General features: G+C 39.0%; 7 protein-coding genes and 1 long non-coding RNA gene across 11 annotated transcripts in view; 4 read left to right on the top strand and 4 right to left on the bottom strand.

Annotated features, from left to right (window-relative positions):
* Nucleotides 1-51,346: 51,346 nt before the first annotated feature.
* Nucleotides 51,347-54,382, bottom strand: LOC122025335 (syntaxin-132-like). Its single transcript, XM_042584131.1, has 13 exons — nucleotides 54,365-54,382; nucleotides 53,754-53,855; nucleotides 52,897-52,953; nucleotides 52,746-52,794; nucleotides 52,578-52,666; nucleotides 52,426-52,499; nucleotides 52,293-52,335; nucleotides 52,147-52,207; nucleotides 52,040-52,065; nucleotides 51,889-51,966; nucleotides 51,742-51,822; nucleotides 51,580-51,645; nucleotides 51,347-51,514 (listed from the first exon to the last, which is right to left on the bottom strand). Exons 1-13 carry the CDS (start codon nucleotides 54,380-54,382, stop codon nucleotides 51,347-51,349), a joined length of 912 nt encoding a protein of 303 aa, XP_042440065.1.
* A 1,337-nt stretch (nucleotides 54,383-55,719) lies between these two features.
* On the bottom strand, nucleotides 55,720-60,201 carry LOC122022730 (ankyrin repeat domain-containing protein 13C-like). 3 transcript variants are annotated; one of them, XM_042580812.1, is made up of 3 exons: nucleotides 59,814-60,201; nucleotides 58,058-59,637; nucleotides 55,720-56,324 (listed from the first exon to the last, which is right to left on the bottom strand). In XM_042580812.1, exons 2-3 carry the CDS (start codon nucleotides 59,597-59,599, stop codon nucleotides 55,932-55,934), a joined length of 1,935 nt encoding a protein of 644 aa, XP_042436746.1. In that variant the 5' UTR covers nucleotides 59,600-59,637; nucleotides 59,814-60,201; the 3' UTR covers nucleotides 55,720-55,931. The 3 variants fall into 3 exon arrangements, with proteins under 3 accessions (XP_042436746.1, XP_042436745.1, XP_042436744.1); XM_042580811.1 differs by having other exon boundaries at nucleotides 58,058-59,686; nucleotides 59,814-60,200; XM_042580810.1 differs by having other exon boundaries at nucleotides 58,058-60,200.
* Nucleotides 60,202-60,790: 589 nt separating this feature from the next.
* On the bottom strand, nucleotides 60,791-65,950 carry LOC122023987 (peptidyl-tRNA hydrolase ICT1, mitochondrial-like). The gene is made up of 8 exons (XM_042582459.1): nucleotides 65,637-65,950; nucleotides 62,813-62,872; nucleotides 62,137-62,219; nucleotides 61,912-61,976; nucleotides 61,799-61,832; nucleotides 61,597-61,667; nucleotides 61,206-61,335; nucleotides 60,791-61,024 (listed from the first exon to the last, which is right to left on the bottom strand). The coding sequence occupies exons 1-7, from the start codon at nucleotides 65,902-65,904 to the stop codon at nucleotides 61,245-61,247; spliced, it is 672 nt and encodes a 223-aa protein (XP_042438393.1). The 5' UTR covers nucleotides 65,905-65,950; the 3' UTR covers nucleotides 60,791-61,024; nucleotides 61,206-61,244.
* Nucleotides 65,951-68,715: 2,765 nt separating this feature from the next.
* Nucleotides 68,716-78,307, bottom strand: LOC122024002 (protein prenyltransferase alpha subunit repeat-containing protein 1-B-like). Of its 2 annotated transcripts, XM_042582484.1 has the most exons (12): nucleotides 77,902-78,307; nucleotides 77,106-77,200; nucleotides 76,177-76,413; nucleotides 76,006-76,113; nucleotides 74,980-75,090; nucleotides 73,399-73,489; nucleotides 72,152-72,220; nucleotides 71,704-71,781; nucleotides 70,984-71,061; nucleotides 69,382-69,432; nucleotides 69,012-69,242; nucleotides 68,716-68,902 (listed from the first exon to the last, which is right to left on the bottom strand). In XM_042582484.1, the coding sequence occupies exons 2-12, from the start codon at nucleotides 77,189-77,191 to the stop codon at nucleotides 68,786-68,788; spliced, it is 1,257 nt and encodes a 418-aa protein (XP_042438418.1). In that variant the 5' UTR covers nucleotides 77,192-77,200; nucleotides 77,902-78,307; the 3' UTR covers nucleotides 68,716-68,785. The 2 variants fall into 2 exon arrangements, with proteins under 2 accessions (XP_042438418.1, XP_042438417.1); XM_042582483.1 differs by having other exon boundaries at nucleotides 76,006-76,413.
* A 1,926-nt stretch (nucleotides 78,308-80,233) lies between these two features.
* LOC122025014 lies at nucleotides 80,234-84,920 on the top strand. Its single transcript, XR_006123578.1, has 2 exons — nucleotides 80,234-80,372; nucleotides 84,608-84,920. It is a non-coding gene; the product is annotated as an uncharacterized LOC122025014 (long non-coding RNA).
* Nucleotides 84,921-87,294: 2,374 nt separating this feature from the next.
* Nucleotides 87,295-88,095, top strand: LOC122024990 (FCS-Like Zinc finger 2-like). Its single transcript, XM_042583744.1, has 2 exons — nucleotides 87,295-87,523; nucleotides 87,616-88,095. Exons 1-2 carry the CDS (start codon nucleotides 87,405-87,407, stop codon nucleotides 87,818-87,820), a joined length of 324 nt encoding a protein of 107 aa, XP_042439678.1. The 5' UTR covers nucleotides 87,295-87,404; the 3' UTR covers nucleotides 87,821-88,095.
* A 44,974-nt stretch (nucleotides 88,096-133,069) lies between these two features.
* LOC122024498 (FCS-Like Zinc finger 2-like) lies at nucleotides 133,070-133,960 on the top strand. Its single transcript, XM_042583139.1, has 2 exons — nucleotides 133,070-133,298; nucleotides 133,403-133,960. The coding sequence occupies exons 1-2, from the start codon at nucleotides 133,180-133,182 to the stop codon at nucleotides 133,605-133,607; spliced, it is 324 nt and encodes a 107-aa protein (XP_042439073.1). The 5' UTR covers nucleotides 133,070-133,179; the 3' UTR covers nucleotides 133,608-133,960.
* A 1,785-nt stretch (nucleotides 133,961-135,745) lies between these two features.
* LOC122024258 (translocon-associated protein subunit alpha-like) overlaps nucleotides 135,746-139,232 on the top strand; it is a 7,751-nt gene continuing 4,264 nt past the window's right edge. Inside the window, exons 1-4 of the mRNA XM_042582836.1 lie at nucleotides 135,746-135,904; nucleotides 136,994-137,146; nucleotides 137,248-137,298; nucleotides 137,874-137,962. Of these exons, the coding sequence (XP_042438770.1) occupies nucleotides 135,841-135,904; nucleotides 136,994-137,146; nucleotides 137,248-137,298; nucleotides 137,874-137,962 (357 nt within the window). The 5' untranslated portion in view covers nucleotides 135,746-135,840. The remainder of the gene's footprint in view (nucleotides 135,905-136,993; nucleotides 137,147-137,247; nucleotides 137,299-137,873; nucleotides 137,963-139,232) is intronic.

The raw sequence follows: 139,232 nt of genomic DNA, 5'->3' as shown, positions 1-139,232 counted from the left end.
ATTTAGTATTAGTGATACTTATGTTCAGCAAATATATTATTTATATAAATATTTTTTATATACTTATTATAATTGTTCATTTAAATTTGATTAATTAAAATAAGATTATTTAAATTAATCATTAATAAATTATTCTTAAAAAATTGAGTTACTTAGGTTGTAAGTTTGAATAAGTTATAATTTTAGCAAGATTTAACGATAGGTTAGATTAAGATACATATTTTAATTCATTAAATTAAGATTAAGTTAAGTTTTAGTTAAATTTTGAAGTAGGGTTAAGTTAAATTAATTTTTTGAGTTTAATTCAATTAAGTTTTTATTGTTTACTTATTAATTGTTTAATTAAGTTTTAAATTTAAATTTTAATTGATTTAAATATTTGTTTAATTAGTATTTAAGTTTTAAGTTAATTAATTTAAATAAACTTTAAGTTTAATTTTATTAAATGTAAGTTTATTTAGTGTTTTATTTTATTTTAAGTTAGATTTAATTTAGTATAAGTTTTAATAAACTTTTTAAAGTTTTAGTTTATTCTAAAAGATTGTTAAACTAATTTTATAAATTTTAAAATATTTAAAAGATTTTTTAAATAATTAAAAAGATTTTTAAAATATTTTTTAAAGAATTTTTAAAAATATTAAAATAATTTTTAGAAGATTTTTAAAATAAATTTTAAGAGATTTTTAAAAATAAATTTTAAAAGATTAAAATAATTTTTTAAGGGTTTTTTTAATAATTTTTAAAAGATTTAAAATAATTTTTTAAAAGGATTTTTTAAATAATTATTGATGCAGTGGTAAGGAGGGGTCCTACCCCGCAGAGGGTAGTTGCCACGGTGAAGGTCAAAGTCAAAAGGAAGTCAACACTCAATTAACATCGGCCAATCGGGCGGAGATGCCCCGACCGAGAGGAAAGGATGCCCGATCCAACCGCACCTCTGACTCAGACGTGTGCCGAACACCCGACGCATAATGAAGTAAGGGACACCGGACGGAGGAGATGATGTGAGGAAGCCGGTCCGAACGGTTACCCCGCTCAGCCAGGCAACAAGACTTAACATTGACAGAACATAACTTCAGCGGGGCGGATGTGACACAAGCATAGTGGAATTCCGACCGAGCAGACGAGGCACAGGAACGGCGGGATTACTACCGAGCTAACTAAACATAGTGGAGCCCCACCGAGTGGACAGGACACAGGAACAACGAAGCTCCGGTCGAGCGGTTAACCCGCTCGGCCTAGCAGCATACTCTCTCTCTGGTATCCATCGACATCTTTTTGGGAGTTAGTGTCGCCGACACCGGGCATGGACAACCAGAAGATCGTATGGTGGAAGCTTCCACTGTCACTTCAGAAATATGCTCGGCTCATTACGATACTGTGTCAGGGATACTTTACTAACAAGTATTTTCAAGGAAAACTTTGGGAAACGTGCTCGCCTTGGGGAGTGTGTACACATGCTATAGGAGCTCTATATAAAGGGTGTTTCACCAATTTTGAGGAAAAAATGTTATGACAAATTTTGTCAAATGGGATATTTCACCAATTCTGACTAATGGTGAAAAAATTTTAAAATTGATACATATTTTTCAAAAAAAAGTAACCCCTTGCTCAATTAGTGATTTCACAAATTCAAAGCAGCCTTGCTCTAATACCACTTATTGGATCATTAAGACACTAAAACAAGTAGTTTTTTATTTGGTTCGGAGCGTTCGACGACTCCTACTCTAAGACTTGCACTCATTGAATACTTTCGTTGGAAAATCCATTAATAGTTTGAAATGTTACGGAAAAGAAGTACAAGAACTATAAAGAAATGTTATCGACAGCAGAGGAAATAAGTAGAGCTTGATTGCTAGTTGTCAGAGGAGCGTTATAGCGTTGTAGGAGCTTTTTTGGAGCATAACGCAGGAATAAAAGTCATAGTAGATATTATTTTTGACCTGCTGGTCAAAGCCTCCTTTTATAGCCCTGTCCGGACTCCTGGATCCCCTCCTGGACGCTTAGATTGTGTTGATATGGTGAACTCTCGTCGAAACTTCATCCTCGAAGTTTTTCCACCTCCAGGCATCCTTAAAGTGAGTTCCGCCAGTCGTCACACTCCAACTCAGCTTCTAGATGATTTTGCAAGTCTGGGCACCTGGAATATCTCCGGGCACCCAAGCAGCCCGGATGCTAGGCTAGGCACCTGTCCGGGCGAAACTGATCTGGGTGCCCGGATCAACTCCGGGCGCCTAGACAACTCTTTTTCACCTCTGTCTTTCCTACAAAAAAAGAGTTAGTCCAGACAACCATAATATGTTTATCCTATAAAACAAACTTAGCACAATGAAATATTAATATTAATTAGATCATATCTGCCCGAGACCAGGATCTAGTCACGGTCTCAGCTTAGGTTTCCTAAATGAACCTAAGTTGAACCGACGCCTACTGTTCCCTCAATCGGGAATGCGTTCTCACTGGATCTCTTCTTCAGTTGCTTACCTCCACTAACTAATTACAGACTTCCTTGATGTCAAGTCCCTTGACCCACTAGGACTTCTTGCTAGATTTCAACCAATCTGGACTTCCTCCTACTAGATCTCAACCGATCTGGACTTCGTGCCAGCTATCAACCTAGCTAGACTTCCTTCTGCCAGATCTCAATCAATCTGGATTTCATGTCAGCTATCAACATAGCTAGACTTCAGCCTGGTATTTCGGTCCTCTAGACCCATCAAGTCCTACATATTTGGTAAAAAGGTTAGACAAATAACACATCTAACTTTAACCTATTTATCATACATCAAAACCTGATTATCAGTTCAACCTGCACCAACAATGCAGACGGTGGACGCATGACATCTTTGGCGTAATTGTAACGACCCAACTCCTGGGTACTAATCTGTGAGCCGGATCGCTACATTAACTACTGAAGCTACTGTGCGGAAAACTGGGTAAAATAAAATTTCACTAACTGACTCGGTTAATCTGACAACTGATACACCCATGCTGTTATAAGGAAGGATTCAAGACCCTTTCCGGTTGGTGTACATGTGCTAAGGAGGATACTTGACCTCCCATCTGAGCTAGGAACTCAGAACTAACTTGCTGATCGATCCACGGATCGATCAACTTGCTACGATTCTATGCCTGCCGATCGGTGCGGACCGATCCGGTCTGGATCGGTCGGCATCGATCCAGTGTCTGGATCGATGCGACCGATCCAGCACCGAAACGCCGGATGCTCTGTTCGGTCTTTGGATCGGTGGACGATCGATCGATAGCTGATAGCATCTTGTATGCCTCGGATCGGTCGGTGGCCGATCCGGATCTGATATCAGCGGATCGGTCGGCGATCCAACTCGATCTGAAATCGCGTTTCGATTTCGAACTTTCGAAGCGTACCACAACTCACATAGGTTCTAGATACATGAAAACAATCTAACATTAACCTACATGCGTCCTAAATCGAACAAACTGAATAGTGCATAGTTTTACTGGATTAAAACATTTAACCAGCTAAGGATTAAACCATAAACAAACTAACAACGTAAATACTGGAATTAAGTTGTTTCGACCCCTAGGATATTTATTCCAAACCCCTTGCACACACACACCTCCATAGCATTGTCCTCCAGCCTCCGTTAGTCCACTTTTCTTTTACCTGTATCTGCAGTATAAGAAAAGTAGTACTATAAGCTAAAGAGCTTAGTAAGAAACCATCTACCTTACAAAACATGCAACGATGCAGTATGGTTTCAAAACATGCTATTGAACTGAGCATGACAACATGGCATGGCATACAAACATGTACTGAATCGATCATGGCATACAAACAAGCTGAGCATAACATACTGTATCTGAAACTAAGCATGAATACTGAACTGGTCATGCATATACATCTAACTAGTCATGAACTCAAATCATGAAACTTAACTGAGGTAATTAACTGTAACTGAAACTAAGTTAGTGTTTCCATCACTGATTACATGTTTGGAAAACTATATATAATAATAAATGAAAATACTAAACATCCTGGGCAACTGTATTTACTGTGCGCGATCCCTACGAGACCCGGGATTGCAAGTTCAATCGAGGTTACTAGGTTATCTGAACCTAGGGACGACTGTGGGAGTCCAGCCCATGGATATCTGATCCAAGTACAGTGCCAACTGAATAAAAGTAAAATACTGAATACTGTTTTATTTTACTTTGCTGTTCTAGGTTATCTGAACCTAGAGCTAGGTTATCTGAACCTAGAGCTAGGTTATCTGAACCTAGAGGCTACTGTGGGAGTCTACCCAATGGATATCTGATCCATATAGCTGTAATAACTGATAAATAACTGAATAAAATATTTCTAATATATTTACATGCTGTTAGGACGCCTACTAGTGCATCCTTCTGAACTGGGCATTCTACCGAATGCTTGGTGTGCACTAAAAGCACACCCTAAAACTGAAAACTGTAAAATTACTGAACTAACGCCAAAACTAACAAGCGAGAGCAATTATACTGCAGGTGAGGGGTTTCTTACCTCAATCGCAAGGTTTTCTTACGATTCTAACCGCTAGGTTTTCCGGAAAACTGCTCCGTTCGACGAACCGCTTATGTCCTCGCGTTCCTCTTGCGGAGAAGAACCTTTTTCGTGTTGGAGTCGTCGCCGGAAGATGTTCCCTTGACCCTTAGTTTGGTGTGTGCCGTGCGTGAGGAAGAGGGGAAGAGGAGAGGTGCGGCGGTGGTGTTAGGTCTCGGTGGAAAAGATGTTGCCGAACCAAGTTCCCGAAATAAACCAATTCCAACTTAAGTTTATTATTCATATCAAGTGGTTTAATGAACCCAACTCTAATATAAATATATTTGGTTCTCCTTTCTTTCAGCACGACCTTGCTGGGTTCACCGGTTACTAGCATTATTCCTTACACCATAGGTCTCGGGTTCGATTCCCGCCTAAGCTATTTTGGGGTTCTAATTATTTTTGCTACTTCCGCTACTCAGAAAATTCCGGAAAAATATTTAAAAATTCCAGAAAAATCATAGAATAATTCTAAAATAAATTCGGGAATTTTTCGGGCTTTACAGTAATGGCCAGAGGTCAATTCTCAAGGACTGATGACCTGGGGTTTACCCTACCATGCACCTAACGCCTGTGTACCTACATTTATCTCTCTCCTTATCCGTGAGGCTGACACTAGGGGGCTATTAATGTAGTGGATCTACATTTTTTTATGAAACAAGAAAGACAAAAGAGAAAAATAAAAAAGAGAGCTGGGCAAAATGGTGACATACGGTATAACGAGGCTGCAACGTGCGTAGGAAGAAAAGGGAGAGAAAAAATAAAATAGAAGATTTCTCAAAAATAAAAAATAGAATATTTCTCAAAAATCTCCTAATTCATTTTAAATTGATCAAACTCGTTTAAATCTTAAACTTAGTTTGGTCATAACTTTTCAAATCAATTCCAAATTAATCCCAATTTGAACCAATGTAATCCTTATCTCTACACTTACCCATTGGATTTACTTTGAGTTCGATTCAATTTTAATTTAGCTTCCTTACTTTGTGTCCTACAATTTAATTTATCCTTTTATTATTATTATATATTTTATTTTTAAAATTCAATACTTAATATTTCAAGTCGTAATATTTCCTCATAAAAATAGTACCAATAGATATCTTAGATTGTGGGTTTTCCAAATATGTGATTAATTTCAATTTTTGGCACAAAATCATGATTACTATCAATCAATCAAAATGACAGTGAGAACTTTTAAATATATAGCACCGCTCTTCTCCCTTAAATCTAAACTTTAAACTATAAATCTTAAATCCTAAATCCTAAACCCAACTCTTTACGTCGATCCCTCAACTATTCTTATAGTTGGCCCTCAGATTATCAGTCGAGCCTATCAACCTGGTTATATTCTTGACTTAATTGATGCTATAATTTTTCTTTAAAAAAATACTTTGCCTTATTAAAAAAAAAATCAAAATTATTAGTTTTAAAATACTGGTTACAGCTACCATTTGAGGAATATTAAGGGCAATCTTATAAGATACTGGAGTAAACTATATAATTGAAATAAAAAATTGATGATTTTGCAATATTATTAATTTTTAAAAAATCTACAATTTCCCAAACCACGTAGGTAATTTTGGGTATTACCCAAAATGCATAGCCACTTTTGAATTGACCAAATCACACATCACTTCCCATTCTCTTTCCCATAATACCTTTCATTTTCATTGTTCATCCAAAAAAAACTCTGAAACGCTTTATTTTTTCTGCTAAAAAAAATCTAATCTCTTCGTCCTCCAACTCCATCTCTGTCTCGACGAATTTCCTCCATAGTACCTTTCGCCTCAAGTCAATGACAGTTTAAGATCAAGACTAGAGCTTTACATCGATTCATAGTGGGCTTTAGGAATCTGTGGCATTCTTGATCAAGATTTAGAAGAAAGCGAATAACATGAAAGTCGTGGCGAGTTACGCCAAGGACATCGATCTACAGCTTGGTCTGTCGGGCTCTGATGCATTGGAGAAGCCGGTTACGAGGGGTGGAAAATGAACACTTCCAGAGGATGAGACTAACTTTGTCGATTCTTCGTGAGAGGGCAACTCTGGTCGTAGTAGTGTTGGTGTGTCCATGGCGGCGAAATAAGTTTTTGATTTTCGGATCAAAGATATGAACTTTGTGTGTTCTAGGATAGTTTTGGTTTTTTTATCGGTAGTTGTTTGATGAAATATCAAGGCACAGCTGAAGGCAAAGATATAGGTGCACACCTCCTGATTGTTTGTGAAGGTTAGCATGGGTGGGCTTCCTTACTTGAGGAAGACTGATCTCAAGGTTTACAAGGGGTACAAAGAGCTTATGGAGGCTTTGGATAGCATGTTCAAATGATTTTTCCTTAGATAAGTAAGCATGAATTAATTGGTGCTACCATCACAAATTGATATGTGTTTGTACTTCTCAATAATTATTATTGTAAATTATTCATTTTCACATCTCTGGTACGAGAAGTATCAAGAAAAAGAAGGTTGCAGTGAATGTGAATATGACATCACTCTTGAGCATTTACTTCATGAAACTAGTTGTTTTGTCCAAGTTTATATATGCTAAACAGATAAAGGAAAGATTATAAGTGGATTTAGATCACCTTATCATGTCTAGTTAGGCAAGAAGCTAAAAATATGAAAAATAAAATTACAAGACAAGATACTAAACGTTGTTCAGGCATTCATTTAATCAAAAATATCATGCATGTTGTATATAAGATGTGCTAACCTTTTATGATATAATAAAACTATGTTATATGTTCTTTTGCAACTTGTCAAATTTGAAATGCAACATTGAAGATTTTACTTCTTCCAACTGTTATGTGAATGAAAAGAAAACTATCAATTTGAGATTTATTATAGTTTGTCTATCATAAATTGATATTTGGTATGTTATAAATGATCTTGTTCTTTTTTTATAGAAATATTTAATCTTAATCTATGTTTGTTGTTTGAAGCATAGTTTGCAAAATCGCGATCCGGATCGTAGGATCGTACGATCCTACGATCCGGAAACCCAAAATCGATCCAGGATCGTGCAGAATCGTTTTTGCAGTAGGATCGCAGCAGGATCGGTAGGATCGGAGCAGAATCGGTAGAATCGGAGCAGGATCGGAGCAGAATCGGAGCAGGATCGGTGGAAGCTTTGAGAGGTCATAACTTTTGACTCGGATTGAACCACGGGGCCTATAATATATCAAATTAAAGCTCGTTCAGAGATCTTTAATAAATTTCAAAGTTTATCCTTAACCATTATCTTTTTTTTTCATCTTATTAGAGTTTTAAATTATTTAAATATATGTTTAATTATTTTTGAGTTGGTTTTTTATCAATAATATTCTGTCATTTATTTTTCTCAAAATAATAAGTTTTTGGATGCCTATTGTCTAGTATTGTGTGGCATCAACCAGTCTTTAGAAGATTATTTCCGGCATTCATATTTGAATCAAAGGATTCAACAGCTTTTGTTATATACGTTAGATGTTTTGTTGACATTTAAATTGAATTATCTTATAAATCAAGGAAATATTTTTGACATTATATGTGTTATTATTATTGTGTTAATAGATATTTTATATTCTTTCATTTTATGATATGAAAATATAAATATTATTACTATACGAGAATGATAGTTGAATTACAAGTTAATTTAAATTTGTACATGTAGTAATGTAATTTGATGTGTTGAGTGTAAATAATTGTATATATATATATACAAAATTAATTATTTATTTATATGTAAATGAGTTTTTTAGGTATTTTTTTCAATTATTAATCATGTATAATAAAATTTTAATGGTTTTTGGTAGGATCGTACGATTCTACGATCCGATCCTGGCCGATCCGATCCTGACCCTAAATCGATCCTGCGTAGGATCGCGATTCTACAAACTATGGTTTGAAGTTATTTTGAGATATCTAGTATATTAGCTACTTTTAGATGAAATTGGCTGATGGACCTTTGTCATTCAAAAAAAAATAAAAAATTTGATATCTTAAAAAAAATGAAAGTTCAAAGAATTCATTTGTGGTGTATGATTATTGCAACCCTTAACTTTTAATATCATTCATCATGCTTGGATCGAGTTAAAAAAATTACTACTCTTAATATAGTGTATTGCATTGATGTTTGAGTCTCAAAAAGATTTAAACGATATTTTTTGAGTCTAAGACCTTATCGTTATGGGTTCCACCCCATAATAAGTTGTAGATATCTGAATGAGTTTCGATTATATTGTTTGTCTCGTGGTTTAACTCAAGTTAAAAGTTATGACCTTTCAAAATTTAAGATTTACATTCACATTGTAACAATTATGACTTTGTAGCTGCTACAACTAAGATGTGTAGTAGTCTTTAGAAGATCAACAATAAAGACTAACAACAGTGTGTTGCTGCTTTTCAGAAGATCAGCAACACATTATTGTCAGTCTTATGAAAACTAGCAACATAGTCTTAAGCAAATCATGGGCATCTCAGTTGTAGTAGCTGCGAAACCGTAGCTGCTACAATGTAAATGTTATACTCTAAATTTTGAGAAATTATAACTTTTGACTCAGGTTGAACTATAAGACGCACAATATATTAAATCAAAACTCATTAAGAGATCTTCAATTTGACATGTTGTTTCTCTCGTGGTTCAACCCAGATTAAAATTTATGGCCTCTCAAAGTTGGAATATTTAGTTGTAGCAACTACGAAATCATTATTGCTATAATGTATACATATTATAATTTTGAATAGTCATAACTTTTGATTCGAGTTGAAACATGAAATGCACAAATATGTCAAATTGAATATCTCTGAATGAGCATTGATTTGTTATATTGTACGTCCTGTGATTCAACTCAAAAGTTATGAATACTTCTCAAAGTTTAAATTTTAACATCCACTTCATAGCTGCTATAACTGAGATGTCCATGGTTTGCAGAAGATTATGTTGTCAGTTTTCAGAAGATCATCAACACATTTGATCCAACACCGAGATAGTCGAGGTTGACTTGCCGCTGTGCTGGCAGGAAAGTTGACCTTCACCAGCAGAATAGTAGTGAACTTTCGATCCCCTTTTCTTTCCCCTCACAATCCTTTGTAGGTGCAGCGGAGGCCGGCAAGAGGGGGGTGAATTGCTGAAAACAAAAATAAAACTACCCTACTCGGATTTCAACTCAGAAAGAAAATCAGCAATAAAATAACAACTAAATTAAGGAGACAGAAAAAGAAACAGAAACAGAATTTAACCTGGTTACAACCAAGGAGGTTGTTAATCCAGGGCGATGAAAAGCTCCACTAGCAGAATCTCCTTTACTGTAGGCGGAGAAGCCTTTTTACATTTAGAACGCTCACTTAGTTGCTAGGAATTGATTACAAGTTGGATGCTTGAGTTGTTGTTAAATTCCTAGCTCTAGGGGCCTTTTTATAGCTCCTGGAAATTCTATCCCGAGGGTCCAAGGCGCCTCCAGCTCGGTGAGTGGATATAATCCTATCCGGTGCTCGAACGGTCATTCTGACCTGGCTCAAGGCGCCTTCAACAAGCAATGAAGGTGCCTTCGATGTTCAAGGCGCCTTCAATGCTTGTTTAAGGCGCCTTCAAGCTACAGTAACTTCTGCTACAGTAACTTCCTGCTACAGTAATTTCCAGCCTCTTTTGACTCCTTTTCTTCTTCGCTTTGGCTTCCGAAGCTCTGTTCTTTTGGGTGATTGCGGCCAACCGGAATAGGACTCACCCGAACCCAATTCCCGGCCTTCTCCTCGAGCAGCCTTCCGTCCCGGCTTAACGTCCCTTGAACGCCGCGCACGCTCTTCACATCCACCGAAGTACTCTTCCGCAGCTCTCTCGTCCTTCGGACGCACCGAGCCCGTCGGCTCCCTTCCCGTGCCGTCCTTCACGCTAGCTGCGTCTTCCGCTCGACTTCCTGTGCTCCTAAGCTCCTGCACACTCAGACACAGGGATCAAACACAGCAGGACCTAACCAACTTGGTTGATCACATCAAAACTACCACGGGATCCAACATCCTTTTATACCCTATGAACCTTTCTCCTACTCTTCTTTAATTTAATGACATTAATGAGTGCTTTATTTTGTCTTCCTTCTTAAGGAGGTTATATTAATTACATAATGAATGAAATAACATTAAATGAGGAAGAATGTTCCTTTACTTCCTTTGACTATTCCTCTTTTCCATGCACTCATGGACCAATGATGGGCATTAATGTAAACAGTGTTATATCACCAAAACATAAATTAATAATACCAGAAAGCACTATTCTTTCGAGCCAAAGAGAGCCTAAGCTCTCGATCAGTTGTTACACAGTCCCGACCCCTGTATCCAAAAGATACAATCGAAGTGACTCAGCCGCTTGAGTGGTTAAAGAAGAGTGGTAGACCAGCAACACCCAAGATATATCTTACATTCACCCTATCATATTTAGAGCCTAATCAGTAATGAAATCACCAAGCGGCCTACAAACAAGCCTATCAGGAGAACATATAACCATTTGGTCAGTCAGAAGCTAAGCCATATTTATCCATATAGTGACTTTAACTGCCACATCAATCATCCTTTTAATTGACTTATTGCTGCCATGTGGCACCCTCTTCAAACCGTCACATCACAAGCCTCTTCCTCTAGTCTAGACGAAGGAGGTGTGAATCTGACTGACTAGAGAAATATACTTAGTCAACAACCATAAATCTTTGCCACATGGAGAGAGAGAAGGAGAGAAAATTTTCTGTATTTATTGAAGCATATATCTAGGGATTGTGCCTTTATGAGGTGTGGTGTACACTAAAGAAAACGTGCCACACTCCTAAACTATTGGTGACATTAAAACCTTGTTGGACCAATAGCTCTTCAAGCCATATGTACTTGATTGCGGTCATATAAGGTGATATGATAGACTGGGCTTTGATTTACGAATGAGACTAATGATATGGGAAGGTACCTCGATATTTGTGCCTGATCAGATGGACCTATATTAATCCGACCCATTTTGGACTCTCAGTTTGATGGCTACTGTCAAATGACCAAAGGTATAATAGGTTTTTAGGGCATTCGCTATCTCCTCCCCTATTGTATCCCTACACTAGTCATTTGCTGTTTCTCCAACAATTCTTTCCTTACCATTCTCCTTATTTCTGTGCTCAGTCCACTGTGCAAGTCCTCACTTTCCTTTCTTGATGTTCTAGCTTCCGTTGCTTAGACTTTGTTTAGTGCTTATGACTTTCCAAATTCCTAATGTCCTTCGCCCCGTGGTATGAATCCATCAATTCATCCATGATTGGGGAGCTTAGAGGGGAACTCAGGCTAGATTACGACATTCCCACTAATTATATAATCTGAATACCTTGAGGGTATCAGGTACGCTCCATGCCTCCTCCTAGATTTACCATCTTCTTCCATGGGCAAATTGAAAGTGGACTCTAATTTCCAGTTCCTGAATTATTCAAGGATGTTTCTGTACATTTTGGCATCTCCCAACACCAGTTGACACGAAATGCCATAAATTAGGATTTTGTGCAGCTTTGACGTGATTTTCCGACTGTATGACATTCCTTTAACCCCTATTTTTTTATTACTTTTTCCATTCAAAAGAGGTAGAATTAACAGTCTTCCAATTTATGTCCTGAGTGGGGTGTAAGTTCCTAGATGGAAACCCGTCATTATATAAAGGTTGGAAAATAAAATTCTTTTATCTAAAACCGCTAACCCCCTTCACTTTCATGATCGCCTGGTGAGGAGAGTTTCCTGATCACTGTCACTCGGGAAATATAAAAAAACCCAGGATATTTATAGGCTTTGAAGACACTGATTAGCCTATGCTTCAATTGCACAACCATCATCTAGAATGAAGATCTGCTTTATCGGGCTTGCTTAAGCCCAATGCGGCCGACCTAGAGAAGTCACTTGGTAAGTCTTCTATCCCACTCATTTTCTGTGAGAACTAACTCAAGTTTCTTGTTTGCTTGTAGAAGAGACCATGTTGAATGCCTCAATGAGCAAACTATTGAAGACAGATGAGCATCATTTTGGACACTAACGACACCAGAGGTTTCATCATATGTCGTTGATAGAGAATTCACTAAAGTTGATCTGCCTTCTCCTCAAGAGCCCATGAGCATTGGTGTTGAGATGGGATCCTCTAGCCTAGCAGGAGCATCTACCGAAGGAAGCTCCCAAGCGATGTCTCTTTCCACCGAGCTAGTCGAGGAAGCCGCACAATTTATCTCTTGACCGGATGAGAGCTCTCCTCTTATCCAGATCGAAGAGGTAGCAGAAGAGCCAATCGAGGGAGATACCGAGGCGTCAACTCCTCTACCGCTAATAAGGAAACGTAAACGCTTCGCATTATCCAACCGAGCAGTGGCCCCCTCATCAAGGAACCATCTCATCGACCAAGCGTAGACATTATGATAGGAGAACCTTTGGCAAGTTCTCCACTCACAGGTCCTCTGCAATAAACATCCGAGACACTGATCGACATACCCACGAGCTTTCCACCTGAGGGGAGTCTATTCCTGAGATGAAGGTATCCATAGGATCAACCTTTCCTCGAATTCCCCCAGTCTAAGTAGATATGAAGAATTGTCACACCACGTCGGTCTGCAAAAGCTGTTTAAGACCGGTGACTATGCTAAGTCCTTGTACAATTTGGATGTAATTGAGGTCAATCGTCGCTATAATGCATCTATGCTTAAGGTATATGCTTGAAATTTGACACCGCTAATTTGTTATGCATTGATTAGCTAACACATCCTATGTAGTTATGGGCAGAACACTTACACGTCCATAACTGTATCCCAGACTTGGTGAAGTAGATCGAATAATTGTTGCAACAAGTTGCTGATCTAGAAGCACGTTTAACAGAATCATCTAGCTTATTGGCGGAATCTGCTCAGGCAAGGGAAGAATGTCAGCTACAAGCAAATTTAACAGTCAGTCTCCATGAGAAACTAGAACTATCTAGATCACAAGTGCTCTCTATATAGGATGAGTTAGACGAAGCTAAGCAGAGAGGAAAAAAACCTCTCAATTACAAGCAAGCTCGCTAACAATAGTCCGAGATGAACTCACTGTCAGGGTTACAGCTTAGGAGACTCAACTTGCCAACTTGGGTAAATAAATTTCCAACCTACAAAGCCAAGTAACTCATGCGAAAGAAGAGGTTGTCACCTCTCGACAATAAGTAGTAGAAGTTATTTAGAGCCAGCTAATGACACTAACGCAGCTAGAGGAAGTGCGACTCAAACTGACCTCCTACAAGGCTTAGGAGGAAGAACGGCGAGTGAACTTCAAAGCAAAGTTCTTGAAATCTGAAGAATACTTTGATTTGCTATCCTCTTAGATCTTGAAAAGAGTGAAACAAGGCTTTGAAGGAGCTGCTCGTCAATTCGTCCAAGCCAGGCTGGTATCCCAAGGCAATGAACTAGAGTTTCTGAATATAGGTGAAGTATAGGAAGAACTGCTTGAGTCAGAAAAGAATTTCTAAATTATTGATGACTCCCATGAGCTTAACAAGCCATAAAGCTTTTTGAACATTCAAAAATGCAATTCCCTATTTATGTATTGAGTTATTTTACTTAGATTTCTCTTTTGAATATGTAGATAGGTTGTTATTTTATACGTCTAAATGTCTGATCAAGGAATAATACTATATTCTCGATCAGTAATCAGATTGCAACCACCATCTCGAGAGCAGAACACTTAGGCAAATTTACGCCTTATATAAACTACCAACTAACAAATCAAAAAGCTCTTTCCAATTTCGATAGAGTTTAACCCTCGTATAGAAGGATAACTCTTTCCATTCAAGAAGGGTGAGTTCTAGCATAAGAGGATTGTTAGGATCTTCGGATGGCTAGAGAGGGGGGGGTGTGAATAGCCTCCTCTAAAAGCTTAAGGAATTTCTTCCTACAAATCGTTAGCGCAGCGGAAATATGTAAACGAAAATATAATACAAGAAAAAGAAAGACAAGCACCACTAACACCAGTATGTACGAGGTTCGGGGATAACTTGCCCCTACTCCTCGGCGTGTCTGTAAGGTGGACGATTCCTTGATCTTTCGGTAGATCACACCTCGGATAGATTCCGGCTAAAGATTTCCTCCTTCTCAGTGGAGTAACCTCTCCACAAAGTCTCCAGAGATATGTAAATGAAGCACAAGACTTACAATGATCAGTGGCTAGAAAGAATGAAGAATATGCTCACAGCCACACGAAGACGACAGTAAAAGCAGAGCACAAGAAGGAAAACAGCTTCTCAGCCAAGAGCTCAAAAAACATTAGCACTTGCTTGATCGACCGACCGTTTTATCTCTTCATCCTTCTTCTTATGCCTCTGCTTTTCCACTGTGTTCAGCCTGCACCGAATCGCTGTCAACCTGCACCGAATCGCTGCTGCAAGCTAAGGCGTCGCCAATCACTCTTCCTTCTCATCTGGTTCTCTGAACTCACACCAATAGAACCCATGTTCTTCGCAGGTGTCTCTAAGCTCGAACCAATAAGCAGGAGTCAAGCGGACTGCCAACTGATCGCAGCCAGTAAACGTTGATGCTCCAATTGCACCATTTGCAACGAAACACAGTAGAAAGAACACTTTGTCTTATTCTCCTGATGGAGTTTAATTTGAATTTAAGCATTGGCATGATACCTGCAACCTGCAAATTAAAAAGCTCATAGCAGATGGTTAAATCAGACGAATCAGAAGTTGCAGAGAAATAGCAAAAACTATAGACATTATCGTGGATCGGTTCACAGACCGATCCACATCCTTTTTGACCGATCATGCCATAGCCTGATCGGTCCAGGAAGGCTCTGATCGGTTTGTGGACCGATCAGGCTATAGGTGGATCGGTCCACAGACCGATCCCCCTATCCTTTCTCCCGAACTCCGTTGCCTCCTGATCGGTCTACAGACTGATCAGTAATTCTCGGTGAGTTCACAGAGAGTTACTGATCGGTCTGGTGACCGATCAGATAATCATAGTATCACTGGATCGGTCAACAGACCGATCCAATGCCTATGTAGGTTTAGAGCTTCCCAGCCCTAAACCCTAAAGCCTTCCTAGTCTAGAGAACGAGCTACCGAGCCCTCTCTGACCTAGTCCGGAGAACGAGCTACCGCTCCGACTTCGCCCAGTCCAGAGAACGAGCTACCGAGCCCTCTCTGACCTAGACCTGAGAACGAGCTACCGACTGACCTAGTCCGGAGAACGAGCTTTCGAGCCCTCTCCAACTTCGTGTGCCAAGTTTCCATACTTGGACTTTTCCCTTCCACCTGATCAACCTTGATCAGTAATCAATCTGAGTTTAATTAATATCTGATACAAACTTAAATCAGTGTCAACATCAAAACAACAGCCAGGTCAGACTGTATCAACAATCTCCCCTTTTTTGTTGTTTGACAACACGATTTAAGTTTAGATCAGAAATGCTCATATTTCCATAATTTTAGGAGAATCAAGATCCTCCCCCTAAGACGGATACAACACTATGTAAGGAAGTCAATAATCCTCAAGGTTATCCTCTCCCCTACAATCAAAACTTCATTCATCTCTAAACTTAGTCATCTTCTCCCCCTTTGTCAAACACCGAAAAGGTGCGAATTAGGTAATAAGACTTAAAGGACTCCCCCTTAACCCATACTGTCTCTTTCTTAATCCACGTAGAATTCCCTCTAAGTGTATTATCGGACAGTAAATAAGAGACAATCAAGATATGACATATGAAAAGCATATAAATAGTCAATAAGAACTGAAACATAAAGAGAAGCAAGTAATAGAAAAACGAGTAGCATAAATATATGAAAACAGCTAATATCCAGGTCAGACACATGTATCTATCAAACAGTATCCGAAACATAGGCAATCAAAATGACCAACATAAAACAAGGTGTATCAATCAATATCCTCAATATGAGGAGCATCATCATCATCAGCTGGAGGAATGAGTCCCTGAGGCGGCATGCTGCTGCTCGAAGGTGGATAGCACGAGTAATACTGCGGAGGTGGGTAGCTAGTCATCCATCCTAGAAGCACCTGCTGCGTCGCCAAATGCTGACTGCGTAGATCATCGTAACGCTGGTCAATCCGAACGCGCAGCTCATGGAGCTCAGCAGCCAGCAGCTCATCGTGCTGATCGATGCGGCTCTCCAGCTCAACGATCTGCCAGCGCAGATCAGGATCTGCCTCTCCATACTCATCAGCAACAGCAGGAGGAGCAGCATCAACCTATCGTGGAGGTGCCCGTGGTAACTCACCAGTGCTCTCCCGTCCTTCCAACGAACCGCCCCATACTCTCCTATGATGCCAGACTTGGAAAATGCACGTTTTCCAAGTCTGCAGTCCTGCCTCACCATCTTGACCATCCTTCCCTTGGAGACATCAATCCGTAGGGTCTCGAGCCAATCCGTAATTATATGCCCATAAGGCATATAAACGATGAAACTGTTAGGCTCACTATAGGAGATGATAGACGAATAAATGCTCGACACGATGTCAAAATCAAGACGCCGACGCAATCCATAAAGCATCAGGCAGTGATATGGTCGGATCTCTGACAAGGGTTTAGATGTGATTGGCAGAAGACAATTTGTGACAATCTTAAAGAGAATGTAATCTGGGGCAGATAGTCTCAGAGCTGCAAAGGTAGGAAAATCAACATCTAACTCATCTTGTCCACCTGGTCTAGGATGTCCGAAGAAATACTCATAAATAGAGTCAGATGAGACATCAAAGGGAGAAGGTAAGGGGTCTGGTAAATCAGGATATATGAAAAAGACATTTCCTGAACACCTCCGGCAAGCTAGATAATTAAAGAAGGTCGAGAAAGAGAAATCAATAGTTTGCTTAGCAACTCTAGTTCTATAATTAACATCATTAGTTTGATGAAGATTATTATAAAACTCAGATACTAAGTCATAATTGATGTCCCGTTCTAAATAGACTAGAGAATCAAGTTTGTAATACGCAAGTATTTCCGACACAGATGGACAAAATTCATCCATGAATTTTTGATCCACGGACCTACAAGGAAGCAATTTGAATGTTCTTTGTTGAAAGGCTTGTTCAAAGTGATGGTTTGGAAATCTTCCAGAAACGGATGGTTGAGGTCGGGAGGGAGCCTTAGATTTAGATTTCTCAGTTGACAACTTAGAAGTTCCCTCACAAACTTGTTTCTTCCTAAAGGTTAAAAATGTGATACGGACGGGGCAAACAGGTGAGCACGGAAGCCATCAACAACCGAGAACCAAGTCAAATTACAAAGATACGGTGAGAAATGAAAATGAAGTGCCAAAATGAGTAGAGCTCGGGGAGAATGGAGTTACCTTGGTGCCATTTATGTATCTTTCAGAGAATGGAGAGAAGAGTTGAGGCGTAGGGGAGGTGTCGGCTAGGGCTTCAGCGTGCAATGGGAAGGGAAGGGATCAGGGAACCTCCTGATCGGTCAGGGAATACCCTGATCGGTCGGTGGATCGATCAGGGAACCTCCTGATCGGTCCCTGAACCGATCAGGAAGCCTCCTTGCATACCAGAATGACATGATCGGTCCCTGGACCGATCAGTAAACAAATAGAGAGTTCTGGATCGGTCGACAGACCGATCCAGACTCTCCTGATCGGGCTGTAGATCGATCAGTGTTTGACAAATTGAAAATTCTCCAAGAATTTCAGTAACTGAAATTCGTAGAAATTTTCTATCGAAAAATTCTGAAGATTCAGAACTCAAGAAGTTCAGAAACTTTCAAATTCAGAACCTAGAACCTGAAGAATCTACAAACATAAATATTTCTGAAAGATGAGCTCTTACGGTCTGAAATTGTTCAGAACTGGAAAGTTCCAAACATTTAAAAACTCAGACCAACTCCAAACGCATAGAGTTCAGACGTTTTGAACCTTAAGGTTTCAAAACCAGAAAAACTTCTGAAACTATGATCTATAGTGAACCAAGGTTTCATGCTACCTAGTTCAAAACACATCCTTGCTATGATCAGTTTCGAGTTTGTCATATCCAAATTGCTATCATTACCTCAACAACTTGTCCTATTTTCAATTAAAATCATGAAAGGTATCGATCAAAAATATCAATCAACACATCAACCAAAGTTAGATAATTTCTAGGTAAAGGTCTAACCAAGTTTCCTTGGTTGGAATATATGAGTAAGATCTAGGAACCAAATACACATGAATTATGTAATGATCTTCCCCATACTCGATTTATGTCTCTTCAACCTAATTATTCAAGAGATGCATGATACATTTTGAATAATTTGGTTGATCCTAGCATCTCACCCCATTTCTAGCAAATAAAAATAATTTGTTAAACCTTATAGTTTGTGTGAGATGTCCCCAAGTTGTCCAAATTAATTTCCCAATTTCTCTTGTCGCTTTAATTGTCCTTATTGATCATGATGAAGTCCTAATGGCCTATTGAGCCAAACACATTCCCAATTCTCTCCTTAAATGACTAAATTCATTTTCCGGAAGGGGTTTGGTGAAAATATCGGCTAGGTTTGATTTTGACTCAACATATGTGAGCGCAATGTCTCCCCTAGCTACGTGGTCTCTAATGAAGTGATGACGCACTTCAATGTGTTTGGTCCTTGAATGATGGACTTGATTTTTCGTTAGGTTTATTGTGCTAATGTTGTCACACAACACTTGCACTCCCTTATACGAAAGCCCATAATCTTCTAGGGTGTGGATCATCCACAACAATTGTGATACACTCTCTCCCATGGCAATGTATTCAGCCTCGGTCGTGGAGAGAGCAACGCAATGTTGCTTCCGACTTGACCAACTAACCAATGATGAACCTAAAAATTGGCAACCTCCACTAGTGCTTTTCCGATCCAATTTGCACCAAGCATAATCGGAGTCGGTATAACCTATCAAATCAAAAGACTCAGTACGAGGGTACTAGAGACCTACTCTAATTGTGCCCTTAAGGTATCTCAGGATTCTCTTAACTGCAATTAAATGAGATTCCTTGGCACAGATTTGATATCTAGCGCACATGCCCACAGCAAAAAGTATGTTCGGTCGACTAGCTGTGAGATATAGAAGACTACCGATCATGCTTCTATATTGTGTTAGATCAACTGGTTTTCCATTCTCATCATTGTCAAGGCGAGTGTTTGTCACCATTGGAGTGGATACTTCCTTAGAGTCACTCATTTTGAATTTCTTGAGCATCTCTTGAGTGTATTTTGTCTGATGGACATAAATGTCATCTCGAGTTTGTTTGATTTCAAGTCCAAGGAAGAATGTCAATTCTCCCACCAGACTCATCTCAAACTCACTTTCCATGTGAGTGATAAATTCATTCAAATAGCCCTTGTTATTTGAGCAACAAATTATGTCATCGACATACACCTGGGCTACAAATATGTTTTCACCATCTCTACGCAGAAATAGTGTTGGATCTATTTGACCTCTTACAAAACCCTTTTCTAGTAAGTAAGTTGACAACTTTTCGTACCAAGCTCGAGGTGCTTGTTTAAGCCCATAAAGGGCTTTCTTGAGCTTGTACACGTGGTTTGGAGCTTTGGTATTCACAAACCCCGGTGGTTGTTCAACAAAGACCTCTTCTTTAATGAAACCGTTTAAGAAGGCCGATTTAACGTCCATTTGATAGAGCTTGAAGCCTCTATGTGCAGCAAAAGCTAGCATTAAACGAATGGACTCTAATCGGGCCACGGGAGCATAAGTCTCATCATAATCGAGGCCTTCGACTTGACTATAGCCCTTGGCTACAAGTCATGCCTTGTTTCTTACGACTTCTCTCTTTTGGTTTAACTTATTTTTGAAGACCCATTTGGTTCCAATAATGGTGGTCTTCTTAGGTCTAGGAACTAAGTCCCACACTTGACTCCTTTCAAATTGACCTAACTCATCTTGCATAGCTATGATCCAGTCAGGATCGTGCAATGCCTCACCAACTAATTTTGGTTCGATTTCTGAGATCAAGGCGACCTCATTAGACTCATTTTTAAAGAATGATCTAGTCCTAACCCCTTGTTGGATGTCTCCAACAATCTGGTCTTGGGGATGACTAGACGCTATGTTGGATCGAGACGTGCTAGAGGGGGGGTGAATAGCGCTCATGGCTATTTTGTACGTATCGGAATCGAAAACAGCGTTAGAGTAATTAAAGCAGCGGAATTAAAAACAAACAAACACAAACAGAAGGACACAGAGATTTACTTCGTTCGGAGCCTGTGACGACTCCTACTCGAAGGCCCGCGATCCTTGATCGCTTCCGGTGGGCAACAACTATAAGCTCGTTAAAAGATTACAATTATGAGTACAATTAAAAGCTATAAGTATTATACCGACAACAAGAAATGCTAAATCTGAAGCTTCGGGTCGTCGGGCACTTGTAGCAGCACTTCGGAGTGTCTTTTGGAGCAGCACGTTGATGAGAGATCACTTAATATTCGTTGTATAGAAGTGCTGGTCGAAACCCCCTTATAAAGGGTGTTCAAGGCGCCTTGAAGGCTGTTCAAGGCGCCTCCATGCTGCCTGGTCTTCCGCGTGGATCAAATCTGACCTGGTCGAATTTCATCCATTCAAGGCGCCTTAAACCTCACTCAAGGCGCCTTCCAAGGCGCCTTCTGCCTTCTTCAAGGGTCAGCTCAGCTTTTGCACTCGAGGCGCCTCCAAGCTCCATGGAGGCGCCTCGGACACTGTTCATCCGAGGGAAAACTACCTTATTTTGTACCTGCAAGACTTGTTAGTCCCAAACAATATCCTGCAACACAAAATTAGCACAAAATAACAGTATGAATAATAAAAGAATGTTTATGACAGTCTCCGGACTGTCCGGGTCTGACTTCGGATTTCCAACCGGAAACCCTAGGTCGACCCGACGCCTACTGTTCCCTCTACGGGGAACGCGTCCTCACCTACTCCACTAAGGAGATTTACCTGTTGCCAGTCCGGTCCTCCAGACCGACTAGACTTTCCGCCTAGGGTTACCACCCCCTAGGACCTAGGGTTACCGCCCCCTAGGGTTTTTCTCCACCTAGGGTTACCACCCCCTAGGACCTAAGGTTGCCGCCCCTTAGGGTTTTCCTCCACCTAAGGTTACCGCCCCCTAGGACCTAAGGTTGCCCCCCCTTAGGATTTTCCTTCACCTAGGGTTACCGCCCCCTAGGACCTAAGGTTACCCCCCCCTTAGGATTTTCCTTCACCTAGGGTTACCGCCCCCTAGGACCTAAGGTTACCCCCCCTTAGGATTTTCCTTCACCTAGGGTTACCGCCCCCTAGGACCTAAGGTTACCCCCCCTTAGGATTTTCCCTTGCCTAACCGCAGTTAGGACTTTCCTGAAACCTTATTTAACCACGTTAGATAACAAGGAATCTTAACTTTGAATCCCTTTGGCATTATCAAAACTGACGTTCGATCGTCGGATGCTTACTGCACCAACAATCTCCCCCTTTTTGATTATGGCAACCGAAATTCAAAGTTAAGTAAAAATGAAATAAAGATACGCATAAATAAGCACAGGCATAAATAAAGCATAGGCACATTCACAACAAAATTTTCGTTTTAATTTTAATTTATAATATTCTTTGAATTTCTTTCTACTCTCCCCCTTTGTCATATATCAAAATACCCAAGATAATTTTCAATCTTATCTTCCAATATTTTAATTTACTTTTGATAAACACTTAGTTTTTCTTGTAAGACTTTTAGATAGGTGAAATCATAATTTTGAAAGCAAAATTCTTCCTTTAGTTTGAGAGATACTTTTAGCTGAGATAAAATTATTTTGTCTTTAAACAGTAACTTAGCAAATTTTTGTGATTTCAAAAAGATTTAGTTTTTTTTTTAAAAAAATTATTTTGATGAAATTTTGAGAATGCTTTGGAAAATACTTAGCATTTTCAGCAGAACTTAGCATTTGAAAACAATTGCTTTGAGAGAGACTTAGCTAAATTTCTATTTTTTTTTTTATTTTAAACACTTTAAAAAGTGCTTAGCTAAATGTTTTTGAAAAAAAAATATTTAGCTCTATTTGAAAATACTTAGCTATGTTTTCAGCGTAAAAATGATTGCGTTGAGAAAATATCTTGCTAAGTAGCTAAGTTTAGAAAATAATTTAACTAAGTTTAGTTAGAGAAAACTTAATTAAGTACTCAGCTTTGAAAACATTTAGCTTATAGAGGAGTTATAATTTAAAAGTCAGGTCATAAATAATTTTAATTTTAAAGCTAAGTTAAAAATAGCTTGAATTTTCGAAGATATGCCAAAAATAGTTTTAAATTTTAAGGTCAAGTTAAAAATTTAAAAAAAAAACTAATTTTAAAACCGACTCAAAATCACTCCCCCTTAATTAATGCCTTAATAAATTTTTGAGTTCAGGAGTTCAAGCATGAGAGGTTAAAAATTATTTTCCTAATTTTCCATCTCAGTCATTCTAGATTAACAAGCATGTTTAGCATATGAGTGAGTGCGAGATGGAGTTTACTTTAATTTACAACATTGAAAATATCAATTAGAATTCCAAATAAGTGACCATTATTTTGAAGATTTAAAAATTAATTGAGTTTAGAATTTCAAAGAATTTAATAACTTCTGAAAAGGGTTTTGAAATTAATTTTTCAGAGGATATTACAAATGATTTTTCAAATAATTTTTTAAGTAGTTTTGAAATAATTTTGAAATTAATTTTTCAAGGGAATTTTCAAATGATTTTGAAATGATCATTTTTCTGATGATTTTACAAATAACTTTTAAGTTTTAAAAGATTTTTACAAGATTCTTCAAATAATTATGTTTTAAAAGATTTTTTAAACTGATTTTGAAAGATTTTTCAAATAATTTTGAAATTAAGTTTGAAAAGATTTTTAAACTGATTTTGAAAGATTTTTCAAATAATTTTGAAATAAAGTTTAAAAAGATTTTTAAAATGATTTTGAAAGTTTTTTCAAATAATTTTGAAATTAAGTTTAAAAAGTTTTTTAAACTGATTTTGAAAGATTTTTCAAATAATTTTGAAATGAAGTTTAAAAAGATTTTTAAAATGATTTTGAAAGTTTTTTTTCAAATAAATTTTAAAATAATTTTGAAATTAAGTTTAAAAAGATTTTTAAACTGATTTTGAAAAGATTTTTCAAATAAATTTTAAAATAATTTTGAAATTAAGGTTTGAAATGATTTTGAAAATATTTTTCAAAAAAATTTTAAAAGAATTTTGAAATTAAGTTTTGAAAGATTTTGAAAAGATTTTTCAAATAAATTTTAAAAGAATTTTGAAATTAAGTTTTGAAAGATTTTGAAAATATTTTTCAAATAATTTTGAAATTAAGTTTAAAAAGATTTTTAAACTGATTTTGAAAGATTTTTCAAAGAATTTTGAAATTAAGTTTTAAAGATTTTGAAATGATTTTGAAAAGTTTTTTCAAAGAATTTTGAAATTAAGTTTTAAAGATTTTGAAATGATTTTGAAAAGTTTTTTCAAATAAATTTTAAAATAATTTTGAAATTAAGTTTTGAAATGATTTTGAAAATATTTTTCAAATAAATTTTAAAAGAATTTTGAAATTAAGTTTTAAATATTTTGAAAAGATTTTTCAAATAATTTTAAAAGAATTTTGAAATTAAGTTTTGAAAGATTTTGAAAAGATTTTTCAAATAATTTTGAAATTAAGTTCAAAAAGATTTTTAAACTGATTTTGAAAGATTTTTCAAATAATTTTGAAATTAAGTTTAAAAAGATTTTTAAACTGATTTTGAAAGATATTTCAAATAATTTTGAAATGAAGTTTAAAAAGATTTTTAAAATGATTTTGAAAGTTTTTTTTTCAAATAAATTTTAAAATAATTTTGAAATTAAGTTTAAAAAGATTTTTAAACTGATTTTGAAAAGATTTTTCAGAAAAATTTTAAAAGAATTTTGAAATTAAGTTTTAAAGATTTTAAAAAGATTTTGAAAAGATTTTTCAAATAAATTTTAAAAGAATTTTGAAATTAAGTTTTAAAGATTTTAAAATGATTTTTCAAATAAATTTTAGAAGAATTTTGAAATTCAGTTTTAGAGATTTTGAAATTAAGTTTTAGATTTTTTTTTTTTGAAGAACTATCAGTTTGAATTTTTTTTTTTTTTTTTTTTTTAAATTTCCTTAGTCATCTCACCCATCTAAATTTTCAATCAGGAAATCCTATAATTTTTGTGAGATGAATTGAGGTTCAATTTAAGAGTTTGGTTTAACTTTATGTTAGATTCAGGTTTAGCTTTGGGTTCAACAAGTAAGCATTTTTTGGATAAACTTCTGGGCTATGGTGAGTCACAAGGAACTCATTAAAGTAACCATGCCTTCGAGGTTTCCCAAATTGTCCTACCCATTGAACTTAATACTAAAATTTGGTCTAACTAGTTAGGATCCATTTAAGGGTAGCTTCGGTCAGTTTCACTTGGCCAAATGCACCAGGTCGAAGCCATATCTTCCTAGACATGTGATGCCCAAGCTTCCCTAACGTACTATCATCAAAAAACTTCACCAGTACCGTTGGTTAAGTTAAACCTAATCCATTTTAATCTAACCTTAATTACCCTGCCGGGTAATCTACTCTTGTTTACCCTTATCGGATGGATTAATTTCGGAGGTGCCAGCTATTCTGGAGCCTCCTCCTATGTTATTGATTTATGTTTTATTAAGTTAAGTAAATAAAAGGTACTTGATTATAACTTGGTTTGTACTGTTTAAGTTTTACTTTAGATTTATAACCCAAGTCTAGATTTCGTGATTTGACTAAATTATTAACAATCTTATCTAATTTATCAATTTTATCTTTTAAAATATTATTTTGTATTTCTACTTTTCTAAGAGTTAATTTCTTTTTTTTATTTGAATTAATTTTGTTCATTACATTATTAGCATGCATATCTAATTTTGAAGAGAAATTTATACTAGAGCAAGCAGGATTAGTTAAGCTAGTGCGATCATGTGTTGCAAAAACTGGATTTTCATATAATGTAAATGTACTAACCTTGATTTCTCTCTCTGGAATCTTGGGTCTTCTTTCTGGGCATTGTCTTTTGCAGTGACCCATTAGTTTGCATTTGGAGCATTTGATGTATTTCTTCCCTCTCCTGATCATTTTCTCCTTCTCCTCCGATTGTGTCGGTCGAGTCTTACGAGTGGGGCAGTCGTTTCTATAGTGCCCTCTCTCCCTACACTTAAAACAGATTATGAGAGATTTACAATTTGAATTTACAATTTTACCTTTTAGATCCGTGATAGGATCCTCCCCCTTGATTGTTGCCATTTCAAATTCTGACTCAGATTCAGATATCTCGTCTTTGGCCATCAGTGCTATGATATCGGTTTGCTCTGATTTTTCTGAGTCTGGTTCGGAGGTTGACTTTGAGGATTCAATTTCAAATTCGGACTCAGGTTCTATTCGATCTTCTAACTCTGAAGGGATCTCATAAAGCTTGAGCACTTTCTTCCAAACTCCTTAGCATTGTTGAACTTTCCAACTCGATCAAGATCTGAATTTGTTAGTCCGCATAGGAGAATGTAAGTTGCTTTTGCATTTGCCTCGAATGTCCTTATTGTTTGTGCATCCCACTTGTCACAGGTGATGGGTACACCTTCTTTAGTGGGAAGAGTGAATCCAATATGGACTATGGTCCATATTTCTGCTTCGGTCTTTAATTGATGCTCCACCTGGTCTTTCCAGTATCTGAGGTTCTCGTCAGACAGCAGTGGTAGGCATGTGGAGTTGTAGCCATCTTCGTAGGCCATTAGAAGGAATCTCGCAAAATAAACACAATAAAACTTGTTCCAAGACTTGGTCTTGGATTAGTAGTGCGGGAGAGAAATAAAAATAGTAATTCAGGAATTTCGAGAGAAAATAATAAAATATTATTAAAATATTATAAAAAATATTACTACAAATTTTTGAAAACACGATATTTCACTAATTCCAATCAATGGTGAAAAGATGAAAATGGATTTTTTGAAAACAGTTTTGGAGGGAAAAAAAATGAAAGGCGTAATGCTTGAATGGTTGAAGCCACGAAAAATGCCACGAACGGTGGTTGCACCAGTTCAAAGCGACCCCGCTCTGATACCAATTGTTGGATAGAGACGCGCTAGAGGGGGGGTGAATAGCGCTCGTGGCTATTTTGTACGTATCGGAATCGAAAACAGCGTTAGAGTAATTAAAGCAGCGGAATTAAAAACAAACAAACACAAACAGAAGGACACAGAGATTTACTTCGTTCGGAGCCTGTGACGACTCCTACTCGAAGGCCCGCGATCCTTGATCGCTTCCGGTGGGCAACAACTATAAGCTCGTTAAAAGATTACAATTATGAGTACAATTAAAAGCTATAAGTATTATACCGACAACAAGAAATGCTAAATCTGAAGCTTCGGGTCGTCGGACACTTGTAGCAGCACTTCGGAGTGTCTTTTGGAGCAGCACGTTGATGATAGATCACTTGATATTCGTTGTCTAGAAGTGCTGGTCGAAACCCCCTTATAAATGGTGTTCAAGGCGCCTTGAAGGTTGTTCAAGGCGCCTCCATGCTGCCTGGTCTTCCGCGTGGATCAAATCTGACCTGGTCGAATTTCATCCATTCAAGGCGCCTTAAACCTCACTCAAGGCGCCTTCCAAGGCGCCTTCTGCCTTCTTTAAGGCGCCTCCAATGGCCCGAGGCGCCTCCAAGCTCCATGGAGGCGCCTCGGACACTGTTCATCCGAGGGAAAACTACCTTATTTTGTACCTGTAAGACTTGTTAGTCCCAAACAATATCCTGCAACACAAAATTAGCACAAAATAACAGTATGAATAATAAAAGAATGTTTATGACAGTCTCCGGACTGTCCGGGTCTGACTTCGGATTTCCAACCGGAAACCCTAGGTCGACCCGACGCCTACTGTTCCCTCTACGGGGAACGCGTCCTCACCTACTCCACTCAGGAGATTTACCTGTTGTCAGTCCGGTCCTCCAGACCGACTGGACTTTCCGCCTATGGTTACCACCCCCTAGGACCTAGGGTTACCGCCCCCTAGGGTTTTTCTCCACCTAGGGTTACCACCCCCTAGGACCTAAGGTTGCCGCCCCTTAGGGTTTTCCTCCACCTAAGGTTACCGCCCCCTAGGACCTAAGATTGCCCCCCCTTAGGATTTTCCTTCACCTAGGGTTACCGCCCCCTAGGACCTAAGGTTACCCCCCCTTAGGATTTTCCTTCACCTAGGGTTACCACCCCCTAGGACCTAAGGTTACCCCCCCCTTAGGATTTTCCCTTGCCTAACCGCAGTTAGGACTTTCCTGAAACCTTATTTAACCACGTTAGATAACAAGGAATCTTAACTTTGAATCCCTTTTCCATTATCAAAACTGACGTTCGATCGTCGGATGCTTACTGCACCAACACGCTATCCTAGATTGCCTTGGTGTTGGCGGTGTCTCATGAGTGGTCTCACTAGACACAGGCAAGGACTCAGTATCAGACAAGAGATCAACCTGAGCCCTTTGTTGCCTTTGCTCATCATCATCGGAGTCAACTTCGACTCTTTCTATGTTTTGATCATTCAAACTTAGACTTCTAAGTTTAAATTGAATTTCTCCTACATCCCTCGATTGATCATTTGATTTAGGGATTTCTTCAAATGCTACATTCGAGGACTCTTCAATCAATTTAGTCTTATTGTTGTAGACTCGGTAGGCTTTGCTGATGAGGGAGTACCTGACAAGTATCCCTTTATCAGCCTTAGCCGTGAACTTTCCAAGATGATCCTTGGTGTTCAAGATAAACACCTTACAACCAAACACCCTAAGATGTTTAATTGTAGGGGGTTTCCCAAACCAAAGTTCATGGGGAGTCTTTCCTAAAAACCTATGTATCAAGACTCGGTTTTGCATATAGCAAACTGTATTTACATCTTCAGCCCATAAGTAGCTTGGTAGTGAGTACTCATTGAGCATGCTTCGTGCAGCCTCTTGCAAGACTCGGTTCTTTCTCTCCACAACCCCATTTTACTGTGGGGGTCCTTGGAGTAGAGAACTCATGCCTATATCCTTTTTCTTGACAAAATTCTAAAAATCTATGGTTTTGAAATTCTCCACCATGATCACTTCTAATTGTTTTAATTGTTGTTGATTTTTCATTTTCAGTTCTTCTACAAAAAGAAACAAAAATATCTATGGTTTGATCCTTATTTTTCAAAAAAAAAGTCCATGTATATCTAGTAAAATCATCAATGATCACTAAGCAGTATCTACTTCCATTCAATGAAATGACATTACTGCAATCAAATAAATCCATATGCAATAAATCTAAAGCAGTAAATGTACTTACAACGCTTTTACCTTTATGAGACGCTTTTGTTTGCTTACCCTTTTGACATGCATCACATAATTTTGTCTTTTGGTACTTGATGCTTGGTAGGCCTTGCACTAATCCTTTGTTGGCTAGCTTTCGAATATTCTTCATGTTCACATGGGCCAACCTCCTATGCCAAAGCCATGATTCTTCTTCTTTTGACATGAAACACTTAGCAGAGGCATTAGTAGCACTTTTAAAAGATACTTGATAAATGTTATCTACCCTTGTGCCTACTAGTACCGTGTCAAGTGTGTCAATGTGTTTGACCAGACATTGACTTGAATGAAACTCAATTGTGTAACCCGTATCACACAATTGGCTGACACTTAGGAGATTAAAGGTCATCCCCTTGACTAGAAGGGCATTCTTGATTTGGAGACATTCGGATATATGAATGTCTCCAACTCCTATAACCTTAAGACTACCATTATTACCAAACGACACATTACCTCTATTTTTGTTTTGAAGGGTAGTAAAGAGTGACTTGTCCCCGGTCATGTGCTTGGAGCATCCGCTATCAACAAACCAAGTTGATAGATGCTCCCCCTTGACCAAAGCCTACAAGACACGAAAGATAGACGTTTTAGGTACCCAAATCTTGGGACCTAATGCATCTACAATGAAAGACCTAGGAACCCATGCCTTGGTCACAACCTTCCTAGTCTCATGAACCCTAGAAGTATGTGATCTATGAAATTGGGTTCTAGACACTAGCGAAATGAAACTAGACTCCTTAGATTGATATCCTAACCCAGCCTTGTTGTAGACCGCCCTTTGGGCATTTAGAATCATATCTAAGGTCTTAGAGCTAGTTGAGAATTTTTCAAGCATTTTCTTGAGTTTCTCAACTTCACCCTTTAAGGCTTTGTTTTCATCCTCAAGGGCCTCTTGATATAAGTCATCAACCTCATCTTCCCTAAGAGCCCTCAAGTGCTCTACTTCATCTTTTAATGATTTAATTTGAGTTTTTGATTTCTTAAGCAAAGTAGATAAATGTGCAATGGTTTTATAACATTTTTCTAAATGAGGAGAAGTTACCTCTTCATCATCCGAAGATGATGAACCCGCAGCTGAGGTATCACTCGTGTCACCATCACTCCCGGAATCCGGTTCCTCCCTTGCCATGAACGCTAATTGACGTGTGCTTTTCTCCTTCTTCTCTTCCTCCGATGAGCTTGAGGAGGATTCATCCCAAGTAGCTTTGAGAGCTTTCTTCTTCTTGGCCCTTTCCTCCTTCTTCTTGAGTTTTGGACACTCGCTCCGATAGTGTCCTTTCTTGCTACACTCGAAACAAGTGACATTAGTTTTATCAACATTTTGATCGATAGATTTACCTTTCCCTTTGTATCTCCGGCTCCTTCTCATGATTCTCCTTACAAAGTTGGCCATCTCGCTTGATGATGATCCACCTTCATCATCGGACTCGGAGGAGGATGAGGATGAAGGAATCTCTTTTTCCTTCTTCTTTTCTTTCTTCCTTCTTCCATCTTTGCTCTTTTCTCCTGCAACTAAGGCAATACCTTTCTCTTTTTGACCCTTGTTAGCAAATTCATGGAGTTCCATTTCACAAAAAAAAATCATCTAATTTAACAATTGAAAGGTCCTTGGAGACCTTGTAGGCATCTACCATAGATGACCACAAGGCATTCCTCGGAAAGGCTTTAAGAACATACCTTATAAGATCGCGATTCTCTACGCGTTCATCTACGGAATGAAGACCATTGAGAATTTCTTTGAACCTTCCGTGTAGTTCACTTACCGTCTCGTTCTCCTTCATGGTGAGGTTTTGTAATTGATTTAAGAATAAATCTCTCTTGGCAATCCGAGAGTCTCGAGTTCCTTCTTGGAGCTCGATGAGCTTGTTCCACAAGTCTTTTACGCTCATGAATGGACCTACCTTGATGAGTTGGTCCTTGGCTATCCCACATTGTAGAGTGACCACTGCCTTGGCATCGGCTTGTCCTTTATGAGTTTGCTCGGCGAACCACCTTGATGAGTCTAGTTCCTTACCTTCTTCGTCCTTCGGAGGTGTAAACCCTTCTTTGACGGAGAACCACATTGAGATGTCGGTCTTGAGATAATATTCCATGCAGCTCTTCCAATATTGAAAGTCCACTCCGTCGAAGTAGGGTGGACGATTGGTGCTAAACCCTTCCTTCATAGCCATCTTCTTGCTCTTTAGGATGTTAATCCGGATGAAGAGAACCTCACTCTGATACCACTTGTTAGGATCTTCGGATGGCTAGAGAGGGGGGGTGTGAATAGCCTCCTCTAAAAGCGTAAGGAATTTCTTCCTACAAATCGTTAGCGCAGCGAAAATATGCAAACGAAAATATAATACAAGAAAAAGAAAGACAAGCACCACTAACACCAGTATGTACGAGGTTCGGGGATAACTTGCCCCTACTCCTCGGCGTGTCCGTAAGGTGGACGATTCCTTGATCTTTCGGTAGATCACACCCCGGATAGATTCCGGATAAAGATTTCCTCCTTCTCGGTGGAGTAACCTCTCCACCAAGTCTCCGGAGATATGTAAATGAAGCACAAGACTTACAGTGATCAGTGGCTAGAAAGAATGAAGAATATGCTCACAGCCACACGAAGACGACAGTAAAAGCAGAGCGCAAGAAGGAAAACAGCTTCTCAGCCAAGAGCTCAAAAAACATTAGCACTTGCTTGATCGACCGACCGTTTTATCTCTTCATCCTTCTTCTTATGCCTCTGCTTTTCCACTGTGTTCAGCCTGCACCGAATCGCTGTCAACCTGCACCGAATCGCTGCTGCAAGCTAAGGCGTCGCCAATCACTCTTCCTTCTCATCTGGTTCTCTAAACTCACACCAATAGAACCCATGTTCTTCGCAGGTGTCTCTGAGCTCGAACCAATAAGAAGGAGTCAAGATGACTGCCAACTGATCGCAGCCAGTAAACGTTGATGCTCCAATTGTACCATTTGCAATGAAACACAGTAGAAAGAACACTTTGTCTTATTCTCCTGATGGAGTTTAATTTGAATTTAAGCATTGGCATGATACCTGCAACCTGCAAATTAAAAAGCTCACAGCAGATGGTTAAATCAGACGAGTCAGAAGTTGCAGAGAAATATTATTGTGGATCGGTCAGCAGACCGATCCACAACCTTTTTGGACCGATCAGGCCATAGCCTGATCGGTCCAGGAGAGCCCTGATCGGTCTGTGGACCGATCAGGCTATAGGTGGATCGGTCCACGGACCGATCCCCCTATCCTTTCTCCCGAACTCCGTTGCCTCCTGATCGGTCTACAGACCGATCAGTAATTCTCACAGAGAGTTACTGATCGGTTACTGATCGGTCTGGTGACCGATCAGATAATCATAGTATCACTGGATCGGTCAACAGACCGATCCAATGCCTATGTAGGTTTAGAGCTTCCCAGCCCTAAACCCTAAAGCCTTCCTGGTCTAGAGAACGAGCTACCGAGCCCTCTTTGACCTAGTCCGGAGAACGAGCTACCGAGCCCTCTCCGACTTCCACGTCCGGTCCAGAGAACGAGCTACCGAGCCCTCTCTGACCTAGTCCGGAGAACGAGCTACCGCTCTGACTTCGTCCGGTCCAGAGAACGAGCTACCGAGCCCTCTCTGACCTAGTCCTGAGAACGAGCTACCGAGCCCTCTCCGACTTCGTGTGGTCCAGAGAACGAGCTATAGAGCCCTCTCTGACCTAATCCGGAGAACGAGCTACCGAGCCCTCTCCGACTTCGTGTGGTCCAGAGAACGAGCTACCGAGCCCTCTCTGACCTAGTCCGGAGAACTAGCTTCCGAGCCCTCTCCGACTTCGTGTGCCAAGTTTCCATACTTGGACTTTTCCCTTCCACCTGATCAACCTTGATCAGTAATCAATCTGAGTTTAATTAATATCTGATACAAACTTAAATCAGTGTCAACATCAAAACAATAGCCAGGTCAGACTGTATCAACAAGGATCACGTTAGTAGATCCCAAACAAGAAGGTTGAACCCTCGCATAGGAGGATAACTATATTAGCTTCTGCTCGGGAAGGTTGAACTCTTGCTTAGGAGGATAACTTTATTAATTTTCACTCTGGAAAGTTGAACTCTCTCCTAGGAGGGTAGCTTTATTTGCTTCTGCTCGGGGATATTGAACTATCGAATAGGAGGATTACTTTATTAGCTTCCGCTTGAGAAGATTAAACCCTCATATAGGATGATAACTTTATTAGCTTCCACTCGGGAAGGTTGAACTCTCGCCTAGGGGGATAGCTAGGAGGATAGCATCATTCACTTTCGCTCAGGAAGGTTGAACCCTCGCATAGGAGGATAACTTTAGTAGCTTTCGCTCGGGAAAGTTGAACCTTCACCTAGGAGAATAGTTTTATTAGCTTCCATTCGGGAAGGTTGAACTATTGCATAGGAGGATAACTTTATTAGCTTCCATTCGAGAAGGTTGAATCCTCACCAAGGAGGATAACTTTATTAGCTTCTGCTCGGGAAGGTTGAGCCCTCGCCTAGGTAGATAAATTAATTAGCTTTTGCTTGGAAAGGTTGAACCATTGCATAGGAGGATAACTTTAGTAGATCCCGATCAAGAAGGTTGAACCCTCGAGTAAAATAGTTGCAACCCATATGTTGATCAACTAAAGTAGAAACTTTTATTTCTACAAGATTAAACATACTAAAACACTAGATAATATATAAAGGATATTAAGTCTTATGGACTTTTGTAAGGCTGCAAATGATTGACACTCTAGGGTTGGGATATCTTTCCTCCATTAAGCTCTTCCATATAATAACTCCTCGTACTCAGCTTAGTGATAATCTGGTATGGACCTCCCCATGGTGGCTCTAACTTATTAACATCAACAACCAGCTTAATCCTTCGTCACAATAGGTCTTCGACTTGAAATGATCGTAGAATCACTCTTTTGCTATATGTCTACCTCATCCTTTGTCTATAGGTGGTAAGCTGAGCAGTAGCTTTGTCTCTGACTTCAGTTACCAAGTCAAGGACAATGAGATATTGTTCGGTATTATTTACTTCCTCATAATTTTGTTGCCAAACGGATTCTTCTCTAACTTCCACTAGTGCAACAACCTCTCTTCCATATATTAAGTGGAAAGGAGTTTCATCAGTGCTTTTTCTTGAACTCATACGATATGCCCAAATAATCCTTGGGAATTCCTCAACCCAACTACCCTTAATCTGATCCAATTTGATCCTAAGACCCCTAATAATTTTTTGATTCACAACTTCAACCTGCCCATTGTTTTGTAGGTAAGCTATAGATGTGAAAGCTTGTTGAATACTAGACAATGGTTGATGCCTCTAGCAATGCTCACAAGTAGCAACAAATTTAGCTGTATTTGCCTGTAGTGTTGGGCAAAAGTAACCGGGCAATAGAACCTTCCGAGCCATAGCTCTCCATCCTATATAACTGTCACAGATGCCTGCATGAATCTCCCTCATGGCATAATCAGTGTCATTGAGCCCAAGGCATCTGAGTAGAGGATGAGCAAAAACTCGATGCTATAAATGTTCCCCTATTAATGTATACTAAGGGGCTCTCCTCTTTAATAAACGAGCTTCAGATGAATTAGCTGGTAATGTGTTGTACTGGAGAAAAGAAATTATATACGTTCTCCAGTCTTTTTCTCTCCTGGCAACTTAGTCTATGTGCACAACATATAAAGTGTGAGCGATTGAATCTTTTAAAGTCCAAGTGGCCAATGCGCTTGCAATCTTTGCCAATTCATCTACCTTGAGGTTGTCCGACCAGGGTATCTTCTTAAGGCTTACCTACTGGAAGCCAATCTTTAACTGTTCATAAATCTCTGCATATCGTCTCAGTCGGTCATTTCTGATGGTCCCTTGTGACCGGCAAGAGAGGAGTAAATTACCCTGCATAATAAAAATAAACAAAACACCTGTTGGTGCAGCGGGCTAGCAAGAGGGGAGGGGTGATATGCCTGAAACAGAAAAAGATACCCTCCTCGATCTTTCAACTCTTAAAGTGCAATAGAAATAAATAAAAGAAAACAATAGAACTTAAGAAGACTCAGATTTTGACTTGGTTACAACCTAGGTGGTTGTTATTCCAAGGCAGTTGCAAGATCTCAGTAAGAATATCTTTCTCTGAAGGCAGACAAGGCTTTTACACACTATGAAAGCTTAATCGTTGCTAGGAATTGAGTACAAGAGTTGAATGATTATTTCTTAGCTCCCGGGGCCATTATATAGCTCCTGAAAATTCTATCTTGAGTGTTGAGGGCGCCTCCAAAGGGGTTAAGGGCGCCTCCAAGGGGATAAGCGGATAAAATTTTATCCGCTTGCCAATGACCAATTTGACCAGGTCGAGGGTGCCCTCAAGGGCATTGAGGGCGCCTTCAATGTTGTTGAGGGTGCCCTCAATGTTGTTGAGGCCGCCCTCAATCTGATGAGGGCGGATGCGCCTCCTACGGTTGTTAAGGGTGCCTCCAGCTACTTTTTCAACATTTCTTCATCTTCACTTTAGCATCCGAAGTCCCGATTGCTTGGGTGATTGCGGCCAACCGAAATAGGTTTCACCCGAACCTAATTTCCGACTTTATCCTTAAGTAGGCTTCCGTCCCGACTTCTCGGCCCTTGAACGTCGTGCACGTTCTTTTCATCCACCAGTGTACTCTTCCATAGCTCTTTCGTCCTTCAGATAGATCGAGCCTGTCGGCTCCCTTCCCGTGCCGTCTTTCTCACTAACTACGTCTTCCGCTTGACTTCCTGTTCTCCTAAACTCCTGCATACTTAGACACAAGGATCAATAACAAACATGACCTAACATAACTTGGTTGATCACATCAAAATAACCACGGGATACAACAATCTCTCCCTTTTTGATGTGCATTAACCCAAGTTCAAGTTAGGGTAAAAACAGACAAATAGTAATTTAAAAAATTACTAAACTAACATTTTAAGTATAAAGATTGCAATAGTAGAATTTACAACACTAAGTAAAATTATTTTTTTAAAAAAAAATATTAACTCCCCCTAAACTTATATCTATCTCTCCCCCTTTGATCACAGCAAAAAAAAGGGTAAAAATTATAGTTGATAAAATATTTTCAAAATAAATTCTAAGTTAACAAGGAAAGTTTCAAATGATAGCTTTCAATTTCTATGTTTAAAAAAAACATTTATAGCATCAAATTTTCAAATGATTGACAAAAGTTTAATAGTATTTTCTTAATTATATGCTTATCAGTTTGTCAATTAAATATTCAATTCGATAATCGGCTTCCAGGCTGTAGCGAAACACTAGGTCTTCTTGGTTATTGGATTATCAACCACTTTTAGACAAAAAAGCTTTTTAAGGAATTTAACATTTAACTTTTCCTGAAAGCCTTAAAAAAACATTTAGTCTAAATAAGATTTTGGAATCCAATATAGGTTCTTTCCTACTGAGTTAATCAAAAATTTAGGAGGAATATATCCTTGGAAATTTTTCTAAGTTTCCCTGATGTTTTCTTATGTACCATTTTAATTTTCCATAAATCTTAAGTTTTGACTTTTGAAAGTTTGGTTTTAAACATGCATTTATTTTCAAACTTTCAATTTGTAATTTTAAATTATCATTTTCTGTTTGTAAATTATCTAACAGTATTTTTAAATCAACAATTTATTTTTCTGATTTTACTAAGTCTTTTGTAAGAACTTTGATAAAATGAAAAGACTATTTCTGGTTTAGAGTACGTACCTCACTTACCTCTATTTCTGATGTTCCCCCTTCATCATAACTTTCTTCTTCTGATCCTCCCCCTTCATCTATGTTCATCTCTGAGCTGGTCTCAACTTCTTCTCGATGGTTGTCCATTAGTGCTAGTTCAAAGAAGACTGCTACCTCGAAATCAGAGGATGAAGAATCATCCCATGTGGCCTTCATGGTCTTGTATTTGGAGGAAGTTGGTTTTTTGTGCTTGTCCTTTTCCTTCAATTTTGGGCAGTCATCTTTGATGTGCCCTTCTTCGTTGTAGTTGTAGCATCGAACAGTTCTTTTGTTTTGATGATGCCTTTTTGACTGCGATTTAAACCTATTAGACTTAAGAAATTTATTGAACTTCCTTACCAATAGTGCTGCTTCAGTTTCATCGATCGACGCTTCGGAGTCGGGATCGTCCATCTCGGCTTGTAGGGCAACATTGAGATTTGACTTCTCTATTTGTTTAGGTTTTGTAATTCGAGACTCATGAAGTTCAAAAGTAGAAAATAAGTTTTCTAGCGTACTTACCTCAAAGTCCTTAGAAATGTAGTATGCATCTACTAAGGATGCTCATTCTGACGTTCTTGGGAAGGCGTTGAGCGCATACCTAATCGAATCTCAGTTTGTTACCGATTCTCCGAGGTTGTTCAATTGAGTTATTAGTTCTTTGATTCTCGCTTGGAGTTGCGCTACCTTCTCTCTATTGTTCATACGGAGATTTGTAAGCTGAGTCCGGAGGATGTCCCGCCTTGCTAACTTTGCTTCTGAGGTGCCTTCGTGGAGCTCTAAGAATTTTTCCTAGAGGTCTTTGGTGGAGTCATAGCTTCCGATCCGACTTACCTCCTTGGGCGGCAGAATGCAAAGCAGATGGAACTCTGCCTTTCCGTTGGCCACGAAATCGGCTTGCTCCTTCTTAGTCCAGTGGTATTCTTCCTTATCTTTTGGGGTTGCAAAACCGTATTTCATTTGTTAATAAAATATCGAAATTCATTTAAAAAAATACATCCATTCGGTGTTTCCATGTAGCGAAGTCTCCGTCGAATTTTAGGGGGTGAATACTTGCACCGGCCATCGTCTTGATCTTTGCTACTTCAGATGACGGTTAGTCCTTCTGAGGTTGTTGGGCTCTGATACCACTTGTTGGTGCAGCGGACCAGCAAGAGGGGAGGGGTGAATTACTTGAAACAGAAAAAGATACCCTACTCGATCTTTCAACTCTTAAAGTGCAACAGAAATAAATAAAAGAAAACAATAGAACTTAAGAAGACTCAGAGTTTGACTTGGTTACAACCTAGGTAGTTGTTAATCCAAGGTGGTTGCAAGAGCTCAGTAAGAATCTCCTTCTCTGAAGGCGAAGAAGGCTTTTACAAACTATGAAAGCTTAATCGTTGCTAGGAATTGAGTACAAGAGTTGATTGATTATTTCCTAGCTCCAGGGGCCATTATATAGCTCCTGAAAATTCAATCTTGAGTGTTGAGGGCGCCTCTAAGGGGATAAGCGGATAAAGTTTTATCTGTTTACCAACGACCAATCTGACCAGGTCGAGGGCGCCCTCAAGGGCATTGAGGGTGCCCTCAATACTGTTGAGGGCGCCCTCAATCTGATGAGCGCGGAGGCGCCTCCTACGACTGTTGAGGGCGCCTCCAACTATTTTTCCAACATTTCTTCATCTTCACTTTAGCTTCCGAAGTCCCGATTGCTTGGGTGATTGCGACCAACCAAAATAGGGTTCACCCGAACTCAATTTCCGGCCTTCTCCTCGAGCAGGCTTTCACCCGGGCTTCTCGTCCCTCAAACGTCACACACGTTCTTCTCGTCCACCGGTGTACTCTTCCGCAGCTCTTTCATCCTTCGGACGCACCGAGCCTGTAGGCTTCCTTCCCGTGCTGTCCTTCTCGCTAGCTGCGTCTTCCGCTCAACTTCCTGCACTCCTAAGCTCCTGCACACTTAGACACAGGGATCAATAACAAACATGACCTAACTTAACTTGGTTGAGCACATCAAAATAATCACGGGGTACAACAATACCTTCCTCAATACTTATAGCTTTATTGAAACAAACACTTGTAAGAAAAAGAAATAACAAGTAAATTAACTAAAGACAGAGGTACAAAAGGAATTACTTAATTTGCAATCAGAGGATTACTAATCCAAGGCAATTATAGCTCACTATCAAGATCTCTTTTAGGCGGAGAAACCTCTTACAACATTGACAGCTCACACAGTAGTAGAACAGACAAAGAAATTATTTACATGTATTGTTGTTCAACTATTGAAATCACTGTATTTATAGCGCTGATCTGAGCACCTGAAAGGGTTCCGGGTGCCTGGGGTGGATAAAATTTTATCCACGACACAACAGATCGTGACAGCTCGGCAAAATATAAGTTTTCTGGTCAGCACCTAAACCAGATCCAGGTGCCTAGACTGGGCTGAACCAGCCTTCGACCAAGGCGCACACCTGGGGCACCCTGGCTGCCCAGGTGATCCGGGCACTCGGACCAAGTCCAGGTGTCCGAAGTCCGGGCGCTCGGAATAGCTCCGGGCGCTTGGAGTAGAGTCAACTTCTAGTTGACTTTCTGTCCAGGTCTTCCACTCCGATTTCGCTATCTTGGATGATTTCAGCCATCCAGATTAGGGCTCACTCGAACCCATTTTTCGGCCTTCTCGAGCAACCTTCCGCTCCGGCTTCTTATCCCTAAAAAATGTTGCACGTCTGCTTTTCGTCCGCCAATGTACTATTCAGCAACACCTCATCCCTCGGAAGCACCGAGCCCATTGACTCTCTCTCGTGCCATCCTTCTTTTTAGCTGCGTCTTTTGCTTGACTTCTTGTGCTCCTAAATTCCTGCACACTTAGACGCAAGACATTAAAAGACGATATAACCTAACTTAACTTGGTTGATCACATCAAAACTACAATAGGGTACTTACAATCTTTTCCTTTTTGATGTGAGCAATCCAAGTTAAGTTAGGGTAAATCAAAATCAAATAATAGAGAACTTGCAAGTACACATTTTGTATTTAAGAAAAAATATACAAAATCAACCTCCTCCCCTTAGAATTAATCTCTAATTCTCTCCCTTTGATTATATTAAAAATAGGGGTAAGTGTAAAATGACTTGGAAATAAATTTAAAACAAAGTCAAAGGGATAAAGATATAGTGACTATCATTTAGAAAAATCATCAAGTTTAAATTATTTCATATAAGCAGTAAAAAAAGTTATTTTCTAAAAAAGTTTAATTTTTGGAAAAAAAATTGTTTAAACATACTTTCCATATTAAACATCATAATAATTTTTTTAAAAAATATAATAGAGCATGCATTTTCACAAAAAAAAAAAAAATTTTCAAGAATTGAATTTTTAAAAAATTTAATATTAAAAAATTATATTTAGATAAATAATTTAAAGAAAATTCACTAATGGTCAAAAAAAAAAAATTCAGAAAAATTTTCTTAGATAGGGAAAGTGATATAGTTTCACAGAAAAATAAAGTTAGCAAAGATAACCTGCAAAATAATTTTAAATTAAAAAATATGAATTTTTTAAAAAATTCATAGAAAAATAATACAACTGTAAAAAAATTAAAAAAAATTCTATAGATGAGTATTGAATTCCTCTTTATTAGAAAAAGTAGGATCAAATTTATTTTAAATAGAAATTATATGAAAAAAATTAATTTATCAATTCTAAGCAAGAAAAAATATTAAATCAATTTAAATGTAAGACATGCATAAAAATTCAATCGAAGCATGATTTTGGAACTCAAAATAGGTTCTTTGATTAATAAAAAATTTTCTAAGGATATATTTTCATGAAAACTTTCTAACTTGGTCCTTATGATATCTAAAATACCAATTAAGTCATAAATTATTTCTATAATTTGAAGGAATAAACGTTGAACATGCAGAATTTTTCAACTTTTGTATTTTTTTTAAAAATTTTTATTTTCTATTTTTAATTTGTCGAAATCTTCCAATCGATAAGATGTTGTTAGGGTTCCTATTTCTTTTAATAATTTCTTATTCTCAATTTCTAATTTACAGGAAATTTTATATAGAATTTTTATAAACATGTACAACTTATCAGGAGACAGAGACCGCACCTGACTTACCTCATCAATTCCTTGATTTGAAGCTCCTCCTATAGTGCTACTTTCTTCTGACGTTGCTCCCCCTTCATCAATGCTCTTGATGCTCATTGTGGAAGAGCTTGCTTCATCTTCTTGTTGGTGACTTGCCATTAGCACAAGCCCGGTGTAGGCTTCGATTTCTGATTCTGATGAAGTTTCATCCCATGTCGCCTTTAGGTACTTGTGCCTTTTCTGGATTGGTCTTTTGTCCTTGCTCTTGTCTTTGTCTTTGTCCTTGTCATTCTTCAATTTTGGACAGTTGTCTTTCACGTACTCTTCTTCATTGCAATGGTATCATCTTACTTTTCTTTTCCTCATTTTACCCTACACTTGATTAAATTTATTAGCTTTAAATAACTTTTTAAATTTTCTTACTATAAACATCGTTTCATCATCGTCAAGGGATGTCTCAGAATCTGGTTCGTCCATTTTTATCTTTAAGGTAATGTTGTGCTTTAATTCTTTCTTTAGATTTGCATTTCTAGATTCATGAATTTCAAAAGTCGAAAAAAGTTATTCTAAATTACTTACTTCTAAGTTCCTAGAGATGAAATAAGCATCTACTAGGGTTGACCATTCAGGAGTCCTAGGAAATGCGTTAAGTACGTATCTTAGCGAATCTCGGTTGGTTACCTTTTCTCTGAGATTCTTGAGTCTGGTGATGAGTTCCTTGATTCTTGAGTGGAGGTGTGCGACGATTTCTCCTTCTTCTAACTGAAGGTTGTAGAACTTGTTGGACCCCGTGGTAGTTTTGATGTGATCAACCAAGTTGGTTAGGTCCTGCGTTGTATTTGATCCCTGTGTCTAAGTGTGCAGGAGCTTAGGAGCGCAGGAAGTTGAGCGGAAGACGCAGCTAGCGAGAAGGACGGCACGGGAAGGGAGCTGACGGGCTCGATGCGTCCGAAGGACGAGAGAGCTGCGGAAGAGTACTCTGGTGGGCGTGAAGAGCGTGCGCGGCATTCGAGGGACGTTAAGTCGGGATGGAAGGCTACTCGAGGAGAAGGCCGGGAATTGAGTTCGGGTGAGCCCTATTCCGGTTGGCCGCAATCACCCAAAAGAACGGAGCGTCGGAAGCTGAAGAAACCAGGCTGAAAAGTAGGCTGCCAGCTTGGAGGCGCCTCCATCATGAAGGCGCCTTCAACCCTGTTGAAGGCGCCTTCAACAGGTCAAAGTGACCATTCTGCGCGCGGATAAAGTTTTATCCGCTGACTCCCATGGAGGCGCCTTGGACCCTCATTGGAGGCGCCTTGGAGCCTCGGGATAGGATTTCCAGGACCTATATAAAGGCCCCTGGAGCTAGGAATTGAAGAACAACTCAAGCATTCAATCTGTAGTGTTTCCTAGCAATAGTTTTGAGCTTTTGAAAGTGTAAAAGGCTTCTCCGCCTTCAGCAAAGGAGAGTTTCTTTGAGTGCGCTTCTATTGCCCTGGATTAACAACCTTCTTGGTTGTAACCAGGTTAATTTTTCTGTGTCTTTCTTTTACTGTTTTATTATTTTGTTAACTATTGCACTAACTGAGTTGAAAGTACGAGGAGGGTATAGTTACTTTTTGTTTTCAGCAATTCAACCCCCTCTTGCCGGCCTCCGCTGCACCAACAGAACTGGTTCTAAAGCAGGTCCCATCTCACGAGTTTGGATTTGAACGTACCTTCATATAGCTCCAGGAAATTCTCTCAAAGTTCCTTTGTTGATTCGTAGGCGCCGATTCTGTTAACTTCTTGCAGAGGTAGCATGCTTAGTAGATAAAATTTGGCTCATCCATTTGCTACGAAGTTTGATTACTCCTTCATGGTCCATTGATGTTCTTCTTTGTCCTTCGGTGCTACAAAATCATATTTCAAAATTAGTAATAAATCAAAGTTCATTTTGAAGAATACCTCCATCTTTCTTTTCCAAATCATGAATTCTCTCTGAAACTAAGGTGGGTAGATGCTCGATTCGGCCGTCTCTTGTGCTTTGGTTGGCGGTTAGTCCTTTTAAAGTGACCTCAATTTTATACCAATTGATAGTCCCTTACGGTCGACAAGAGGGGTGAATTGCCCTGCATAATAAAAATAAACAAAACACCTTCCTTGAAACTTATAGCTTTATTAAAACAAACACTTGTAAGAAAAATAAATAAGAAGTAAATTAACTAAAGACTGAGTCACAAAAGTAATTGTCAGAGCAATCTAGGTGCCCTAGGTTTTGATGTTTGGACAAAGGTTTAAGTTAGGTTTATTATTGTATTTGATATGCATTGTGAGTATGTAGGATACAGGTATAATAAGGAAAGTCCAAATGTGATATTGGCAAAGGAGGAAAGTCCAAGGATGAGTCTTGGCAGTGTGAGCCCAAGCATGTAGTCTTGGCAACGTAAGTCCAAGTGTGACTTGACAATGGATGAAGTTCCAGAGGCGCAACCTCTTGGCAAAGGAAGGCACAACAACAATGAAAAGACCAATGAAAGCTTCAGAAGATAAAACGTGAAGGATGGGGAGGCATCCAAGGAACGCAAGGCTGATGGAGGAGGCTAGAAGGCTAGGTCTAGGTTGGTCGGGCGAGGACGAGTGCTGAATGAATGTACTGGGGGGTTAAATCCTAAGATTAGGGTTTCACTGTAGCATTACTGTAGTAGTACTGTACCAGTCGACTGGTATTTTCATCAGTCGACTAGTAGCCGACCGTTGGCTTGTAACGGTCGAATTTCACTTAGGACCAGTTGACTGGTGGTTGTACTAGTCGACTGGTGGCGAGGAAAATAGTAGATTTTTTCCTCCCGAGCTCTATGGCGAGGAAAATAGTAGGTTTTTTCCTCCCGAGCTCTATTTAATAGAGCTCGGGGTGCTTGGCCAAGGTTAACGAAATTATTGGTCGTTAACCCTAATTAGAGTCTCCAAGTGCCCAAGTGATCTAGCGTGCTTATACGAGGTTGTAGCGAGGTTTCTCCACCCACAAGGAGCTACGCGATCTTGCCTGAAGTTCTTCAGAGAATCTTCCACTGACGGATCGGGATCGTCCACCTTACGGACAATCGTGGAGTAGGAACTTTATCTCAGAACCACGTTAAATCAACGTGTTAGGTTTGCTTTCTATTGTTAGTATTTATTTTTATATTTCGTTGTGCGTACTAACCATTGTAGGAAGCGACGATTTGGGTGAGACACTATTCTCTCCCTTCTAGCGGGCGTCAAGGTCCCAACAAGTGGTATCAGAGTAGGTCGCTTTTCTACGGACTAATCGCCGAGGGAGCAAAGTGCTAGAGGAAGATGGAGTCCGAAGGACCTCTCGGATGGGACATCCGAATCCCACCTCCATACGAGCGTGAGGACTTCGACTATTGGAGGAAGCACATGGAGATGTGGTTCCAAATGAATTGGAACCAATGGATTACGTTAGAGGAAATGTTTAAAGCTCCAACGGATAAGAAGGGAAAGTGTCTCCAACCTCGATATTGGACTGAGGAGCAAAGGGAGCAATCTGAGACGGACAAGGAGGTAACTAGAATTTTAATTAATTTATTACCTCCTCATATGGTATTGAATGTAGGTGAATATGAAAATATAAGCGACCTTTGAAAAAAGGTAATTGTGCTTCATGAAAGTCCTACACAAATTCAAGAAAAGGAGGAGCCCAAGGAGGGCTCATTGGTCCAAGAAGAGAAGGACCAATTGAATGTTGACACGGGTTCAACATCCAAGGAGGAGAAGGAAGATGTGGAGATATCATCCACATCTTCAAGAGAGGATGAAGTGGAACCATCAACATCTTCAAGTGAATAATAAGAAGAACAATCCAAGGATGAGGAGGTCTTAGAAGCTCAACCCTCAACCTCAACTACCAAGAAGAGCAAGAAGAGCTACATTAAATGCTTTGAGTGTGGTAAGATGGGACACTACAAGAGTAGGTGTCCTTCGCTCAAGAAGGTAAACTTTAAACTCACTAAAGTTAATTTAGAAACTAATGTGAGTTGTAGGAAGAAGAAGTAGAAGAAGCATATTAGATGCTTCACGTGTGGTGAGTATGGTCATTACCACACAAAGTGCCCAAGGAAAGAAGAGCTCATGAAATTAGCGTACTTGAAGAAGTGGGAGAAGAAGAGAGCTTCAAGGGTAAGGGAGGTAAACCCTAACTTGAATTCAAGTTCAAATTTAAATTCTTCCATGCATTTTAGAAATAATTTTCATTATTTATCCAAGCATAATTATGGATTTAAATATAATGATAGGAATAGAGTTAATATAGGAGATAACCCTAGGAGACCTATTCATGCTAAATCTAGTAAGAATAGACCTAATAAGACCCAAACCACTTTACCAAAGGAAAGGAAAGTAGGTGAAAATTAAGCATTAATCCCAAGAAAGGGAGACATATGCCTAGGAAGGTGGGTAGGTCTAGGGATGTCCAAGGTGGACATGTTAACTCTAGGGTTAGAACCCTAGAGTTGGAAAATCAAGCCTTGAAGGCAAAGCTTGAAGAATGAAGAAAGTCCTAGAGAGGTTCATTATTGGACCTAAAGGACTTGACATGTATTTGGATGGTCAAAGACCCAAAAATGCCAAATTAGGTCTCTCCAAGACCAAAAGGAGGTCAAGTGCTAAGGTAGCACATGATATTGGTAAGGGAGGTGTAACCAAGGATAAAGGAGAGTCATCTAAAGTCAATAAGAAGGAATATGTTAGGGTGACATATAATTATGGCAAGGATGAGGTGTCCAAGGTTAAGGAAAAGAAGAAACTAACCAAAGACAAGGTGTCTAAGGTTAAGAGGGTGAGTTTTGTAGGCCAAGTGTCACCCGAGGTGCACCGAAGTGATTTAGCCATAGTAAATGAGTCACCTAGGGAGGTGGATAAGATTAAGAGTTCAAGGGGGAGCTCAAAGAGTCTTTGGGACATATGATAAATGATCTCAAGTGAACTAATATATGCCAAAGGGATTAGAGATGGATTTGAGTCTCTATTGTAGTTGGTTGACACAATTGGGTTAAGTTTCATGCATGAAAATATGAATGTGTTCATATTACATGAAAATTGGTTTTTGATGTATAGATGTCATATAAACTAATGCAAGAGATGCATTATGATTTAGTATAGGCAGATACATCAAGAGGAAGTCAAAACTAGGACTTTAGGTCAAGGTTCAATTGAATTATTTAGATAGTCTTTGATTTTATGTCAATCTTAGAATTCATGATAAATATTTTTTTGTATATATTTTTCCTAAGTAGACATTGGTAAAACAGACCTCTCCTTAAAATTTGAGAATTTTTGGAGATCCTTAGAATTTCTGGTGCATTTTTTAAGTTGGGTCCAAAGGCTGATTTTTGCTGAAATAGTGTACCAGTTGACTGGTATAGTATTTTTGAGCACAAAAGGTTTTTGTGAGCTCATTTTGACGAGGACAGTCGACTGGGGCTTATACCAATCGATTGGTAATACTGTTTATAAGCACAGAATGTTGTAAGCTTGTTTTGATGATACCAGTCGACTGGGACTGATACAATCTGAAAATATTTTTCAACATTAGAAAATGACCAAAAGAGTAGTGAACATGTATATAATCTTATGGTAGATTAATACATGATGTTTATAGTCATTAGAAGTCAAAAAGTCCAATAATTGGGATATTGTTGGAGCTGCTTTTGATGTATGGAAAAGGGGGAGAAATTTATATGTAAGTGGGAAACCTACACACCTTTGCAAGAAATCTTAGCTCAAGGGGGAGCTTAGGTGAAGGAGGAACGATTTCTCATTTATTGGCAGAGGAGGAGAAGTATACCCTTGCAGGAAATCCTAGCTCAAGGGGAGCTTAGATGAAAGGGGAGCCTTGGGTTAGGTTCCATAACTTATGCATGTGTAGATTGTATATTTATTTATATATGTATTGCTATATTATTTCCCTAACTTAAACAGGTTGCCAAACATCAAAAAGAGAGAGATTGTTGGAGTAATTTAAGTGCCCTAGGTTTTGATGTTTCGGCAAAGGTTTAAGTTAGGTTTATTATTGTATTTGATATGCATTGTGAGTGTGCAGGATACAGGTACAATAAGAAAAGTCCAAGTGTGATCTTAGCAAAGGAGGAAAGTCCAAGGATGAGTCTTGGCGGTGTAAATCTAAGCATGTAGTCTTGGCAACGTAAATCTAAGTGTGACTTGATAATGAATGAAATCCCGGAGGCGCAACCTCTTGGTAAAAGAAGACCCGACAATAATGAAAAAGCCAATGGAAGCTCCAGAAGGCAAGATATGAAGGATGGGGAGACATCCGAGGGATGTAAGGCTGATGGAGGAGGCTAGAAGGCTAGGTCTAAGTTGGTCGGGCGAGGACGAGTGCTGAGTGAATGTACTCGGGGGGTTAAATCCTAGGATTAGGGTTTTACTGTAGCGTTATTGTAGTAGTACTATAGCGTTATTGTAGTAGTACTGTAGCATAAATGTAGTAGTACTGTAGTGTTACTGTAGTAGTACTGTACCAGTCGACTAGTGTTTTCATCAGTCGATTGGTAGTCGACCGTTAGCTTGTAACGGTCGAATTTCACTTAGGATCAGCCGACTGGTAGTTATGCTAGTCGATTGGTGGTGGGGAAAATAGTAGGTGTTTTCCTCCCGAGCTCTATTTAATAGAGCTCGAGGTGCTTGTCCAAGGTTGACGAAATTATTGGTCGTTAACTGTAATTAGAGTCTCCAAGTGCCCAAGTGATCTAGCGTGCTTGTACGAGGTTGTGGCGAGGTTTCTCCACCTACAAGGAGCTACGCGATCTAGTCGAAAGTTCTCCGGGGAATCATCCACCGACGGATCAGGACCGTCCACCTTATAGACAGTCGTGGAGTAGGAGCTTTATCTCCGAACCACGTTAAATCAACGTGTTAGGTTTGCTTTCTGTTGTTAGTATTTATTTTTGTATTCCGCTGTGTGTACTAACCATTGTAAGAAGTGGTGTTTTGAGTGAGACACTATTCTCCACCTTTAATGGGTGTTAAGGTCCCAATAGGAATTACTTAGTTTGTAATCAGATGATTGCTAATCCAAAGTAATTAAAGCTCTCTATCAAAATCTCTTTTAGGCGGAGAAACCTCTTACAACATTGACAGCTTACACAGTAGTAGAACAGACAAAGAAATCATTTACACGTGTTGTTGTTCAACTGCTGAAATCATGGCTATATTTATAGTGCTGATCTAGGCACTTGGAAGGGTTCTGGGTACCTAGGGGTGGATAAAATTTTATCCACGACACAATGGATAGCGATAGCTCGACAAAAGATAAGTTTTCTGGTCTGGGTGCCCAAACTGGGCTGAACCAGCCCTCGACCAGGGCACACACCCGGGTCGCTCTGGTTGCCCCGAGTGATTCGGGCTCCCGGACCAGGTTCGAGTGCCTGAAGCAGAGTCAACTTCCAGTTGACTTTCTGTTTGGGTCTTCCACTCTGATTTTGTTCTTTTGGGTGATTTCGGCTATTCGGAATAGGGCTCACCCGAACTCATTTTTCAGCATTCTCGAGCAATATTCTGCTCTAGCTTCTCATCCCTCGAAAATACCACACGCCTCCTTCTCGTCAGCCAACGGACTCTTACACAGCACCTCATCCCTCAGACACACTCAGCCCATCGACTCTCTCCTGTGCCGTCCTTCTAGCTAGCTGCGTCTTTTGCTTGACTTCTTGTGCTCTTAAGTTCCTGCACACTTAGACACAAGACATCAAAAGATAACAGGACCTAACTTGACTTGGTTAATCACATCAAAACTATCACGGGGTACTTACAGTTTCAGATCTCGAACATACCCTCCAATTGCTAGGCTATCAGTTGCGAATCAGAGTGTATAATTACTCGAGTGACTCCCAATCTTTTTGCTGCTTGAAGACTAACTAATAGAGCCTCAAATTTGGCTTCATTATTGACGCTTGAAAGTTAAGCCGAACGGCTAACTGCAGAATATCCTGTTGAGGAGAAATTAACAATACTTCCACTCCACTAGCCAACCGATTGGAAGAGTCATCCACATATACTTTTTAGATTTCTTCTACGTCGATATCAGATGCTTCCTCCATGAAATCAGTTAGAACATGTGCTTTGATTGTCATGCGGGATTGATATTGAATATCATATTCTCTGAACTCAGTTATTCATTTAACAAGCCGCCCAAAAACTTCATGGTTTATTAGGACCCGACCAAGCTGGCTATTCGTAAGGATAATGATAGGATGAGACAGAAAATATGACATCAACCGCCGAGTAATTAAGACTAGTCCAAACACTAACTTCTCCAACATGAGATATCTACTTTCTATATTTTTTAATAAATGACTATGAAAATAAATTGGATATTGAACAATACCTTCTTCTCTCAATATGATCGAGCCGATAGTCTACTTAGTCACCGACAAATATAAGAATAATGTTTCTCCAGCTATAGGTTTGGATAGTACGGGTATACCAGCTAAATATTCTTTGAGCTCGCTGAAGGTTTGATCACATTTGGTACCTCATTCAAATTTGGAAGCTTTGCGAAGGACTATGAAGAATGATAGACTTCAATCGTCCATTCGGGAAATAAATCTAGACAGAGCTTGTATTCAACCCAATAATTTTTGAACTTCTTGAAGGTTCCACAGAGGAGTCATTCATTGCAGGGCTTCTACCTTCTCAGGGTTAGCCTTGATGCCCCGTTCAGTCACCATATTCCCAAAAAATGCCCACTCTTCACCCCAAAGTCACACTCCATTGGATTTAATTTGAGTCTATACCTCCACAAAATATTACCAGCCTCTTAAATGTCTGTAATTAAATTTTTGCCTTGGAATGTCTTTATGATTATGTCATCCACATAGACCTCCAAATTTTGCCCGATCTGGTGCTTAAACACCCGCCTATCATTCTTTGATATGTGACCCTTGCGTTTTTAAGACCGAATGACATAATAGTATAATAAAATGCCCCATTTACAGTGACGAAACTTGCTTTCTCTTGATCACTAGGTGCTAACAGGACTTGATGATAATCCTGATAAGTATCCAACATATAAAAGTATTTGCACCCAGAGGTTGAATTTACCATCTGGTCTATATGGGGCAGGGGATAACAATCTTTTGGGTACTCTCGATTAAGGTCCTGAAAATTAATATAAACACACCATTTATTGCCAAGCTTTGGTACTAAAACAACATTTGCAAGCCAAAATTGGAATTATACGTCTTTTATGTGTCCTGCTTCAAGGAGTTTGTCGACCTCTGCTCGGATAATTTTATTTTATTCAGCACTAAAATGTCTCCTCCTTTGCTTGATCAGCCGAGAATCAGGCAATACATTTTGCTTATGCTCCATTCGCTCGGGAGAAACACCTTTGACTTCATTTGTCGACCCGACAAAGATATCATAGTTTTCCATAAGACAATCCTTCAGTTTTTGCTTTAAGCAGATATTCATGTGACCCTATCTTTTTTCTTGGGATGAATGCAAATCTCTTCTTGCTTATCTTCCTCTAGTCGACAAGACTTCTCATCTTTAGCCGGCCGGGGTAAGAGAATCTCCTGGGTAATTTGTAAAGTCTCTTGAATCTTTTGAGCGTTTCATGATTCCACCCGAACAACATCTACATAACACTTTCAAGTGGCTAGCTGGTCACCCCTCACTTCTCCCACTTGATTGCCCATTGAAAATTTGATCTTCTGGTGATAAGTGGGAACGACCGTTTGAAAGGCATTTAGCATAGATCTTCCCAAAATCACATTGTTTGAAGAAGTGGTGTCCACCACAATAAAAGGGATCCTTTGTGTTCTCTCTAAAGTAGAGTCTCCGAGCGAGATTGCAAGAAAAATTGATCGGAGCGGCTGCACCTGATGCCCAGTAAATTTGATCAGTGGTGTGGCCAAGGGATGCAATTCTTCATCGTCAATTTACATTTGGTCCATTACCTTTTTAAAGATAATATTTATGAAATTTCTGTATCCACAAAATTTCTTTAACTGTATAATTTGCAATTATTGCTTTGATTACCAGGACATCCTCATGCGGCGCATCAATCACCTAAAGGTCTTCCGGCCCAAAGCTGATAGAAGGGCCGACTCTTCTATTCCGACTAGTTCCCACCTCATGAATTTTCAATCAACGGGTATGACTTTTCCTTGCTCGATTGAAGTCACCATCAGTTGGCCCTCCCGAGATTATCCCGATTAGGCCTTTTGCTGGGCCCTGAGCGACAACTTTTCTTGTTTCCTCTCATCCTCTTTCTCGGATGACTATGAACCTTCTCTCTATCGTTTCAAGGAGCCTTGTTCTTGCTTTGCCGATTGACTATCTTCGCGGCTCGGTTGAGTCAACCAAGAAGATAGGAAAATTAAGAAATTTATTCTTTTTCTTCAATAATTCTCACTTATTATTTACCTTAAGCATATACTTCATCAATTATAATCCAAACTCAAATTAATAATCAAATTAATACATCACCAATCAAAGACAACACCAAATGCTAAACCCCACCATTTTTATAAGCTGTAAAACAAGCTCTTGAATCAATGCACATGAAACACACCCAACCAGAAGATCCAAACCAGTTACATTATCTGTTCATTTCAGAAACAATCAATAATTAACTTGTTCTTTTTGTTTTTCTCTTTTTCTATCTTTTAAGCAGATTTACTTGCTCCCGTCATTACTCCCCCAATTGCAATTAGAATAACAATAATCAGGATGATGATGGCAATGCACATGTACTTCCTTGTGTTCTTCTGTAGCTTCTTGGCTTCTTGTAGAGTTTCCCTCGCCTTCTCCACATGAGACACTGATTTGGTGACCTGATACCCAAAAAACTTCATCATAAACAACATGAACTCGAAGAACAAATAATTTCGATTTAGACCTGTGTCTCAATGTTATCGAGTAGATCTCCCTGGGCATCTACCAACACTGCCATGTCCAAGAACATCTGTGTTTGTAAACAAGCAATGAAATGTTTAGAACTGTCAGAAATGAATCCTTTTTCGGTATAAAGCGAATTAAGTCTTCGAAACAAAGTGCATACTTGTTGTAGATTGATAAGCTTTTGCTCTAACTCGAGCATGGTGTCGCGCCTCTCTTGTATCTCTGCCAGTGTATCCACTACCTGCAAACTCTTGGAAGGTTTATAAGTGACTCAATGGTGATTCAGATTGATACTCAAATTGCTCACTTGTCCGCGGCCGCAATTGTGGATTGCCTTCTCGAATATCTGTTCACTTCTTCCGGTTTCGATCAATTGTTCGACCGTCTGCACGCGGAATTATACTCGGAAAGGCTGAAGATAAAAAGTACTAAAGAGAAGCTAGAAATGCAAAACTTACTTCCTCATCAGGCCTTTCCCCTGTCACTGCAAAATGCATGTTATGAATGAGATTCTGAAGGGCATAGAGTGACTGTTAATTTTAGCATCTTATCGACAGAATAGTACCTGTGAATACTCTTCTTTCGACTACCTCCCGGTGCTCATCTTGGATGGTTTGTCTCAAAGTCTACAAATTTGGGAGCAATTAAAAATTGTCTATAAGATTGGCATGTTTCAAACTGTTCTAGTTGATTGAGAGAGTTGCCAAGCACCTGAAACTGTGTCATTCTCTCTTTCAGCTTCTTTTTAAGAGCCCTGAAATTCGACAACACAAAGTCTGCAAATATAGTCGAAGATTCCATACCGACAACCAAATATCTACTGAAGTAAAAGTAACTTACGTACACAGTCATTCCTATCCTAGACCGATCGATAGCGGTCCCTTTTTCGCACCCCGGTTTCTGCCTATTGCTTAAGTTCTACAACCAAACAAAGTGTGAGGATGAAAGTGAAATTAAACTTATTTAACTTTGAACAAAACAAGCTACACTTGTTACTTCTCTGTCGAGTTGCTCTAGCATTGCTTTGATCTTCAAAGTGATTTTCTTAACTTCATCCACATCCTTCTCCATCTGTTTTTTGATGCCTGAATTAAGAGAGGGAGTGGTGCAGTAAGTGTGATGGCAATTGCATAGCAAGTTGGAGACTGTAAATGCAAAAGTAACCTTTCATGTCTGATGCCTTTGTTACAAGCTGGGACTCCTTGTTTGTAGACTAAGAGATGCCATAAGATGTTGATAAACCATACAAAAGTTTTTTTAAAAACAAAAAACAAAACATATATATATATGTGTGTGATTGGAGCTAAGTGATAACCTGTAGCTTGAGGAAGTATTCATTTATTTTCTCAGTCTCTTGCTCTATTTCCCCAACCTAATTAAGAGAGATTAAGGAGAGTGACTTTCATTTTGCTTGAAAGTTGAAGGTTTTAATCAAAAGTTCTCAAACTAATTGGTCATTAAGTACTTAAAAGAATTGAAAGAGGATGATAATGATGATTATATCTATTTAGAGAGTAATGATATCTTGTGCATCTTTATATGAGCGACCGTGGATGACATCCTATGTAGGCGCTTGACACGACTTTGAGCAAAATTTTTTAATCTCTGCCATCTATCTGTAATAGCTTTTCTTTTTTTCTTCTTAAATTAAAATCAAATTTTCTCTTCTTTCTCCTTTGATTGCATACAATAATCACTATATTGTTGATTTTTAAAAACCAGCACTACAACTTAAATACACTAGTCATCGCTGTGGTGTTGATTTTTAAAGACCAGCACTATCGTGGTATTAGTCTTTAAAGACTTGGTCTAGTCATACTGGTCTATAAAGACTTGGTGTTGACCGGGCTAGTCTTAAAGACCAACACTAGGTGGTGTTGGTGTGGTGTTGGTTTTAACTTGATAATGATATTTAAAAACCAGCACTACAATAGTTGTTACATATAATCAAAGGAGAGAGAAGAAAGAATTTTAATTTAATTTAAGAAAAAAAAGAAAAGTTATTACAGGTAAATGAGAGAGAAAACTACATCAGATTATCCAGGTCGGATGTCACGATCACTCACCTAAGAATGAGAATGTATATATAAATATATATATATATAAAAGTGTTCCGGCTTTACCTGACTAATAAAGATGATTAAAAGAATCAATTATAGTAAAAAATATTACATGTTTGAAGAACCCTTCCATGTCCTTGGCTTCGGGTGAAACCCCTCTTGATTCGATGTCTCCCTCGCCGGGGTAACAACCGCTTACCCTTCCAAATGATTCCTGAAAATTATCCATGTTATACCTTCTGGTGATCTACATTTAATTATCAATAAAACCTCATGTATACACAAATTGAATGATGATAAAAAAAATAATAAACTTAAATATACAGTAAGAAATGTTTTCATTTTGTGTGCATTGTAAAAATTAATTTGGAAACCAAAACCAATAAAATTATGCATCAGTGGACTATATATTCTTACTTTCCAATAAAAATAATAACGGCAAATAAATTATATATTTGTATGTATATATAAAATATTTCGGTTAATGATAAATTATTAAAATTTTAGAACATAAGAGCTAAATATTTATTAAGAATGAAAAAACAAAATGAAAATGTTCCAGAGCACATTTTATCCTAAGAAAGCACTAGAGATTTATCTTCAATTGTCATCTCTAATTAATCTTTCAAGATTCATTATACACAAGATTACAAATATAAAGAATATTGAAAACGATAGTAAACGAAGAAGAAGAAGAAAAACAAAGATCGACCGTAAACTTACCGTCAGAAGATTATTCATTTTGATCGGTGAAGAATTAGTCGGCAAGATTATGACATCAACAAGAGGGGTCTCTAATGGATGGGAGGCAATAAAGCCTTACGTGCTTTAGTAATCGTCTATTATACAAGGCTTAGAGAATTCTCATCCTAAAATAATAATAGAACACAAGGATCACCAATCTATTCTTAGCTATTCTTTTTATCTAACAAATTATAGAAACATACGATTTACCTTTATAAGGTACAGGTCTCATTTCTAATTTTGAATTGTTCCATAATTTTAGCTCTCTAATTTTCTCATGTTTGTTCATCTTATATTTAGATAGCAAGAATACTTTTATATATAGGGCCCCCATGCATGACCGCACGGGGAATCTTAGTGTATATCTATATCTCTTTAATGGTGCTCACCTTTGTGAGTATCATGTGTAATTTTATTTTATTTCTTTAACTTAAATTCTATAAATTATACCATAAATCAAAATCCTAAGTTTGCACCTTAAGATAAGTGAATATATATATATATATATATATATATATATATATATATATATATATATATATATATATATATATTCACTTCTTTTAACTTAAATATTATACCCTAAATTCTAAAATAAATAAATAAATATGTAACATATCAAATTCCTATATATATTTATTAATTCCATAATTTTTTTTTCTTTTGAATTGATATCTTTTTAATTTTTCAATGCATGTTGCAAAATGTAAAATTATATACAATTGTGGTAAAAAGATGAAATGCTCGCTCCCAACATCCCCGTTGTACCCAACCTAAGGTCATCACGAGAAAGATAAATCACAACATCCGAACAAATATATGACGAACAGAGTATAATACGGAGATAGAGAATTTATTCTCTAATTGCTCCGAGGATCGACCTACGATCTCATTGTGACAACAAGACAAAATTGCATACACTGACGCGATATGTGATGCGACGTGTTTTCGGAATCCCACAACGGCAACTTCATGTATCGAAATGCTCCTTTATATCCACATACCATAAAAAACATATCATACATATCCTTAGCAGTCGACCCAAAAAAAGACAAAAGGAAAATAAAAACATTTAAAGGATAATAGAAAGACATATTTAATTTATACAAGATTATTTTATCTTTATAAATATACAAAAGCCAATTCAATTAAACAAACATACAATTTGATCCAAAAACTGTATTTAAATTTCCCTAGGGAAAAAAGAGTTCAATCACAAATTATTATAGCTGTCAGTAAAACAATAATCCACAGGTCGCCTAAAGCTCGAGCCATCTGAGAACGAGGACAGGGAATTCTACAGCGTAAATCACATAGTAGTACAAAGCTGGGAGTAGAATGAAGCACGTTACGGATTGTTTCTTGTCATTCTTCTTTTCTACTCTTTTTCTTGACAGCATAAATCCAAACAATAGTGCAGAAGATACAAACAAACATAGAACGAACTAGCTACTGCTCACAGAAAATGAAATGAACTTTAGTTATCGATACATATCAATTCTTTGATAAAATCACCTAGTTGGTTTGATGCACCGCACTTAATTTGCTATTCGAAACCATCCACCAGCTGATGATCTTGCTGATCATCTGTATTTTTAGAGGATTGCTTTCTACTGGCACCTCGCTTGCTCTTTCCCCTCTTGGACTTCAATCGTCGTTTCTTTTCATTTGCATCGATCCAAGAATAATCTGAAGGGATGTGGAAAGGATCGATCTCATCCTTGCAGCTTTGCCCTTCACTGCTATCACTAGTCTGCCCGCCTCGGTTCCCTCTCATCCATGAATACCAGGAACCTAATCCTTCTATTTCTTTGGCTTTGTTTTCCTGGAAATGGGTAGGGCTGGAAGGAGGGGTGGCAAATTCATCAGATTGCAATAGCTCTTCGAATTTAGTGAAGGTGACAAGGACTCGGATAGTAGGAATGATGGGAATAGCCAACTGAAATGGGAGAGTCAACAGGTCAGTACATAGAAATTAAATACAGCACAAGAGAGAATCGAATCATATAAAATGGTATTTTGAACCTTCGATAAATGATAGATGCAACAATTGATTTGGAAATGGTAGCAACCAAAATTTTAAGCACAGGGCAATGTATTTTGAACCTTCGATAAATGATAGATGCAACAATTTTCTCCAAACATGAGACAAAGGTCAAACGAGATACATATTCTACCAAACTCAATGCTGCACAAAGCAGTTCCTATCAGAAAGCGAGGAAGCAATAGCAAAAATTCAAAATTCAATAAAATGGACGACATTTTCATGGACTTTGCAACAGAATGGAAGTCAGTGACGTGTAGAGATGGATAAACAGAAAAATACAGTGCCAATTTTAGTTGACTACTCAATGAGCTATGAAGCGAACACCTAACGTTATGGTAAAATCAAGGCAAAGAAAATAAAAGAATCTGTGAAATGATAAACAGGGAAAATAGTAGTAATATATAACATACAACTTCTCAATGCTATTAACTATAAAAAGGTCCGCTCTAAAGTCTCCAAATTTCTATTTTCCTGTTCTCTTTTGTTCTTGTACTTGAATTCTCCTATCATTGTAAGAAGAAAAGCTATAAGAGGTTTCTTCGCCTCCGATGCTAACGAAAAGTAGAAAGCATAGTGGGAACATTCGAGTAATCCACCTAAAAGATCATACCTTAGAGTAGGGGTCCTTGGGAGGGTGATCGAACCACATTACAGCTTTGTGCCATCAGTTTGTTTTGAATTGTTTTCTTTGAATTTAGTTAAATTGTATTTCCACTACAAACTAATTATGTAAAAAACAAGCAACGAAACGAATGGGACTATTCATCCCCCTCTAGTCTCCCTTCACGATTTAAGTATGGTTTGGTCTCTACAATATTATAAACAAACCTCTATTGAATCAAGTAAAAGCAATTCACTCCCTTTTTATCACTAGTATAAACCCATTAGTAAGTTTGTGACGATGTAGATTATTTCTTCCTCACTTCACAAAATATGACAATTTCTCAAAAAGCATATCTTGTTATGCTTAAGGAAAAGCTATTTCAAAATTATTCAGCTGATATAGTTTCATCTAAGACTAACATTTTATAGGTGCCTCATCCTACCAGTTGAAGTTTGCTCGAACACCTTAAGAACTTTCAAAGTGGTTCAAGCAAGCTTTCTTTTACCCAATTATATTCGTCGATGATGGAACATGCCATGCGAGCGAAAATATTTGATGCATTCAATCTAACTTTTGGCCAGCAAAAAAAGGGCTCTGTGATATCCTAACTCATCCATAAGATCATGTTCTTGTATCTTGAAAAAAAAAACTAAATATAGGAAGGTCAATCACAAAATTGTGGTCCGGATTGTAGGAGTGGTTAAAAATCTTGACAGATTGACGCCGATGGAGAGTGAGTATTAGTCGAATAAAATAGGGCACTCAGTGTGGGTCAGGATGTATGTAGAAGTTGTTGAGAATCATAATGGGTTGACACTGCTTGTGATGTGCATCTTAGTTGAACAATTATTTATGCAAGAGTATTTGCAATTGCCAATTTCAGCCAATAGCTTATCCAAAAACTTCAAAATTGTCTCAGACATACAATCTTGTCAATATAAAGTTAAATTCATCCTTCATTGTGTACAATATGATGTTACGAAAAATAATGAATCAACATAAAATATGAACAAAAAATTACCTTAACAGGAAAAGTGCCTTGAGGCAGCTTTGTTGTCAAGAGTTCCCTGAGACGCCTCACAGCCTTGACCTTGTTTGCTAAGATATCAAGTAATGGAAGAAGCTCACTTGTTTTCAATGGAAAATCAGGAGTCAACCACAAAATAGGCCTCAGACCCTTCTTAAACTCACTTTCACGTTTGTTAGATTCATTGAGACTACTCTTCTGCTTATTGCCTTTTTCTTTCCCCTTCTTAGCATCTCCTTGTTCCTTTGGTAATTCATCATTATGATGTCCATTCTCTGGAAAATTTGAGTGTCTATTTTTCGGGTCATCTGTATCCTCAATTCCATTACTCTTCGAAGCTTTTTTGCTATTCCAACCAAACCAATTTCTTTTTTCTTTGTTGACACCATTTGATTCAGAGTTGCCAACACTTTCATGTGCCCCATTATTATCGTCATAGTCATTGAAACCTTGCGAATTTCCAATCTGAAGTGCTGAATCTAACTGTTTTCTCTCCTCTGGTGTTAATATTTCATCAAGCTCTGGATCAACATTTCCACTATTAGCCATCCTTTCGTCATTGTCCATGGTGAATAACTCCTCATCAGTCATAGCACCAGGAACCCGTCTTGACTTGACACTCACTGTCACATTAAACATATCATAGACCTTCGTTTTCCAATTTCCAACCATTTCAGTCTTCTCTTGTCTCCGCCAATTCAAATGTGGGACAACCTCAGCTTGTGTAACATCAATTCCTGGCCTGTGCATATTTGTCTGAGCCATCAAAGCAACTTCATGAGCCACCTCTGCCTCAGTGGGCTTCGCTCCAGCTCCTTCTAGTGCATTTGTGATCTCTTTCTCCTTATGAGCAAGCACAATTAGCGACCCAGGGGGTAGCTGGGGATGCCCGCTCTCAGAAGGAGCACCCTGACCAAGGAAAAGGAAAGTCTGGTCAGAGCGCTGAATCCTGAAGCCATCAAATCCGGCCAACGTCATGTCAGCTCTAAGGTTTGGACCTCGTTTCCATATTCGGTAAGTGTCCGATGGTGCAATCCTCCCAATAAATGGGATCACTGAGCTCTCGAAGTTGAACGTGATCTCCATGTAGAAATCCTGGATTTGTGAAATGGATGAAACGATGCGAGGGAGACGGCGACACCACTTAGCCCAAGCAAGGGGTTGGTAGTGGCGGGCAATGATCTTGGCAATAGAATCTTCACGGGTGCAAACAGCCTCCTGGAGGGCTGACCAGCCATTCTCATTCTGAAGGGACCAATCAGCACCAGCGGACATGAGAATCTCGGCAGAGATGGGGTCACGGAGCCGAACAGCAAGGTGAAGCGGGGTCTCCCGGTGGGGAACATCACGGCGATCAATGACCGCAGAGACAGCATCAGCTGTGAGCTCGCCAGCAAGGGATTCCTCCTCAGTGGTAACCTCCCCAGCCTTGGGGAGGCGAGGGAGCGCGGAGACGGTACGCCGGAGGCCTACGTGGTCTCTTCGTAAAACGGCAAGATGAGCCGGACTATGACTATACTTGGACAGATCCTCCATCTCAAAATTCTCCCACCCCTCACTCCACCTTCCGTCTCCTTCAAGGCCCGAAGCAGCTCATCAGCCACAACAACTCACACGATAGAGCTAAGTAGATAAAACGAAATCTTGGATGTAAAACCCATCAGTTTCGACTCAAAATCGATAGATCCACGAAGTTGAAAACTGGAAACCCTAAAAGCAGCAAAGGGAGCAAAAGTGGCGGCTGTTTTACCTCTCGCCTTCGCAAGGATCTACTAATTCATCTCGTAAAGAACGAATCCCGTCGACGACTGCAATCGCAGGAGGAGCAAATCTCAGATCGATCTGCGACGCCGGGAGGAAGAAAAATCTACTGAAAGAGGACCCATCAACAAGATTCACCAGCCTGCGTGAGATCTGGAATGATCGTAACCATGGGAAAGAAGGAAGACAAAAATCTTCCGGCAGAGAAGAAATCAGGAATCTGTCTGTTGAATTGAAGCTACTCGATCGGGGACTGATCCGAGAATTCGATTCGGAAAAGTGCACTCTCCTCTCTCTCTCTCCTCTCTTCTCGCTTCTCTCACTCGAGGGAGGCCGATGGACGGCGGAAGGGAGAGTTGGAGCTGATGAGAAAAAGAGGGTGAGATTGGATAGAATCACGAGAATACCATTACGGTCTTGTGAAGCTGTCACGGGCCCCACCTTCCCCAAATTCGCGTTATGGTCCAACTATCATCATCTTTGATAAAACCGTTAAAAATTCGTTTTTGTGTTTTATTTTGACTTTACCTGCCCGCTTTAAAATATTATATTTCATGTGGTAAAGACTAAAACAAGGGGCATCTTTCTTATACAACTATACCATTAAAAAATACCTTATTTTATTTATATTATCCTTCGGGTCAAATTCACCTTTCAAAATTTTTTTTTCTAACTTTGAATTCTTACGACTAATTTCGAAGACGATGGATTCAACTCCGTAAAAATTTTCTATCGATCCCAGTCGTAAATTCAAAAAGTACTACAGTAAAATATCAACAGCCAACTTCCAATAAACGCTGGTCCACTTTTGATCAATTTTGTAAAAAGTATATTATGCATTATTTCTCATTTTCAAAATTTTATTTTAACAAATATAATTTAATGTTGTTTTCCATCCATAATCGTGCACACTCACCCATCTTTCTCATGGGTGCTAATTGACTAAAGATAAAACAACCAACAATCTGAACATTCGAAGAATACTTCGACAATATTCAAACTCAGAAAGCTATTTTCAATCTATTTAAATACAAAAAAAAGATTTGTAAATGTTGCTGAATTGTACAAAAGATTAACCTTTCAAAGAACTTCGAGAAGCAAATTATCATGCTAAGAATAACTTACGCGCTGCTGTTTATTGCTCTAACACTACTCTGAAGGATGTTTGCATTTTACAAAACATATCGGTTGCACTTCATCCTACAAGTAAACAGAATGCATAAACCACTCTTCGATTTTGACTTTAAACTAGAATAAACAATGTGTTATGTAAAAAACAAACTGAGATCTGTGCTGCTTTGATTCACAGCCATCAGAGAAATGCGCATTTACAACATCGCTGCAACGAAAACATCAAACGGAAATCAAATCTAGAAATTACCTAGGAAGTGGTATCGCTGATTGATTAGATAGCTCCAGATTAATCCCAACTGTCCTTGTTCCTTCTGAATGCCTTTTTCTGTGAGAGAGTTTTCTTGTTCAGCAATCTCTTCTGTTCCCCAATAGCAGCTCTTCAACCACAGAAGGAAACAGTTGTAACTCATTTCCGGATGGTGAACATAGACTAAGAGACAATCTTTGAAGATTCGCAAGGAGAAGATTAAAGAAAACACAGACAGAAACTACTGCGGCTCAAGTACTAAGAATTGGAAATTTCACAAGCAGTAGTACAAACTTCAGTTTTTAGATAATATGGAATTGAGATGCCAGAGAGAAATAGATAATATCACAACTCATAAAAAGCACAGGTCATTAAGGAGAAGAATGCATACAATTTCTCAATTTTTTTCTTTTGTTCTTCGCTGGGTGGTGGAGGCACATATGATGCAGCATCGATGATAGCCTTTTTGAGAAAGGAACATACTAATGACAGTTAGAAGGATAATAAATTTCTCAAAGCAAAGGATGGTAAAACAAAATCAATATTGTTTATTGTAGCAAAAAAAAGGCAGGCACAAGAGAAAACAACAGCACCTGCAATTTCTCCAAAGCATCTTCAATATTACCCCTAGACAATACGACAAGTAAATGAGCTGCTCAAGTAATTAGAAAGAAAAACACAGGGTACTAACAACAGGGTAACATACTTCTGGGTTCGAGTCTTGGTAGAAGATATAACAAGCTCACCATCTTTGTTGATTCGGTTTTTTTCCTATTATTATGTAGGATGATGTCAATTAGTGCAGAGTCCTGTGTAGCTAGCTCAATGTTCAAATATTCTTGCTACAAAAATAAAAGCGGATAGCCTAAAGAAAAGCAGTTGATATGCATGGTATATAAACAAAGAGACATGGAAACACAGAATAAATCACCATTTGGAGTATTCTCTCACGGATTCTTTCACTCAGCCAATCTGCCTTTTTCACATTGAAGCGCATATCTACTTTGGTATTCACTGCAACAAAAAGTTCAAATGAACAACAAATTGTATGACAATAATTTCACAAATTTGTACAAGAAAAATCATTTAGAGGCCAAAGCCAATTAATTACCTGCAATGACAAGTATTACAACTTCAAAATTCAAAGAAGAAAATAACTCAAAATTAGCTAGATTCGGAACTAATTTCCAGAGGCAACTAAACAAAAATATGTATATAGACTGGCACAGAAATTTACTTGTAGATTAATTCATCCATGGTAAAAATAGGAAAGATTTAAGTTTATTCCTGCAAATCATGAATGAGCCTCATGTCCCAAAATAACTTCAGAGTATGTTTGGCATCCCTCATGAAAATATTAATTAGAAAACCCAATTCTGACTTCTGAGTATGTTTAAAGATAAAGGCATGGTTCAGTGTTTAAGGATAAATCTATAAATGCTAAGGGAGTAAGAGCACTTGCTCTTTTTTAATATAAATTTCATGTAAAAAATTATAGATGCAAAAAGTTTTTAGTTATGCAGAACAAAAATAGCTACTACTCAGAAATATAATGCAAGTCTTCCCAGTAATTGAATAAAGAACAGTTGATAGGATCACCAACATACCTTTGTTTACATTTTGCCCACCAGGTCCCCCGCTTCTAGCATAGCTAACCGAGACATGACCTGCAAAAACAACATACAACTTAAAATCAGAGACAGATTACACTTAGATCTCACACATTGACTCCTGGGGAAGGGACCAGAAAACACGAACAACACTAATACAGAGAAAGATTTCAAGTTTCTTCATTTCTCATAATACAAGCTAAATGTCTGCAATGTTGTATCGAATGAAAAGTATGAAGAATATAGAAGTGGCAAGCCAAATATTATGTCATTTAACCACCAAAATTTGGTTACTGGAAGCTTAAAAAAGCTTGGAAGACAAAACAGAAACCATATAGGATCCTCTAATTTAATGCATTATTTAATCTGAAAATCACAGGATACCATTTCAAGTTCATAAATCATTACAAGGGAACATTTATAAGTTCATATATGAAGTTTACGATGGATTCAAATCATGGTCTATATCTGCTAGTGAAAGAAATGGATGAAGGGTTAGAAATTATGCAAAATGATTGGGCCTATCCCCATAAGAAATAGACTCAGCAAAAATGTTCAGAGGCAATCGTTCTTTCTTAAAAATGATCCAAACATTAATAGTAACTAGAAGCCGACAAGAAAACAGACAATTTTGTTAGATGGTATATCTAAATTAACATTGCCAAATTTTAGTTTGTATCAAGCAAATTTTTCAGAGGATATAGTTAGAAAGTAATGGAAAATGACTGGAGTGAACAGATTTAAAGACACTTGTCCAAATTTTGGAAAAATATACCAATCTCACAACCTCTGATAAGAAAGAGAAGAGAGTAAGATGAGCTAAACAACAAAATCAATATCAAGCTATGTTTGCCCCAACTATCTGAGACCAACTATGGATTTCAGCTCGTTGTTGAACTCTATGCAAGATATCATTAGCAACAATCAGTTCTTCTAACTTATTTGTAATAATGTTAGCAAATGTTTGCCTAGTGATATAATCTCTTAAACATCTTTGAACATGCTCACATTATCTAAACCTACTTTTTCTAGTTTTATCAACTATTGGAGCTATAGCTATTGCTTCCTAATAGAAATAATTTAATATTTCATTTTTTTCATAACCCTCACATGTATCTCAGTTTTTTTGTATCTATTATATTATTTTTTATACAAGTTATTTTATAACTATTTAACACTCTGACCCATTAAATATGGCTAATTATATTGCAATCTTATATAAAAAAACTCCTTTTAATAAAAAAAGGGACACAAATACCACCAAAAAAACTCCAAAAGCACTTTTATTTCAACCACCTTCTTCATCCTATCAATAATTTCTTCCTCGATATCTTATAGTGAATAACAAATCCAAAATATCCATCCATCTTAACTTTGTCTTCTTTTCTTCTTGTGCAAATTAAATCTAGTTCTATTTAATTTAAATTTTTTATTTCTAAAGTTTCTTTCCATGAGCTTTAACACGAGTAACTATATTTTTCATATGGTAGTTCATTTTGGCTAAAGCTTCAAAATCAAAACCCTAATAAGAAGAAGAAACAGTGATAGGAAAGAAAATTGTAAGGGAAAACAAATAATAATAATGGCACAATCAGATATGATATCATATCACGTGGCACTAGTAATCTAGTATCACTTGCATTAGTGGCAGGCTTTACAAAGTGAAGCATGAGTAAGTCTGCTATCATCAAGTTTCAGTAACTTGTTAGACAAAAGGAAGCTGAAATTGAACACTAACAAACTAACATATCTTTTTTCAATCTATATAGGGGGTTCTACAAATATAAAAAGTGTAGTAAAAAAAACAGAAAAATATAGATTCAAATACCCTACTAATAGCAAATAGGAGGAAATAAGGAAGCAAATAGAAGAGCATTCCACCACCCAATCATGTTGCAGATCTCCTATGGGCATTTCTCATTTTCTCACATGTTCCTTGTTTCAAGTGACAGTAAAGGCTCATAGCCAGGTTTATATTTTGGCATGTCTAAGGACTGCAATTTGGAACAACTAACATTCTACAGCTAGAACCATACAATAGAAGTACATTTTTTTCTGGATAAGATATGGAGAAAAAAAATCTTGTCATCCTCCTCGAATTCTGGCTAACCACTCGCCACTAATACTGGTTGCAATGAGTTGATATTTGCCACACTTTTGTTGGCCCCATGGACGAATCAAAGAAACTTTTGTGAGATGAGTCATAGCAAAAATTCTGTCTACAGATAAATGCGAAAATTACAGCCAAGTGCCATGCGATCTCCTATATATTTTTAAAAACTGGACCTCAACAACCAATTAGACATGATTGCATATGATTCAGTCCTCAAATCTATATTCTGATAAAAATCAGTGTCAAAAGCATCAGATTTGAGCTCCTATTCTACATCCAACTGTAGCAATGTCAACTTAGAGGCATCGAATGTATAATGATTACAAACTAGCTTCCTCCAAAACACTCCCCTACCAACTCCACACAGTACTTGCCATTCTAAATGCCTATTGGAAGATTTGGGGTTTTGCATAGATAAGTTGGAACTCTTTGCTATTTACTACTCCAAACGTCAACTATTAGGCGGGTACTTGTATGGGACTTACAACCCGAACAGGCATTGAACAAGCTCCCTTATTTCCTATTTGGAACATCCTTAATGTTGATTCTATCCATATTCTTCTCTATCGTGCTTCCGACTAGTAAATGTATCTCCCGAAACAATTTTTATTGCCAACAACCAAATCAGAAACGAGAAAAGCATTAAAAACAATTAAAGAGCTAAGGAGACAAGTCTGAATCTTTTTGGTGGAAGACGGGAATCTCTACCTAAGGTGACCTTAGGCGCTTGTTCTGTGCCGGCTGAGAGAGAGCGTTCCTCGGCGTCCTTCAGGACCTGCTTCATCAAAGAGAGACGGGCAGACACCTTACCGTCGGTGGACTCCGAGGCCGCGCAGCGGATACTGCCCGATCCTATGCGGGCGCGCGCCGAGGGGAAGATGCTGACTGCCGGAAGAGACCTTCCATTGGGTTTCAGGAATGGAGAAAGGAGACTGCGCTCTATCAAGAGCAACCTGTAGCCGATGCGGGCGGCCATGGTCGCAGCTTTTCTTCCGAACAAGTAAAATGAATATAAATCGGAAGAGTGCAAATTAGAGTTTTTTTTTTTTTTTTTTTTTTTTTTTAATCTGCTTCACTCGCTCTTTGTGGCGGACAAAGAACTGCAACGATGACATGGGCTACGAGCCCATGGGCCATCGGTTCGACCCAATGTATCAGAATGGATCAACGAATCAGATCCCAGGGAATTTAGTTTCCAAAGTAGACATTTTTTTTTTACCTAAAAATATTAGACTGATCAATCGGACGAGCATTTTCTAATTTATTTAGATGATCAATAAAATATTTTTATGGGATAAATTAATTATTTCAAAATTAGTTGGTGTAAGCATATGAATCAAGCCACATAGAATTAAGGGCATCTCCAATGATTAAATCTTTCAATAAACTTTTTTGTAGTTTCCAATATGCCACATCAATGTCACATCACAAGTACAAAAAGCTTTTAAAATATCTCCAATGGTTAAACTTTTCAATGAACTTTTTTATAATTTTCAATATGCCACATCATATCACATCACAAGCATAAACATCTACTATATCTCCACAATGAAAAAAACTTCCATACAATTTTTTTTTTTGTGTCCTATATTATAAATCATATATTATTATTTATTAATTTTTTATTTAATATATCTATATATTTTTCATTTAATATTTTAATTAATTTATGATTTTGATTTTATTTATTTATAATTTTTAATTAATAAATTTATGATTTTAGTTTAATTATAATCATTTCTATATTTTTAACTTATCTCAAATATAGTTATTTTTAAAAGAAAAAAAATCATTTTAATTATTATTAACTATTTATGAAATAAAATATTATAATTAAATATTACACCAAATAATTTATTTTTAATTATTTAGAAATAATCACTTTCAAGAGAAAAAAATAGATTTAAAAACTCAAATATATTTTTAAATTAAAAATCCCAAACTCCACTTACACAATCATAAAATCTCTTTTTAATTAGATTTTTCAATTTTACAAATCTTTCACAAAATTTGCATCGGAGATTCTCGTCATCAGCGTAAGTTACTTAATTTGTGGGTCCTACATTACAAATCATACATCTTTATTTTTATTTTTTCATTTAATATCTCTATATAATTTTTACTTAATATTTTATTTAATTCTCATCTTTAAATTAATTTATTTGTAATTTTTAATTAATAAATTAATAAACTTATGATTTTTAATTTAATTTAATTTGTAATTTTTATTTAATATTTAATTAACTTATGAATTTTAATTTAATTATAGTCATTTATATTTTTTTTTTACTTACCAAATATATTTATTTTCAAAAGAAAAATGTATAATTTAACTATTAAATAAAATATTTAATGATTTTAAAAAAATCAAACATGCAATATTAATTTTTCAATGATTAATGACTCCATCTTCAAGAGAAAAAAACAGGTTTGAAATATCAAACCTGCTCAAAATAAAAACCTCAAAACTTATGTCTCCACTCATTAGAACTTTCTTGTTGAGCTTTTTCAACTTTACAAACCTGTTAAAAAAGCTGCATTGGAGATGCTCTAAGCTTCAAAAGAGTTTATTTTTTAAATAAATAAATAAAATAAAATAAAATAGTGTCCAGCGTATATTTTTTATTTTAATATTAGCAGTTATAGTTAGTCGTACTCGTTGTGGCATAAAGCAAAAATACTTAAAGTTGATTAAAATTATTACATATAACTGATACAATAGATATTTAAAAATAATTTTAATAGATTTAAGTAAATTTCAAATAATTTAATCTAAATTATTAAAAAATATCTTAATATAAAAATATTTTATATATAATAAATCGGATTAAATTTAAAAATATTAAGCTACTTTATCTTAATAGATTGCTGCAAGATTTAAAATTTCGAACTGGATTAATGTTTCAGTCCTGATTAAAATGATATTATTTAAAAACCATATTGATAATTTTTTATTAACCATCATCAGAGTAGCACATCACTCCACAATTTTCCATCGAAGAAAATTAATTCCGTAGTACACTGTAATTGAAAATTGACCCGTGAATTTATATTAAATTTCAATAATTTATTAGAATATAAATATACTAAAAATGCTAAAATAAAATATTTTTAAAATGAAAAATAAGTTAGAATGTTATTTTATTTTTTTTGGAAAAAAATCTTTTAATAAAATGATAATAAATAAACAGCATACTTTTTTATTTTTACTTATTATTTTTTAACAAAAAAACTTTATATCAGATTTCTTTAATAAATGAAACATGTCAAATGTATTCTTACTAATATGAACAAATCTACTGTCAATGGAGCATACCCTGAGTCGATCAACATAAATTTCGTGGCCACTAGGTCGCCCTACATGTATTTGATTATACTAACTGAACCGAACTTGCCTAGGCTCAAGCTCAATTTACATTGGCTCAACTCAAGTTCAAACTCGCACAAACTGGTAGAGTCGTGCTTGGTTTTTTTTATTATTTTTTTATTTTTAAAAAATAAATTAATATATTATATATATTATATATTAAAATATATAAACAATATATTTTAGGGGCTTTATTTAGTTCGACGAACTACTAAGTCAGAAATAATTAAACTCGAGCTTAGTTTAATTTTTAATCATGCTGACTCAAACTCGGCTCGAACTCAATCAACTCAAGTTCCTGGGAAGGTAAATTCAGTAGGAATTCTCTTGTCCGCAAATTATGGATCAGGAGATGATCCATTGCATGAGGACATTTAGATAGACTTCATCTTTATCCATTCAAATTAAAAGTCTAAAAAATTAGAAAAGGTTACTGAAAATCTATATAAAATATCCCAAACAAACACAACAGAAGTCACATCCAATGTGGTCAAAGCATCGTCTCCCAGCCTAAAGAATTTACAGCGCAGGTCTTCAGCAACAAGGGTTTCAAGTCTCTGAGTTCACTGAGGATCTCTTCATGCATAGACTCTTGAGACAAGGCAAACTGCAGATGAGAAAAAATGGGTAAATTACAGAAAGGACGCGGAATAAAAGTATGGCAAGTAATTTTATAATGCAAGGAGAGTTTTATAAAAGAAAATGACGCCAGAGACCTTCAGTGTCCAAAGGATATAAGAAGCTGCATACTGTGCTTGATCGAGGGCGTCGTAAAATCCATCAGTGATGTTTAAGAAGGATCGCGCAAACTTCAGCTCTTTTGCGATAAAAGTCTGTGTTGTGGAGCTAATGAGATCTTCAGATTCTGTGACTGCTGCTGCTCCTTGGTTAGTGGTGAAGTGCTTTATCCAACACTGAGTGAGGAACCGACGATGAATCCATAAGGCCTTCAAACAATTTAAAGACCAGGAAGAAATTATTAGCTAGTGCTTTTATAAGGTTAACGAAAAATCTTTGAAGAAAAATACAAGATGATCCTTCTCGATGCTGCAGCAATAATGACTAGATGGCTATCGTGGCCTATACCTCTCTTCCAATGTAGCGTCCAATTAGCAACTCTGTCCATTTAAGCTCCTCCTGTTAAAAAGAAAATGAAAGAAATTTTTCATTCAGCCTTTGTCTTTATTTAGTAATCAGAATAACTAAAAAAACATTTCCTCTATTAACAGGAAACATAAAATGGCTTCACATATTGAAGTAACGTAAGTTTAAATATGGAATTGCAGCTCATGAGCCTCTACAAACCATATGAAGTGGGTCACATATGAGTTTATATCTTATTTAATTTTTTTTTTCATCTTAAATTATTTTTTTAATAAAAAATAAGATGGTGAAACAAGTTGAACTGAATTGAAATTTTTGATTTTAGGCATTAAGTTGAATCAGGCTGGGGTTGAAATGAACCCACCGAGTACACATGGTTATTGATAAATTTGAATTGTTTTATCCAATTTATGGCTGAACCAAATTTTTATGTGGGAGCGGATGCCATCACCTTCAACCCCTCCTTATTTTCTCAGCTTCCTTGTGTCCTTAGGTGAAGTTACTTCTTTGCATCTAAAGATACATCTCACTTATCAATTAGATTGAAGGTAAGCAGTCAGCAGCTCTATTGTGGATGTTAAGAAATAATTATTTATTTCAGACTACTCATGATTAGCTCAGGTGTTTCATATCATTGAAACATCTTTGCTGTTTTGTCGATCAAGGAGAAATTGCAAGGTAAAAAATTTATTTATTATATTTCAATTTTAGTTTGATCTATTTGGTTTAAGATGGAGAAATAATGGTTGTTCATTCATTAGCAGTGAATATTGGTAATTGGGGTAATATCAAGGAAGTTGGGGTAAGATTAGATCCATCAACGTTGAGTTCTATTTAATTTCTAGATTTTGTGTTAATATTATTATTATTAAAGATTTATATTAAGTTTTTATGAGTTATTTCTATATTTGTATTTGTAGATACTCATTAGAGGGGAGTAAACAAATTTCCAAATCACTACTTATTGTAGATTGAGATGGGTAAATTTATCCTTGGGCATTTACACATTCCTCTTGCATAAACTAATATATAAAATTAGATTATGTATATCCTGCTATAACTGTTTTGAAGAAGGGATAATAAATAGTAAAATACACCACAAAAGAAATTAGATTATATGAGGAGGATTAGTATGAGTTTGTTTTCAAAAGTTGAACAATTGATATTCTCATTATTTTCAGTAGATTTCTATTATTATATTATTTTACCTTCCATGCTATTTGTTGATCTATATGTTAATAGTTGTGCACCTTTTTATTTTGTAAACCCCTTATTTGGAGCCTATATTAATGTATAATTATATTAAGGTAACCTTTATTAAAAAAGGTCAGTTAGGTAACTTCCTCAAACTAACTAATAAGATGTAAACCCAAAATAAAATAGTTAGAATGGAAGCAAGGTAAGTGCAATATTAGAGTAAATTACATGACCTTGGCCTACAATAGACCAGACTCACACTAATGAATTTAGTAAATGATGCAAGTGTCTGTCAAGGAAAAAAACACCATGACAGATTTTGAGATATCAATATCCCTGGAATAAATGCAGATACTCTGTCATGATCTACTTGGAAAGAATTTGTACCTTATATAATAAGCAAACATCAAAATTGCAACCGGTGGAAGCCTCATGGTATTCCTTTAGTAAGTTGAGCATCAATTCCTACAGAATACCAAGACAGCCTATTTTTATGCACTTGTACAGTTTATAAGCATCTAACACGCTAGCACTCACATATGATACATGAAAAAAGCAAGATAACTCCTAGATGTATTACATTAAACCTTTCATTACAAAACTTATGGCCAATTTCAATAAGGTGATAAAACTTTAAAATTTGTCGAACATTCCCATAAATGTTTTACTTCACTACTGAAACGTTAATTACATTGACCCTGTTGAGGTTGACGTGAAATTAATTGGCTAAATTAGTATAACTATCAGTGACATGTGCCCAACAATTATTGTCAGGAAAACAAGGAAAATCAAATCTGTTATAAAATGTGGGCGTTTTAGTTCTACTTGAAAGCTGAGCAACTTAAGTTTCTCATATAAAACCACAAGCTAAGACATGGAGTGCAACAAATCAAATTTCTCTAAAAATTTTATAGGTAAAACTAGATGGTCAGACTTGATTGAAAAGTTGGGCATCATTTACAAATTCAATTGGATAATTTTTAACTGGATTGGAATTTTGCTCACGATTCAAGAAATATTTTGTAGTGTAACTGTGAATCTAATTCTAAAACATTATTGATGATTTAATGAGTCAACAAAAAAAGGGAAGCCTTTAAAAAAGCTTACTCTGCGGTAGTGGAAGCAGCAATTATCAGCAACATGCAACTCTGTCCATTTTTTTGATTTGGCCAATTCATGAAACACCTGAAATTATCATGGAAAAATTGACCATTTGCACATTGTGTTTTGAAATTAAGTTGCTATGAAGATAGATGTTTTAATATACTCACAAAAAAGTATATATGGAAATAAAAAAAAAAACTCCAATGGACTATCATACAGAACAACTCACATGATATTTTAGGACCAAACAAATCAACCGCCATCTTAAACAGTCATGGATACATTAGCCAAATATTGTGATGTCATGTGGCATGGATCAGCACGTCCTTTACTTACAAAACAGGCAATTCATTTTTGGCCATTGCTAGCCAGGTGTATCATGCCTAAGAAGCTAACATTGCATAGAATGGCAGCTATGCAAACTAGTAAAATAAAACAGTTTAAATCTAACCTGATCACTATTCATGCAAGATATAAGCCAGCAACGGTGGCCCCATGCTCGATAGTTCATTTTGGATTTCTGCAAATAAGTAAATCAGTCAGATAGGATAAGGATAAATTACCAAGTGTCAAACCCATTTTCCGAGCTTGACAACATTCCCATAAGTCAAACCAGATTAGTTAAATATGACGACATCAAAAATACATGATGACTGGAAGTTAAATGACAGGCAGCAAGACAGCCATACAGACAGTGCTTATGCTACGAGAGGAAAAAACATCCAAAAGAGACAGATGGAAACCATATTAGAACTTATTCTTCTTGTCGTCCAGATTGTTTTTGCTACATATACTACATTATAATGTAGCAAAAAAACAATCATGCTAGGAAAGACCAGACAGTGGATTTCACTAAAATTCAACAGCAACTACCGTGTGATTCTTCATCTAAATAGACTAAAATATGTGAAAATTATGTCACATTGGAAAAGGGAAAGAGAGATATTCCTAAGTTGTTCTAACTTATGCTACACCATCAATGCCAACCCCCACTGTGAAATAAACAAGGAAAAAGTGAAGGGTACACTTGGCCTTGACAACCAACGTTCAATGCCAAAAACCGAACCATGAATTCCACTCATAAATGGCATAATGTACCGTCATGACGTATGTGCCTTATTTGCAAAATATGGACTAGATGGTCACTCATGCATCTAGATTCAAGATAGTGTAGGGTTCAATCATTGTTGAAGGCTGATATGGATAAAGAAACTAGTCCGTGGCTAAAGGATTGCATTAAAAGCTTGAAATATAAGCACATTTTCATGAGTGGGGAAAAAAAGTAGAAATATAAATAATGCAATCTTATAAGTAGGCAATGTACAAATAGTTTAGCTAGTATGAAGATCATAATTATAAAGATAATAGTGTAGAAGTAAAAGAGTGTGGTTACATCAGGATAAGCAGCAAAACTCAAGGGATTGCCATCAGTTAAGGTGACAATATCCCTTTCAAACAGTAGAGTGCAATTTAATAATACAAACCCGCCCAATAGATAGTCTGTGCATTATTTGGTATTTGCATTTTTTTAGCAGATTTGTTGGTTGTTTCAATTCAAATGTTTAGTATTACATTCACTAGCATATCTTTCATTGTTGGCATGGTCAAATCAGCTCTCACGCTAACACTGACATGAATAAAAAGGATTTCAAGAACATCATGATATCTGAAGAAGCCCCATAAGTATGAGAAATATACCTCTGCTATTTTCTCTACTAGGTCAGATTCCTCTCTGATAATTCCAGGTGAATCCTGGAGGAAATCTCCTACTATCTTAATCACCCATCTCCTGGACCCCCAAAAAACATGTCTCTCATGAATATAAGATCACTATCTAAAAACAAAAATAGATAATACATCAAAATCTAAAGAGAATTAGAGATATGACAATTCGCTAAAAATTATAGAATGATTTTGACAACAAAATATAATTATCTATCTATGTTGAAAAATGAACACTCTGAATATAAGTTTGCTATATAAAATAAAAATAAAAAAAGCATATGACGGATCAAAATTAGGGAGCATTAGGAATGACCAATCTTAAAAATTATAGAATGATTTCGACAACAAAATACAATTTCATCAGAATATATGCAAAAACTTGACATCAATTTATAATGACAGGGACGTCATTAATATCATAATTTACAGGAAAAATAATACACGGCCAGTGCAGTGCCTATAAACTAGGCTCAACCAGATAGTACTTGATCAGGTCTTTCCTTGCTCAAGTCCTAACCAAACCTTAGGCCAAACTCATTTTAGGGATTTGAAGCACATAAAACTAATCACCATAGGCAGGACCAAGCAAAAGCCCTTAGGCAACTTCACAGCATATAACTTTATTTTTTTGTCTACTTTTTATTACCTTTTCTACCATTATATGGTGTTCTAATTAGCCACTGGCTCACTAGATAGTGGGGACAAGAGAAAGAGGTCACTTCAATAGGGTCCCTATCCAGGGTGAGATGATAGATGCTAATCTTTCATAGCAACTGATTAAATAATAAAATGAAAAGTGGGTTTACTGAAGACATCATGTGAACTAACTTAGTTCGACTTGAAAACAAGGTTACTTTAAAATATAAATCCATACTAGGTATCAGTTTTTGGTCAGAACTATACAATTTCAGTATTATATCTTGCCAACACTCAGCAAACGATTGCACAAGTAGAAGCATGCTGAGATAAATTTGAATAGATTTTGTCCTTTTATTTTCCTTACATTTGACTTTTGAAATTATATACATACATGCATATAACTCCTTAAACATCATATCGTGATAGATTACTAGAGTACCATATTGTGTCATTTGTTTAACTAAACATCAGATAATTAATTTTAACAACGTTCCAAAACTCTCCCTTTGCAAAAACTAATCATAACATCAAGATAAATAATCATACAATTAATATATTAACTTTAATCTGTTTAATTAAATAAGATTAATCCCTTATAGCAATATAACTTACCGATCTAAGTGTCAATAATATTTGTTAAATCTTAGTTATAACCCACTGCTCTTCAATTAATATGTTTAATTAAGAAAACTCTATCTTGTGACCAAAAGACAATTTCAGGGAGGTTTTTGATATAGAATCAATTTGTTTGCAAAAAATTGCCCATATGTGTAAATATCAATCTAGTACACTTTAAAGTGTTTAACATATTTGATCAGTATCATCTTCCTGATATGTTAGCAAGTTCCTAGCCAACTAAGTAGTTTAGCTTACTAAAATGTTATAAAATCAAATATATACATATAAACATGTTACCTCTGACTCCAGGCAGATTCAACTTTTGGAGCACCTGAAAGGATAAGTGAAGAGAATCGAAGCTCCTCGAGAAACAATGCCATCTCATGTTTTCTTGAAAGAACTAGCTTTCTGAGAAGGTACAACAATTCAACCATCATCAAAATAATTTGTATCGAATGAAATGTACATCTTGTAGAGATACATAGTGTCCATTGAACATAAAATAGCAGTATATTATTCAGATAAATTCATTAGCAATTGTTCAATTTGATCACTGATCACAAGAATTTATCATTGTATAATGATTTAGACACCATATTATTTTCTGATTATTAAGGTACTTTACATTATGTTATATATTATATCATATGTAAAATTATATAGTGGTAAGCTTTACTAAATCAATTAATGGTAATCTTTACCAAATTAATTAGGTTGTTAGTTAAGTATAACAAAAAAAATGCATTTCTATCACAATTATACTCTACTTTTTCACAATAGATTTTTTTTTCTATTTTGAAAAATAGATAGAAAAAAAGATCCAACCCCAATATTTATTCTACATAACATACCACATCCATGCCAAAGCAACTAGTTCTAACTGACCTTGTTTAATATAGAGGAGTACAATACACTAATTAATGTCAATCATTTATCTTAAAATAAAAAACTTGATGTTCTTGGGGATATGCCAATTCTGCTTATTCCATGACTTTATTATTGTACATAACGGACTTTTTGAGCATATGGTAGAAACTGATTTTTCTATAGAAAAAATCTTCCCTGGAACTAAAATTTCCTTTTTTTATTCCAAATATTTCTATGAATACATTTTTTAAAACAAAAGTATGTTTTTAAGGACTGTCATTCACAAAAAAGGTCACTTATTATCATTGTGTGACTAAAGACATGTATTGTTCAAAATGAACAGTTCGTTTTTGCCTTTTTTTATATTTAGAAGAAATAAAATAAGCATGCTTACAAATAAAAGAGTAATGCTCAGATCCTAGCTACCATAAGGGAAAGCATTAAACTAGAACTGACCTGTCATTCCAAGCACTGCTGAAGTTGCAGCTTAAAATCAGTAAGGCCTTTGTGTGTTTTAGAATTTCATCTTCAAGAAGGTGATCAAAGTTTGCCTGAGCAGATGCACTGCAAAAGGCACCTTTGTTCAGTGTTAAGTTGATAGATGCTTTATATCTTCTAGATGCGTACATATATGCATGCCGAGCAGCAATGTACAAATGAGATAGCACATCAGTGGAGATTGCCAATTTATTATTTCTGTTCCAGAAAAAATTCTTGTCATATTGAACTGTATTCAACTCTGCTATATTAGTCTCTAGACTAACATCAGCCAACTGAATAGGAGTGCACTGGTCAAGAGAAGAACCACTTAAATCCTGATCTAGTGAAGCAAACTGAGATGGGCCCAAGAAACCTATTTCATCACTGCAATAAACAGAAAATCCAAAAAGCGAGATCATTTAAAAAGTCAGATCATAGAAGAACAATTATTTATTATTGCTTTAAATGACACAAATTAAGAAGCATATGAGAAACCAAAGAGCTTGAATAGTCATTATATGATACACAAACGGCAAACCAATATCACATGAACCTTTCTTACAAAAATATTGTTTTAAAATTAAAAGAAAAAATATTTAAAGAAATGAAAAGATGGTTGCAAGATCAAAGAAAAGCAAATATTTCAATGGTGATGCTGAGGTGAGCTTTTCTATCATGGACCATGGTAAAGTTGCTCCTACAGAACCTAGTTTCAATAAAAGAATTACTCATTCTAGTAGCCTTTTTTTTTAATCTTTCATATGGTCATATGGGTGCTGCTGTATCTTAAACAACTTACTAAATCAGTGGGCAATGAAGCATATCTTGTAGAATTGAATCTGTAAAACATTCAGAGAGCTATTCCAGAATTTTTCTCTAGTCTTAGGAAGCCCTTATTGGCTCTAATGTAATCAAACTACCTCCTCCATCAGTTAGAGAACTTTAATATGTGCCCGTGTAAAGAATCTTCATGAATCATGATATAATTAGGAAAATCATTTGGTATGGGAAAGACAAAAAGGAAACTACAAAATGCATATATTTTCATAAAGGAAAATGGAACTTAGCAGGCTCACATGAGTTTATCTCCTTCCAGTATACCTTCAAATTGCTCCAGTAGAGACATTTCACTTCCTCGTGAGAAACTTGAATCCTTTTCCATTTTCAGTATCTAGAAGATGGAAAAAGAAGTAAGCCAAATTATATGGATTCATCAAAGAAACAATTGAAAAGGCTGAAAACAGAGATATAATTTGTCTATTCAATTTTCTAATTTTAACAAACAAAATATCAGGACCGCGATGAACTTAGTGTTGCTTACGCAGTGTGCATCCAGGGAGAAAGGAAGAGAAGGGGAAGAAGAGAAATGAGGGGAGGAGATAAAGGAGGGAAGGGAGAGGGAGGGAGGGAGAGGAAAAAGGAGGGAGAAAGTTGTGTATTCGGATGAAAATAGGGAAAGAATGGAAGGAGGAAAAAGGCCTCTGCTGCACGCTGCCCTCTGAAGCTCGCCGTGCCACCCCGAGGCTCGCCTTGCTTCTCAATCCCACCACCTTCCCTCCCTGAGCCACTGCACGTCCCTCCCGAGCTCACCGACCATCCTCCGCCGCCCGCTCGCCGCCACCTCTCCCGTCTCTACCCTCCCTCCTCGAGCTGCTAAACCTAACTCCCTAGCCGCTGCCGAGATCGCCCGAGGCAGTGGCTTCGTGCGGGTACGAGAAAAAAAAAATCGTATTTCACGCTAGTTGATTCCAAATTGCTTCCGCGGAAACCCTGACGATCAATTTCTCCAGGAGCACACAGCCTTGTTCTAAATTTCTCTGATCAATTCAGAAGGGGGGAAAAAATCAAATTGCAAGAAAAAAAAAATCATACCTACTAAAATGCTTGATTCAAAGGTCTGCTTGAACTGTCCTTTTCCAACCCTTTTTCTGCCAATCCTTCCGATTGACAAGCCTCCTATGCCGTCCTCTCCAACTTCCTACACCTTGGACTCTGACAAGAACTTCCCCAACCATTTCCGGCAAAACCACCCTCCACCATCAAGGGCACGAACATCTACAATCATTTCGAGACGGTTCCAGGCACATCCAGCGATGCAATGCCCAGAAAGCGAGCCTTAACTGAGAGGCGATTCTCTGAGATCGGTTTGAAGTGGCGTTCCAGACAGCGGAGCGGCGAATCGTGACACCTCGTGGATGGCAGCAGATAGTTGCGGCGCCGGGAAGAGAAGAGCCACAAGCATCCACCGCTACAAGCCTTTTCTCTTTTCTAAGAAAAATTCCATTTTTTTTTATAAAAAATCAGGTTAAATAAATAATTTTCCTCGTTCGTCAAAGTGATAATATTTATTAAATAAAATGATAATAATAAATTATAAAAAATATTTTGATAATACTTATTGAAATATAGAATAACAAAGATAATAACATAAGGCTATGTTTAGTTGGGTGTAATATAATCTTGCTTGTAATGTAATTAAATTCGTAATGTAATGTAATCTTGATTACATTACTACGTTTGGTAATGTAATGTATGTAATCTTTCATTTCAAGGATGATATTACATTCTTTTATTTGGTGTCTATTATTTTTTATAAAGAATGTAATTCGTATTATTATAAAATGACAAAAATATCCTGCGACCTTTATCGATGGTCGTCGCACCTCTGCCGGAGCTTGCAGCAACCAATGGTTGTAGCCGTTGGCCTCCTCCGTCGACAGTCGCCACCGACAACCGACGACGACGACAATCGTCGGCAGCGGCCGGCGGTGGTCGCCGACCGCCGGCCGACGGCGGGAGGTGGTCGCCGTCGCCTCCGGCGGTGGTCACCCGCGGCCGGCGATGGTCGCCGGTGGTGGCGGTGGCGGTGGTGGCGGTGGCGGTGGTGGCGGCGGCGGTCATGGTGGTGGTGGTGGTGGCGATGGCAGCGGCGGTGGCGATGACGGTGGTGGGCGGTGGTCGTCGGCAGTGGCGATGGCAGCGGCGGTGACGATGGCGGCGGTGGGCGGTGGTCGCCGGCAGTGGCAACCAGCGGTGGTCGCAGGCAGCGGATGGCGCCCACAGTGGACTAGGGGTATATTCGTCATTTAAATTTTGATTAAACGGTAACCTCGTAATGTAATCCGATTACATAGTATTTGTTTTGTAATCCAGATTACAAAATTTCACTATCTTTTGTAATAAAGATTACATTTAAAATTAAAACAAATAAAATAATCAACCTTGTAATATAATCCTGATTACATTACAAGACATATTACATCCTACCAAATGTAACCTAAGGCATTTATAATTATAAATACTGGAGGTGCAATAAAATCAAGTTGTCCAATTTGACTAAATTATTTTAATTACCCAGTTCATCTGATAGACCCTACCAATTTAGGTTCATATTCATGATTTATTATTGGGATTTGATGTAAAGGTGAATGCTTATGTGAGAAATTAATTGACATTTTCATAATTGCAAATGAATGATATCTAGGCAAAAATAAATAAATTAAAAGGGCATTTATTTTTTATAAGATTGTCAAATAGTGGTATAAAAAACCTGCCCTAATTATTTATTAGTTTCCAAACACTACATCAAAGTCCTTTTGTTCTTTGACCCAAACTAGTCATTTGATCTTGGTGTAGTTTTTATCTAGACAGTATGGCTTTGACATGTCTAAATTCTTTTGGAGAAGAATACTGGAGATATCACTCATTCTAAACAATTTAATATTAACAATTTCATGATAAAATTAAATAGATAAATCATGAGGAACATTTTATTTTACATGAGAAATTTTTCAAACACATATTTTATATATATTAAAAATTAATTCTAAAATATATTGGAATAAACACCTACCTAAATATCGACTATGTGAATCCACATTTCACACAACTTTGATAAACAAATTGAATTATCAATTTACAAGCTCTGTTTGTACTCTTGTCCATAATTTTGTATTGCACTTGTAACGTCATATAAAATTTTAAATTATATAAATTAAAATAATATTTTGAGCTAATACATAGATGTTTATCATTTACATAATTTAAAAAAAAAATCTAGTGAAATTTTATTTTTATTAAAAAATATATTGGCAAATTAAAAGTTCCCCAAAATGTATGGGCCTACTTTTTTGGCCCGGCCCAATTAGGAGATTAGCTTCCATTAGAGGGCAAAGTGGAGAAGAACTGTAAACAGATCGAGATTGGAGAGAGCGAGAGCGAGAGAGAGAGAGACGTGAAGAAAGATGATTTACCGGAGCTGGTCTCTGATGTCGTCCACGGTGGTTATATGGGGAAGCGTCGCCGCTGCTGGCCTCGCCGGGATTTTCGTCTTCGGTGGCAAGGTGTGTTTTCGCTGGCTGTTTTCTTATTGTTCTTCAATTATTTTTCGGTCATTTTTTTTTTTTTTTTTTTTTGAGTCATTGGATATTTGAATTCGTTGGTATTGATGCTGCGACCTATTTTTTATATGGGGAAAATGATTCTTATGCCGTTCGGAAAAAAGAAGGAAAAGTAGGTTTTCCCCTTCTTTTAGGGAAATCGAGTTAGTTGATTGTCGATTCCTTCTGCCTCCATTAAGGCAACTAACGGAAAAGATATTGTATTCCAACCAATCTGTTCAAATCTCCGAAGTATATGCATACCTTTCTCCCTCCATTCCCTGCTAACCGGTACTACATTCGCCAACCAATCCGGATAATGTGTTGATCTAAGGTATGAAATTTAATCTTCGTGTAAAGTTTACTTGTTGGGGCGATTCCTTTCCCTTTAGGGGTTGGGGTTGTCATTATTCGGCGCCTTAAAAATTGTGAGGAAATTGGATGCTGCAAGTACGAGAAGTTAGTTTCTTGTATGTGAATTGGCATGCATTCTGTTAAATCGCTACTAGATGCAGGAGATTGACTTGCACTTAGCTTCTGTTGTTGGCAACTTCTTAGTGGAAACCAATGTTAAGTTGCTTGTATATAGTAAAATACATAGGAATAGAGAATTGGGTTTGATGCAGTTTTAAACCACACTTAACTTAACTGGGATGGCATACTGAGACAAACAGTGATGACTATAGGCACTGAGCAAATTAAATGTTGTGGAATAACACAGTGTGAGGTGATTATTACACTCTTAACATAAGAATCTATACATTTAAGGAATGTTAGACAAGGTCATGTAAGATACAATGACTTGAGGGATGGCTACAGATAAAAAAAAATTATATCTTGTCAGGATACTTATCAATGTTATTTCAGGTTAATTAGAAGCAAATGGATCATGGTTAAGAAATCAATATTTAGTTTGAGGTGAGAAAAAATAACAGGAAGTAGATATTTGTCAATTTACTTATCCGCTCAAAAAGAAGACATGAGTAGTCTTAGGTACATTGGTAAGCCTTTGAGTTCAATCGCCATTGTGATTATGGTTGACCAAGAACCCCAAAATGTTTATTCATTGGGCATAAAACAAACACAATACATCTACCTTATCGTAACTTGCCTCTTGAAGTATAGAACACTTTACATCTTGTTTAAAGCTTGTAAGTTTATATTAAATTCCAATTTCAATTATTAAGGGCAAATTACAATTTGTTTGCCCATTTTAGCTCGCTTTTCCTCTAGTACTTCACTATGTTTAGGGATGGCAATGGGGCAAGTTAAAACTCGGTCGTAATAAACCCGTCTTGGGTTTAGACTCGTCGTGGATCCAGGGCAGGTTACGGATTTAACCGGACCCACTCCGTATAATATTTTTTATTTTTTATTAATTATTAATTGAATAAAAATTGATAGATTTTAATTTGTGATAATATTTTTTGGTTACAAAATATTAGTAATATAAATGATGAAAATAAATTTAATGTTTAATTAATTTTTAAAAAAAAATATTTTGTATTTCAAAAAAAAAAAATATGGCGAGTCTAACCCTGATCCGCCCCGTCACGAACGTTCGCGGGACAGGGCAAGTCCCGGATTTGGCCAAACCCGCCCTAACCCGGACCTGTTGTCATCCCTATGTTAGTAGATACTACTAATCATTATCACAGTTTGAAAAAAATAAATACCCAAAGATAAAGTTGTCATTTTATCGGACTAAATGCATATAGAGTTATTTTCTTCCACAATATGTTTTTATCCATTATATCTCCACGTCAATCATCCCCTTCCCCACGATGGACTCATCAAACTCTATATTGGAGAAACTGACTAAAAGATGACAGCCACTCTTGCACATCTTTGTTGAACATGGTATTTGATTATATCAGCAAGGTTGGATCTGATGTAGTGAAAGTTATAGTTGTCAATCCCATCACGCTGCCTTTTCTCAAGTGACAATTAGACGGTGATATATCTGCCCCAAAGCCTAGTGCACCTCACCATGGGCAGGGGTTGACTGAGGAGGTTTGTGCCACAATCATGGGGTGTCGTAGAGGCTTTCTAGAGACATCATTGTGTCTATGGTGTATGTGTCAACTTTTTTTTACTTCAGGTACTTTGGCAATTGCTTAGGTGGCATTGATAACTTGAAGCGGAGGAGGGAGTTTATTTTTGGCATGACATTCTTCTGACTTGCGAAAAATGGATTGTTGCCTAGTAGAGTCAATGAATCACGCTATTTTTGGATTAATTCAAAGAAAATTCACAAGATAAGCATGATACATGATGTACTATCATGAAAATTTGAGGATGAAAGAGAAAACAGTGAAGAGACTGCTGTTCAAAACCATGGGTGGTAATGGCAGATGGGTATTTTGCTAATGACGTCAAATGCACATGGGTGAAATGCTTTGTTAATTACCACAGGTCGGTTACTTGAGAATAACCCAAACCATAAGTAGGTTCCCTATTTTTTGATCTCATCCTTAACAAAAAGAAAACCTTTCAGATTTGAAAAATGTTAGATTTATACCCTCACTAAGGTAACAGAGATGAAAATTACGAACAATAAGCTGTGAGTTCAAACCATGTCTATCAGAATTAGTGATATCAAACCGAAAGAGACTATTTGAGTTGGATTAATATCGGTAAATGAGAAATTGACCATCTTGCGAAGGTTAATTGGGAAGTTTAAAAACTAAATATTTGAATATGAGTTAGTCTCCCTAAAAACTAGAAACGTATATGGAATTGCTTGAATTTTGGTTAAATTGAAAAGAAAAAAAGTGCAATCTATGGGAATTTGGTTGTCACATTGATTGTGAAAAACTTATTGTTCCCTGTGTTTCCCAGAATGAATCATAATGAACGTATTTAAGGAGGCAAGTCTTTGACGCTTGCTTATAGTCTAACTTAAAATAGCTGGCCTTGCAATCACTCACAACTTGTCTTGATTAATTTTTCGCCGTTGCTATTATTCTCAATTTTCCACTGGCCAGACCAAGGGACTCATCATTGCCTCATTGTATCTTGTTTAGTATCAGATTATGATGAATCAGAAGAAACATAGTATCTCAATAATCAAGGGCCACAAAACCCTCATCATACCTGATTAGAATCCACTTGAAATCCCAATTTAACCCATGCCCTAGAACATAAAATATTGGATAATAATATTATATTGTTTGATATTATTATCAATAATCTAATAGTTATAACATTTTCAATAATTTAATGTTATTTAATATTTCAAAAGTATGATTTTATAAAATAATAATATTGATTAGTTATCTGATGATGATAAGAGTAATATGATACTTTGTTCATCTAATGATCATATATTATATAGTATCATTCTAACTTCAATAAATACTATTTTTATTTATATCGCATGGCTGTTAATATTTCAATGTTTAGTGAAACATAATATGCATTTATACTAAGATAGAACATCTGTTATCTCACATATCAATTTACCTCTTCTCTTTTTATGATCTTTTTATTAATTTGAATTATTCCATTTCTACAATTCAATATGATCAATACTGACATATTTTGACCATCTGATTTCAGTATCAATCTTAATTTTGACAATTATGATCCCAACTATTTGGCAATTTTGGGATGAATTGTGTCATTTGTGATGTTCAACCCTAGAAAAATTCTGAATAGGTCAATCCTGTATTTTATTTTTTGATTGTATATGTGATTTGATTATAAAAGTTGTATTTTATAATCTGATATGCTTGAGTGATTGTTAATTGATATGCTTGAGTGATTGTTAATTGAACCTTTAGAATGACACAAAACATAAGAACAAAGCTCTTTGCCAGCTACACTTGCTTTTTCACTCTCATGTATAAACTTGTATTTATGGTTTATTAGATAAAATACTAATTGTAGATTCCTCTCATTTGATTGAAATATAAGAAATGAAAGTCTATTTCTCACTTTCTATTAACATAAGAGTTGGACCCACTCATTTTTTGGGGGAAAAAAATTAGCCCTATATATCGGGATAATTCTCTTTCTTGGGAATTAGTTTCAGACAACCTCTATGCAAGATATAGGAGTTTAGGTCACCTCTACTGTATAACTTGAAGCAACACTTAACACTCTTGTCTTGCCATCCGAATGGACAGCCCCCGCTGGCTAAAGACTTCATTACAAATCATTTTATGTTCATGACTGAATTGCCATGGAACTCACAGGAGAAGTTTCAAGAATATCTGAACCGCGAGGGTGCGAGGCTTCGACAGCAAGATAGGGCCAAGATTGAAGCAAACAGAGCCTAATGGAGTTAGAACCCAAATGAAGCCAAGATGAATCGCATTCCTAGCCGTCTTTATTTCCCCTACTGTTGCCGTTTCAGGTCCAATAAATGTTGTCGATCGTCACAAACTTCCACTGCAATTTGGTCCCCTGGTGTGGTCCAATCCAAATAAAACGAATATAATACAATTTGAAACTTCTGATGCCTCGAACTGTGTACTAAATTTTGATAGTTTGATTTTTATTTTTTTATTGTTTCTAAGCAAATTATTTATGTTTAATATGATGATTGGGGTGGCACCGTGAATTAAAGAAAATAAACAATGAGAAACCTGGAATAATATAACACTAGTTGTGAGTCCTTTTATATTGGTTTTGCTGTGTGTTTTGCTGTATGTGCGGGTGGAGGGAAGGAGAGTGATTGTGATATTTGTTTTCTTTTAACAATTTAGATGGTACTTTTCTCTATACAAGAATCCATGAGCACCAGGTTTAGTGGAATGGGAAAGTGGTTTTGCTGGTTGGTGTGGCATTCTTCTTAGCGTAGGACCAGTCCACATCATGTTGCCGTGGACATTCATTCATTTCATGAATAAAATACCTAGATCAGGCCCTCAGTAGAGAAGAAGAATTTAGAATTTGGAAATGTCCAATTCAAACCTTCCATTCTTCATTGTGTAGGAAAAGTTTGCCAACACCTTTGAAGGTTGTGCGGTTTGCACTCCTATTAATTTGATACTATAACTAGTTTATGTCTATGAGGTTGCACATCTTTCTTCATTGTCCTGGAAAATTCTCAAATAATTGATTTATATCATGGCAACGACCTCTTTTAGACATGCGCACCCACTTTTAGTCGCCTGGAGATATTATTGAGCTTTTTTCATAATTATTTGGAACCAGCTACATGAAACTACTTGGAAAAAAATATATATAGATCCACTATATTAACGGTCCATAGATATAGAGGGAGGTAATATAGATACACAAGTGTTAAATATATGGTAGAATAAATTTCAAATTATTTTCTGATCATTATATCAAAGATATTATGCGTTTAGTGTCTGGTCCTGGGCTACATGAAACTACTTGAAGACTATAGGCAACTTGAACCATTTGTCTAGTTTCTCCTTATAAAACAATTTAAAATAAGATGTTATTTTAGTGCCGACTTGTCTAATATCTCCTTGTAAAAGAATTTTCAATGAGCTTCTAGTTTAGAGTGGTTATTAAAATGAAATATAATTGATTGAGACAGTCCCTTGAGTTAACGTCAAACTCATTGTCTCTTGGAAATTACTCACTTGAAAAGTGTCCTTAATTAAATTATGGCTATATGTTCATGTCACCTCTTCATTCTTCTTCTTCAAAGGTCATTTGCAATTTGCAAGTTTCGCAACTAGTTTGCAACTTGCCCTGGTGATTCAATCCAAGAAACACAATTTGGAGGTGGGGCATTGCATTGTTTCAACGAAATAATAATAATAATAATAATAATAAGCTGAGCAGATTGATTAGTTCAACTACGTACCAAGCTAGTTTAGTAAGTTGTGATTGTTACAAGTAAAAAAAAATACTCAAAATAAATGCGAATGTTGAATTTTACTAAAAGATGTATATTCCTAATTAATTTTCCCCCAAAAATATCTTTTTAAATGTTATTTTCTTTAAAGAATATCCACAAGTCAAATCAAATGCCCTTTTTTATTCATATGGTTAGAAGAGCGCTTATTTTTAAAAAAAATTTATCAAAATAATATTTCATTCTGAAATATCCTCCAGTGTATCATATTGAAGCAATTTTGATTAAAATTACTTTTCACTTTGGAGTAACTTTAATTAAAATTACTTTGAGATTTTAAGATGATGCATTGCCCTAAAGTGTAGTTTTTATCAAATGTTGGGCAAAGTTGCTCGATCATGGAGTAGTTTTGACTCAATTTTAAATTGCTACAATTTAAGATGTGCAACTTTGATTAAAATTGTTCCAGGATGATACAATTTTGATCAAAGTTATTTCAAGATGAAGTGTATTTTTTTTTAATTGACATAAAATATCCAGCTTTTTTAATCAACTAATAAAAAAATAAAAACATACTCCCTTTTTATTTTCTGTCATATGCAATTCAAATAAAATTTTAAAAATAATATCCTAATATGTTTATTATTAGTGTCTACACACTCAAGTTGTTAAAATTGTAGCTATAGCGAGTTGATTTATAAATCTTGTTGGGACTTCAAAATTGGGTAAAATGCATGTAAACTAGCTCACGGATTAATTCACAGTATATCTTCTTTATTAAAATAAACCTTTTAGACCACAATCTACTTTACCAATTAACTTATCACTTCAAAATCAGAACATTGTGTCATGAATTTTGACGAAAGCGATTTTTTGCTTCTTTCCAAAACTGATTTACAAAATGGATACAATTTTATGGCAAGCTTATTTACAAAACAGCTTGCGACATCAAAACGTGCAAGAATATTTATGGATCTACCTTTAAAAGAGAATTTTAGTTAGGAATCCATTATTTATTTATTTTAAACTCAGGTCGTCCAAAGCTCAGCCAATAGATTTTTTGCTTCCTGCTAGTTTTCCCACCCCTGGGTTTCCCTTCCCTTTGCGGCCATATAACTCGCTGCACCTGGCTCCTCCTCTACCTTCAACAACTGAACTGAACTGAAATTCAGTGCCCTCAAAGAGATCCCAAAGCTAAGCTCACCATCGAGACCATGTCGTCCCTTAGGTTCTTCCGCGACCACCCCGCTGCCCGCCTGCGCCACCACTTCCTCGACGCCTGCTTCCTCTGCAAGAAGCCCATCGCCCGGAACGAGGACATTTTCATGTACAGGTTCGCTCAAACAATCGACTATACTGAGATTGAGGAAATTAATTAATATGCCGAGGAGTGACATATTCGGATTATGCTTTTTTGTTTTGCAGAGGGGACACTCCTTTCTGCAGCAGGGAGTGCCGGTGGGAGCAGATGGACATGGACGAAGCTCTCGAGAACGATCGAGTGAACTCGTTGCCATTGTCGACGTCGTCGTTGCCTATGAAAAGGAAGCCGACCTTGATCGGTGTTCCTTCTAACTGTGAGGAGAAGAACTGCTTCAGGGCCGATGCTACTGCAGTTGTCGCTGGCTAACTACTTTATCAGAAATGAAGGAATCTATCGAGGACTCCTGGACCATGTTTGTTGTGCACCAGAGGAGTTTCTTATTTAAAAAAAAAAAATTAAAATCATGCGTTTATTGACAATTTCTTTTGTTAGGAACTGGTTTTCTTCGAGCCTTCCAAGGATATTCGCTAAATAATTATTGATGACTATTTATTGACGATGGATGTAAATATATATTTGAGCCACCGCCAGTTCCACCGTATAAATAGATTTCCGAATGAATTTGGATTTGATATATAAAATGCTCTATTGTTCAACTCACTTTCAAAATTTTGGGACTGTTTTGATAGGTGATCATTGATCCCCTTGCATCAAATATAATTTACTAGTGGTGGCGACTTGTTGGAAAGAGATGAACTGGAATGAATCCATGCTTAGGAGGGAACGGAAAGAGATTAAAAAAAAAATAGTTTCCCCCTTCTTTTAGGGAAATCGAATTGGTTGATTGTCGATTCCTTCTTCCAACCGATCTGTTCAAATCTCCGAAATAGCAGACCTTGTTCCCTCCATGCATTCCCCGCGAACCGGTCCTCTATTAGCCAACCAATCCGGATAATGTGTTGTTCTAAGGCATGGGATTTAATCTTCGTGTAAAGTTTACATGAATTGGCGTGATTTCTTTTCCTTTAGGGGTTGGGATTTGTGATCACTTGGTGCCTTAAAATTGTGAGGAAATTGGATACCACAAGTGCAATCGAGAATTCTTGTGTGTATGTGAATTGGCATGCGTTCTATTAAATCGGTACTAGATATATGCAGGAGATTGACATGTATTTATAGCATATGTTGTTAGCAACTTCTTGTCTTTTTAAAGTAGTACGGTAGTTAAGGTATAAGGTACTGTCATATGAGGTCTTGGAATCGAAATTCAATGTGTCTGAACATGCCTTCCTTCATGCTTTGGCCACCTGTACTAAAGGTTAGTAGTCACTCGTAATTTATCTCCTTGATCTGTGTTAACTTAGGAATGTGATATGGTACATAATGGTGTGATCTAATAAAGTCGGGTAGTCAAAAGTTAAGGAGACGTGATAGTCAAAAGTCAAGAGAACGTGGCAGTCAAAAGTCAGGGGGGCGTGGCAGTCAGAAGTCAGGGGGACGTGACAGTCAGAAGTCATGGGGACATGGCAGTCAGAATTCAAAGAGACGTGACAGTCAGCAGGTAGGGAAAGAGGAAGTAGGACCATGTGACGACGTCAGCAACATGGTTCCTGATCGGGTTCTCACAGACCAGGACCCCAGATCTAAGACACTTTGGTCTAAAACATGGTAGGCAGTTGGGGTGATACCTGACCTGGATCCGACTAGTCGGGTTCTCACGGCCTGATTATATCCAGGCCTAGTTCTCTTAGTAAGCCAACTCTCGGTTGGTTCTTGGACGATCTATCTACAGTTCCCGACCCCTCAAGGTTTAGGCTAGGTTTATACCCAACATATCATCCTGAGCTGCCCTATTTATACCCGATCGGGATAGAAGATCGGGAAAGAAGGTGCTACACGACAACAAGGTCAAGAAATCGTAACCGTCTGTCAGAGAATAACTGCTGAGTGTCAGAGAATATTCCAACGATATGCGGTCATCTGCGAATGGAACCATTCTTCAGTCTATAGGAGGATACCACGTGTCCTCCATCATCCGACAGGTCCTGACACTCGACATTCTTTGACATCGGTCAACCTCCAGAGATACGCACTGTCATATAAAAAGGGAGGTCCTCTCCCTTGTGCAGGTATGCTCTCTCACACATTCGCACTTGTCTTTTACTTTTTTTTTCTCCTTCGTACACTGTTCTTTTGGGGGAAAAGTACCTAACTTGAGTGTCAGAGGGCTTGCTCCAGAAACTTTTCCCCTGATTTTTGGCTTCTAACGTCCCGTGTACTTGTCTGAGTGTGCGCAGAGATCAGGTACCGTCGATTCAGGCCTTGTCATTCGTCGGCGCCACGTGGGGATCCTTTCTGGTGGGCGCATACGAGAAGGGTGTCTCAGTTGCCCCTCCGTCAATACTAGCAACAACTCATCCGATCTTTGTCTAACTCAGATTCCGAATAAGATCAGGACAGAATAACGGGGGTGTTGAAGATGAGCGAATTACCTTTTGCCATATGTTGTTAGCAACTTCTTACCAACGTTAAGTTGCTTGTATTTTGTAAATGCATAGGAATAGAGAATTGGTTTTGATGCAGTTTTAAACCACATTTTACCAAACTGGGAAGGCATACTGAGACAAGCACTGATGACTTTAGGTAATGAGCAAATTAAATGCTGTGGAATAACACACTGTGGTTATTTTTACACTCTTAACATAAGAGTACATACATTTAAGGAATGTTGGCCATGACAAGGTCATGTAAGATACAATCACTTGAAGGATGACTGAAGATTAAAAAAAGTTATATTTTGTTAGGATACCTATTGATTTAATTTTTTGTTAAATAGAAACAAATGGATCATGGTTAAGAGATCAATATTTAGTTTGAAGTGAGAAAAAATAACAGGAAGTAGATGTTTGTCAAATTTACTTATCCACTCAAAAAGAAGACATGAGTAGTCTCAATTAGGAACATTGGTAAGCCTTTGAGTTCAATAGCCATTGTGATTATGGTTGACCAAGAACCACCCCAAAATGTTTATTCATTGGGCATAAAGCAAATACAATATATACTTCTATTGTAACTTGTCTCTTGAAGTAATTTGTCTGCCCATGGATGGGTCATTTTAGCTTGCTTTTCCTCCGGTACTTCACTAGATATATGTTAGTAGATACTACTCATCATTATCACAGTTTGAAAAAAATAAATTAATACCCAAAAATAACATTGTCATTTTTATCAAACTTAAATGCATATAAAGTTATTTTCTTCCGCAATATGTTTAGTTTTATCCATTATATCTTCACGTCAAGCTTCCCCATCTCTACAATAGACTCATCAAACTCTATATTGGAGAAACTGATTCATCCTATAAAGTGAAGAAGATGGTAGACTAGAAACACGATCCTATGATTGACTAAATGAATACTCCTCGTTATCCTATAAAACTAAGAGCATAAATGAATACTCCTCGTTATCCTATAAAACTAAGAGCATTAGTGTTGGGTCGGAAAGAGGTTCTTGGCGTTGACCCTCCGATGCTCAAGTCAGTCCTCAATTGCATGGAGAATAGTAAAAAACTATAGCAATGAGCATGTTGAATAGTAAAGTACCACATGTTAGTGCAGAGAGCACCAGATGATTCAAACCTGTATTTTGATAATGACAAAGAGTTCAAAGTTAATCGTACTTGTTATCTAACAAGTGTGATTGAGCTTGCAGGAAAGTCCTAAGTATTCTTAGGTAAAAAAGTCCTAGTGGATTCTAAGCAGGTGGAAAATCCTAGGAGAAGGTAATCCTAGGTCCTAGGGGTGGTAACCCTAGGTTATGGAAAATCCTAGCTGCGGTTAGGCAATGAAGTCCTAGTCCGGAGGACTGGGTGAAGTCTTGGCGGGTCAAGGACTTTGGGCGAAATCTTAGAGTTGGGGACTCTGGGTGAAAATCCTGGGGTCGTGGACCAGGTGAAAATCTGGACGGGTCGTGGAGTAGACATTTTGCATGAAGTCATGAAATCTCGGATGCTAAGCAAAAGTCCATACGGTCTGGAGGACCAGTTTGGCAAAAGGTAATTTCTCCTGAGAGGAGTAGGTGAGGACGTGTTTCCTGAAAAGTGAACAGTAGGCGCCAGTTCGACCTAGAGTTTCTGTGAAATCTGAAAGTCAGAACCGGACAATTTGGAGACTGTCAAAATTATATTTTATACTATTTGTCTATTTCTTTAACTTTGTTTTACAGGAAATTAATAGTTTGCAAGTTGAATTTTACGGCCTTGATCGGTCGACCGAACCTCCGGATCAGTTGACCGAACCCCGGAGATTAGATCAGCTTCCGGCTAAGATTCGACCAAGGGATCGGTCGACTGAACCTCAGGTTCAGTCCACCAAACAGTAGATAGGCGCTGACTCAATTGGTCCGAGTTGATCGGACTAGATAAGCCAGCGAGGAAAGCGGGATCGATTGACCAAATGACAGGATTGGTCGACCGAACGAAGGCTCTATCCGAAGCGACAGAATCTGGACGAGAACCTAGGTAGGTTTAGAAGGTTCGGTCGACCAAATACTTTGATCAGTCAACTATCAGCATCGAGTCAAAGACTGATCCCGAGATCAGTGGATCTAGATCAAGTCTAGCTTGGCTATAAAATGAGGTTCGACCAACAGCTTCAAATAACCAAATCTGAACAACTTCTATGCTCTTGTGCATTGCTCCAAGATGATTCGACGACATCCAAATGCTACTCCGACAATCGGCGAACAAACTGCTAATCCTTTATTGTCGGTAAACTTTGTTGTTAATTTCAATACTTGTAATTGCTATCTCTGTAAAGATTTCTCGAGCTCATAGTGATTGTTCAACGAAAGCGATCAACGATCGCGGGCCTTGGAGTAGGAGTCGTCATAGGCTCCGAACCAAGTAAAATCCTTGGTGTCCTTATGTTTTCTATTTTTTTTTTATTTTCCGCTACGTCTTACTTTGTGATTTTCGAAAATTGAATGAAAATAGCCATGAGTGATATTCACCCCTTTAGCAAGCATTGATCCTATAATTACTATCAGAGCGGAGTTGCTTTGAATCTGTACGACTACCGTTCGAGCATTTTTTTTCATTGTTTTTTCGTTCGATTGGTCTAATAACCTCTTTTTTTGTTCTATCCTTGTTTTTTTGCTCTGAATCGGTACACCCCTTTTTTCCATTTTCAAATTTTTGTTATAAGTCAAGATTGGTCTAATAACCTCTTTTGACAAATTTATCGATTCGTCGAATTTTTTTCTCGAAATTGGTGCAACACCATTCGAGCCAATTTTTTGCTTTATTTTCCTACTGCACTATTAATCCAAGACTAAGTCTTGGAACAAGTGTCATTATTTGTCTTTGCAAGATTCTTTTTCTAAATGACCCACCAAAAAGGCTACAACACTACTCGTCTACCTCTTTTCTTTAGTGGAGACTTCAGGTACTGGAAAAGTCAAATGGAGTACCATCTTAAGACTCAAGTGGAAATATGGATCATAATCCAAACTGGATTCACATTTCCCATAGAAGACGGAGCACTCACCCCCTGCGATAAGTGGGGCGCACCAACAAGAAAGAGGATCAAGACAGATGTAAAAGCAACATGCACTCTACAATGCGGACTAACCAAAGAAGAGCTGAACTGAGTCAGGCCATTTTCAAGCACTAAAGACTTATGGGAGAAGCTAATCGAACTACATGAAGGGACCTTCGATACTAAGGTAAGTAAAAGAGATTTGATTCTAAATAAATTGTATAGTATAAAAATACAGGAGGGTAAGACGATGGGCCAACTACACACATGCATCCAAGACCTTCTCAACAATCTCCAAGCAATTGGTCAAAAGGTCAAAAATCGCGATGTCATCATGTATGCGCTAAATGTCTTTCCTAGGAACACCTTGTGGACATTAATGGTAGATGCTTACAAGATTTCTAAGGACTTTTCCTTAATTAGATTGGATAAATTATTTTCTGAATTCGAACTTCATGAACAGACTAATGCACTACCAGTCAAGAAAGGTATTACTTTGGTTATAGGTACAAATAGAACAAGGGAACCAAAAGCCAAGCATCGGACCGAACCTGAGTTCGAAGATAAATCGGACTCAAAAGAAGAAAAAATTATCACCGGACTAGTTAAACTAGTTTGGAAAGCGCTTAAGAAGAAGAATGTGACTCAATCGAACATGAAGGTCAAATCTGGAGTTACCTGCTACGGCTATAACTAGAAGGGACACTACAAGCCGAAGTGTCCACATCAGAAGCAAAGAAGAAGGAAGGCCTTGAAAACAACGTGGTCCGAATCCTTGAAAGATTCTGATGAAGAACACAAGCAAACAATCTTCTTTGTTCTACTAGTACAAGTGTACATTGTTGAAACAAAGTCTGAATCTGAAGCTGCAACCGAATCAGAAACAAAGTTTGAAAGAAGTCATGGATCCGTATCTATTTTCAAAGGGCCAAATAATATTTAAGTTCTCTTATTGCTGTTACTCAAGTCGATGATTTACAAAATTTAATTTCATATCTATTAAAGAAGTTAGCCAAATCCAATATCTGGATTAAGTCACTCCAAAAAAAGGTAACAATCCTTAAGGAAGTGACTAACCCAAGCTCCTTAACTGAATATGTTTAGACTGAAACTTCAACTAAAGTCCAACAACTTGAGAAAGAAAATTCAGCCTGAAAAGTCAAGTCAAGGAACTGAATGATACATTGGAATGGTTCACCTTGGGTTCTAAGAATCTTGATCTAATTCTTGGAAAATAAAGAGTCGTATATAATCGATCCAGATTTAGGTATAAGGCTAAACATAAATTTAGATCTTACTTATCTCTTGTAAATTGATCAAATAAAAACTTAGTCTAAGCATGGGTGCCCAAGTCTAACCTGATTAATCAAGTTGGACATGATTAATATTGGATCCCTAAGGATCAAATCCACTACCTTTATAGACCTTATCAAGGCTATGATCCAGAGGGAACCAATAGAAAGACCATTTTCATTAGATAAACTTGATTAATGCTTATTTACTGCTTTTTCTTTATACATGCTTATATTAGGATAGATAAGGACTTAGGCTTGATCTACATTTGACTAGTTAGACCTAGGATTTTCAGGAATAAAATTAAATATTTAATTTCTTTAAAAGACTTTGTCTAGAAGTGGTTGATGATCCAATACTCAAGAAGGTCTAGTGCCTCGCCACAGCCTTGAAGCACATTATTGAAATGAATATTTAATTGACTAACTGCCAAATTTTAGTCTAACTCAACTGTAAATCAATTCTTAGATATTAATTAAAATTGAAGATAAAATTAACCATCTCACAAAATAAATAAGGTACCCTAATTGACAATCTAGAAAAAGGATGAGATGGATTTAGGTTTAAAATTAGTTAATCGAGCTTAAACCTAACTTAATCTTTAAATCAAAGCAAATTCAATCTAAACTTAAACATTTTAAAATTTAAAATTCAATATTTTTAAAATCTAAATTTAAATTCAAACTTAAACATTTTAAAATTTAAATTTTAAATTTAATATTTGTAAAATTTTAAATTTAATTTAAATTCAAACTTAAATATTCTTCAATATCATAAATATTTTTCGAAGTCAGAGATAAAATTAACTTAACTTCATCTCACACAAATTCATAAGCTAAATATGTTTGATAACATAGAATGAGTGAGATGAAAAATTAGGAAAATAAATAATTACTTTTATATTATTAAACTTATGTTTTTCATACTTGGACTCTAGGGTCATCAAGGCATTATTAAATTATTTAATCTTACTATCCCCTACAAATTATTTAAACTTTTTAAGAGAGAGAGAAATAGAGAGTTAATTTTTTTTCTTCAAGTTTTCTTGTGGGGTGTTATTTCAAAAGAAAGTTTATAAGTTAAAATCAAATATTTCTTCAAAAGTTTATCAAAGTTACGTCTTTAGCTAAGTTTTTTTTTTCAAAGCTAAATATTTAGCTAAGTTTTTTTTTAAAAAAAAAACTCTTTTCAAAACTAAATATTTAACTAAGTTTTTTTAAAGAAAATATTTTCAAAACTAAGTATTTAGTTATTTTTTTTTCAAAGCTAAGTGTTTAGCTAAGATTTTTTTTTAAAAGGAACTCTTTTTAATTACAAGTATTTAGCTAATTTTTTTTTAAAGAAAATATTTTCAAAACTAAATATTTAACTAAATATTTTTCAAAGACATCCTTTTTCAAAGCTAAATATCTAGTAAGTTTTTCTATGAAACTCTTTAAAAGCTAAATACATTTTTTTTTAAGAAAAACAAAGTGCTACTTTTACGATGAGTTTACATAAAAAGATTAAAAGGTTAACTTTTCAGTCAAATCAAATGTTCTTTTTTATCCATATTGTTGGAAGAGAGTTTATTTTTAAAAATTTATCAAAATAATATTTTATTCTGAAATATCCTCCAGTGTGTCATCTTGAAGCAATTTTGATTAAGACCTCACGGGTTATCTGAGATGGTAAGTGGTGACATGCTTATCACATGAGGTCGTAGGGTGAAACCTTAAGGCAGTTGTTGATACAGTCTGACCTGGCTGTTGTTTTGATGTTGACACTGATTTAAGTTTGTATCAGATATTAATTAAACTCAGAATGACTACTGATCGAGGTTGATCAGTTGGGAGGGAAAGTCCTGATGAGTGAAGCCAGGCAAGGGAAATCCAGATGGGTCAAGGTTGGCCAGACATCTGGTGAAAAGTCCAAGCAGGGAGCTTGGCACGGGAAAAGTCCAAGTATGGTGACTTGGCACAGAATGGTCAGAGAGGGCTCGGTAGCTCGTTCTCTGGACCGGACGAAGTCGGAGAGGGCTCGGTAGCTCGTTCTCCGGACTAGGTCAGAGAGGGCTCGGTAGCTCGTTCTCTGGACCGGACGAAGTCAGAGAGGGCTCGGTAGCTCGTTCTCCGGACTAGGTCAGAGAGGGCTCGGTAGCTCGTTCTCTGGACCGGACGAAGTCAGAAAGGGCTCGGTAGCTCATTCTCAGGATCAATCCTAGTATCACATAGGCGTTGGATCGGTCAACAGACCGATCCAGTGAGATTTTGATTGCCTGATCGGTGCACAGACCGATCTGATGAAACTAGGTTTGTTGATCGGTCTGGTGACCGATCAGGAAACACTCAGTAGCACACTGAGTGTAATCTGATCGGTCTGTAGACCGATCAGGAAACACTCAGTAGCCTACTGAGTGTAATCTGATCGGTTTGTAGACCGATCAGGAGATGATGTCGCGAGAAAGAAAAAGGCAGGGGATCGGTCTGTGGACCGATCCATATGCACTCTGATGGGTCTGTAGGACCGATCAGGCCATATCCTGATCGGTCTTGGGACCGATCAGGTGACGATCTTAGGAGTGCGAGGAACCGCACTCATTAAGCCCTGATCGGTCTGCAGACCGATCAGGCCATACCCTGATCTGTCTTCACGACCGATCAGACATCAATTCAAGGAATCTTGATTGGACCTTTGTCTAAAAAGTGTCTAACTATGGGTGATTTGTTGAATTGATATTTTTGATTGATACTTAACATGCCTTGATTGAAAATTAGGACAAGTTGTTTATATTTTGACAAACTTGAAACTGATCATAGCAATCCTAAGTCTTAATTAATACCTTGTTTCACTATATAGGTTTATAAGGTTTTCTGAGATTGGAATTCTAAGATTCCAAATGTCTGAGTTTTTGGATTTAAAGTCTGAAACTTTCGGGCTCTACACAAGCTAAGACCATAAGAGCACATTTTTTTTGAATATACTTGTGGGTGTTGATTCTTAGATTCTAGGTTACGAATTTGGGAGATTCTGAATTCTTGAATTCTGAACTTTTCAAAATTCCCGATAGATAACGGCTCATAATTTCAGTTACTGAAAATTATATCAGACACTGATCGGTCCAGGGACCGATCAAGATGATGCCTGATCGGTCTCCATGACCGATCAGGAGATTTGACGATACCTGATTGGTCTCCACGACCGATCAGGACATTCCTGGTTCACTGATCGATCCAGGGATCGATCAGGAGACACCGGCACAGATCGACCCTACTGATCCACATCTGATCGGTCCAGGGACCGATCAGGAAGATCCCTGATCGGTCCCCACGACCGATCAGGACGATCCCTGACCGATCAGGACGTTCCCTGATCGGTCAGGATTTCTCTGATCAGACAGCCGTCCGATCATTTCATCACTGTTTACCCATCAGTAAACCATTAAAACCTTCCCGATCTCTTCTTTTCCTCTTTCACGTGGAACCCTAGCCGACTTCTTCCCTCACCTCACTCCTTCTCTTCTCGCTGCACGCGGACCTCTAGCCGAACCCTAGCTGAAGCTCTAGCCCTCCGAAACTCTAGCCAAAAGTTCAATGGCACCAAGGTAACTTTCTACCTCTCTAGAACTTTGGCAGTTCGGTTTCTTTTCTCACCATATATGTTTTTTTTGTGCTGGTGGCTCCGGTGCTCACTCATTGCCCCATTTTACCACTTTGATAACCCTTAGAAAGAAAGTAATGGGTGAAGGGACCTCTAAATCTAAGTCAGCTGAGAAATTCAAGTCCCAAGCACCCTCCCGACCTCAACCTCCCTCTTCTTCAAGATTCCCGAACCGCTAGTTTGAGCAAGCATTTCAACAGAGGACATTCAAGCTGCTTCCATGTCGATCTGTGGATCGAAAGTACATGGATGAATTTTGTCCTTCTGTATCCGAAACCCTAGCCTATTATAAACTTGACTCGGTAGTCTACCTAGAAAGGGACATCAATTTTGATCTAGTCTCTGAATTCTATAACAATCTTCATCAGAACCATGATGGTGTTTATCAAACCCGAGTCGCTAAGAGACCTATTGATTTCTCCATCAGAGAATTCTTTAGATATTTAGGTTGCCGTATGTGTTCGGGAGATCCTTTTCCCATCTATCCTGATTTACCAGAGTCATTACCTCCTCCACTTGATGTCTCACCTGATTCCATCTATGAGTATTTCTTTGGACACCCTAGACCAGATGGACTAGATGAGCTAGATGTTGACTTCCCTACTTTTGCAGCCTTGAGATTATCTCCTCAAGACTACATTCTTTTTAAGATTGTCACGAACTGCCTTCTACCTATCACATCTAAACCATTAGCTGAGATCCGATCATATCATTGTCTTATGCTTTATGGTTTACGTCGGCGTCTCGATTTTGATATCATGTCGAGCATATATTCTTCGATCATTTCATATTCTCAGCCTAGCAGCTCCACTGTTTATATGCCTTATGGGCATATAATTACAGATTGGCTCGAGACCCTTCAGATTGATGTCTCTAAGGGTAGAATAGTCAAGATGGTCAGACAGGATTGCAGACTTGGGAAGCGGGCATTTTCCAAGTCTGGAATCATAGGACAAAATGGGGATGTTCGGTGGAAGGATGGGAGAGCATTAGGTGAGTTACCACGGGGACCTCCACGACAGGTTACTCCTGTTGCTGCTCCTCCTGCTGCTGACGATGGAGAGGACGATCCTGATCTGCGCTGGCAGATCGCTGAGCTGGAGAGTCGCTTTGATCGACACGATGAGCTACTGGCTGCTGAGCTCCATGGACTGCGTGTTCGGATCGACCAGCGCTACGATGACTTGCGCAGTCAGCAGCTGGTGACGCAACAGCTACTTCTGGGCTGGATGGCCAACTACCCACCACCGCAGCGATTCTCGGGCCATCCATCTTCGAGCTCCAGCATGCCGCCTCAGGATTACGTGCCTCCCGCAGATGATGATGATGTTCCTCATGTTGAGGACATTGATTGATACATTCATTTTGACTGTCTATGTATTTTGGATGCTATTTGTTAGTTTTTATGTCTGACCTGGATGTTTGCACTTATGATGCTACTCATGTATTTATGCTACTCAGTTTTATATTTGCTTGCTCTTTATTATGCTTCATTTTCTATCGGTTATTAATATGCTGTTCACTTGCATGTCTTGTTTGTCCTTTATTTCCTTATTACTGTCTTATAATACACTTAGAGAGAATTCTAAGTGCTTTAAGAAACAGACAGTAAGGGTTAAGGGGGAGTTCTTTAAGTTATCTTACCTTCTTCGCACCTTTTCGGTGTTTGACAAAGGGGGAGAAGATAACTAAGTTTAGATGAATGCAAATTTGATTTTAGAAGACCCTCACATAGTGTTGTATCCGTCTTAGGGGGAGGATCTTGATTCCCCTAAAATTATGAAAATTTGAACAATTCTGATCTAAACTTAAATCGTGTTGTCAAACAACAAAAAGGGGGAGATTGTTGATACAGTCTGACCTGGCTGTTGTTTTGATGTTGACACTGATTTAAGTTTGTATCAGATATTAATTAAACTCAGAATGACTACTGATCGAGGTTGATCAGTTGGGAGGGAAAGTCCTGGTGAGTGAAGCCAGGCAAGGGAAATCCAGATGGGTCAAGGTTGACCAGACATCTGGTGAAAAGTCCAAGCAGGGAGCTTGGCACGGGAAAAGTCCAAGTATGGTGACTTGGCACGGAATGGTCAGAGAGGGCTCGGTAGCTCGTTCTCTGGACCGGACGAAGTCGGAGAGGGCTCGGTAGCTCGTTCTCCGGACTAGGTCAGAGAGGGCTCGGTAGCTCGTTCTCTGGACCGGACGAAGTCAGAGAGGGCTCGGTAGCTCGTTCTCCGGACTAGGTCAGAGAGGGCTCGGTAGCTCATTCTCAGGATCAATCCTAGTATCACATAGGCGTTGGATCGGTCAACAGACCGATCCAGTGAGATTTTGATTGCCTGATCGGTGCACAGACCGATCTGATGAAACTAGGTTTGCTGATCGGTCTGGTGACCGATCAGGAAACACTCAGTAGCACACTGAGTGTAATCTGATCGGTCTGTAGACCGATCAGGAAACACTCAGTAGCCTACTGAGTGTAATCTGATCGGTCTGTAGACCGATCAGGAGATGATGTCGCGAGAAGGAAAAAGGCAGGGGATCGGTCTGTGGACCGATCCATATGCACTCTGATCGGTCTGTAGGACCGATCAGGCCATATCCTGATCGGTCTTGGGACCGATCAGGTGACGATCTTAGGAGTGCGAGGAACCGCCATTAAGCCCTGATCGGTCTGCAGACCGATCAGGCCATACCCTGATCAGTCTTCACGACCGATCAGACATCAATTCAAAGGTGTGGATCGGTCCGCTGACCGATCCACCTCACTGTGTGCACACACTGTCAGGTTCTGCTGGTTTCTGATTCGTTTGAACTAATCAACTTCTGCTGTGAGCTTTATGTGGTGCAGGTTGCAGGTTCCATTTCAGTGCTTAATTTCAAATTAAGCCTCATTAAAGGAATAAGACAGAGCTTACTTTTTTCTGTGTATCACTGCGATGAGGGAAGATTGAGCATCAACGGATACTGATGCTAACAGACTGCAATCTCTGTTCGCGATCAGCTTGACTCCTGTGGGTTGGTTGGAGCTCAGAAGACACCAGCAATACCAAGGATGGTATTGGTGTGAGTTCAGAAAACTAGCTGAGGAGGAAGAGTGATTGGCGATGCTTGTGTTTACAGCAGAGATTCGACGCAGAGTTTCGACAGCGAAAGAGCAGAGGCATAAGAAGAGAGACGAGGAAGCAAGGAATAGAGCTCTCGGTTGATTGTGTGAAACAAGCTGTGCTGTGCTTTGTGCTTGAAGAGAGGCTGTATTCTTGTGTTCCTGCTTGTGCTAATTCTTCGCTGATTGTGGCTGTGAGCTTCCTTTGATCATTTCACTTGAGCCACTACTGTAAGTCTTGTGCTTAATTTCTTACTGCTGTTAAAGACTTTGTGGAGAGGTTACTCCACCGAGAAGGAGAATCCTTTATCCGGATAGCTTCCGGGGTGTGATCTACCTGAAGATCAAGGGATCGTCCACCTTACGGACACGCCGAGGAGTAGGGGCAAGTTATCCCCGAACCTCGTAAATCTCTGAGTTAGTGTGCTGTGTTCTCTCTTTGTTTTAGTTTTCTAATTCCGCTGTGCTAACAAAGTTCTTGAAGAAATTTGTGTTTAGTATTTTTCAAAGAGGCTATTCACCCCCCTCTAGCCATCTAAGATCCCAACAACAGTCAGGGCGTAAATCTTCGGATCTTGTGCAACTCACCCCATCATCACTTGCCCTCTCGACTGCCATGATTTATCTCCCTCATGATGACCTGGGGTCAGATACGATGGAGGCACCGGGGGCGAGTGCTTTCACCTTTTCTTGCCACTTGAAGCAATTTTGATTAAAATTACTTTTCACTTTAGAGTAACTTTAAGTAAAATTACTTAAGATTTTAAATGATGCATCGCTTTAAAGTGGAGTAGTATTATCAAATTTTGGTCAAAATTGCTCGATCATGGTGTAGTTTTGAGTCAATTTTAAATTGCTACGATTTAAGATGTGCAACTTTGATTAAAATTGTTCCATGCTAAAACAATTTTGATCAAAGTTATTTCAAGATGAAGTGCCATTTGTTTTTAATAGGTATCAAATATTCAGCTCTGACTCATAAAAAAATTAAAAGATGTTCTCTTTTTATTTTCTGTCATCTTTCAATTCAAATATATTTTTTTTAAAATAATATCCTAATATGTTTATTATTAGTGTCTACACACTCAAGTTGTTAAAATGGTAGCTATAGCGAGTTGATTTATAAATCTGGTCGGGACTTCAAAATTGGGTAAAATGCATGTAAACTAGCTCACGGATTAATTCACAGTAAATCTTCTTTATTAAAATAAACCTTTTAGACCACAATCTACTTTACCAATTAACTTATCACTTCAAAATCAGAACACTGTGTCATGAATTTTGACCAAAGCGATTTTTTGTTTCTTTCCAAAACTGATTTCCAAAATGGATACAATTTTATGGCAAACTTATTTACAAAACAGCTTGCGACATCAAAACGTGCAAGAATATTTATGGATCTATCTTTAAAAGAGAATTTTAGTTAGGAATCCATTATTTATTTATTTATTTATTTTAAACTCAGGTCGTCCAAAGCTCAGCCAATAGATTTTTGCTTCCTGCTGGTTTTTCCACCCCTGGGTTTCCCTTCCCTTCGCAGCCAAAAATTTAAAATCATGCGTTTCTTGACAATTTCTTTTGACAGGAACTGGTTTTCTTCAAGCCGTCGAGGGTGATTCGCTAATTAATCATTAATCACTATTTGTTCATGATGGATGTAAATATGATGTACCGCGACCGTTTGAAATGTAAATGGATGGAGTTTCAGAATTTTGGCAATTATGATCCCAATTATTTGATAATTTTAAGATGAATGGTGTCATTTGTAATGTTCAATTCTAGAAAAATCCTGAATAGGTTAATTCTGTCTTTTATTTTTTGATTGTTGAATTGATTATTAAAATTGTATTTTATTATCTGATATGTCGGTTTAATTTTGAACTTTTAGAAATAGAGTGATTGTTAATTGAACCTTTAGAATGATTAGAACCGTCAATTTGGATTGGGCCCGTCGGTTGGTCCGTCCCGTCAAATAATTTAAGCGGGTTGGGTTGGAATTTTATCAACACAAGTCCACCGTGGGCCGACCCGCCTAGGCCCGTGACCCGCGCGGGTCAGCCCGCTCGGGCTTGGATTGGCCCGCGGGTTGAAAAACATATGTAAGCTAAGTTTTAGGTCAATTTATTATCTTTCTTTGTTATAATTTTGAAATAAAAATAATACTTTTCATCCAACATAAGTACTCGTTTGTGTTCATTTATATTTAAAATATATGTTTATGTATACATTTAATTGTAGAAAACTTTTTAACTTTTTCGAAATAAAATGTTAAAGATATGAAATATTTTTTAATTTTTTTTAAAAAAATTTTGATTGGCCCGCGGGTTGGTCCGCCAAACTCGCAACCCACCTTAGAATGGGTTGGGTTGGAAATTTCCCAACCCGCTAAGTTGACGGGTTAACCCGTCCCACCCCACCAAATGATTGACCCGTCAATTTACCCGTCTGACAGTTCTAAGAATGACACAAAACATAAGACAAAGTCCTTTGCTAACTACACTTGCTTTTTCACTCTCACTCACGTATAAACTTGTATTTATGGTTTATTTGATAAGATACTAATTATAGATTCCTCTCTATTTGAGCGAAATACAAGAAATGAAAGTCTATTTCACACCTTATATATTAACAAGAGTTGGAATCTTAATTCATAAGAACCCATTTATTGGAATAAAAAATTTTATATAAAAATTCTCTTTCTTAAGAATTAGTTTCAGACAACCTCTTTACAAGACATAAGAGTTTAGGTCACCTCTACTGTATAACTGAAAGCAACACTTAACACTCTTATTTTTCCATTCGAATGGACAACCGTCACTTAGCACACTTAGGGGGTATTTGGTTGATAGATTTAAGAATGAAGGAATGGAATGATAGTAAAAAATAGTGTTTGGATTGTGGGTTTAGGAATGACATTTTGGGAATGATTATTAAATTTATGGGAATCAACCAAACCCATATAATTTGATGGGTTTAATTTCCATTCCTATTCTCATTTCATCCTATTATCAAATACATACCCATAGTCATTCTCATCATTTAATCAAACACCCCCTTAACACTGAATTGTCATAAAACTCACAAGAAATTTCAAGAAAATCTGAACCGCGAGGGCACGAGGCTTCGACAGCAAGATAGGGCCAAGATTGAAGTAAACAGAGCCTAATGGAGTTAGAACCCAAATGAAGCTAAGATGAATCGCATTCCTAGACGTCTTTATTTCCCGTACTGTTGCCGTTTCAGGTCCAATAAATGTTGTCGATCGTCACAAACTTCCACTGCAATTTGGTCCCCTGGCGTGGTCCAATCCAAATAAAACGAATATAATACAATTTGAAACTCCTGATGCCTCGAACTGTGTGCTAAATTTTGGTAGTTTGATTTTTATTCTTTTTATTGTTTCTAGGCAAATTATTTATGTTTAATATGGTGATTGGGATGGCACCATGAATTAAAGAAAAGAAACAATGAGAATCCTGGAATAATATAACACTAGTTGTGAGTCCTTTTATATTGGTTTTGCCGTGTGCGCGGGTGGAGGGAAGGAGAATGATTGTGATATTTGTTTTCTTTTAACAATTTGGATGGTACTTTTCTCTATACAAGAATCCATTAGCACCAGGTTTAGTGGAATGGGAAAGTGGTTTTAATTTGCTTGTGGGCGTGAGACCAGTCCACATCATATTGCCGTGGACATTCATTCATTTCATGAATGAAATACCTAGATCAGACCCTCAATAGAGAAGAAGAATTTAGAATTTGGAAATGTCCAATTCAAACCTTCCATTCTTCATTGTGTAGGAAAATTTGCCAACTCCTTTGAAGGTTGTGCGGTTTACAAAATGGTTTTAACACATGTATATATTGTGCATCAAAGATTATATTCATTGATTTAATCCCCTCATGGTTGTACATCTTTCTTCGTTGCCCAGGAAAATTCTCAATATTTTTAGTCACCTAGAGATATATTGATCTTTCTTCATCTTACTATTTTATTAAAAATCTCTCCCCTTTACTAATTAATTTTGGTGAAACCTAAAATGAATTTACGTTAATATCCTTTTTTCTATTCACACTAAAAATAATTTCAAAATTTATTAATAATTTTACAAACGAAATAATCAGTGATCTAGAGTTCGAGACTCAGCTACAATGTATTATTATGAATTTTTCTCATCATTAATTTTCTCTGATTTTAATTAATTATTTGAAACCTACAGCTACAGCTACAGCTACAGCTACAGCTACGTGAATAGTATATGCAACCTAAGTTGTTTGTCTAGTTTCCACTTAAAAAATAATTTAAAATAAGGTGTTATTTTAGTGTCAACTTGTCTAATTATTTCTCCTTGTATAAGAATTTTCAGTGAGCTTCTAGTTTAGACTAGTAGTTATTAAAATTAAATATAATTGATTGAGACCATCTAAATTGAATATTTGTGAACAAGTTTAATATTCAATTTAGTAAGAATTTATTTATGATACAATACACACAAAATCAATTAAATAAATAAGCTTGAATAACTCGTTAAACTAAATAAATAAGTTTGAACACATATGTGTTTAACTCGTTAATGTTCGTGAATCATGAATAATATTTATGAATTATGTCCATTAATAAAACTATTATCAACTTATTAAATAAATAAATAATCTTTTAAAATGAACAAATAAGTATGAATTATCAAGTTCAATAATTAATCAAATAAGTAAAAATTTTAAATAATCAAATAAAGCTTGAATTGAGAGCTCGATAATATCTAAACAAACTAAATTCATGCACATAAAAAATAAATTAAGCTATGCTTGAACAAATATTTCAATAGCTTGATTCATTTTATGCTCGACTTGACTTGACTCGATTATCTTATCAAATAAACTTGAACACACTAAGAAAGTATTTGGCTGAGCTTATAAGCTCTCTAAAGCAGATTATAAGCTGTTTTGGAGCTTATAAGCTCCTCAAATTTATTTGATAATTTTTTTTTAAACAGTTTATAAGTTGTCAAAATAAACTGTTTTGGAGCTTATAAGCTATTTTTAAAAACGTACGGAAGACCCTACTTTTTACAAAAAAAATCTTATTTTAATAATTTTCTTCTCTAAAATATTCTTATATAATTTCACAAATCCTCATCTTATCCTCCATAAATTTTTATAAACCTATTATCTTTCTATCTCCGTCGACTTCTCTTCCAGCGTTGTGTCATCTTCTCCGCCAACGCCTCTTTCTAATTTTCTCTCCCTGGTGCAGAAATTCGCCCAAAACCCTGTAGTAATAAAAAGCTCAAACCCTCTATTAATAGTATTATATCCTTTTTGATAATTTTATTAATAAAAAGATCTTATAATACCAAACACATCAATACCTTTAAGTCGATTGTAATAAGTTCATCCAAACACTTTAACAACTTATTTTTAAAATAAGACCTAACAATTTATAAGTTCCTAAAACAACTTATAAGTTGTATAAGCTTATAAGCTATTTTTAATAAATTTAGTCAAACACCCTCTAAGCTTTGGCTCGACTTGACTTGACTCAATTATCTTATTAAATAAATTTGAACACACTAAATTTTAACTCGACTCGACTTGTTTACGGTCCTAATCCCCTTAGATCACTATAACTTAACGTCAAACTCGTTTTCTCTTGAAAATTACTAGGCGCTTTAAAAGTGAGCTCACTGATATTATGGCCTCTGTTCATGTCAACTATTCATTATTCTCTTTCAAAGGGCATTTGCAAGTTGCCCAACTTGTCTGCAACTTGCCTTAGGATCAATCCAAGAAACACAATTCGGAGGTGAGGCATTGTATTGTTTCAACTAATCAGAAAGTGCTTGCAGTAGACAATTAATCAATCTAGTATTTTTAGATCAATCATTCATTAATTAAGAAAATTTATATGTTATTTTATTAAAACTAGAACTAAATCTTTATATATATATATATATATATATATATATATATATATATATATATATATATATATGAGAAAATGAGACATCATGTAATTGTACCATTACCATCGGGGCAAATATATAATCAAAATTGTTCTACGGTGAAGTACAAACAGTTATTTTAAGAATCAAATTTAAATTAGGTATAAGTTGTTGTATTAATAATTAAAAAAATCCTTTTATAATATATTTATTATTAGTGTCTACCCACTCAAGTTGTTAAAAATAACTTTAATAACAAGTTGACCATCTTTTAATTCAAATAAAGTTTAAAAAATAATATCCTAATATGTTTATTATTAGAGTCATTATGGATATCCTTAAAAAGCTCCTTTAGTATTATATTAACACCATGTCAAAAGTAAAAAAAAAAAATCCTTCTATTTTTTTTACTATCAAAAAATCTCTCAACAACTTCTTGACTGGGTCCCACATTTTTTCATTATATATATATATTTTTATCTCTCCCTCATATTTTACTTTATATATAATTAAATTTTTATAAAATTTAAATCCATAAATGACTAACACCTAAAATAATATTAATAATTAAACAAATATATAAATATTACCATACATCAAATAAAAAAATATAAATTATAATAATATTAAAAATAAACTTAAACATATCTACTCTAGGTCATGCCTTGTTTAAATTTTTTTAACCATTTTCTCATATATCCAAAGTTGTCTTGGTGTCATCTCACTAGTATCCTTCATAAGAATTTCATAATCCTTATTTTTTCCATTTGATATTCTTTAATATTTTACCATTCTTTGTCGAGGATTTGTTCCATTATGTCACACTCTCTGACTTTGGATTTGCCCTTCTTCTTCGCTGCCTTTTGAAATATCGGACGAGTGCGGGCTTTAGAGTCATCCACATCAACACTCGTATCTGGATTTAGATTTGATGATAAAGTGTTTGTTGGGATCTTAGATGGCTAGAGGGGGGGGGGGGGGTGAATAGCCTCTTAAAAACTTAAACACAAATTCCTACAAAGAAACTTGTTAGCACAGTGGAATTAGGAAACTAAAACAAGAAGGAAACAAGCACACTAACACACGGATATACGAGGTTCGGGGATAACTTGCCCCTACTTCTCGGCGTGTCCGTAAGGTGGACGAGCCATTGATCTTCGGTAGATCACACCCCGGATGACTCCGGCTAATGAAGCTCTCCTTCTCGGTGGAGAAACATCTCCACAAAGTCTTGAACAGATTTAAAATGAAGCACACAAGACTTACAGATCACAGTGGCTCAAAGAAAATCGAAGTAAGCTCACAGCCACGAAGATGATGAAGACAGAGTCCAAGAACACAGCAAGTTCTCAACCGAAACACACAGCTTTTTACTTGCTTCTCGTTCTCTACTTCTTTCTAGCATACACTGCTTCTTATGTCTCTGCATTCGATCAGCCTGCACCGGATCGCTGCCAACCTGCACCGAATCCCTGCTGCAAGCTACGGCGTCGCCAATCGCTTCTCTTCCTCTTCTGATTCTCTGAGCTCACACCAATAGAACCACGGTCTTCACTGGTGCCTCTGAGCTCGAACCAATCACCAGGAGTTAAGCCAATCGCCGCCTGATCACTGCCAGAAACACAGCCAATCGCAACCTGTAGCCGTTGCTGCTTCAAATGCATTTGACGCAGAGAAAGCAGTGGAAAGATCCTTTGTCTCATTCCTTTGATGAGGCTTAATTTGAAATTAAGCACTGGTATGGTACCTGCAACCTGTATCTCCAAAAGACTCACAGCAGAAGGTTAAACAGAGATGGGCAAAAAGAAGTGCGAATCAGAAAATATCAGAGAAAGCGCATGCACAATGGACTTAACTGTGGATCGGTCAGCAGACCGATCACAGATCCTTGGACCGATCAGACAACAGCCTGATCGGTCTGAAGATGGTCTGATCGGTCGTGGCGACCGATCAGATTAGATGTGGATCGGTCCATAGACCGATCCAACACCCTTTTTCTTCTTGGCATTTTCTCCTGATCGGTCTACAGATCGATCAGATTGCACTCAGTGTGCTACTGAGTGTTTCCTGATCGGTCTACAGACCGATCAGATTACACTCAGTGTGCTACTGAGTGTTTCCTGATCGGTCACCAGACCTAGGGCTGTAAATGAATCAAGCGTTCGTGAACAAGCTTGGTGTTCGGCTTGGTAAGAGCTTGTTTATGTTCGTTCAATATACATTAGATTAATTAAACAAACAAGCTTGAACAGCTCGTTAAGCTAAACAAACAAGCTTGAACACATATGTGTTCAGCTCGTTAACGTTCGTGAACAATGTTCGTGAACAACGTTCGTGAACAATGTTCACGAGTAATATTTATTAATAAAATTCTTTTCAATATGCTAAATAAACAATAAAATAAAATAAATAAATAAATAAATTTAAATTATCAATCTTAATAACCAATCAAATAATCAAACAAGCTTGAATTGAGAGCTTGATAACATCTAAATGAACCAAGCTCAAGCCAAGCTCGAACCAAGCTCAAGCCAAGCTCGAACCAAGCTCAACCCAAGCTTGAATTGAGAGCTTGATAACATCTAAACAAAACAAACTCAAACCAAGCTCAAGCCAAGCTCGAACCAAGCTCAAGCCAAGCTTGAATTGAGAGCTTGATAACATCTAAACGAACCAAGCTCAAGCCAAGCTTCAAACAAGCTCAAGCTCATAAAAAATAAACCAAGCCAAGCTTGAACACTCATTTCAAAAGCTTGGTTCATTTTAAGCTCGGCTCGGCTCGGCTCGGTTATCTTATCAAACAAGCTTGAACACCCCAAAGCTCGGCTCGACTCGGCTTGTTTACAGCCCTAACCAGACCGATCAGAGAATTTAGTCTTACTAGATCGGTCTGCGGACCGATCAGTCATCCAAAGTATCACTGGATCGGTATGTTGACCGATCCAACGCCTATGTGATAGGCGGATTGGTCTGAGAACGAGCTACCGAGCCCTCTCTGACCTAATCTGGTCCAGAGAACGAGCGCCCGAGCCCTCTCTGACCTAGTCCGGTTCAGAGAACGAGCTCCCGAGCCCTCTCTGACCTAGTGCGGTCAAAGAGCGAGCTCTGGGCCCTCTCGACCTGGTTGGGAGGCAGCTACCGAGCCCTCTCAGGGTCCAGGTCCAGACAACGAGCTCAAGGCCCTCTCCGGCCTAGTCAGGAGGCAGCTCGAGCCCTCTCGACCCGTCCGGTCCGGAGGCGAGCTCAGAGCCCTCTCCAGGCCTGGTCCGGAGGCGAGCCACCGAGCCCTCTCAGGCCAGTCAGGAGGCAGCTCCGAGCCCTCTCCGACTTCGCGTGCCAAGTTTCCAACTTGGACTTTTCCCTTCCACTTGATCAAGCTTGATCATTAATCAAACCGAGTTTAATTAACATCTGATACAAACTTAAATCCGTGTCAACATCAAAACAACAGCCAGGTCAGACTGTATCAACAATCTCCCCATTTTTGTTGTTTGACAACACGATTTAAGTTTAGATCAGAAATGTTCTTATTTTCATAATTTTAGGGGAATCACGATCCTCCCCCTAAGATGAATACACCACGATGTAAGGAAGTCAATAACGGGAATCAAGATCCTCCCCGTTATCTTCTCCCCTAAAATCAAACCTTCATACATCTCTAAACTTAGATATCCTCTCCCCCTTTGTCAAACACCGAAAAGGTGCGAATGGGGTGATAAGACTCAAAAGACTCCCCCTTAACCCATACTGTCTTTTTCTTAATGCACCTAGAATTCCCTCTAAGTGTATTATGAGACAGTAATAAAGAAATAAGAGGCAGTCAAGACAAAGCATATGAGCAGCATATCAATAGCCAATAGGAAATAACACATAAAGAAAAACAGGAAAATGAGCAGCATAAATAGATGAAATAAGCAAATACCCAGGTCATACAAAAATATCCAACAGAATAGCATCCAAAATACAGACAGTCAAAGTGACAAATAGAATGTATCAATCAATGTCCTCAACAGGAGGAACCTCATCATCATCTGCGGGAGGCACGTAACCCTGAGGCGGCATGCTGGAGCTCGAAGGTGGATGACCCGAGAAACGCCGCGGAGGTGGGTAGTTGGTCATCCAGCCCAGAAGCAGCTGTTGCGTCACCAACTGCTGACTACTTAAGTCATCGTAGCGCTGGTCGATCCGAACACGCAGTCCATGGAGCTCAGCAGATAGCAGCTCATCGTGCTGATCGAAGCGGCTCTCTAGCTCAGCGATCTGCCAGCGCAGATCAGGATCGACCTCATCAGCAGCAGGAGGAGGAGCAGCAACCTGTCGAGGAAGTGCCCGTGGTAACTCTCCCAGACCTCTCCCATCCTTCCATCGAACAGTCCCATTCTGTCCCAAGATACCGGACTTGGAAAATGCCCGTTTCCCAAGTCTGCAATCCTATTTGACCATCTTCACTATCCTACCCTTAGAGACATCAATCTGAAGGGTCTCGAGCCAATCTGTAATTATATGCCCATAAGGCATATAAACAGTGGAGCTGCTAGGCTGAGAATATGAGATGATCGAAGAATAGATGCTCGACATGATATCAAAATCGAGACGCCGATGCAAACCATAAAGCATCAGGCAGTGGTATGGTCGGATCTCTGCTAGAGGTTTGGATGTGATTGGAAGAAGACAGTTTGTGACGATCTTAAAAAGAATATAGTCATGAGGAGTTAGTCTCAGAGCCGCAAAAGTAGGAAACTCGACATCCAACTCATCCAGTCCATCCGGTCTAGGGTGTCCAAAGAAATACTCATAGATAGTGTCAGGTGATACATCAAGTGGAGGGGGTAGTGACTCTGGTAAATCAGGATAAATGGGAAAAGGATCTCCTGAACACATTCGGCAACCTAGATACCCAAAGAATTCTACGATGGAGAAATCGATAGTTCTCTTAGCGACTCTGGTTTTATAAGAACCATCACTGGTCTGATGAAGATTGTTGTAGAATTCAGATACTAGGTCATAGTTGATGTCCCTTTCTAGGTAGACTAACGAGTCAAGTTTATAATAAGCCAGGGTTTCGGATACAGAAGGACAAAACTCATCCATGTACTTTCGATCCACAGATCGACATGGGAGTAGCTTGAATGCCCTCTGTTGAAACGCTTGTTCAAACTGTCGGTTCGGGAATCTCGAAGAAGAGGAAGGTTGAGGTCGGGAAGGTGCCTGGGACTTGGATTTCTCAGCAGATGACTTAGAGGTACCCTCACCGGCTGATTTCTTCCTAAATAGGCCAAAAATGGGACATGATCGGGACAAGTGAGAGTGCACGGGAGCCCCAAACAATCAAGAACCGAGACAAGAGACAATATATAGAGATTCAGTGAGAAATGAAACCAAAATGTCAAAAATGAACAGATTTCGGGGAGAAAGGATGTTACCTGGGCGCCATTTGTAGCTTTCGGAGAAGATGGAGAGAAGAATCGGGACTGAGGAGAGTGCTGATGAGAATGTCGGCTAGGGTTCTTTGACGTGAAATGAGAGGAGAAAGGGTTGGGGGAAGTTAAAGAGGGTGAGCAGATCATAAGATCGGACGGTTGTCCGATCAAGAGAAATCCTGACCGATCAGGGAACGTCCTGATCGGTCCCTGGACCGATCAGATGTGGATCAGTAAGGTGCCAGTGTCTCCTGATCGATCCCTGGATCGATCAATGAACCTTCTGTGGTCAGGGAATGTCCTGATCGGTCGTGGAGACCGATCAGGTATCGAACAGATCAAATGACCCCTGATCGGTCGTGGAGACCGATCAGGCATCATCCTGATCGGTCCCTGGACCGATCAGTGTCTGATAATCAGTGATTCTAATTTCACCAATTTCAGTAACTGAAATTTTGAGCCGTTGTCTATCGAGAATTCTGAAAAGTTCAGAACTCAAGAATTCAGAACCTCCCAAATTCATAACCTAGAACCTAAGAATCAACATCCACAAATATATTCAAAAAATGAGCTCTTATGGTCTGAGCTTGTTTAGAGCCCGAGAGTTTCAGACTTTAAAACCAAAAACTCAGACATTTGGAATCTTAGGATTCCAATCTCAGAAAACCTTATAAAACTATTACCTATAGTGAACCAAGGTAATAAATCTGACTCAGGCTATCGGTTCAAAATATATCCTTGCCATGAGTAGTTACAAGTTTGTCAAAATATATCAAAATTTCTTCACCAACTTGTCCTATTTTCAATCAAAATCAGTCAATCAAGGGTATCAATCAACACATCAACAAAGTTAGATGATTTCTAGACACAGGTCCAACCAAGATTCCTTGGTTGGAATATATGAGTAAGATCTAGGAGCCAAATACACATGAATTATGTAATGGTCTTCCCCATACTCAATTTATGTCTCTTCAACCTAATTATTCAAGGGATGCATGATACATTTTGAATAATTTGGTTGATCCTAGCATCTCACCCCATATTTAGCAAACAAAAACAATTTGTTAAACCTTATAGTTTGTGTGAGATGTCCCCAAGTTGCCCAAATTAATTTCTCAATTTCTCTTGTCATTTTAATGGTCCTTATTGATCATGATGTGGTCAAAATGACTTATTGAGCCAAACGCATTCCCAATTCCCTCCTTAAATGACTAAATTCATTTTCCGAAAGGGGTTTGGTGAAAATATCGGCTAGGTTTGACTTTGACTCAACATATGTGAGTGCAATGTCTCCCCTAACTACGTGATCTCTAATGAAGTGATGACGCACTTCAATGTGTTTGGTCCTAGAATGATGGACTGGATTTTTCGTTAGGTTTATTGTGCTAATGTTGTCACACAACACTTGCACTCCCTTATACGAAAGTCCATAATCTTCTAGAGTGTGAATCATCCACAACAATTGTGATACACTCTCTCCCATGGCAATGTATTCAGCCTCGGTCGTGGAGAGAGCAACACAATGTTGCTTTCGACTTGACCAACTAACCAATGATGATCCTAAAAATTGGCAACCCCCACTAGTGCTTTTCCGATCCAATTTGCATCCAGCATAATCGGAATCGGTATAACCTATCAAATCAAAAGACTCCGTACGAGGGTACCACAGTCCTACTCTAATTGTGCCCTTGAGATATCTTAGAATTCTCTTAGCTGCAGTTAAATGAGATTCCTTGGCACAAACTTGATATCTAGCGCACATGCCCACAGCAAAAAGTATGTCCGGTCGACTAGCTGTGAGATATAGAAGACTCCCGATCATGCTTCTATATTGCGTTAGATCAACTAGTTTTCCACTCTCATCATTGTCAAGACGAGTGTTTGTCGCCATTGGAGTGGATACTTCCTTAGAGTCACTCATTTTGAATTTTTTGAGCATCTCTTCAGTGTATTTCGTCTGATGGACATAAATTCCATCTCGAGTTTGTTTGATTTCAAGTCCAAGGAAGAATGTCAATTCTCCTACTAGATTCATCTCAAACTCACTTTCCATATGAGTGATAAATTCATTCAAATAGTCCTTGTTATTTGAGCCACAAATTATGTCATCGACATACACTTGGGCTACAAAAATATTTTCACCATCTCTACGCAGAAATAGTGTTGGATCTATTTGACCTCTTACAAAACCCTTTTCTAGTAGGTAAGTTGACAACCTTTCGTACCAAGCTCGAGGTGCTTGTTTAAGCCCATAAAGAGCTTTCTTGAGCTTGTACACGTGGTTTGGAGCTTCGGTATTCACAAACCCTGGTGGTTGTTCAACATAGACCTCTTCTTTGATGAATCCATTTAAGAATGCAGATTTAACATTCATTTGATAGAGCTTGAAGCCTCTATGTGCAACAAAAGCTAGCATTAAACGAATGGACTCTAATCGTGCCACGGGAGCATAAGTCTCATCATAATCGAGGCCTTCGACTTGACTATAGCCCTTGGCTACAAGTCTCGCCTTGTTTCTTACGACTTCTCCCTTTTGGTTTAACTTATTTTTGAAGACCCATTTAGTTCCAATAATGGTGGTCTTCTTAGGTCTAGGAACTAAGTCCCACACTTGGCTCCTTTCAAATTGACCTAACTCATCTTGCATAGCTATGATCCAGTCAGGATCGTGCAATGCCTCATCAACTATTTTTGGTTCAATCTCTTAAATCAATGCGACTTTATTAGACTCATTTCTAAAGAATGACCTAGTCCTAACTCCTTGTTGGATGTCTCCCACAATTTGATCTTGGGGATGACTAGTGGCTATCCTAGATTGTCTTGGTGTTGATGGTGCCTCATGAATGGTCTCACTAGGCACAGGCAAGGACTCAATATCAGGCAAAGGATCAGATTGAGTTCTTTGTTGCCTTTGCTCATCGTCATCAGAGTCAACCTCGACTCTTTCTTCATTTTGATCATTCAAACTTAGATTTCTAAGTTCAAGTTGAATTTCTCCTACATCCCTTGATTGATCATTCGATTTAGGGATTTCTTCAAATGCTACATCTGAGGACTCTTCAATCAATTTAGTCCTATTGTTGTAGACTCGATAGGCTTTGCTGAAGAGAGAGTACCCGACCAGTATCCCTTCATCACCTTAGCCGTAAATTTTCCAAGATGATCCTTGGTGTTCAAAATAAACACCTTACAACCAAACACCCTAAGATGTTTAATTGTAGGGGTTTTCAAACCAAAGTTCATGGGAGTCTTTCCTAAAACCTATGTATCGGGACTCGGTTTTCACATAGCAAGTTGTATTCACAGCTTCACCCTAAGTAGCTCGGTGGTGAGTACTCATTGAGCATGCTTAGTGCGCCTCTTGCAAAGCTTGGTTCTTTCTCTCCACAACCCCATTTCTTTGTGGGGTCCTTGGAGTAGAGAACTCATGCCTATATCCCTTTCTTGACAATTCTAAAAATCTATGATTTTGAAATTTCCCACCATGATCACTTCTAATGGTTTTAATTGTTGTTGATTTTTCATTTTCAGTTCTTCTACAAAAGGAAATAAAAATATCTATGGTTTGATCCTTAGTTTTCAAAAAGAAGGTCCATGTATACCTAGTAAAGTCATCAATAATCACTAAACAGTATCTACTTCCATTTAATGAAATAACACTACTGCAATCAAACAAATCCATATGTAATAAGTCTAAGGCAATAGTTGTACTTACAGCGCTTTTACCTTTATGAGGCGCTTTAGTTTGCTTACCCTTCTGACATGCATCACACAATTTGGTCTTTTGGTACTTGATGCTTGGTAAGCCTCGCACTAAACCTTTGTTGACCAGCTTCCGGATATTCTTCATGTTCACATGAGCCAACCTCCTATGCCAAAGCCACGATTCTTCTTCTTTTGACATGAAACACTTAGCAAGAGCATTAGTAGCACTTTTAAAAGAAACTTGATAAATGTTATCTACCCTTGTGCCTACTAGTACCGTGTCAAGTGTGTCAATGTTTTTGACTAGACATTGACTCGAATGAAACTCAATTGTGTAACCCGTATCACACAATTGACTGACACTTAGGAGATTAAAAGTCATCCCCTTGACTAGAAGGACATTCTTGATTTGGAGATATTCGGATATATGAATGTCTCCAACTCCTATAACCTTAAGACTACCATTGTTACCAAATGACACATTACCTCTATTTTTGTTTTGAATGGTAGAAAATAGTGACTTGTCCCCGGTCATGTGCTTGGAGCATCCACTATCAACAAACCAAGTTGATAGACGCTCCCCCTTTACCAATGCCTACAAGACACGAAAGATAAATGTTTTAGGTACCCAAATCTTGGGACCTAATGCATCTACAATGAAAGACTTAGGCACCCATGCCTTTGTTACCTTCTTCCTAGTCTCATGAACCCTAGAAACATGCGATCTATGAAATTGGGTTCTTGACACTAAAGAAATAAAGCTAGACTCCTTAGGTTGGTATCCTAATCCAGCCTTGTTGTAGACCGCCCTTTGGGCATTTAGAATCATGTCTAGGGTCTTATAGCTAGTTGAGAATTTTTCAAGCATTTTCTTGAGTTTCTCAACCTCACCCTTCAAGGCCTTGTTCTCATCCTCAAGGAGCTCTAGATGTAGGTCATCAACCTCATCTTCCCTAAGAGCTCTCAAGTTTTCTACTTCTTCTTTTAATGATTTATTTTTTGTTTTTGATTTTTTAAGCAAGGTAGACAAATGTGTAATAGTCTTATAGCATTTTTCTAAGTGAGAAGAGGTTACCTCTTCATCATCCGAAGATGATGAAGCCGCGGCTGAAGTGCTTGAGTCATCACTCTCGGACTCGGACTCCTCCCTTGCCATGAGTGCCAATTGCCGAGTACTCTTCTCCTTCTTCTCTTCCTCCTCCGATGAGCTTGAGGAAGATTCATCTCATGTGGCTTTGAGGGCTTTCTTTTTCTTGGCCCTTTCCTCCTTCTTCTTTAGCTTTGGACACTCGCTCCGATAGTGTCCTTTCTTGCTACACTCATAGCAAGTAACTTAGACTTATCAATATTTTGATCTACAGTTTTACCTTTGTATCTCCTGCTTCTTCTCATGATCCTCCTCACAAAATTTGCCATCTCGCTTGATGATGATCCACCTTCATCATCGGACTCGGAGGAGGATGAAGATAAAGGAATCTCTTTCTCCCTCTTCTTTTCTTTCTTTCTTCTCCCATCCTTGCTCTTTTCTCCTGCAACCAAAGCTATACCTTTCTCCTTTTGACCTTTATTAGCAAGTTCATGAAGTTCCATTTCACAAAAGAATTCATCTAACTTTACAATTGAAAGATCCTTAGGCATCTACCATAGATGACCACAAGGCACTCCTCGGAAAGGCTTTTAGAGTGTACCTTACAAGATCGCGATTCTCCACGCGTTCATCCACGGAATGGAGACCATTGATGATCTCTTTGAACCTCCCATGTAGTTCACTTACCGTTTCATTTTCCTTCATGGTGAGATTTTGTAGTTGATTCAAGAATAGGTCCCTCTTGGCTATCCGAGAATCTCGAGTTCCTTCTTGGAGCTCGATAAGCTTGTTCCATAAATCTTTTGCACTCGAGAATGGACCTACCTTGACGAGTTGGTCCTTGGCAATCCCACATTGTAAGGTGACTACTGCCTTGGCATTGGCTTGCCCTTTACGAGTTTGTTCAGTAGACCACCTTGATGAATCGAGTTCCTTACCTTCTTCGTCTTTCGGTGGTGTGAATCCTTCCTTGACCGAGAACCACATGGAGATATCAGTCTTGAGGTAATACTCCATGCGGCTCTTCCAATACTGGAAATCTACTCCATCGAAGAAGGGTGGTCTGTTGGTGCTGAATCCTTCCTTCATGGCCATCTTCTTGCTCCTTAGGATGTTAGTCCAGATGAAGAGCACCAGGCTCTGATACCACTTGTTGGGATCTTAGATGGCTAGAGGGGGGGGTGAATAGCCTCTTAAAAACTTAAACACAAATTTCTACAAAGAAACTTGTTAGCACAGCGGAATTAGGAAACTAAAACAAGAAGGAAACAAGCACACTAACACACAGATATACGAGGTTCGGGGATAACTTGCCCCTACTCCTCGGCGTGTCCGTAAGGTGGACGAGCCCTTGATCTTCGGTAGATCACACCCCGGATGACTCCGGCTAATGAAGCTCTCCTTTTCGGTGGAGAAACCTCTCCACAAAGTCTTGAATAGATTTAAAATGAAGCACACAAGACTTACAGATCACAGTGGCTCAAAGAAAATCGAAGTAAGCTCACAGCCACGAAGATGATGAAGACAGAGTCCAAGAACACAGCAAGTTCTCAACCGAAACACACAGCTTTTTACTTGCTTCTCGTTCTCTACTTCATTCTAGCATACACTGCTTCTTATGTCTCTGCATTCGATCAGCCTGCACCGGATCGCTGCCAACCTGCACCGAATCCCTGCTGCAAGCTACGGCGTCGCCAATCGCTTCTCTTCCTCTTCTGATTCTCTGAGCTCACACCAATAGAACCACGGTCTTCACTGGTGCCTCTGAGCTCGAACCAATCACCAGGAGTTAAGCCAATCGCAACCTGTAGCCGTTGCTGCTTCAAATGCATTTGACGCAGAGAAAGCAGTGGAAAGATCCTTTGTCTCATTCCTTTGATGAGGCTTAATTTGAAATTAAGCACTGGTATGGTACCTGCAACCTGTATCTCCAAAAGACTCGCAGTAGAAGGTTAAACAGAGATGGGCAAAAAGAAGTGCGAATCAGAAAATATCAGAGAAAGCGCATGCACAATGGATTTAACTGTGGATCGGTCAGCAGACCGATCACAGATCCTTGGACCGATCAAACAACAGCCTGATCGATCTGAGGATGGTCTGATCGGTCGTGGCGACCGATCAGATTGGATGTGGATCGGTCCATAGACCGATCCAACACCCTTTTTCTTCTTGGCATTTTCTCCTGATCGGTCTACAGACCGATCAGATTGCACTCAGTGTGCCACTGAGTGTTTCTGATTTCTGACCACAATCGAGATTCAGCAAATTCAGCACGCCCGATCGGTCACCGGACCGATCGAGAATTTAGTCTTACTAAATCGATGCGGACCGATCGGTCATCAGTATCCGGATCGGTGCATTGACCGATCCAACGCTATGTGATAGGCGGTTGGTCCGAGCGAGCTAGGAGCCCTCTCGACCTAATGCGGTCGAGCGAGCTCCGAGCCCTCTCGACCTAGTCCGGTTCGAGCGAGCTCTCGAGCCCTCTCGACCTAGTGCGGTCGAGCGAGCTAGCCCTCTCGGCCTGAGTCCAGGAGACGAGCTACCGAGCCCTCTCGGCTTGTCAGTCCGAGCGAGCTCACGGCCCTCTCGGCCTAGTCAGGAGAACGAGCTACGGAGCCCTCTCCGACTTCGTCCGGTCCGAGCGAGCCTCGAGCCCTCTCAGGCCTAGTCAGGAGGCAGTGCCGAGCCCTCTCGCTTCGTCGGTCCGAGCGAGGGCCCTCTCCGACCTAGTCCGGAGAACGAGCTACCGAGCCCTCTCCGACTTCGCGTGCCAAGTTTCCAACTTGGACTTTTCCCTTCCACTTGATCAACCTTGATCATTAATCAAACCGAGTTTAATTAACATCTGATACAAACTTAAATCCGTGTCAACATCAAAACAACAGCCAGGTCAGACTGTATCAACAGTGTTCCCCCTGATTCGAATGGTCTTGCCTTCTTGTTAGACAAATGAGCAACTGATTGTGGAATATGTTTCTCATATACTCTTTAAGAGCCCTCCACACATGCATATACTTGAAACCCTTATTTTTCTTATTGGCTTTCTACATATCCAGTGCGTTCTTTAACATATTCTCATCACTCCATCCGCTTTGATGATGAATATACAAATGATTATAGGTGGCAGAAAATTCATTTGCAATCGACGCAAACTTATAGTAGTGTGATTTTAGCACCTGGTAGCTTCTCTCCATAGTTCTAACGGGTCGATGCTTGTTATAGTAATCAGCTATACATTTACATAAAACTTGATTCTTCTGGTCATTACCAATGACTGTGTCGGTGCTGATAATTGCTCATGATTTCGCAAGAACCATGTCTTCATCAAGAGATCAAAATCTTCGTTTCGAATCATCTTAATTTCTCTCGTTCAACTTCATGCTCTTCTTGTAATGACTGTGGTGGCCACTGAGATGTTGGAACAAACAATGACATTAGAGGTTCTTTGTTGCTGATAGATGGGTCGATAGTAATCCTTCTTGTTTCATTCGAAAATATGGGCGATGGTTGAGGAGGTGAAAATACGAAAGGGAGAGAAGACATCCCAAATTGGTTGCTCATAGCTGACCAATCTTGGCGTGAATACATACCAAATGGAGCTGGGGCAGTGTTACTTTGAAAGGGGAGCAAATAATTTTGAGAACTTTAGAAAATTGAGAAATTTGGAAGACCATGTGGAATATATGAAATATTTTAAAAATTTGGACGGTGATCCTGTCCGAATGCTGAATCAACGGACGCTGGGCACGTGGCGCTCCCCGGCTGCTGACGTGGGTCTTCGAATGGTTGCACGAACCTCCGGCGAACCTGCACAGAAGTCGGGCCGGGAAGGGGTTCCCGGCGGCGACCCTCCGACGCTCAAGTTAGGCGAAGCTCAAGAGAGAAAAAGTGGCTCCAAAACTCGTAGAAAGCGTACCTCCGGTGAAGGATGAGGGCCTTTATATAGGGCAACGAAAAAGCGAGTGTACACATATCAAGGTGTACACGTGTCCATGGCCCATGCCCTAGTAAGGGCTTGTTAGTGAGCTTACCTAACCCATACTGCTACAGTCCAAGCATGCCCTCGATGGGACAGCGGAATCTCCCGTCAGAAGATTTGGAGTATGACCTACACGTGAAACATACCTGCTATCAGAAAAAGATGTCCCTTGTCCTTTTCCCCTTTACTCCATATCTGGCGTTCGGCCGGACAGTTCCCTGAACATCCGGCCGGACATATGCGATGGTTTACTTGGGGAGATTCTCCATCACGTGCTTTGTGGAGACTATTAGCAGTACGTTACCTTATGACTTTGGCCGAGCGTGCAGTCCGCTCGGCCCTGCGACCTTCTCCACTGAGCGCCGGAACCCTGATTTCGACAGGGCGCCTTTAACCATAAGCCGAACACCAGGCGGTCGGCCGGTCGGTCGGACCCATCCATCTCCGGACGTTCGATTCCACCGGACGGTCGACCGGTCGGCCGGACCCGGCCCTCCCCGGATGGACAACTGCCACTTTGACTTCCACGTGGCGTTGACTCCACAGGACGGGGTCCCCTATTCTTACTACCGGATCACTTGCCTCCCCTTCAAGTCTAGTCGAAGGAGGCGAATAGTCCGACTGACTGGACTACGAATCTAGCCGAACGGCTCCTCCGTGCTAGTACCCTCCGCTCGGCCAACCATAGAGATAGCCTTAAGCGAATCAACGATGGCATTCACCGGATCTCCTCGTGTTCTGCGCCAATCTTCGACATTAAGGTTGATCATCCTTTTATTAAATGATCCAAATGATTGAATGCCACGTGGAGCACTGCCATCAGCGTACGGCGGCGGTGGCATGGTGTTTTGATGTGATCGAAGCAATTCGAAATGGGCGGCTCGATGCATGCTTTGATTCCCGTGACCTGGATCCGACGGTGGAGGCCGCCTGGCCTTCACCCTATAAATTCTTCGTTTCCTTCTCTCTCACTTGCCTCCGCGATTTCAACCATTGCCCCCTGCGCTTTGGAGCTCCGGCGATCCTGTTTCTGCTCTCCGACGCTCTCCGGCGCCTTTTCCTTGATCCCTTTCCCCGCAGTAAGGTTTTATATCTTTCCTTCCTCCTTTCCGGTGTTTCCTCCGCATTTCTTTCTCAGTTTCGATCCTTGAAACCTCCTTTCGTTTGCTGTTGTTTTTCTCCTGCCTTTTTGCCTTTTGATTCCTTCCGATCGGCCCATGGCTAGCTCTTCCAATCCCGAAGATCAGTCGCTCGGCCCATGGTACACCACCATGCAGTCCCGATTCGAACAGCGGGACTTCGATATTTTGATAGACAATTTTGAAATCCCAGAGGATTTTGAAATTCGCTTAGCTGGTCCTTCCGCTCGGCCTCACAGGACGCCGCGTGGAGCTTTCTGTGTCTTCCGAGACCAGTTTACCGCCGGTCTGCGTTTTCTTGTACATCCTTTCATCATAGATGTCTGTAATTTTTTCGGTGTGCCGCTCGGCAGTTTAGTACCCAATACCTTCCTTCTCCTCTGCGGTGCTGTCGTTTTGTTTAAGATTCACAACATCCCCCTCTGACCGGAGGTCTTCTTTTATTTCTATTACCCCAAGCAAGCCGAGCCGGGCACCTTCATGTTCCAAGCTCGGCCCGGCTTGGTCTTTTTCAACAAACTTCCTACTTCCAATAAACATTGGAAGGATTATTTTTTCTACATCTGTATGCCCGATCAGGCCACATTCCCGACAAAGTGGCAAGTCAACTTGCCCCCCACTCCCGAGCTGAAGAAATTCAAGACCCGACCAGACTATCTCCACGCCTCAAATATGCTAGCCGGTCTGCGACTTGACATCAATAAGCTTCTTCACGAAGGAGTGATGTACATCTTCGGCTTGAGTCCTATATGGACTCCTCTTCCGGCCGGCTTCGGTAAGAACTTTGGTTGGGCATTTGCTTTGATTGCTAACTGATTTCTTTTCCTTTCTTTGCAGCGGACATCGTCATGGATTCAGTCATGGCCGGCGTTTTGAAGAGAAGGGCGGCGGCGTTAGAAGCCGCGGCTGCCAAAGAGATGGAAGCGCTAGGTATCCAGCCGGTCGGATCCCATGAAGGAGAGAGCGGAACTCAAGTTGAGTCGGCCGCTCAAGCTTCTCAACAACACGTGGCCAGCGGAGCCATCTCTCCCGGAGAACCAACTGCCCCTGAGGAAGGTTCCGCTCGGGAGGAGGAGCAGCCTCTGCAAAAGAGGCGCCGAGTGGAGACTCCCCTGCGGTCGGCTACCTCCGCAGTCCAACCATCTGAGCGGGTTACTGCGACTGCTCGGGGCAAGGCACCAGAGGCCGAAACCATTTCATCCGACCGGACGCCTTCTGACTGGGACGAGCCAGCTGCTCCAGTTGAGGCTACTCCGATCAGCACTCTTCCGCCTGCTCGTCATTCATTCCAACGCTCGACCATTCGTTCGCAGTTTTCTGCGCCGGCTTCTGATCCCCTTCCGACTGCCGGTCGGACGACCCCCGGCCACGACCGTACTATACGAGTATCTCTTCACCTCCCGACTGAAGAGCTGCTGCCCGAGGCCAACCGCCCGACCGCGCCCGAGCACACTATTACCCTGAAGGGGCCTCTCGCCGAGATGTGGACCGACGCTCGGGCACGCGTCGCCCTGATCTCTATCGGGAACCTGGCTAACAGCCATATGCAGCAGGCCACGGGGGTAAGTTTGTAATCTACCAAGTTTTGTCTTCCTTCCTCCCGATCGGCCACTAACAGCTTCTAATTCTTCCCGTCAGAGATGGGTAGAAGAAATTGCGGTTTCCAATCGCTTGGCCCTGGTGGATGAAGAGCTGCGACAACTGAAGGCAGCGGTTGGTCCGTCCGGCCTTCAGGGCCCTTCATATTCCGATCTGCAGAAGAAGCTGAAGAAGGCCCAAGATATGCTGGCGGCCGAACAGAAGAGAACAGCCGACCAGGCTAATCATTTGGCCGAGCTCGAGCGACAAGTCAAGTCGCTCGACCAAAAATTTACCCTGACCACCACTCGGAAGAATACGACCATTTCTGACTTGGAGAAGAAGAATGTGGAGGCTCGAGGCTTGGAGCTGAAGGTCAAGGAGTTGATGGAGCAGCTCGACCAAGAGAAAGTGAACCGCTCGGCCGACGCCACCAAGCATAAGGACGAGCTGACCACTTTGCAAGAATCTCTTGCTGCAGCCCAATCGACCTTCAAAGAGTACCAAGAGGCTGAGCCGAGTCGGGTTGCAGCTTTAAGACAGGGCTACATCCGCATGACCGAATTTTCGGAGAAAATCTGCGAGCGGATGTACACCGCCTTTGATTTGGCAATGACCGCCACCATGACTTATCTGAAGTCGAAGGGCCTTCTCCCCGAGTCCGCCTCTATTCCGGCCGGCGACCAGGTGACTCTTCTGGATAACATCCCCAAGACCCTTTATGATTATATTGAGTTGTTTCTGTAATTGGGCCACTCGACTGGATGTCATCTCTTTTTGTAATTAGGCCGCTCGGCCTAAAGTTTTAACTTTAATGCAATGTTTTCCTTGTATTTGATGCCTCTTTACATAACTAAATTGTGTGTTTATCCGCTCGCCCATTATTACTTCTCGTGCTCCCGCTCGGCGAAATATACCATGTCCCTCTTTCAAGATGTTAGAGCTCGTTTTCAAGATGTCAAGTACCTTTGGATACTGGGCCAATCGGCGCGTGGAGACGGTCGAATGGTATCGAACTCGCGTACCTCGGGACACTTGCCGTACTTTTTATTGCTATAATCCGCTCGGACGTTCATAGACGCCGGCTCGTCTCTCGATATTTAACGTCGGAGCTCGACGGTCTTCCGCTCGGACGTTTATAGACGCCGGCTCGTCTCTCGATATTTAACGTCGGAGCTCGACGGTCTTCCGCTCGGATTATTTATAGACGTCGGCTCGTCTCTCGATATTTAACGTCGGAGCTCGACGGTCTTCCGCTCGGATTATTTATAGACGTCGGCTCGTCTCTCGCTATTTAACGTCGGAGCTCGACGGTCTTCCGCTCGGATTATTTATAGACGTCGGCTCGTCTCTCGATATTTAACGTCGGAGCTCAACGGTCTTCCGCTCGGAGGGTTTATAGACGCCGGCTCGTCTCTCAATATTTAACGTCGGAGCTCGACGGTCTTCCGCTCGAAGGGTTTATAGACGCCGGCTCGTCTCTCAATATTTAACGTCGGAGCTCGACGGTCTTCCGCTCGGATTATTTATAGACGCCGGCTCGTTTCTCGATATTTAACGTCGGAGCTCGACGGTCTTTCGCTCGGATTATTTATAGACGCCGGCTCGTCTCTCGATATTTAACGTCGGAGCTCGGCGGTCTTCCGCTTGGATTTTAGACGCCGGCTCGTCTCGATATTTAACGTCGAGCTCGCGATTCCGATGAATTACCTTTGGGTGCTCGGCCGAGCGGAACGCGGAGACGATTTAACGATATTGAAGGCGAGTTTATGGGGCCATTGCTCGTCTCTCGATATTTAACGTCGGAGCTCGACGGTCTTCCGCTCGGAGGGTTTATAGACGCCGGCTCGTCTCTCGATATTTAACGTCGGAGCTCGACGGTCTTCCGCTCGGATTATTTATAGACGCCGGCTCGTCTCTCGATATTTAACGTCGGAGCTCGACGGTCTTCCGCTCGGATTATTTATAGACGCCGGCTCGTCTCTCGATATTTAACGTCGGAGCTCGACAGTCTTCCGCTCGGATTATTTATAGACGCCGGCTCGTCTCTTGATATTTAACGTCGGAGCTCGACGGCCTTAATGGCTAATCTTTAACACAGCCGCTCGGCAGGAATGCTAGCCATCCTTTTAATTGATTTCTGCTTCCTGCATTACAAGGACATGGGCGACTAGAATATACACAAATATGAGTTACACCAGTGCACCTTTCATCCGGCACGATAAGGCTGGAGATGATTCACACTCCATGGCCGATCCAGCTGTCGTCCGTCCTCATCTTCCAGATAGTAAGCGCCCGAGCGGAGCTTTTCGATAACCTTGAAGGGGCCCGCCCACGGTGCTTCAAGCTTGCCGACATCGCCGACCGGCTTGACTTTCTTCCAGACAAGGTCGCCGACCTGGAATGATCTGGGGATTACGCGCCTGTTGTAGTTTTGCTTCATCCGTTGACGGTACGCCATTAGCCGGACGGATGCCTTGGCTCGGTCTTCATCAACTAACTCCAGCTCCATGTTCCTCCGCTCGGCATTGCCTGCATCATAATTCTGGATCCGGGCGGACTCGACGCCAACTTCAACGGGAATCACCGCTTCGCCGCCGTACACCAGATGGAAAGGCGTGACGCCCGTTCCTTCCTTGGGAGTCGTTCGGATGGCCCATAGGACACCCGGCACCTCATCCACCCAGCTTCCTCCCAAATGGTCGAGCCGAGCGTGCAGAATGCGAAGAATTTCCCGATTGGCTACTCTAGCTTGACCGTTGCTTTGGGGATAGGCTACAGATGTGAAGTGCTGCTCGATGCCGTAGCTTTTAAACCAGTCTTCAAGCAACTTTCCTGTGAACTGTCGTCCGTTGTCGGAAGTCAGTCGGCGAGGGATGCCGAACCGACAGATGATGTGTTGCCATATGAACTTTTTGACCATTTGTTCGGTGATCCTGGCTAGCGGCTCGGCTTCCACCCACTTGGAAAAATAATCGACCGCCACTAGTAGAAATTTCCGCTGTCCGGTCGCCATAGGAAATGGACCAACGATATTCATTCCCCACTGGTCGAACGAACATGAGACTGTCGATGCTTTCATTTCCTCTGCCGGTCGGTGATAGAAGTTGTGGTATTTCTGGCACGAAAGGCACGTCGACACGGTCCTTGCGGCATCTGCTTGTAAGGTCGGCCAGAAGTACCCGGCCAATAGGATCTTCTTAGCCAGCGATCGTCCGCCCGGATGCCCACCGTAGGATCCTTGATGCACTTTTTGGAGGATATACGCCGCGTCTTCTGGGCTCACGCATTTCAGTAATGGGCGGGAGAAAGTCTTCTTGTAGAGCTGATCGCCGATGAGTGTGAACCGACCGACTCTCCTCCTCAATAGCTGGGCCTCATCCCGATCGGACGATATAGAACCCGAGCGGAGAAACTCCATGATCGGAGTCCGCCAGTCGCTCGGAGATGTGAGGCCCTCCATTCGATCGACGTGCGCCACCAAAGATACTTGTTCAATCGGCTGATGGATGACGATCGACGTTATTGAGCTTGCGAGTTTGGCTAACTCATCAGCCGCTTGGTTCTCCGCTCGAGGTATCTTCTGGATAATAACTTCTCTGAAGTCGACCTTGAGCTTCTCAAAGGCTTGAGCGTAAAGCTTGAGCCGAGCGTTGTTGATTTCAAAGGCACCTGTCAGCTGCTGAGCGGCCAATTGGGAGTCTGAATGGAGCGTTATCGGTCCGGCCCCTACATGCCGGGCGACCTGTAAGCCAGCTATAAGGGCTTCATACTCTGCTTCATTATTTGTTGCTTTATAATCCAGCCGGACGGATAAGTGCATCTTCTCTTCTTGGGGAGACATTAATAAGACACCAATACCGCTCCCGAGCCGAGTGGACGATCCGTCTACAAATACCTTCCACACGGCTTCGGGCTCTGGCCTTTGTACCTCGGTGACGAAATCCGCCAAGGACTGCGCCTTTATCGCCGACCGTGGCTGGTATTGAATGTCGAACTCACTCAACTCCGTTGTCCATTTGATGAGCCGTCCGGACGCTTCGGGATTCAGCAGCACTCTTCCCAATGGGCTATTCGTCCGGACGATGATAATATGAGCCAAGAAATATGGACGGAGGCGTCGAGCGGCTAGGACCAAAGTAAAAGCAAGTTTCTCGAGCCCGGTGTAGCGAGATTCAGCATCTTTTAAAATATGGCTCAGAAAATACACTGGCTCTTCTCCGTTCGGCCTTACTAACGCTGAGCTTACGGCTTGTTCAGTAGAAGATAAGTAAATGCAGAGCGGCTCACCCGCAACGGGCTTGGCTAGTACCGGGAGGGAGTTCAAATACGTCTTCAAGTCTTCAAACGCCCGATCGCATTCTTCATCCCAGTGAAACTTAGTGGCCTTGCGCAAGATTTTGAAGAAAGGGAGGCTCCGGTCGACAGTTTTGGAGATGAATCGGGACAGAGCAGTTATCCGACCGGTCAAACGTTGCACCTCCCTTGTATTTCTTGGAGGCGGCATGTCTTGTAGAGCTTTCACCTTGCTGGGATTTGCTTCGATTCCCCGCTCGGTCACTATGTATCCCAGAAAACGCCCTCCTTTTGCTCCGAACAGGCACTTCTGGGGATTTAGCTTGACTCCATATTTGCGCAGCGTTCGGAAGGTTTCCTCCATGTCTTTAAAGAGATCGGCCGCTCGGACGGTCTTGATGAGAATGTCGTCCACATACACTTCCAGATTTCACCCGATCTGCTATCTGAATACTTTATTCATCAAGCGCTGATAGGTGACTCCCGCATTCTTCAATCCGAACGGCATTACATTATAGCAATATGTGCCGTCGGCCGTCACGAAGCTGACTTTTTCTTGATCTTCACGGGCGAGCGACACTTGATGATAGCCTTGGTAAGCATCGAGCATACATATTAATTCGCAGCCGGCCATAGAGTCCACCAACTGATCTATCCGGGGCAGAGGATAAAAGTCTTTCGGGCAAGCTTTGTTGAGGTTCCGAAAATCTATGCATACTCTCCACTTGTTGCTCGGCTTGGAGACTAATACCACGTTAGCCAGCTAACTCGGGAACTGCACCTCACGTATATGGCCAGCTTCCAAAAGCTTCTCCACCTCCGCTCGGATGATGGCATTCTGCTCGGCGCTGAAATCTCTTTTTCTCTGCTTCACAGGCCGAGCGTCCGGTCGGACGTGGAGCTCATGCTGCGCTACACTTGGTGAAATTTCGGGCAGCTCATGCGTCGACCAGACGAAGACATCATGGTTTCTTCGGAGACATTGGATTACCTCTTCTTTCTGATTGGCCCCCAGATCGGACGCGACGAAGGTTGTGCCCTCCGATCGGGTCGGGTGTATCTGCACTTTCTCTTTTTCTTCATAAACTAAAGAGGGAGACTTTTCAGTTATGGCGTTTACCTCGATGCGGGGCGATTTCCGAGCGGAACTTGCTTCTGCTCGGACCATTTCAATGTAGCATCGCCGAGCTGCCAGCTGGTCTCCCCGTACTTCTCCTACTTTGTCTTCGACGGGGAATTTGATCTTCTGGTGGAAGGTGGAGACGGCCGCCCGGAACTCGCTGAGTGCTGGTCGTCCCAAAATGACGTTGTATGATGAGGGAGAGTCGACCACCACGAAGTTTGCAGTTCGCGTCCTTCTGAGCGGCTCCTCTCCCAACGAAATAGCTAGCCGGACTTGCCCGACCGGTAGGACTTCATTGCCCGTAAACTCGTAGAGCGGGGTTGTCATGGGCAGCAGCTCGGCTTGGTCGATTTGTAGTTGATCGAACGCCTTCTTAAATATGATGTTGACCGAGCTTCCTGTGTCAATAAATACGCGGTGAACAGTGTAATTGACTATTACCGCTTTGATGAGTAGAGCATCGTCATGGGGTACTTCAACTCCTTCCAAGTCCCCTGGCCCGAAACTGATTTCGGGTCCGCTCGCCCACTCTCTGCTGCAACCGACCGCATGGATTTGGAGCTGCCGGACGCTCGCCTTTCTTGCTCGGTTGGAGTCTCCTCCGGTCGGCCCGCCAGCGATAATGTTGATCTCGCCTCGGGAAGTGTTACTTCTATTCTCTTCTTCCCGAGCGGATGGTCGAGACCTTTCTCGTGACATTCGGCGATTCTCCTGCCTTGGAGAGCGATGCCGATCGGGAGTCTGTTGCTGTCGCCTATCGGTTCGCGTCCGATCGGCTTCATGTGTTCTCTGCCGCCTGTCGACTGAGGGAGACCGTCGGCCGCCATTCCGGGGCACAGGATGAGCCACGAAGGGAAGACTTCGGCAATCCCTTGTGTTGTGCATATCCGTCCGGTGGAAGGAGCAGAACATCGGGGTCCATTTCTTCTTTGGCGGCGGCTACCTCTTGCACGTGGGACCTGGCATGGGGGGATCGGATTGCTTCGGCCCTTGGTCCTCTGGGCGGCTGATGAGTGGCGTGTTGTTTCCGCTCGGCCGGAGGAGCCCGCTCGGTTGGAGTTTCTTTTTTCCTAGCCGCTTGCGCTTCTTCCACGTTGATGTATTCGTTCGCCCGGTGTAGTATGTGATTATAGTCTCGGGGCGGCTTTCGGATGAGCGATCGGAAGAAATCTCCATCCACTAGGCCTTGTGTGAAGGCATTCATCATGGTTTCCGAGGTGGCCGTTGGAATGTCCATCGCCACTTTGTTGAACCGCTGGATGTAAGCTCGGAGCGATTCACGGGCTTCTTGCTTGATGGCGAACAGGCTCACGCTCGTTTTCTGGTAGCGTCGACTGCTCGCAAAATGGTGGAGGAAGGCCGTTCGGAACTCCTTGAAGCTCGTGATGGATCCGTCCGGCAGCCTCCGAAACTACCGTTGAGCCGACCCAGAGAGGGTGGTGAGGAAAATCCGACACTTCACCCCATCTGTGTATTGATGCAGGGTTGCCGTGTTATCAAACTTGCCCAAATGATCGTCCGGATCGGTGGTTCCATTGTATTCCCCGATCGTTGGGGGCACGTAATGCTTTGGCAGAGGATCCTTCAAGATGACTTCTGAGAATTGGCGATTAATCCGCTCAGGCGATGCGTCCGCTCGGGGGGCTTTCCCTTTCCTGTCGTCTCGTCTCGGCATTTCATCCGAAGAAGATCCCCTATCTCTATGAGTGGGTACGACTTCGGGGGTGCGGAATAGGGCCCGGTGAAATGCAACGGTGGCTTGAGGTGCCTCCGCTCGGCCACCAGAAGCAGACGTTGCTTGCTGCTCCGGCCGCTCGGCTGCTGATTTCTGTTTCTGCTCCACAAGCTTAGCGACCCTCAACTCGACCAGGGCATCGAGTTCCTCCGTAGAGAGCGTCACCGTGTGTTGTCGTCCAGTCTCGTCCATTGCTTCCGTTCGGATGCAGGAGCGTTCCCACAGACGCCGCCAAATTGATCCTGTCCGAATGCTGAATCAACGGACGCTGGGCACGTGGCGCTCCCCGGCTGTTGACGTGGGTTTTCGACTGGTTGCACGAACCTCCGGCGAACCTGCACAGAAGTCGGGCTGGGAAGGGGTTCCCGGCGGCGACCCTCCGACGCTCAAGTTAGGCGAAGCTCAAGAGAGAAAAAGTGGCTCCAAAACTCGTAGAAAGCGTACCTCCGGTGAAGGATGAGGGCCCTTATATAGGGCAACGAAGAAGCGAGTGTACACATATCAAGGTGTACACGTGTCCATGGCCCATGCCCTAGTAAGGGCTTGTTAGTGAGCTTACCTAACTCATACTGCTACAGTCCAAGCATGTCCTCGATGGGACAGCGGAACCTCCTGTCAGAAGATTTGGAGTATGGCCTACACGTGAAACATACCTGCTATCAGAAAAAGATGTCCCTTGTCCTTTTCCCCTTTACTCCATATCTGGCGTCCGGCCGGACAGTTCCCTCAACATCCGGCCGGACATATGCGATTGTTTACTTGGGGAGATTTTCCATCACGTGCTTTGTGGAGACTATTAGCAGTACGTTACCTTATGGCTTTGGCCGAGCGTGCAGTCCGCTCGGCCCTGCGACATTCTCCACTGAGCGTCGGAACCTTGATTTTGACAGGGCGCCTTTAACCATCAGCCGAACACCAGGCGATCGGCCGGTCGGTCGGACCCATCCATCTCCGGACGTTCGATTCCACCGGCCGGTCGGCCGGTCGGTCGGACCCGGCCCTCCCCGGATGGACAACTGTCACTTTGACTTCCACGTGGCGTTGACTCCACAGGACGAGGTCCCCTATTCTTACTACCGGATCAGACGGTATTGCATGTGAGAAAAAAATTGAGGATATTGGGCATCATGGTTTGGAGGAATGAGGTATTTTGAGAAGATGTATTTTTTCCCGCATTTGTAGAATTTAAAAGATTTATAAAAGAAGTATTGAAATTTTCATCCATCTCGAATACAAATTAAGAATGAAAAGATAAAAGAAATAGAGAATGGAATGATGAATGGAAAAATAAGAATACATAAAATATTAAAAAAAAATTTATAAGTTGAACAACGACTATAAAATTAGCCATTGTATTTTCTCAATGTCTCTTTTTTATTTCAATATTACTCATATTCAATATTTTTTTTAATATAAATATTAAATAATAATAATAAAAATGACAGAACGGCTCACTAAATACGGAGCCGCTCCTTCAATGAAAGGATCGTCACTCCCTCCAAGTCACTAGTGGGAGCACCGAGATGCTCTTAGCGTCTACACACTCACGTTGTTAAAATTGTTTTTTTTTTTTTTAATTGAAAGTTGATTTATACATCAGGTCGTGACTTCAAAATTGAGTAAAATGCATATAATTAAGCTAAGGTAGCTGATCAGATTAATTTACAGCGAATCTTCTTTATCAAAAGAAACCTTAATTCTAGATAAATTTTCATGTGGTTCTTATCGGGGTGCCCAGTTGAGTTGACTAGAGGTTGTAGATATTTACAAGTTCAAACTGACATCACAATCTAATTTGCAAATTAACTTATCACTTCAAAATCCACACACTGTGTGATGAATTTTGACCAAAGTGGTTTTTTTTTCCCTTTGTTTTGATTTGCAAAACAGCTTGCGACATCAAAACGTGCAATGAATATTTATGAAGGGATCCATTTTTATTTTATTAAAAAAAAGCACAATGTGAAGCCCTTCAAAGCCCAGCCAATAGATTTTGCTTCCTGCCAGTTTTTCCACCCCTGGGTTTCCTTCCCTTTGCAGCCATATAACTCGCTACTCCTGGCTCCTCCTCTACCTTCAACAACTGAACTGACCTGACATTCAGTAACCACAAAGAGATCCCAAAGCTAAGCTCACCATCAAGACCATGTCGTCCCTTAGGTTCTTCCGCGACCACCCCGCCGCCCGCCGGCCCCACCACTTCCTCGACGCCTGCTTCCTCTGCAAGAAGCCCATCGCCCGGAACGAGGACATCTTCATGTACAGGTTCGCTCAAACAATCGACTATACTGAGATTGGGGAAATTAATCAATTAATTAATTAATATGCCGAGGAGTGACATATTCGGATTGTGCTTTTTTGTTTTGCAGAGGGGACACTCCTTTCTGCAGCAGGGAATGCCGGTGGGAGCAGATGGACATGGACGAAGCTCTCGAGAACGATCGAGTGAACTCGTCGCCATTGTCGACGTCGTCGTTGCCTATGAAAAGGAAGCCGACCTTGATCGGTGTTCCTTCTAACTGTGAGGAGAAGAACTGCTTCAGGGCCGATGCTACTGCAGTTGTCGCTGGCTAACTACTTGATCAGAAATGAAGGAATCGATCGAGGACTCTTGGATCATGTTTGATGTGCACCAGAGGAGTTTCTTGTTAAAGAAAAAAAAAAATTAAAATCATGCGTTTCTTGACAATTTTTTTTGTCAGGAACTGGTTTTCTTCAAGCCGTCGAGGGTGATTCGCTAATTAATCATTAATCACTATTTGTTCATGATGGATGTGAATATGATGTACCGCGACCGTTTGAAATGTAAATGGAAGGAGTTTCAGAATTTAGTTTAACGTTCGGAGTCTTATTATTGTAACAGGTGATTAAGTTTGATGGTGTGAAAAGTGATAAATTATGAAATCAATTTATAGTGGATCATCAAATTATTTTGGAGCGGAAGGGATTTTTTTTACTAGTGGACATATGCACTCAACATGAATTGATCTCTTTATCCCATTTGTTGCAATTATGCTACCCTTTAGTCTAACTTAGCTTCGCATTGTGAGTTTCATAGTTATATAGTTAATTTATAATGTATACCAAATATTTAACTTATTGAAAAAAAAATATGGAACTGTCGCATCAGCGGCCCCCCTAGAGTCGGTCCTACGGATATGAAGGGAGGTAAATGCAGGTACACAACTGAAAGCACATAGTCGGAATGCTAACCCCAGACAATGACACCCGAACCCATATTATTTAACTTATTGGAGTAAAATAAGATAATGCTACAAACATTTAAGTTATGAATATATATGGGGAGAGTCAATGGTGGAGCCAACTTGGATGATCTATCCGTGCTGATTCCAAATTGTGAGCAATGACCGTCGACTCCGATGCCGTCACCCTATGCTAATTCCTCTTTCTCTTATATTTTTCATTTATTTTTCACTGTAAATTTAAGATTTAACATCGTCAGTCTCTAGGCTACATGCCAGAGTAAGTTATAACCTGGTTCCGCCCTTGGGGAGAGTATCTTTCACGCGCGTGCCCATGGGACGAATCAAATATCTTGCCCAAGCGAGGCACCTTTGTTCCCCCTCGTTTCTTCATATTTGCCGTGCAGTTTACTCGGCGGTACAAACTTGATTCGTCGCGATCAACTCGTGTATGAAATTATCAAGTCATTGATAAGTATAAATTGGATTTTTATGATTTGCAATTCCCTGTAATTCCGACAAATATATGTTAAGAATACGGAGTATAATCCATGCTTAGGAGAGAACGGTGTGCGGCCTCCGGAATTTTTCTGCTGGTATTCTACATCAGATGCGGCCTGCGGGCAAATGGGCAATTTTGTTTGTTTCTGGAATTTCGATTTGGACGTTTCAGTGAGGAGAATGACAAAAGGAAGAATATCGGGGCAAAAATAAAAATAATAAAAAATAAGTCGTTATTATTATTATTATTATTATTATTAAATTTAAATTTGATAAACAGTAAATCAAAATAATATAATTTTTTGTTTTAAAAACAAAATTTTAAATTAACCAAACATCTTAATTCGATCAATTATTTTAATATTTGTAATAAAGCAATCCTTTTTAATGGAAATAATATATAAGAGGTAATCTTTAAAATTTTGCCTAACAATATTTTTTTGGAAAGCTTTTTACATGTTTCCGTTGCAAGAAGGCAAGATAAAGTAGGAAAAAAAGAAAATAATAAAAATAATAATAATAATAAAAAAGTAATTATGATAATAATAAAAATTATGATAACCTACATTTGTTAATCGAAATCAACGGTGATTTATCTTTTTTTTTTGTTTTTGTTTTTCTGTCATTATGATGATTTTTTTAATGGATAATTAACTTAAACGTTAGCCGTCCATTATAAACATTTTCTGATTCAATAGGCTTTAAATAAAGTATCTATTGTCAACTAAAACAATAAAAATAATAAAATGAATGACGGTCCTGGAGTCCTCCGCAGAATTTACTTTATCGCCGCTCCGCACTCCCTGTCGATGACGTGTCTTTCATCGGAGCCGCGTTCAAGACAAACTGAACCACATCTCCGCTCTTCGCGTCTCGAAGGTGCTGATGACGTAGTGCGTCCCATCGAACGGATATCCTTTGGAATTGTACGATTCCATTTACAGGATAGAATGGATAGGATTTAGCGCACACACAGGGTGAAAAAGGGCACGCACGGTTATTTGTACGCTGGATCCGATCGAACATTGACTGCCCATTCCATTTCTGTGAATTATTATTTCTTTCGAGCGGTCGCTGTGCGATTCTTCGATCTCCTCTCCGCCATGGTGATAAGGGTTTGCGCCGTCCTACTCGCGCTTCTACTCGTAGGGGCCCCTCTCCTTCAAGGTATATTCTTCCCGATCCCCGATCCAACCCTTCTTCTTGGTTTCTCCGATAGCTTGAACCTGTCGATCAGCTGTTGCAAACCTTCATCGAACCCTAGGGGGCTGATTGTTGCTATATATTTTTTTTTGCCTGCGCACCTATTTTGATATCGTAGTTGTTTCCTGCTCATGGAGATTTTGGATCTGTATAATTGGGCATTACGTAGATCTATTTCATTTTCTCGGCACCATGACTCATGTATTGATTCTAAGGGGAAAAGGATACGTAAAGAGTGCGGAATACAATAAAAGAAACTGCAAAATCGAAGGATTGGAACTGAAATTGGAACAACAAAAACAGTAAAATAAATCTATTTTATTTTATTGTTTTTAATATAAGACAATGGGATACGAAAGGTTTCCTTTTTTTGGATGAATTACTGAAGGTTCTACTACGCCGCCCTTTGAACTTCCAGCACCAGCAGAAAATTCTTCGGGCAAAATTTTTCTCAGCATCTGTACATGCAATCTTTAACCTGATTTCCAACCGTGTTTCTATGACAAACTTTTTTTTTAATCAGTATGGCCCCACTCATGTTATCAAATAATTGTTTTCGGTGAAACTAGGAATTGTTGGATTTTCATGAATTCTAAAATTACATTTCGCAAAATCCTTTCTCCTAATGTAACAGTTTGATTATTCTTAATGGTTAATTGCCTGCCACTTGCGAGGGAAATGTGAATGAAGTTTTGAATTTTCTTTTATACCAAAATCCTATGACAGATTTGTGAAGTGATCCGAAAGGATTGAGCAAAGAGTTAAATCAAATTTTCTTGACTTCCATCCCTGAAATGAGTTTTTAAGTTTATCGGTTTTCTTCTGGTCAAGGATCACCCAGTGTGAAACTAACTCAGATTCTGATTTTTTACCTTTAATGTTCGTATATAAAGTTTTTACAATGTTTATTAACCAATTAAAATTCTGGACTAAATTAGGAGGTACAAATTTTCCTGTTAATATACTCTATTTGCTAACTTTTTTTCTCTATGAAGGTATGATAAACGTGTGGCATTAGAAGATCTTTTACTGACTATGTGTTTACTGTGGCAGTTCGATGCCAGTCAGATGAAGATGTTGCTGCAACTGAAGTTATTGAAGGAAGTGATATTGGGATAGTTGGTGATGATACCCACGTTTTTAGTGATGTTGGTCCAGCTCCTGGAGTGGATACTGTTTGTGTATTTCCAAAGAATGCTGGCAAATGTAAGTATTAAGTTAGTGAAGATCAATCATTACACAAGTAATTGGTATGGTAGTTGTTTTGAAGCATTATAACATATATATTTATCTTTGTCTCCATGCAGTAGTACCAGCTGGAGAAGAAGCTGAGTTATTGGTTGGTTTACATAATGATGGTGGGTTTCTAACAACTTTAAAATTTAAACATAATATAGTAAATAACTTTTCTATTTTTGTCCTATGAGTATTTATTTTACTTTCTTGTGTTGTGTATTCTTGTGTGATGCCTACAAACATATTATGTAGTAGTAGGAATATCTCGTACTCATTTAAATTAATAAACACACTTTCCCTAAATTGTTTTCCTATTTTGACAGATCTACTTCTGCCATTTCTTTAACGTGATAGATTTATTTCCCAAGATTGTTGTGGATTGCCTATGTTGACAGTTTTAATATATAACAAACTTTTCTACTTCCAGACAGTATCCATTTGGGAAATTGCTGAATCTAAGCATAAGCATAATAAAAAAATTCTCTAAATTTTACTTGTATTTGTGTCTTCTGCATGGAAATTATGTTCTGTATGATGGTATATTGATTTTATGTTAATGACCTTTTCATATGCTATGCTTTTACTGACATCTGCCTTTTTATGCAATTTTTGGTGTTTTTTCACACTACACTTGCCTTCTTATTGTTGATGTTGAATTATGTGCATCTAATGTGATGCTTTGTTCTGGAAAATACAGTTGAATCACCACTTAATGTGGTTGCTATACATGCTAGCCTTCATCTTCCATTTGATCATCGGATGTTGGTGCAGAATCTAACTGTGCAGGTGTGTATCCATTGATACCTATTATGCACTCAGACTATGCATGTTTTTTTTTACAAATTAAAAGTACTATTGCTGTACTATGCCTGTCAAATACATTTTTTTTAGCTATTTGATCCTGTTATGGGTTATCCATGACACTGAAGAATGGCGTATACTCTATTCCATCTCTTCAATTTTTGTCTAGGTCTCATATTATTTTTGAAGGAGCGCCTTATCACAACGGTAAAGTTGTTGCTTTGTGACCTAAAGGTCACGGGTTCGAATCCTGGAAACAGTCTCTTGCAAAAAGCAGATAAGATTGCGTACAATGGATTCTTCCCTAGGACCCCGCATAATGGGAGCTTCGTGCACGGGGTGCCCTTTTTTTTTCTCAGATTATTACCTCATGATGCACTTTTTTCTTCTCCTCATTGTGATTGTATGATTCACTGCAGGGATTTTTCTATATGTTAATTCTGATTTAAAAAAACTCTCAGTTTGGTGGAAGCTGATACATGCTTAGACTAAGTGCTTACAACTGTTGCATAAGTGAAAAATTGAGTTGATATTATGATTGGGTCAAATAGTAACAAAAATTTAAAACCTGGTAATCTTCGTATTGCAGTTCTTTTGTAACCAAGGAAAAACCAATCCTGTGCTGATGAAGTTAACAAGTTATCAGATAGTTGTCTTCTTTGCCTTTCTATTATTGTATTTAATTTTTTATGTCATGGAACATCCTCATTTTGGTTTAGCTTGTTTTGATCATATATAGTTTCTAATAGTAATTATAGATCTTATATTCTTATGTAGGTTGGTTAATGTGGATTTTATCTATTAAATGCCCTCTTAATTGTCATTCTGTCATCATTAATCGATTTTTGTAGATATGATAGTTCTGTCTATAAATAGAACTATTAAGGTCTCTTTAGAGACATCCAGTGGCCTCTTTAAAACTCGGTTTTGAGATTTTTTTTCATCTTAGATTAGTTCATGAAATAAATTCTTTTGTTTATGTATAAATCTGACAGCATTTTTAATGTTCAGGAATAGCTATTTTAATCTTCATAAATAACAAAACAGACCTGGAATATCAATTTCTGACGGATGTTATTCCCCCTTAATCATTTTATTTTTTATCTAGTCCATTTATTAACCCATCAACACTAGAGTATTTATGTTATTACACTGTACTTAATCTATTCAAAAGCAAGTTTCTAGGTGTAGAGGTAAGTGCCGGTGTTGGTGGAGTGGGTATGCCAAACAATAAGGGAAGGGGGAAAGGGAAGAG

The sequence above is a fragment of the Zingiber officinale genome, chromosome 9B (assembly GCF_018446385.1).
Source record: "Zingiber officinale cultivar Zhangliang chromosome 9B, Zo_v1.1, whole genome shotgun sequence".
Taxonomy (NCBI): domain Eukaryota; kingdom Viridiplantae; phylum Streptophyta; class Magnoliopsida; order Zingiberales; family Zingiberaceae; genus Zingiber; species Zingiber officinale.
The sequence above is the reverse complement of the archived record's forward strand: the minus strand, read 5'-3'. Positions and strand labels throughout refer to the sequence as shown.

Excerpts from the sequence above, each read along its gene's own strand:
- LOC122025335 (XM_042584131.1), bottom strand. Across the intron at positions 51,823-51,888 it reads ACAATTGCGGCCGCGGACAA|GTAGTGGATACACTGGCAGA; the intron begins GTGAGCAATTTG and ends AAGAGTTTGCAG. Across the intron at positions 51,515-51,579 it reads TCGATAACATTGAGACACAG|GTCACCAAATCAGTGTCTCA; the intron begins GTCTAAATCGAA and ends TTTGGGTATCAG.
- LOC122022730 (XM_042580812.1), bottom strand. The coding sequence starts at position 59,599 with ATGGAGGATCTGTCCAAGTATAGTCATAGTCCGGCTCATCTTGCCGTT. Across the intron at positions 56,325-58,057 it reads AAGGCACTTTTCCTGTTAAG|TTGGCTATTCCCATCATTCC; the intron begins GTAATTTTTTGT and ends CTCCCATTTCAG.
- LOC122023987 (XM_042582459.1), bottom strand. The coding sequence starts at position 65,904 with ATGGCCGCCCGCATCGGCTACAGGTTGCTCTTGATAGAGCGCAGTCTC. Across the intron at positions 62,873-65,636 it reads AGCGCCTAAGGTCACCTTAG|GTCATGTCTCGGTTAGCTAT; the intron begins GTAGAGATTCCC and ends TTGTTTTTGCAG. Across the intron at positions 61,833-61,911 it reads ACCAAGACTCGAACCCAGAA|GGGTAATATTGAAGATGCTT; the intron begins GTATGTTACCCT and ends CGTATTGTCTAG.
- LOC122024002 (XM_042582483.1), bottom strand. The coding sequence starts at position 77,191 with ATGGAAAAGGATTCAAGTTTCTCACGAGGAAGTGAAATGTCTCTACTG. Across the intron at positions 76,414-77,105 it reads CTGGAAGGAGATAAACTCAT|TGATGAAATAGGTTTCTTGG; the intron begins GTGAGCCTGCTA and ends TGTTTATTGCAG. Across the intron at positions 75,091-76,005 it reads AGCAGTGCTTGGAATGACAG|AAAGCTAGTTCTTTCAAGAA; the intron begins GTCAGTTCTAGT and ends GTACCTTCTCAG.
- LOC122024990 (XM_042583744.1), top strand. The coding sequence starts at position 87,405 with ATGTCGTCCCTTAGGTTCTTCCGCGACCACCCCGCTGCCCGCCTGCGC. Across the intron at positions 87,524-87,615 it reads GAGGACATTTTCATGTACAG|AGGGGACACTCCTTTCTGCA; the intron begins GTTCGCTCAAAC and ends TTTGTTTTGCAG.
- LOC122024498 (XM_042583139.1), top strand. The coding sequence starts at position 133,180 with ATGTCGTCCCTTAGGTTCTTCCGCGACCACCCCGCCGCCCGCCGGCCC. Across the intron at positions 133,299-133,402 it reads GAGGACATCTTCATGTACAG|AGGGGACACTCCTTTCTGCA; the intron begins GTTCGCTCAAAC and ends TTTGTTTTGCAG.